Source organism: Polypterus senegalus, chromosome 1 (genome assembly GCF_016835505.1).
Source record: "Polypterus senegalus isolate Bchr_013 chromosome 1, ASM1683550v1, whole genome shotgun sequence".
In the NCBI taxonomy this organism is placed as follows: domain Eukaryota; kingdom Metazoa; phylum Chordata; class Cladistia; order Polypteriformes; family Polypteridae; genus Polypterus; species Polypterus senegalus.
Window position 1 is genome coordinate 279,470,618 of NC_053154.1, and position 143,686 is coordinate 279,614,303.

At 40.2% G+C, this 143,686-nt stretch overlaps 3 protein-coding genes across 5 annotated transcripts; 2 read left to right on the forward strand and 1 right to left on the reverse strand.

The window, feature by feature from the left end:
* The first annotated feature begins 9,560 nt into the window (after positions 1 to 9,560).
* Positions 9,561 to 31,258, forward strand: npm3 (nucleophosmin/nucleoplasmin, 3). The gene is made up of 6 exons (XM_039735817.1): positions 9,561 to 9,573; positions 12,215 to 12,309; positions 15,251 to 15,370; positions 22,651 to 22,744; positions 24,913 to 25,020; positions 30,832 to 31,258. Exons 1-6 carry the CDS (start codon positions 9,561 to 9,563, stop codon positions 30,840 to 30,842), a joined length of 441 nt encoding a protein of 146 aa, XP_039591751.1. The 3' UTR covers positions 30,843 to 31,258.
* A 1,088-nt stretch (positions 31,259 to 32,346) lies between these two features.
* sfxn2 (sideroflexin 2) lies at positions 32,347 to 90,767 on the reverse strand. 2 transcript variants are annotated; one of them, XM_039775282.1, is made up of 12 exons: positions 90,607 to 90,767; positions 71,251 to 71,433; positions 44,714 to 44,884; positions 44,498 to 44,596; positions 44,314 to 44,389; positions 44,013 to 44,098; positions 41,222 to 41,282; positions 39,566 to 39,632; positions 38,733 to 38,782; positions 36,365 to 36,414; positions 35,521 to 35,568; positions 32,347 to 32,649 (listed from the first exon to the last, which is right to left on the reverse strand). In XM_039775282.1, exons 2-12 carry the CDS (start codon positions 71,403 to 71,405, stop codon positions 32,550 to 32,552), a joined length of 963 nt encoding a protein of 320 aa, XP_039631216.1. In that variant the 5' UTR covers positions 71,406 to 71,433; positions 90,607 to 90,767; the 3' UTR covers positions 32,347 to 32,549. The 2 variants fall into 2 exon arrangements, with proteins under 2 accessions (XP_039631216.1, XP_039631208.1); XM_039775274.1 differs by lacking the exon at positions 90,607 to 90,767 and adding an exon at positions 89,206 to 89,286.
* A 7,569-nt stretch (positions 90,768 to 98,336) lies between these two features.
* arl3b (ADP ribosylation factor like GTPase 3b) lies at positions 98,337 to 121,391 on the forward strand. 2 transcript variants are annotated; one of them, XM_039775293.1, is made up of 6 exons: positions 98,337 to 98,523; positions 104,149 to 104,292; positions 106,582 to 106,698; positions 106,791 to 106,841; positions 111,010 to 111,195; positions 113,264 to 116,074. In XM_039775293.1, the coding sequence occupies exons 1-6, from the start codon at positions 98,521 to 98,523 to the stop codon at positions 113,309 to 113,311; spliced, it is 549 nt and encodes a 182-aa protein (XP_039631227.1). In that variant the 5' UTR covers positions 98,337 to 98,520; the 3' UTR covers positions 113,312 to 116,074. The 2 variants fall into 2 exon arrangements, with proteins under 2 accessions (XP_039631227.1, XP_039631236.1); XM_039775302.1 differs by lacking the exon at positions 113,264 to 116,074 and adding an exon at positions 120,835 to 121,391 and having other exon boundaries at positions 98,343 to 98,523.
* The last annotated feature ends 22,295 nt before the right edge of the window (positions 121,392 to 143,686 follow it).

Sequence of the window (143,686 nt, forward strand, 5' to 3'; positions counted from 1 at the left end):
ATTCACCTACAGTATATCTCCCGTCCCACTCTTAACTTTTTCCATTTAATCTGAGGAAACCCATCCAGTATTAAAATAGCGCCTGACGTAAGAGGTGTAATCCAGGTCTCTGCTGTACCCAAAATGTCTTGGTATCTAAACTCTCCGGGGCTCACTCTGACATTTAGCTGTTCAAACAATTTAGCATATACAGTACAGATTTGCAAATACGTTTAATATTTTTGTGTGCCCCTATATTGTGTGTTGAGGAGAGTGCATAAGTGAAATCCGTTAGTTATTGGTGTGCGAGCACTAGGCGCTCGTCTCATCACGACACGCTGGCCTAGCTGTTAAACTTGGTCCCGAGAATCACCACCAGCTAGTCCTGCATGCACTAGCTGGTCTTGATATGGTCCTAGTGCGGCACTGTTTCGTGTACGCAGCAACTGGAAAAAGTGTCTAAAATAATGGGGGTCCAGGCAGAGGCAAGAAACACCCCGTGAGAGAAATGCAGCCGACCGCATTAGAAACACTTTCCTCCCTTCTACGAGCACCCAGCCTCCATCAAATAGAAAAACGGATTTGACAACGACGAGCAGTCGTGATATGGGCGTTCCGTGCCTAAAGAGTCCAAATCAAAAAGATCAGTTTATGAAGCTACTTTTCGGGCCGACCGATAACGAGAGTATTACATACAGAGTTCCGCCTTACACCAATCTTTTTTGTGGACAATGACTGTTATGGAGTCGAGACAGTAAGCTGTTGATGTTCCCTTATTGTGACGACTTCCTTTACTCGCCTTGAAAACTTTGGGTTTATTTGTAATGTTTGTCACACATACCTTGGATCCGACGAGAGGAGGACCTCGAGATAGCATTCTTGAATTGCAATGGCTGGTTATTATTACCAACATGTTGGTGGGAAGAGCGACCGTACGCACGTGGAGAGATACTTTTTCAGTGAGTGTTTAACTGAGGGCAGGCTGGGCAGGCGTAAGGGCTGCGGCTCGTGTTTAAGAGACGGTGGTGGCGGCGCTTGGCGCTCATTTACTCGGAAGACCGAATGGCTTTTGATTCGTCGAAGGGTAGACTTGACTCTTAAGGTACAGAGGACGTTGAACGCTAATGGAATGCTTCTGCTATTAACAAATTTAGCAGAGTTTGATCATTTTTATGGAAGGCGTTTACTATGAAGACCAAAAAAAATATTTTTAAGGTAAAACAAGCTCCCGACTGACTTTGATAACCGTTGGTGCAATAACGGAGGTGGGGACCCTTCCATACAATAGAACCCACATTTAACGCTTTCTTGTTTAGCATTTTCAGAGTTTGCATTTTTTGAATGTTGTCGACATAGGCTACAAGAGCTCTTTTTGTCTGAAGCAGCGCGAGTCATTTAAGGCTACGTTCACGGGGTAGGTACAAACGACTCTATCGTGATTTTTGTCTCGTATCTGTATCTTTTTGGACCGCTCAGATACATTTTGCGACTTATTCAGGTGTGTCTATCCTGAATGTGCCGCACACGTATAAAATGAATAAAAGAGTGTTGTCAGGCGGATGCAAGCTAAAAGATGCTGGTTTCTACTCTTAACATAATTTTGGCGTAGGACGTCTGCGAATCGTAAAGTCGTGTTGGCAAGGAGGAGAATCAAGAAACGTAATATGTGCTGTTGGTCTGAGCGCATTTACATATGCAGGTGTTTCTGTATACGGAAAGAAGCCCAAAGGACGGGAGACGGGACTGGTGTGAGATGTGGACAAGTTGGACGCGAAACAGTCGTTGGAGCAATGTGAATACTGCACATTCAAAAAAGTTTTGACTGTATGACTTTTTTTGCTACTCATGCTTCTCTAAAAATCGGAACTTATTCATGTGAGTTAAAAATGGGAACTAAGGTGCGGTGTGAATGTCGTTTTCAAATAATCGAACGCGAGGTTTCGGTTTCTCTTGACAATACGGCGGCGTTCATAAAATGAATGACAATTGGAAGCAACAGATATATATATATATATATACTGTATATACTTTTTAAAAAACACGCTTATATTAAGTTAAAAAGTGTACTAAAAAGTAAAAAATAAGTCTCTCATACACCACTCGTAAAATAAAAGCGCGGTCGCTTTTCATCAGTCAACATTCAAAAAACACTTCTTAAAATCTTAGCAAAAGCGGCCACGCATTTATTTTACGAGTGATGTATGAGAGACATTTTTTACTTTTAGTACACTTTTTAACTTAATATAAGCGAGGCTTTTAAAACGCATTATATATATATATATATATATATATATATATATATATATATATATATATATATATATATAATTTTCTACTTTTTAGTCATGGGTTTTAATATAATGTAGTCAATATTGTAAAACTTCCTTTAATATTTCTATCCGTTACTAGCGCCATCTATTGGTGAAATCTTTATTTTTCATATGAAAATTTCATTTCTTAACATGGATTAATTGATCAATTAGTGAAACCCATTAGTGATTCATGTATTGTCATCGGAAGTGAGTAAGAGTGCAAAATTTCAAGTCATTTGGACAATAGGATGTGGGTTAAATATCGATTACAAGATTTGTACCAGATTACCAGTACCAGTTAATATAATAGTGGTAAAATAATAAAATAATAATAAAAAAATGGTTCCACAGATCGAATTGACCAAATCTGGACACTCCAGAATGGATGATCACTATTAATTAAAAAAAAAAATAGTGAAAATATATGCCAAAAATCTTCCAACACGGCGAACCCAGACCTGTAATAACCGAACCGTAAGAGGCCCCTGAAAATTTCCGTCGATTTCCGAGAAAAACGCTACATGGATATTCTGTCGGTTTTCAAACTCATTTGCTTCTCAACAACTATTTAAACAACTGCTTAGTCTAAATTGAGCTGGCAATTGTGAATTTCTCCTTGGGATTAATAAAGTATCTATCTATCTATCTATCTATCTATCTATCTATCTATCTATCTATCTATCTATCTATCTATCTATCTATCTATCTATCGATACCTGAGTCTGGGGCTGTCGATTGGTCAAGCATATCGTTATAAATAAGCTAGTGGTCGTCTGCAGTGGAAAAGGTGGACACCTAGGACAAGCTGAAGATGGCCTTTCTGTCATACTTTCCACTTCACCTGACGTGCCAGTTCCTTGTTCAAAATTGATACCTTTCCCGCATAGATGTAACATTTGATTGTTTGACAATAGCCTGTAATGCTAGTTGCGTGATTTGGGTAGGTCTTCGTTTTTTTCTTATCATGATGGCTGTCTTCTTTTTCCACTAGCTAACTTGCTCATATCTTCTCGCGTTCTCCAGACTGTTGCTTCTAACGTTAAGTGAGGCGACACCAGCTTTTCACTGTTTTCGTTTAGTCTAAACCCGCGAAAAATATATGTTTTTCTTTTTACAGAATAGTATTTTTTGTGTCTGACCTTGTGGAAGTCTGTCACAGGTGTTGTAATTTTGAATGGGTGTCCGGCTTCTCGGCAGTTAGAAAAATATTTGTGAAAACAAATTTATTTGGAAGATGAATGTTTTATTACCGTGAAATACTTATGGGATTTTCTTCAATAAGACCACTCCTCTCGCCAAATGGAAAAAGGCTGACAAAATATATCATAAGTAGTGAGGCAATTATGATTTTTGGGTGGCGGAGAGGTTAGCGCTGCAACTGCTGCATCACAGGCCCAGCGTCTTCGGTTCAATTGCCGTCCCGAGTCGATGTTTCACGGAGGTGCTTGCACGATGCCCCCATGAACGTGTGGTTTCAAGTCAAGCTCGTATTTGTTAAATAAAGTTGGGACTTTGAATTTGTCCTGAATGAGAGACCTCGGATGCGCCCAGTTCTGGGTAAATTCTTGCTTTGCGTTTTTAGAACGTATTTTATATGCTCGCACATTATTTTGAAGCCACATTGGCAGATAAGCGGTTTTTTTCGTACGTTTGGAGCAGTTATAAATGCAACATTGTCCACCTACAATTCGCTTTGCCATTTAAAGAATCACGTGTCCGTTCTCATTTTGACAGACAATAAAACGAGTCTGTGCTTCTCAGTAAGCATGTGATCGAATTTTGCCAGTCATTTTCTCGGATTTGTACAATTGGGAAGTTTCCATTACGCCTTGAAGTTAGAAGCTGCATAATGGACGCCACAAAGCATTACAGCATCAGTACATCATTCAGTTTAATATTAGTCCTATTTAATATGGTCAGAGGTTTATGTCTGCACTATGCACCCTCGTCTAGATTAGTGAAAGTGTTTACGTTTGTGGAACTGAATTTACATATAGCATGCAGTGTTGAGGATTGTAGTAGTCAGCGCTGCCGTTTTATGTGTTTGTAGCAAGCAACCACACAGTTTTAAGAGTTGTTAATTCACAGTCTGAGTCTCTTCCGGCTAATACCTACTTTCCATTCCTGTTTTTAATTGGATTGTGTTTGAAAAATACTACAATTGCTTTGTACCTTTATTGATTCAATTCAAAAATTATGAACAGGACCTTTCAATTTATATGAAGTGATTATGAAATTTGACTAACATTTTATGATTTTTGCTTGTAGATTTTTCACATTTTTTGTTTGCTCTTTAAAATCTGCATTTTGCTTATTGTCAGTTCACTATCACATCTTCTGCACAATCACCACCAGCTGTTTCAGCATAGTCTATTGATACATATTTAACCAACTTGCCATGTAACCGTTTAACATTTTTGGACGCATTTAACAAATTTGATGTGTAACCGATCAAGTTTTTGGTGTTAATTCGTTTGCATTCCTCGTTTCTCTGTGCTAGGTTTGCGCATGTACTCATGTTTTATGTTGATAACCCTTCGTGTTGAAATTCTTCAATAAGTTTTGGACGTAATACGTCTCCTTTAATTAGGAACTTAAAGTGAGGAAAATGTTAAAATGTATAAGAGCTGAGAGTGCAGGAAACGTGTCTGACAAAAGCATTCACACGAATGAGAGTTGAGAGGATCATTGTCTTGTTTGAAAATGTTTGAGAGGAGGGCATGACTTGAAAAAATCTGAAGGCAAAAGTCTCATCTCACGGGACTTCAAAAAAATCTCTGTTCCAAAATGTCTTGTCTCCAGAAAGTCCAGCTCCAACTCCAGTTGCTTTGAAGGATTTTTTTTACATAATAGACATATTTAAGTGTAAAAAACACTGAGAACTGAAATTTGGTGATGTTACAGAAGAGTATTGGCCAATATGTTTTTTGACAATATTAATATTTTTTGATTTGATATGCTTGGTTAATCCTCAAGGGAAAATTCTTTTCACATAACCTTTTGGAGTCAAAGTAGAGGGTCAGCAAATGTACAGCAGCCCTTGAGCAATTTTCAGGTTAAGGGCCTTGGTCAAGGGCCAGTAGTATTCCTTCTGGCTGTAAAGGGATTTGAACTGGCAACCTTCCTAATACCTATGCAGGTCCTTAATAATAATAATAATTCTTTGCATTTATATAGCGCTTTTCTCACTACTTATAGCGCTCAGCAATCCTTAGCTACATAGCTACCACTCCATACCCCATTATGTTAACTTGCATGCTTTTCAAAGAATGGAGAGTGTGCTTTATGCAAATGAGGGATGCACCAGAAATGACTGGATGGGATGGATGACTGCAGATGGGGTGGTGTCCTGGACAAGAAAAAAGAGTGATAACATTATGAATTGGAAAAAGAAAGTTTGTCAAAAGGAATATACAAAACTCAATGGTTAACAAGAGCTGTTTTTTTACTGTTGACGGCGGACACTCTTTAGTTGTATTCCAGCTCTCATCTTAGTTATCTGTTACACTCTGTTGAGCTCCAGCCCCAGCTTATGGCACTGAAAACTGTCCCCTCCCCCAGCCCTGCTCTTTTTGGTCACAGTGCTGCCAACTGTAAAAAAGAAATGTTGGTCTTAAATAGTGGTGCTAGAATTTCTAACAGTGTAACACATAGGGTCGCAGCACTTGTGTATATTCACTTCAGTTCTTTGCATATACATTCACATCTGCGGACTTTAAAGGGGGACTCCATACAACTGTTGAAAAACATGGCAAGAAATACATACTTGAGTAAATTACATAAACAAAAAAAATAGTAAACAAGTAGTAAAGGTAATATTTACTCAAATTACATATTCCTACTGACAAGTTTAAATTCAAAAGAATATGCTTTCCTGTAAAACTGTTCAGCTGTGACCATCAACAAAAAGTCACTAGGAGAAGCAGAAAAATGAAGACGTTGATCTAATGCAGGAGTGTTTTCCTCATGGACAGTTGTGTATAGCATGTTCAAGAGTAAGCTGCTCCAGTGACCTGTTAATCTTCTTCGAGGACGTCTCACGCCTGGACAAACTTGTTAAGAAGGCAGGCTCTATTGTAGGAGTAAAGTTGGACAGTTTAACATCTATAGCAGAGCGACGGGCATTAAGCAAACTCCTGTCAATCATGAAGAATCCACTGCATCCACTGAACAGTGTCATCTCCAGACAGAGGAGTAGCTTCAGTGACAGACTTTTGTCACTGTCTTGCTCCACTGACAGACTGAGGGGATCGTTCCTCCCCCACACTTTGCGACTCTTAAATTCCACCCGGGTGAGTAAGTGCTAACATTATTCAAAGTTATTGTCTGTTTTTACTTGCATTTTTATTACACTTTAATATTGTTTTTTGTATCAGTATGCTGCTGCTGGATTATGTGAATTTCCCCATGGGATTAATGAAGTATCTATCTATCTATCTATCTATCTATCTATCTATCTATCTATCTATCTATCTATCTATCTATCTATCTATCTATCTATCTATCTGTCATATCTTATATATCTTATTATTATTATTATTATTTAACTGATGTCTTTATCCAAGGCAACTTGCAACATTTAACATATGATCGGTTACATTTATTTTGTTATTCCAATTGGATTACAGACAGGTAAAGTGATTTTCTTTTGCTTACACGGTGTCAGTAGCATGATTTGAACCCACAACCGCAGTGTTTGAAGTCCAAAGCCTTAAACACTACACCACACTGCCTGCCAATAATATTAGCCTTTGATTTAAAAAACAGAAAAAGCTACCAAATATTATGTACAGAAAAATCCTTAATTAGCTATATAGAATTTCTGATACACCCGATTAACCAACAGCACTATAACTGACTCCCTTTGTCTTACAAAAACACAGCTGGTAGCTCCACAGATAGATCAGTTCAGTGGTGGGAATTGGCACCATTGAAAGGTCTTTTCTGCTTACAGCACTGTGTCAAAGTCACAAAACAATCACAAAAACTGAATGTTGAAAGGGCTGAACACAGCAGTCAGCCAAGGTGCTCTCCATGCCCTGGCTCTGGTAATCTTTAACCCTGCTCTGGTACCATGAAAAAACCATGGGGTCAGTTATGGTGAAAAACATGCAATATGACCAGAATAACACAACTTTATTACAATATTTTGTTTTCCTTGAAATAATAATGTGTTATAAAATCCAAATAATATTGCACAACGCTTCATGTGTGAGTTTCCGCTTATTTCACCCCGCTGTAGGCAAAAATGTTACTGTAGGCATTGGTTGCACAACCGTTTGGTATGCTCTTCGCACACAATCTTATTGCACTCACCTATTGCACTACAGACTAATTTGATTTTCTTGTCACTTGATCTGGGACAAATATAGCATCTCTTGCGTTGTCCTGGATGATGCTGTGTGGTGCTTGCGGCTGGTGTGGATGCCTCTGGTACAATGCAGCAACTGCGAATGACATCTTTCGGCATCTGCTGCACTTCCAATTGTTGACGTGCATGTGGAGTAATCAAAGCAAGGGCCAGTTCCTTCAAGAACTTTTGTCATTTGTCTTTCTTATGTTCTCCAATGTTGGGCACATTTTCAATAAAAATAACAACCATGTTCAAGGCAGCGCGCTGTCAACCATTCAATAAATGACCCTTATTGGCCAACAATTTGTTTTTCTTGCCGTGGTGTAAAAGCTGCACATTTGATCATGGCTGTCCACACCACCTTTTTCATGATTGTAAAACACGATTTATTTCTTCTATCCCAGTATCTGCATCAGTTTGTTTTTTGGGAATGCATAGTGGACAGAAATATAACCCTCTTGTTCTTCTTTGGAACAATGGGCAAGAGAGTGAAATTGTTTTCATAATCTAAGTTGTATTGAACTGTTCCTTCTGCTGCTTTCGCCAAGAAGATTGGTGGGATGCAGGATTTGTTCTTTTTCACCGTGCCAACCAAAGTGAGATTTCTGGATTTTAGCTCTGTGGCCAAAGAAATTAATGTTGTCAGTGGTAATGTTTGTTTGTTCCCGATTGTTGTGACCCAATCCAAAACAGCTTGGGTTGGGACTGGAAACCCAGGTGCATGAGTACCAGCTCCCATTTAAATTTTGGAAGAAACCAAGAACAACGTTTTGCTATCAGCCAATACATATATCTTGATGCCATATTTGCTTGGTTTATTTGGTATATATTGCTTGAAAGTACATCTTCCTCTGAATGCAAGGAGAGATTCATCCACACTGCACCCAGTTCCTGGAGTGTAGTTTGCTTCACAAGCTAACTGAATTTGCCGTATATGTTGCGAACAGGTGCCAACTTGTCATCGGCTCTTTGCTGGGCCCTCGTGGTTGAATCATCGAAACGTAGGCGATACACAAGAAACAAAAAACACTTCAGACTCGTCGCTCATATGCAAATTGGGTTGTTAGTGCCATCTTTAGCCCAAATACTTGCAGTACTCTCCTTGGATCTCTTTGTGGCACCCAAGAAGAGCAGGATGCCTATGAGTGCTCGAATTGTGCTTGTGTGACCGGTTTTTACATTTTCAATTTTTTGGTTGTTCCATGTCACAATCTCTGTTATCATGGCATCATCGAAAAATAAATCAAATGCTTTTTAGGGTGTGTCTGCTTGACACCCATTCCCTTTCGGCCCTGGTTTCTGTCTAACAATATTTCGCATCGGGGTTCTTCTGATAGTTTTTTCCTTCTGTGACCACACATACCCGTCTTTTCCAGGAATATCACGACTATCATCATCTTCCGATTCATGTTCCGACTGTGATTCATTTGCATTTACAGTACTTCACTGTTGATGTCTGACTCTTCATTATTGGGTGTGTGGTCACTTTCATCTCTGCTCAAGTCATCTTCAATTTTGTCCTCATTTTCACTGTTGACGTCACTTAGCTCACCTAAAGACTGCAGAACTTCTTTGCAAAAAAGTCCCCGTCGTGTCGCCATTGTATTATGCCATGCCTGTCACAGAACCTTTAAATAAGGAAAAAATACCTGTATCAAATTGAAAGTACTATGGGGTCAATTTGACCCCAAACAAAAATAAACCTAAGTAAAAAATAAGTGGAAAAAATTAGAAACTATCGAACATTTGTCACATACTTAGGAAGGCCTTACGAGAAAATACGTGGCAGGTGAGGTCACTAATCGTGATAGTTTCCAAAAAAACATGGTCCAAAGAGGGCTGGGGTCACATGGACCCCATGGTACCAGAGCAGTGTAGAAGTTTACAGGGTGGAAGGCTAAAGCCTTCAGACGTCAATGATTGGACCAGGTGAGCAGCTGTGGAGATCCAGCCTATATGTAGTCCAGTGGTTAAGTGGTCTCAATTGCCAGGCACTTTTTACTTTCTCCTATACAAAGTATAGGGAAATTAATGGAATCGTCCTAAAATTAAATCCAGTCCTTTAATGATCTCTTGGGCACAGCCATCAGCAGTGTTGTCTGTGGAGGGAGTGTCCACCTTGTCGAGAGGTTTACTTACCTTGAAAGTGACATTAATGTCTCTGGTGACTCTTCCTATAAATTCAGTAGATGGATTGGGAGAGCATGGGGCGTCATGAGGTCACTGGAAAGGGGTCTGTGGTTCTCCAGATATCTATGCAAAAGTCCTGGTGCTTCCTGTCTTGCTATATGGTTGCAAGACATGGACGCTATCCAGCGACCTGAGATGAAGACTGAACTCCTTTGGTACTGTGTCTCTTGGGAGAATCCTTGGGTACTCCTGGTTGATATTGAATATTGATGAATCGCAATGTTTTAGACCTCCGAGTCTGAAAATACCATTTTTGGAATTACGTCTGTGTGTTTGCCTCTGTGTGTGTGTGTGTGTTTGTATGTAAACACAATAACTTCAGTATACTTTAACTTAGGTCAACCAAATTTTGCATACAAGTATTAGGTACAAAATGTAGATTTCTATCAACTTTTGAGCTCTATCTGCTAACCAGAAGTGGTACTTTATCTGAAAAGCTTCCCCAAAAATATTTAAAAATGTGATAATCATATTATGTAAAGAACCACATTGTACGCTTTTTTTGTCCCTTTGTATTGTTTTGAAAAATGTTCAAATGGTAACGTTTTTTGCTTTACATAAGAGAAATTTTGTGTACAAGTATTACATTACATGCATTGCTAAAGTCTCTTGCAACTCTTCACCCACTGTACTGAAAGTGGTAATTTACCTGACATCCTTACATCCATCCATTATCCCACCCACTACATCCTAACTACAGGGTCACGGGGGTCTGCTGGAGCCAATCCCAGCCAACACAGGGTGCAAGGCAGGAAACAAACCCCGGGCAGGGCGCCAGCCCACCGCAGATTTACCTGAATTGTTTGCCAAAATAAAATTATCATGGTAAATTTTTTATTCATCCAGCTGCAGAGTGATTTATTCAACTTTACTTTTTTAATAATTGTTCAATTTATTGTTAATTAGATTTGATTTGTTGTTAATGGTTCTTTAATGTACATAATATAAAAATATAATCATTGTCTTGCGGTTTACTCCTGAAATATCCATCCCCGTATCTGAATATACGAGAATGTCTAGGGGAGACCACTATAATTTATATTTATTATTTATAACTAATAATATTGTTTTGGTACAAAAAAAAACTGGTGTTCAATTAACTAGGAATGTCTCCTCCTCCCAACACTATAGAGAATTTTTGGAGCAAGGACTTTATCAGTGTTTCTTCCGGCAGAGTCCAAACAATATTTTCTCAAAGTGTGCAAAGAAAAGCAAATGATGTAGCATATTAAATAATGCAAAAGTGGCAAATTAGAGCAAATACCAAGGCAGCCAACCGGTTAAGTGTGTGCACATCATAAAGTATCAGATTTATTTAAATATGAGGAATATGTAAAGGAGACTTAGGGGCTCTTGTTGTCACAAAAGTGACATGACGAACAGGAAAAAGCAGTTGTTCAATGCCATGTTCATATCCAAAACGGCAAAAGTTATCTTCATAATTAAAACCAATTTGAAATTATAACCCAAAGCCATTGCCAATGTCTTTAGCGCATTTCCTTTCACAACTTACAGTGGCTGCTTTAATGCACAGCAGCAGTATCTGGTTAAGTACCCAGATGTCTGTTTCTTTGCATAAAGAGCCTGTCTGGAGTAAGTAGTGTCCATGTTTATTACAAACTTTGTTTTAAGAGTTGATAAAAAGGGAATTGAAAAATTACCAGATGTTGTAAAAATTGGAAAAGTTAAGATAATTTGGCCAAGGGCAGGTGAATTCTGTGTAGCCTGGCATTCGGATTTACCATTTGCTATTGTATTTTGCAGTTCAATGGTTAATTTATTCATGGATTAGCCAAGCAGTATCACCAGGATAGATGTTTTATCCTTACACTGGTGCTGGTGCCCCCCAGCAAACCTAAATTGGATTAAGCAGGTCGAGAATATTATATTATTTAAGGAAATTGATAGTGTTTAGATTGTTGTTATTACATGTTTTTCCAATGTACTGTATATATTACATTTATGATTTTTGTATCTGGCACTTTGTTGCTTCTTATGATTTTCCTTAAATTGCTGTGTGACACAGTGATTAGCACTGCTTCTTCACAGCTTCAGAGAGTCCTGGGTTCACACCTTAGCTCCAGAACTGCCTGTGTGGGGTATGCATGTTCTTTCAGTGTCTACATGGCTTATCCACCAGGTTTTACTCTCACAACGCAAAAGATGTACCAACTCCATATTGGTCCAGTGTGAGTGGGAAGGCGTACACAAAATTCACATCCAGTATGACATCCTCTCCAGAGTTACTGTAACCTTCAACTGAATGTGTATATTTGCAAGTATATGTAGCAGTCTGGGCTTGCTAATGGAAGTGTGCTATATAAAAAGTGAATTTAATTAAACTTTTGACATCTCATTATATTTATTGTCAATTTAACAGCTTGTGAGCTGACGTCCAAGGTCCCATTCTACACTTTCCACCCAGAGGTGAATGAAAATGATGATTTTGAAGATCATATTCTGGAAGTTCGAATGGTTAGACTTTTTTTCTTTTTGCTTAATTATTTTATGAATATTTATTAAAAAGCAATTATTCTTTGTGTATTGTGTATAATTATATTTAACATAATGCACTTTAGGTAGAGGCTCTGAGGCTAGCGATCTGTGCTGGCAATCAGCAGGTTGCCGGTTTGAATCCTGTAAGTGCCAGAAATGATTCCACTCTGGTGGGCCCTTGAGCAAGTCCTTTAACCTACAATTGTTCTGTCCTGGGTATGACATTAATCTGTTGCAGGAGTAACTTGGAGGTTCATGGCACAATTTAAATGGTATCTGAAAAAAAATGTAATCTGGTGTTTTCATGCAAAATGGAGAGGAAAAGGTTTATGGTATAATAAAAGCTGTTTTGTTGTATAGGAGCCTATGATAATCTTATTTTCCCCTTTATGCTCTTTATTGTGTAGACCTCATACACTTTCAGCACTTCCTCCTTTTTACCTTCTTTATCTATAACTTGTGAAATATTAAATATAATATGCTGAAATTGTTAAACAAAATAAAATGTAACAAAAATACTATTACTGCCTAAGTAGCAGTGCATCTTGTGTCCAAAGGCGGCTCTCGGCTTATCTTCAGTCTATGCTTGGTCTTTGCTCCCACCATGGCATTTAAACATAGTATTAAAACAGGCCACATGCCTTTCTCAATATGGCTGCCATGTCAGAGTTGTCTTCTTCATGGAGAAACCACAAGAGAGAAAAATGGTCATCTCTTCGTGGCCAGATGGTGACAGTGAGATAGAGAGGAGAGACTGAGAAGGCAGGTGAGCCTTTTCTTATACTGGTCCAACATCTTTTGATATACGTCTAGACAAATGGGTGCCGGCAACTCCCTTGGTTTGTCCTGTCCTGTTTCAGCCACAATCAAATTCCAATGACCAATTGAATAAGCCTGCATATGCCTTCCTGGGCCATTCACCAATGAAAGCACTCAGGTACGACCACCCCCAGTTGTTTTGTTGAGCTGAAGCCTGTGCCTGCCAGCTAGCCAGTTTATGACCTTCCTGTGGGGTATGGCTTATAGAATGTCCTGCACAGAATCACCTTTGTCAGACCAGCTTGATTCATGCTCCCATCCCCTCGCCATAAATTTCACATCTTGAAACAGTACTTAATAATACCTCCTAAAGACTTGCAGGAGGTTGGTAAGGTAAACATCAAAAGCACTGTTCTCAAAACGCTGCTGTTACTGGTAAAGTCAAACATGCCTTTAGAAACACTACCTAATACTACATTTAGTTTGTCTGGCTTCTTCACAGTTAAACATTGCAAATAAAGACATACACAATATTTATGTACTAATATGCTAGATATTAGTCATTTTACACTCCACTACAGAAACCAATAGTGACCAGCACAATACAGTGGCAAATGATGTGGAAAATATCCATGGAAAATAGAAAAAAAAATCTTGTGCTACTTGTGTCTCATAATCTACATGTCAGTTATCCAGGTATTCGCACAAAATGTGCAAAACATGTGCTTTTTTGCTAAAATATTGTTAAATAGTTACTTATGGAATACTCAGAGCAAACTACAGCCTCATGGGAAGTCATCTTTGAATTAAAAACAGTATTATTTACCAACAAATAAGGGGGAGAGATGCAGGACTTCAATTCAAAAACTCATCTCCATGGCGTATAGTTTTCCTGTTTACAATGTGTGCAGAGTATTCCAGAGGTATTTACATATACTAATATTTAAAAAGAAGCACCTGTTTTGCGCGTATTGAGCATATGACTGGATAGCTGACATGGATTTTTTTGCTTTTTCCATGGACTTTTTCAAATCATTTTTGTACAGCGCTATTGGCTTCTATTATATCATAAACTTTTCTCTCCTTTTTGCATGAAAACATGAGGTTACATTTTTTTTTTGGCCATCACTACAAATTATATAGGTAACATAAAAAATGCATAATTTTTGGATGGAGTATTTCTTTGAGGAAAACGAGGAATGATGAAAATGTCCTGAGCCTGAATCTAAAATGGGGTAATTGTCCAATGCTGACTTTGAACTTGTATTTCCAAGTGGCCAAAGATGAGTTCAATACGTTTCTACAGTTTGTAAATTACATGGATGCTGAAAACTGGAAAATTAACTATCATGTTATCATTGGATTTTTAGTACTAGAAAACAGCATACAAGTACCATAATAAATTCGCCTCATATGCCATAGTCGAAATATCAGCTGCAGGGTGTGTCTGTTGATGGTAGAGCAGCTTTTGACATAAACAGCTGAAAAAGTGTTGCCACCGTGTCTCGAATTATAATTGAGAATCATTGTGTGATGGTGCAAAAGACACAGTAGATTTTAGTTAGGGGCCAACTGAGTCTGTTCTTCATGAACACTTAAACAGGATTTTGGGGCAGAGAATTTTGTTCTTAGGAAACTCTCGAATTAGTGAATTCTGACTGGCAGAAATCATTTAATAAAATAGTAAAGGACACATAATGATAAAGTAGAATCTTAAAAGATATTTTATTGATGTGATGTGGCAATCCGTGCTAACATGGACACTCCTAGTCAATCAGAATAATGCTTACTGAAGTGCCCTGCCCAGACTGTTGTTTTCACTGAGGTCAGTTTTACAATTGGCTGACAATGGAACGTGTATGTCTTTGGAATGGGTATGAAACCAGTCCTCAGGAGAAGACACAGATATATGGCGAGAACACATAATCACTATGGATACAGAGAAAAGTGTAGATAGCTACACTGTAGTTGTCTATGCCACAATACCTTTAATTTAGTTCTCTGTTGACCTTTGTGTTGAACATATCAGTAGTCCAGTTGTAGAAACATTAAATAATGTACACTGTATTTGTGACTTGTTGTATTGCTTTGTATAAAGTGTCATCTTGTTTAAAAAATAATACATGGGAATTTTAAATATTGTTTGTCTTTTCTTTAAAAGGTCTGCTTAGGCAGCACTGCTAAGAATGAAAACAACGTGGTGGAGCTGACTTCTCTCAACTATAAAGGCAAAAAGCAGTCGATACCAATCGTTAATCTGCATCCATCCTGCCTAAATATGGTAATGCACGTTACAACATTGAATCACACAGTGGTGAAGCTGTCTGTCGATTGCTTTACCAAACCTCCTTAATGTGCTGCTGAAAGTGACATCTTGCATCATAGTATAGTCTGGTTAAGGTTTAATTCTGGTATAGCCGAAGGAGAGAAGGCTGTTTTGTTTAAAACAATAAAACAGAATTTAATAAATGAAATTCCATTTTTTAGTGTAGTTTTTGTGAGCCTAGTGAATTGTTATTTTTAAGAGCTTTTTAAAACTTTAAGAATGTAACATGGATATGCTTATCATTTTCGTTTATGTGTGGTTATATTTGCTGTATCAGAATAACTAATGCCAATTAGTTGGTAATATTTTTTGTTAAAGCCTTGTGCTCCAGTCATCAAAAGATAATATATCAGAGATGCAGCCACCATAGCCTTGGAATATCCACAGCATCATGTTTTATGGAGTTTATTCAGGTGCATATTTAGATGGTTTATTGTAAACCAGGGGCCTCATGTATAAACAGTGCGTACGTACAGAAATATTGGTAAGAATGTTTCCATGTTCAAATCGCGATGTATAAAACCTAAACGTGGCCTTATAAATACACTGAAACTAACTGCATATTGTTTATTAGTGTAATGCATCTGATTGTAATTAACCTGTAACAATATACTCTCACTGCACCTTCTTTTTCTGCTTTCAGCTGCTCCCGTTAGGTGTTGCCACAGCAGATCATCTTTTTCCATATTACTCTCACTGCACCACTCGGAGTATTTATATCACTGTATCTGAGATGGGGAATCACATCAGCAGCATCGGAAAGAGAATTATCGGGATACAGCATCAGGCACACCCTCACCCACGGCAAAACGCTGCAGAGTCTTTCCTGTACGGACCTCGCGGTTCAGAAACAGTTTTCATCCCAAGAACTTTAAACAATCAATCAGTCCATCAAGTGCTCCTTGTAGAACTGTTTGTACTTATAAGTACAATCACCTCAGTGTAAACTTGCGATACAGTTATAATATTGCACAACCTGAGCCACTTTATAAAGCGTGTATTTACATATGATTTTTAACATGAAATGCAGCAAAATATGTTGATTATTTTATACAGATAAAACTAACTTCATTTAAATAATCTGTATTGTTAATAATTAAACATGTGAGGACACGGTGCTGCAGCGCTAGCTAGTTCACAGATTGATCCTGATTGATTGCTGTATGCTGGAAGGATAGATGGATAGAATTATTAAACACGTACTACGAAGATATTTTAATGTTCCTTAAAAGTTTTGAAGAATCGTCGTTATAAGCTTACAGATGACTTAATGTATATTACAGAGCTGATTGTGTGGCAATTGGGTATTTGGAGAAAGAAAAGTAAGGACAGGAATTGGGTGTTAGTACGTTTGAAAGAGACAGTACCGCCACCATGTTTAATAACATGCTTTCATTCCTATGAAAAAGATATCACTTATACATCTCAGTATTTTAATTATTCAGACAGCTGTAATATCGCAAATGTAATGGATTCTGTGTCCTGTCGGAGGAAGAGAAAGCCTGTTTAAAAACCACGTTGTGATTCACACACAGTGCACAAAAATCAAATACAAAACAAAGCATTTAACGTTTTACTTTAGTTACGACGGGATTTGAGAAACTAGTAAATTAATCGATTTTAAGATGATGTTTATGATGTTCTACTTTAATGACTAAAATAAACTACGTAATTAAAGTGGAAATTCCGAGATTAAAGTTGACATTTCCTGCTTTTTTCCCCACTGTGTGCCTATTTTATTTTCTCTGTACCCTAATAAGCTTTCATACAACACTCAGACGTTGGGCTATGACTCGCCTTTTCACGGCGACTTGGATATGCGACTTCTTTTTTTATTTCGTGCACTGTGCGACTTGGTGGACTTGAGCTTTTGAGTTTCTCCAACACTCTGTCACTCGATCAACTTCCTTTTGTTGATTATACCACTGTTCAATCCAAGAAATAGTAAGTTTTTCCTTGCCTCCACTTGGTATTCGCTGAAATTCTTATATTTTCCCCCGTGCTTTTCCTATTGTCTCACAAATTTCATAGAAGGCTGAGCTTAAGGGCTATTTATATTGATTTGCATATTCATAGAGGTGTAGGAGTTGGGGCGGGACAGAAGGCGTGTGCACGAGCGTTACTTTTCATGCTGACCGGGATTTATGTAACGGAAGAACGTGGAAGTTGGAGTACGCACAGATTCCTGCATCTAGATATTTCTGTGCGTAAGCACATTTCAGCCTCCAGGGGCCTCATGCATAACGGCGTGCGTAGAATTCGCACTATAACATGACGTAAGCACAAAAATCCTCCTAGAATTACTCCTCTTTGAATATGCAAATCAATATACTGTAAATAGCCCTTAAGCTCAGCATTCTGTGAAAAGACAATGGGAAAAGCATGGGGGAAAATATAAGAATTTCAGCAAATACCAAGTGGAGGCAAAGAAAAAACATATCATTTGTTGATTTAAACAGTGGTATAATCAACAAAAGGAAGTTGATCGAGTGACATAGTGTGTCGCACAGTGGCAAAATAAAAAAGAAGTCACATATTAAAGTCACTGTGAAAAGGCGAGTTGTAGCCCACCGTCTGAGCTTATTAGGGTACAGACAAAAAAAATGGCACATAGTGGGGAAAAAAGCACGAAATGTCAACTTTAATCTCGAAATTTCCACTTTAATCACGGAGTTTATTTTGTCATTAAAGTAGAAAATAATAAACTTCATTTTAAAATCATTTAATTTACTAGTTTCTCAAATCCCATCGTAACTAAAGTAGCATGTTAAATGCTTTGTTTTGTATTTGATCTTCAATGTGCTCTACAGTATGTGTGTGAATCACTAGGTGTTTCCGTTCTTTCTCTTTCTCTGACAGGACATAGAATCCATTACATTTGTGATATTGCAGCTCTCTGAATAATTAAAATACTGAGATGTATATGTGTTATCATTTTCATGATGATTGGAATAAAAGCATGTTATTAAACATGGGAACACAATGGTGCAGTGATTGTTCATGTCTCACACAAGATGCTGCGACCTTCGATGAAATAATTTATTGTAGCAGTACTGTCTCTTTCAAATGTACTAACCTCCAATTCCTGTCCTTACTTTTCTTTCACCAAATACCCAATTGCCACACAATCAGCTCTGTAATAGACGTTAAGCCATCTGCAATCGTTTTGCCGTGGCTGAGGCAGCGTGTGCTTGATGCTGTATACCGATAATTCTCTTTCCGATCAGCTGCTGCTGTGATTCCCCACTCAGATACAGTGATATAAATACTCTGAATGGTGCAGTGTGAGTAATATGGAAAAAGATGATCCACTGTGGCAACCCCTAACGGGAGCAGCTGAAAGAAGAAGAAGGTGCAGTGAGAATAACAACGCTAAAGCAGTTATGATATTTGGAATACTATGGATATTCCCTGGGCCATTATATTACTACAGGTTAATTACAATCAGATGCATTACACTAATAAACAATATGCGGTTAGTTTTAGTGTATTTATAAAGCCGTGTCAGGAATGTGGTTCTAAGAAATAAAGGGTAACCACACAGGAACAGTAGCACTGCTTTGACGCTGGGTGCCACCAGTCTGCAAAACCGAGCGGAGAACTTGTGTACGACAGGGTATGAGATACCGTGGAGAAGTGTGTGGCTTTATGCCAAGTGTAGGTTTTATAGATCGCGATTCGAACGTTGAAATGTTCTTACGCAACATTTCTGTGTGTACGCACCGTTTATACATTAGGCCCCTGGTGTTTTGTGCAGGGTTGTGGAGTCGGTAGATAAATTCTTCAACTCCAACTCCTTAGTTTCCAGTACTTCTGACTCCGACTCCTCTGGATTTAATATGCTAATGTATTTTCCATGTTGATTGAAGGAAGGCAACATACATGTCATTTAACCACAGAACTACTGGCTAGGAAGCTGATTCTCTATTGGCCAGTTAAAGAAAAGACAAAAAAATGAAAACAATAAGGTTTTATTTATTGTTTTTATCACATGGCTATAAAGTAGTAGCATGTATAAAAATCAGGAACAGGAACTTTATCAGTTTCTGATCAGTTTATCAGTAAATTATAAACCACATTCTTCGGTAGTTTTCAAACAAAAACAAAGATTAAAGTACATGAACAAAAAACAGTTTATATATTAAACCTTGAATAGTTGTAGAGTAGAATAGCTGTTAAAAAATGCAATCCAAAATTAACTCAATGCAGTTTTCTAAGAAACAGAATTGCTTCTGCCAGATCCTCTTTCATAAAAGCTCTTAAATCTGACTTGAGTATTATTAGTCTTTCAACACTGACTTGGGTGGGTGGCATTGCTATTACAGTTCTACCCACATCACTAATAATCTCTGGATCAACAGGGATGGCTGCTTCTACAGTTAGTTTCGATGAGTGATCATACTTTTCAGCGTCTTTTAACTCTTTAAAAACTTCCTGCTGGAATCTCTTTATTTGAATATTTACTGGTTGTTTATCTTTCACGCATAGGCAACGTCGCTTTGCTTTTGAAACTTCCATTTTGTTCAAGTAGGAATCAAAGTCTAATTCTTCACTTGAAGAGGATGATCCTGAGTTACCAATGCATATACAGTAGCTTCATCCAGTGGTGGCATTTCACGTAGTAGTAATCCCTTCATGTGAACTGCTACATCATAGTCTCTTTTTTCCATTAGCAATCTGGTCACTGCTCAACAAAATTTGGCTCATTGGATCAACATAAATAGCAGCTAACAAGATTTGATCCAGTAAGATCCAGTAAGGGACCCTCTTTTCTTCATTGAAGATACAATGCCATTAGCTATTAACCCTCCACTTTTGTTCAGGCAATATATCAAGCTCTTCCATTTCAAGAAAAAATTACCAGTTGTTAAATCTTCATATTGTAACCTCTTGGTGACAGTAAAAGGGTAAGAATGTAGACTTTGCAGTTTTTACTTGTGCCGACTGGCACAAGTTAATAAAACAATAGTTAATAAAACATTTTCATTGTCCAGTTCATCAAGAAAGTCTTTTAGTTCAAGCAAACGCTTTACCATCAAATAAGTGCTTCCCCAGCGTGTTGTCTGATACAAAATGTCTCCTTTTCCTGCACGTCGTTTCAAAATGGCATCTGTTTTAGAGGCCCTGGCTGCAACAGTTACTTGCCTCAATTTTCCCATTAGAGTAGCTGCATGATGATCTTTAAATCCATCTCTTATTGCAAGTTGCAGAGGATGAACAGCACAATGCACATATTGAATAGTAGTAAGCTTAGATGCTTCTTCAGCAAGGTTATCCAAAATTTCACTATTCTATTCGGTTTCACTTTCTCCAATACTTGCAGAACTGTCTTCCTCTAATATCTGTTTGTCACTTCCTTCATCTACTTTATTCTTTTTCTCAATTGTGCTTAACATATTAGAATTATGTGTCACAATACATAGAATCTGTTCCTTTTTAATTTCAAAATCTTCTAGAACAGGTGGTGTGCAAAGTTTTGCTAAAGTTCAGCCCTGGATGGGAGCAAATGTGGAGAATGCAGACAGAACCCCTGAACACACATCAGGCTATAGCACACACCTACACCAACATCAATACACTTGTTTACACTCAAATGAACTTGTTAAACACATTATATCTGAAATAAAATGAAAACACTTTTTGTAATGTACCATAATCCAGATTACAATATGTAAATGTCAGGTTGTATAATAGCTCAGCTGAACTTCACAGTAGTAGTAACACAACTGGGCTTTATACTTACATCAGAGAAGTACTTTACTATGACTATTGTTTGTGAAATAGGACGTTTGAAGATGCTATATTTTTTTTATTACAGTTGGCGTTGGTACATTTTTGCCGACTCCAGGTACCCAGAATTCTCTCTGACTCTACAGCCCTGGTTTTGTGTATCCCATTTTTATAGTACTTTTAGATTATGTAGGGATAAAAATAATCCAATTAAAATTGGATCTATTATTTTAAATGTTTATTTATAAAGTATTTCCATTAATAATGAAACAAAGTGCCAAAGAACTATACAGACGCATTATACAGTAGCACAGTTGTTAGCTCTGCTGTGTTCTTTAAGTTTTGCTCCTGCTACTCCTTCAATGTCCCAAAGATGTGCACCTTGAGGTCAGTAGGGATTGCTTTCTGCTGTGTTCAGCGTCAGTGTTGGGAGATGCATATATGGTAAATGATAGAGTAATAATTGAGCAGACAATGAGTGCAAAGTGCATATTGAAAGCTGAATTGGTTTATGCAGGCTTGAAAGCATTAAGTCTTGGTATTCTAACATCATCTTAATGATGGAGAGCAGTGGCCCCCATCTGAATTTATCCAGTTTAAATAACTCTTGAACAAACATTACATTGTTAGATTGCACATTTTCTTCAAAAAACAAAAAACCTTTTCACTGTTTTGCAAGCTTAATTAATAAACATCAGCTGTGGAATTATTATGATGAAGCTGTAACTGTTTAAGTGAAAAATGGCTACAACTTTGGTTTTTAAACTGTTGGTTGAAGAACAAAAGTAAAGAGGAAAGAAACCAATATGTTCTAAGAACTGGACTGGACACCCATTCAAGCGAGTGTCTCCACAGTTCTTTACACATCATGTCAAATCCTTTCTTCATCTTTAATATATTGTATCTAACAGTATTTATCCATCCATCTATCCATCCATCCATCCATCAATCATCCAACCAGCTATATCCTAACTACAGGGTCATGGGGGTCTGCTGGAGCCAATCCCAGCCAACACAGGGCGCAAGGCAGGAAACAAACCCTGGGCAGGGTGTCAGCCCACCGCAATATTTAACAGTATTCACTTGGGAATGAAATTGATCATTTTTAGGATGAATAATAAAATTAAATTACAAAACATTTTTTTGTGTAGAAGTTTGGCATTACCTGTGCCTAGTACCCTTAAAGTTAGAACACACTGATTACACTGGCCAAAACAGCCAAACACTGAACCGTCTAAACCACCTGGCATTAAATTTACCCCTTTCTTCCGTTTGTTTTTCCAATTGTATTTTTACAACAGACATTTTTATTCATACAAATGAACTCCTGTATGCCTTTTCTACTGGACTGCCCCCTGGAAAACTGTAGATTGTCTCCCTCCTCCTAGTTGTTGGTTTTATATTAGTCTCACAATTCAATAAAGAGAAGTGTATAGAGTGAATGCTGCACCTGCTGCTCTGGTCTTGGAAACAGTGCAAGTGTCACTTTTTATTTTGTATTTTAGGTCAGTTTGGGAGACTTTCATCTGAAGACCCCCGTCACCTTTCGACTAATATCTGGCTCCGGTCCAGTCAATATCAGTGGATTACATATATTAAGTAAGTTTGTACAGTAGCATCAGCATGAGTGCCATCTGATAATTACATGCATTTTTAACTGAATTTAACGTTTTAATATTGACTGTGCAGTGTGTGTAATAGGCAAATTAACTGGTTATAAAAAAGAGCATGTGTATTACTTTTAAAACTTATTCTTTAGCTAGAAATCTTGTGCATTTTCAGATACATCAAAATGTTTTGGATGACATTTTAAGATATCTAGAAATCTAATCAAGTACTCAAGATATCTAAAGTAAATTTTTAGGTATGTCAGATTCACCTATTGCTGCTGTAAAATGTCTTTGCCTAACTTCATACAACTTAAAATTTCAAAATATTTACAATTTCATTTCAGGACACCTCAGATACATTTCAAGATATATTAAAAAAAAAAGACATGAACTTATTTTGAGATAATCCAAATATAACTTTTGAGATATCTACAATACAATTCAAGCTATGTCAAATTCATTTCCAGATATAGCAAAATAACTGCAATATGTCCCAAAATACCCAAAATGCATTTCAAGATATCTTAAAGCATAAAGGAATACGTTTTTGAGATACCTTGAAGTGAACTGCATTGTGGGATATTTCTAAATGTTAATTCAGCTAGCTACTTGTATAATGATGAAACAAATCTTGTTATAAAAATGTCAATTGATCTAGTGATGTGATGTTTGGTTGCTCAACTACTGATGTGCAGGGACTGATCTGACAGGGTAACACAAGCACGAACTTCAAAGTGATCCGAGCGTGCACATGTCATTCCGATGTGTTCACCGTTTTCATTGTATAGCCAGACTTTAGTTTTGTTCTGTATTATCATACCATAAATTGCTCTTTGAAAGTTTTAGGCCAAATATGCAAAGAGAAGTTCAGAATGAAGCTAGTATTGTTCTAGCTCTCTGTATAAAGTTTGTCACATTTTGCATTTAAACAATTGCTTTGTTTGCAGTTGCACATGAATGTTGTGACTTGAATAGTTCGCTGGCCCATACACTGCATTTTATAACTTGGATGGTTTAGACTTCATGCGGTGTGAACTCAATGCGCATTGGGTTGTGGTGAGTTCGTTCTGAAACAGAATGGTTGCTTTTACATTGGAAAGTCTTGATGCCAACGTTTTTTATAATCTCTGGAAACAAAATTCATTCTACAATGTTGCCTTGCCAGGTTCTGAAGCGAGTGGTTCTGTACTTTTGATTTATTGCACTTATTCAGCCCGTTCTAATGTGATACATAATGCACAGTAATGGCCCTTCTAATACTTTCTAATAGTTTTAGGGTTGTTATCTTTGTTTTATTGACTGGGTCAGTTTAATTTGAATTTAAAGAATCAAGCTCTTTTTAGTTAACGTACTAATGTATATATATTCCACAACTTCCATAAAATTTCAAAACTGCTTTTGATATGGCACCTTCCTTCAGTTTCTCAGTACTTGCTGATTAATCAGATTGATATTGTAAGGAAGCCAAACAAACAGTCCCACACTGAGAAATTAAGTGTAAAAGACGACAGCAGTTTCCAGTGATCCATGTTTATTTAGGAAATTGTCCAGCGGTGTGTAAAACATAGTTGAAAATTGGGACTAAGATCACTGGAATGTGACCTACCTGTGAGTGTGTAGCAGTCTGAGTCCATCCCAGTGTATGAGCCTTTAAAGATCTATAAGGTCAAAGCAGGAACATTCTATGTGCATAAAAACTGGATGATGAAAAAATGTCAAACAAAGGAGAGAAGATATGCAGTAAAGTAGAGGAAGTCATTAATATTTCAATATATTGAGACTTGGGCCAATGATTCTGGGTGTTACATATATGTTTATACATGCTTGTTTTATATTTTATTATGATAATGACTATAGTGGTGGCCACAGCAAAAAAAAATCCTAGCGGTGCTCAGGCAACTTAATATAAGAGCCATTATAATCCTAAGCAGCTTCACCCTATAAAATGGAAGTGTCAGTACCGCCGCCTTGTTCTCAGTCTAGCAAGTCTTAAGATAGATGTGCTTCTTCTAGGACCATTGATGTATTCAGTCTTGCCGTGATTGATTGTATCAAATTTCCTGTATCCATAAGTTTTTTCAGTATCCTTTGGATCCCTTTCTTAGGTGGCAAGAGTTTTTTAATCTTTAAATTATGTAAATGTTTGTCTTTTTATAGTTATTAAAGAAGATGAGGAATACACCTTAGAGAAGAATGAAGGCAAGAAAGAACAAATTTTCCCTTTCAAGCCAGCAAAAAATAAAACAGGACAGAGTATCCCTAAAGGTAATTGTATAATATGTACTACTTTAGCAGCCAAAACAGTCACCAAGGCATCTCTGTCATTGTCGTGTATCTCAGGACAATATCCGTTGACTAGTTAATGTTTTCAACTTGTCGCCGTGTGATCCTTCCAAGAGTTTGTTAGATTCCACAGTGAAGATTCCTGATCCATACAGTGGATTTAAAAACTTTGTGTGTGTTATAGATTTAATGTTAAATTGAAAACATTTGCCATTTTTGCCCATCTGTCCACACTCAATAACCCATAATGACTAAGTGGAAACATATTTTAGGAGAGGCTTGCACATTTTTTAAAAAATCAAAAAGGGAAGTTTCTGTAAACTGTCATCTTCAGGTTTTTCTACAGATAATCTATGGGGTTCAAATCTGGGCTTTGGCTGGCCACTGAAGGACAGACAGACTGGTCCCAAATCTACTCCAGTGTTGTCTTGGCTGTATTCTTCTGGTCATTGTTTTTATCATTGTTTTTACTGAAAGATGAACCATTCACCTAGTTTGAGGTCACTTGCACACTGGAGAAGGTTTTCTTCATGGACCTCTCTGTATTTGGCTCATCGTTTTCCTCCGTTCTGACCAGTCACTAGAATGATGCTGCCATCACCACCATGCTTTATCATACTTGTGGTAAAAGGTAGGTGATTAGCAGTACCTGGTTGGAGTTTTATGCAGACAGCTCAACTTTAGTCTTACTGAATAAGATAATCCTTTTCCAAGTGGGTTGTCATATGCCTTTTACTCAAGAGTGGTTTCCATCTTCTGGGATGGGTATTATCTCATCAGTACTCCATGAATTAGGCATTTTATGCACTGTACACCAATCGACCAGCAGCCAGGGAGGTAGAGAGAAATACAGGAGGATTTGGATTCCTCATGCCCCAAGACAATAAGCTGTGACCACCAGTATTAGCGCAGCTCAGAGAGAGGGGATGGACACTATACACAGTGTCAGTCAACCCATTGGACAAGACAGATAGATCCTATGCATGCATGTAAAACCCACTCCCTTCGGTTTGTTATACCTTAAGGTCCTACTTCAAAGTTCTTGCACCCACAAAACATAACCAACATAACTCTCACATAACGTTCACATTATTTCTATTCAATAAGGCGCTGATTGTGATGTGAAAATTTCTCAATTGGTATTTTGCAGATAGTTTACATTAAATAATTAAACATAGATTTATATTTCATTGCTTTTTTACCAGTAATTCCATTCTCAAAACCACTAAATGAAAATCCTGGCCACCTGGCTTAAGGATGTGGGGGTGGAGGGGTTGATGCATTTCAATATGCCAGGTATGTTTTTAGCATAAAATGTAAGCATTTCAGATTTGGAATTTATTGAACGGATTGAGTTAAAGTAAACCACAACTTACTAAAACATATTGTCGGGCTTTATCTATGGCCCCCCCCAAAAAAGAAAAGAGAATAAGTAGCTCCAGTGAACAACAGTAAGAACATTAGGCATGGGTGAAAAATAAGCTGCCAATATTGTATAAATAATTTTGTATTAATTTAATTACGTATTACTGCACCTAATTATTCAAGAGCACAATGACTGAAGCCGATTATCTTAGGAAATTTTCTGGGCAAAGGTGGGTAACACAGCTAGTGCTTATGTAAATGGGAGATTTCTCTTTTTGATTTTTAGTAAATCTGGAAAAATATCTGATAATATTCTCACTTGATATGTGTTATTTGAGTCTAGATTGATGGGCAAAAATGTCAGATATATCCATTCAAAATGAAATCTACAACACAATAAAATGTGCAGAAAGTGAAGGCGCTTGAATACTTTTTGAATCCACTGTAGATGGAGATGAGGCCTCAAGACAACAGAGTGAAGTGAGCCCGTCTGAAAAGGCACACCACAAGACTGGAGAGTCACCAAATAGCTCAACTTATAGTTTTGTTTTGCCTTTTGATTGTGGAGATGGTGTGCCACTAGGGGGCAGTAAGCATCTGCGTAAAGTGTATTTGCCACTTCACAGCAGAGGTATTGGTGTGGGACCAGAAACGTGATGTCACATTTCCATGATAGGAGACCTAGTTGCGTAATTGCCAGGCAGGGTCATCATGTTGATTTCGGGACTGCCAAGAAGTACTGACTGCTGAAGGAGCCACTTTTACCTTTGTAGGTTTAGAATTTCTGGAGGACACAGAGTTCTTTTCATGCAACACTGATTTTTTACTTTAGTTTGTGTATCTGTCAAGGTCTTCATTAATCCATATTCCTTTTTATACCCCACTTTACCCTTCGAAAGCCAACAATACAGCAACACAGCCTCCTGTGGTGAATCCATATTTGGATCTCAATAAATGAACTAGAAATGTGGCCTTGAGTTGGTTTTAGTTGGTTTAGACATGTTTAATGTCATTTGCCACACTCAGTGCCACAAGCCAGTTTCAGCAGTTTTATCACATGGACTGTTTTCTTAATTTGATGAATGATAATTGAAACTAATGCAGAAATTTGTGAATTTAAAGAATTTAAATCCTAAATTTGCCACAGTGCTTTGTGGAAAATAGCCAGATCAAAACAATATTTAAGAACGGTCTGTATTTATCAAGCTTGTCAGATTAGGAAAATGGTCCTAGCTGGCTCAAAAATCTGAGTGATGCAAATGTGATCCTACTCTTAGTAGAAGGAGTGAAAATAGTGTTCTCAATTTAACTAATTTAGGAGAGAGCTGCTAACTTCACCAGTGTCTAGGAGAGCTCATGAGCTGTCCCGTTCAGGCCGAGATTGGAGCACACACATCTCAGGAAAGGCTGAATATAGTGCTGGACAACAAATTCATGAAATGAACAATTTGACAAATTTTGTACATTACATAATCGATCCAGCTACACTGAGAAGCCATGTGCTATCAATGGAAATAAAAGCAAGGGAAACATTATATGAAAATGCAGCTTCGAAGTATCAGTGATTTGTGCTTGACACTACCAACCATTTTTCAAATTTTTCCCCAAACTTTGAATGCCGTTACAACACATGAGGCAATACACAGATTAATACATTTCCCCACCACACTACATGATGCAATGTTAAAATAAGCTGCATTCATGCAGATTGTCATGCACATAATGATTACTGGCTCAAGGGTGGATAAGCACACATATGTGATATCACAGTTTCAACACAAGCTCATGGATGCAAACTAGCAGCCAGCATATTATCCTGAAGAGAAGTGGGCTGAACAGATGATGGGCAGTTAAATGTCACACAGGTATGCTGAGCTCTGCATACCATGAACCCCTGGAATATTTGCATTAGTGTACAGGCCTGAGATGGTTCAAGAAGCGAGAGTCACAGAGTACACAGGAAGAGTGGACACAACATACAACCATGGTCATTTACAGTGGAACTGTTACTTTACACGGTGCTTTTCATGGCCATAACAGTGGATAGCTAATTTTTCTGGAAGTGTGGCTGTGGATCATTCAGTGTTTGTGTGTGTCTCCGTCTTTCTGTCTTAGTGCCAAGTACAATATTTATGATGTTGCAAAGTAGCAACTAGTGCAAACTCCTACCTTATTTTTTTCCTTTTTCGTCCAGTATTATTATCTTTGTGGTGAACCCGTAGTGTTAGTATCAAAAAACTACAAAGCTTTATCAGGTTTTCCAAGGAAACTACAAAACGTCATGAGTACCACTTTGGGCAACTGCCGTAAAATTGTAACGTCAATCATTCTCAGGTGCAAACTGTGCTTGTACTGTAGTACAAGTTTGAGTGCAGCTCCTAAGAGTAATTCTGAGGTGCTTGATAAATACGGGCCCGGTTCACTTTTGGGCATAGATGCATAAAAAGGAGGCCCCTTAGATTTTCCCAGGGATGATTATGAACTTGAAGTTTTTCTTGTCAGTGAATGATGTCCTGTCTTGGTGAGTTTTTTGCAAAGTTTTTTTTTTCAGCTACTCTTAAGAACTGCATGACTTCATATCAAACAGCATATCGTTCCTAAAAGCATCCTACCTGTTTGTAGACTAAAGAACAAATTAACATCCCACCTGAATCAAACATAATGGAGAGGAATAATAATTTAGATTTTTAGCATGTAAAGAACAGTCTGTCAGACATTGTTACTGAAAGTTTTCAGCCAAAATGTGGGGCATTGGATTTCAAAAAACAAGGTTGTCCATTTGAGTCCTCTTTATGCGTGGCTCTTAAAGAAAGTCAGTTGACCCTCCTGTGTGCCAGCTGGTTGCACTGCCATTACTATTTGCCACATTGTTTCTGAAATGGATGTCCTTCCACTGCTGTAGTAGTAGCTGACAAAGATGCCAAACCGACCAAAAGCAGCCAGATGGACTAAATATTCTTATTTCATAAAATTTACTTTCATCCGCTCCTCAGTCTGGCTGGCCATCTTTATGGTAGTATTTTGTTTGTCTTGTTTTCTGCTTAGGAGATGCACTTTAGTTGTGATTCACTGAAGTTGTAAATTTTAACAGCTTGGGGTTACTAAAGTTAATTAAACTTTTTCTGCCCAATGCCTACAACGTATTGTGATAAAAGTAGGCAACGTGCCTGAATACAGGAAAAATGTTAGGAAAAGTGTAGGGAAGTGAGGGGTTGTCAATAGTTAAGAAATAAGATGACGGTGGGCTTAGTTGATAGGATTTTTGTCATACCCATATTCTGACTTGACAAAAATTGGGCTTGGTCCCAGTCTTCATAAATTGCTCTGTGTTTTATCAAACAGCATGTATTTCCTTCGACCCCAGGCCCCTACAGAACCCACCTAACCCACTCACCTTTCACCCAAGCCTATAAAGCCAAGTGCAGTAACAGTCGACAAATTTGATGATCTCTTAGAGGACTTAAGGGGCAGACTTAGAAGAGCAGCAAGCGTTGAGTGGCACTAAGACCAATGTCTTATGGGTGTGGGAGGCAGAAAATTAATCAGGTGTGTAGGTGTGAGGATGCTATTGAATTTGTTTCATTTTTTGGATAGAAAGTGTCCTTTTTTGGTAGAATAAAATCATTGTGCAGTCAAATAACTTTAGAACACGCACAAGTGTTCAAAGAGTCATATCCACAAGTAATTGAAGTGTTGAGGTCTTTAAAGTCCGACTTTTAAATAAATAAATAAACAAGCTTCTCTTCTAAGTATCTTCTCAACAGATCCCTGACTTGTACTGGAATTATTGTTCAGTGATAGGAAGGGGCCCTCAAAGCAACCCTCTGCACATAGAAAAATATCAATTAGAATATAAGAAGGTAAACATAGTGCTAGGGGTGAACAGGGGGAGTAACAAAGTACAAAATGAGCAAAAAGTAATAGACCCAATGGCCCCTGTGCGTCTAATTCACAGTTATTGCATGCACCCTGTCCGCTTGGCACAGTGGTTTACCCACCGGAGTACCACACAATAATACCCCTGTGAGAAAAAGGTTTAAGTCTGAAAACAACAAGATGGCATTGTGTACACACAGCTATCAGAGGTTCTTGTGCGTAATCCTGGTTTGTGCAGAAGTTAAAATCTAAAATCTGTAAAGCAACCAAGACACATAACGAATGTCATAACCTGGCAGGAAACTGGACCTAAATATATAAGGTCACTGGTTCAATCTCCTGCTCCACGTCATCGATTGCCAAGCTTGCCCGGGATTCTTGTGTAATGAAGTGTGACTTCTGGGTGTTGTCTGTCAAGGTTGTGCTTTACAAGTAGAAGAAAAATCAGTAGGCTGGACTCGGCTATCACTGTTAAAGCTTTAATGACCACTGCTCTGTGTTTTAGGGAGTTTGTTCAAATCTGACAAATAACTAATTTCTGTGTTTTTTCAGTTACACAATAGTAGAGTTCTGGAGATGTGTTCTGCAAGCCCGCTGAAAAAGAGAATTCATATCTGGTTTTTATCCGAGACGCAGTTTTCTACACTGGCCATCCCAGGACTGCAGGAGGCTCCACGTCGAGTCTCTGCATTTTGTGATTTTGTGTGGTTTTATCTTGAGATGCTGCTTGCTGGAAGGACACATTATAAAATGAAGATGAATATTTAATGAAATGGAAACATGCATCTTGGCCGTATATAATTCATCTCATTATAAATGTTATTATATATATGCATGGTAATTAATATGTTGAGCCTCTTTAACTGATTACTTTTTCCACTCACAGGGTGGCATACTTTTCTAGCCTAAAATCAATGCACTGTGCATCTCTAGATGGAATAGCTTTTCCTTCACAAGAATAAATCTAGTTGAAAAGTGACTGCTGTAAAAAATGTGCAAAATTATTGTATTTCTCAAGTATGTAGTTGTTATTATGGGATTTAGCCTCCTTTACCTGGCACATCTGCATAAATTCCATTAGTGTAATGTAGTGACTGAGATCTTGGACCTTTGCACTTTTCTGTTCATTTTTATGCTTGTGAAGAGATGATGAATAGCAGTGTCTCCACAGTGTTTACTGCTGTTGACTCATTGTTTCAGATTCATTTCCTTCACCCTGTTGCTCTTTGTGTGGTGCCTGCATGTTTTTCCAGTTATTGTTTTTTCTTGTCATATCTGAAAGTGTCCCAGTATGAGGGTGTATGGAGATTGCCCAGTGAAGAGAAGCTCCACAAAGAAAGGCTGCTTTCTGCCATATACCTCATGCTGCTGGAATAGGCACCAGCCTCAGTGACCCGTAAACTGAATTGAGTAGACTCAAATAATTGGCAGATACACTGGCACCAGATGCCTAAAATCAGCCAAATGGGCAACTCTTGAGCAGGAGGTTCAACAGGACTATCAACATCCATAGTATTGCAGTCACTGCATCAGTCCATTGGCAAAGTCGCAGTCATTCCATTTTTTGAAAGAAGTCTTTTTTATCTTATCACAATGTGATTTGTTCAGATTCATGCCAGGAATCACAGACAAATAAGGGAAAGAACCCAACCTGCAAATAGCAAAGATGGAACACAGTGGTCCCTAAAATGGACATTCTTCAAGCCTTGGCTGCACTTTGCTCTCTCTGGCCATGAAATTAAAAATAATAAAAGATAAGAATGGTGTCAAGCTTGTGGTTCTGTGTTACTCAAAACCTGCTTCAGGGCACAATTCTTGACGTTTAACAAAATGTGAAAATTAATCAGTGCCATTTTAAGATCCTGTTGTCCAACACATTCATAGATATGCTTTGTGTTTGGTGATTTTTAGAGAACCAAGAAGCACTGGCTATACTTATAGCAAAGAGCACAATTAATTATGCCAATTAGGCTGGAAAGATTTGCAAACCTGTAGATTGTGAAGATAGGAGCACTTAATGTGGTGAGGTACTGACACATTTATGGGCTTATTATATCAGGGAAAACATTTAATTTCAAGTGAAATTTATTCTTCAAAAATTGCCTGATTCAAGTATGTTATTACATTAACAGTATTTGCCAGGTAAAGACATACGACTCCATGAAGACAGCACACTTCGATAAAACCAACAATTTAAAAAGACCTAGTGTAACAGGTGAAGTGTCCATATCCACTGGCCAGTGCTGCTGACAGTTCTGAACTCGGTGCAGTTACAGTCCCTTGTTGAAGTAAACGTACTTCAGAGTATTCCCGTAGCGTTCCTGAATGGACTCCCTTAGATCTGGCTCCAGCTTGGACACAGCTATTGAACTTGAAGTAGGAAAAGGAAAGGAAATCATTAATGTGACCATCCACATAAGCCGGTAAGATGCCCTGATGCCTGAGAGAGAGCACGAGAGAGGTTAAGCAGCCATTACTGAATGCTGACTGACAGAAATTCCCTTTCCCTTTTACACCTGGCTACTAGACACACTGGAGACATTACATGCCTTTATTCATAAAGGTTAACCAGTTCAACTAGAAAGTTGTAAGGCAGCCATGTATCATTAATGCATGCAAAATAAAGGACATGTGTAAAAAAATAGTAGTAAAGAAATAATACACTTAAAGAGAATGTGTGTATACACTCACTGGCCACTTTATTAGGTACACCTGTCCAACTGCTGGTTAACGTAAATATCTAATCGGCCAATCACATGCCAGCAGCTCAATGCATTTGAGCATGTAGACATTGTCAAGATGACCTACTGTAGTTCAAACAGCATGAGAATGGGGAAGAAAGGCGATTTAAGCGGCTTTGAATGTGGCATGGTTGTTGATGCCAGACGAGATGGTCTGAGAATTTCAGAAACTACCGATCTACTGGGATTTTCGTGCACAACCATTTCTAGGGTTCACAGAGAATGGTCAGGAAAAACAAAGTATCCAGTGAGTGACAATTTTCTGGGCAAAAATGCCTTGTTGATGACGGGGGTCAGAGGAGAATGGCCATACTGGTTCCTCTCAAATTAATTACTTGTTAACAACCAAAGTATGCACAGCATCTCTGAACACACATGTCAAACCTTATAGTAGATGAGCTACAGCAGCAGAAGACCACACTGAGTGCCACTCCTGTAAGAACAGGCAACTGAGGCTACAATTCCCATTGTTTAACCAAAATTGGACAGCAGAAGATTGGAAAAGCATTGTCTGGTCTGATGAGTCTCAATTTCTGCTGAGACATTTGGATGATAGGGCAAGAATGTGGTATCAACAACATGAAAGCATGGATCCATCCTGCCTTGTATCAAAGGTCCAGGCTGGTGGTGGTGGTGGTTTAATGGTTTGGAGGATATTTTCTTGGTACGCTTTGAGCCCTTTAGCACCAATTGAGCTCTATTTAAATGCCACAGCCTACCTGAGTATTTTTGCTGACAATGTCCATCTCTTTATGACTACAGTGTACCCATCCTAAGGTGACTTCTTCCAGCAGGATAAAACGCCATGTCACAAAGCATAGATCATCTCAAACTCAGTTTATTGAACAAGACAAAGAGTTCACTGTACTCATGGTTTTCCAACATCACCAGATCTTAATCCAATAGAGCACCTTTGGGATGTGGTGGAATGGGAGATTGGCATCATGGATGTGCAGCCAAAAAATCTGCAGTAACTACACAATAGTATTGTATCAATGTGGATCAAAATGCCTGAGGAATCTTTCCAGCAGCTTATTGAATCTATGCCACGACAACAGAATTGTGGCAGTGCTGAAGGCAAAAGGGGTCCAACCCAGTACTGGCCAGTGTGTATGTGTATATGTTGGAAGGGGGCAGAGTGGAGATTTTCCTAAGGCCAGTGCTTCACATCTCCAGACCCCTGGATGGGAATTCTAGTCCATGCACTACTTTTCATGTTCTCACCGTGTATCCATATGGGTTTTCCTCCCACCTCCAAAAGATGCATATGTTAATATTACTGGCACCTCTGACCTGGCACCAGTGTGAAGGAGTGTGGGAGGGATTGCCAATGTGAAGAGAGAGCGAGAGACTGGCACAAGACCCCACAACAGGCAGATTTGGTAATGGACAGATGAATCATGTGAACTGGTGTTTCAGTAGAAAATTGTGAACAGCTGCACCAACAGAAGATTCCCAAACAGAATTTATTACTTTGTGAATAAAAGAATCTGACAATATCCATATGGTGTGGAGTAGCAACGGGCGATAAACCTGTCATACCAGATGAAATTCTTTTATCAGGATGGCTTTAAACATTTTTTTACCAGTATACTAAACATTTGTATAAATGTGTTGAAACTGCAAATCAGTGCATGCAAATAGAAACGGGAAATGTGGTTTTATGTTGAGGGATAAGAGTCTTAAAGGTAATGTCTTTGTGTAAGGACTTGTAGGTTAAGTCTGTGTTTGTGAAGTTCATCTAGCTAACAGTATTACCAGGTTGTTGTGTAGTTCAGCCTCATTGATAGGGTGATACAAACATAGCCAGGACAGGATAAAGCTATGTCCCAACATGAATAAGAAGTTGTACTTTTAAATAAAAGCCATTGAATCTCCTAGAGTAACATTCTGCAGAGTGTTACCAGAGCATTTAATAGAAAAAGTGGGACATTTGTGTGAATGGTTAACCGTCAATATGTTTGTTATTTGGTAAAAAAAAAAAAGTTTCAGTTTGAAAAGTGCACATGAATACATTATACTGGAACCTGCCAGAGCCTTCAGAATTTGTAATTACAGGTCAGCCTGCCATATCCGTGGGTTTATGGTTCCAGGATCCCCCCACTGATGTGCAAAAAAAAAAAGTTCAGAACTTTCATAAAGCTTAAAGACGATTGGGTGCATGAAGCGAACACACGTGCTGATACAGCAGGACTGAGGGTTGACTGGGCTTGGGTATGCCATGCCTAGCCACAGCAGCATTGGTGTGCACATCTTGTTTCTTGTGTGGATTTCGTGAGCAGTGTTGCATGCGGAAATGTGGAAGGTTCTTTTTTGAGAATATTTTATATATATTTTTAAATTCAAAATGCGGTGGATCAGAATTGTGGATGCCAAACACGTGGATCTGACTGTGTAACACGAAATGGATTTATAACCATACATGGTCTGCTGCAAGCCAGTGAAACACAAATTCAAAGGCTTTTTGTACTGATTAACTAATTAAATAAAGTGGTCTTACCATCTCTGAGGGAAAAGAGAGCAGGCGGCAGGCACCATGAAGATCAAGCTGCAAAAAAGAAAATAAAAACCAAAACCTTAAATTGAAAGAAGCGACTCCTAACCCTTAAAGAGTCGGAGGTAACTGAAAAGGCTGGGGTAGTGGAGCAGTAGTGCTGCAGGTACTGTATCTGACCTACACAACTTCTAAAATGATTAGCAGTACTGTGAAATTTCAAAGAGAATTTAATAATAAAAGTAACTATCGTATACAGTAATGCTATACTGTCTTGGGAATTGCTGAACTGAAGTGAACATTACTACCAGGCAACAAATTTACAGGCAATTTGTCTTGATGTCACAGCCATGGATGTAATGTTACAAAACAACTGAGAGAATAACTTACAGTATGACATCATTTAACAGTTTGACATTATTAGCAACAACAGGAAAAGAAAACACAGTGCACAAAAACAATAAATACACAACGCAATAAAACAATGCGTAGAATTGGTAGGTCAGGATAAGGCAAGTCTTCAAAAGTAAACCACATTTTAAGCTGGATGGTGTTTGGAGATGTGGGGATAGAGGAGTGAATTAAACGTTGTGAGTGACTGCAGTAGCAAATGAACTGATCACATGCTGAGTGGTTCTTGCTTTGAGTGACCAGGAAAGAGTGAAAGAGATGGTGACCGGAGTAAGTGTAGTGGAGTCTGCTTATACAGTACTGTTTGAGATGTTCACAGACCCTCAATAACGTCTGCTTTCAGGGGAACAGTCCTTTCTGCTGCTCAAACAGCACACTGCAGTTGGTTGATTGATTGATTTGAGCAATACATATACACCCAACAATAAAAAGTACTTACAAAACTCCCACCATCATCACTTGCATTGGTGCATGAAGAAACTTGATTCTCTATAAACGCACAGTAAAGAGACTTTGTTAGTGTTTTATACACTGTTAAATGCATTATGTTTCAACAAATTACCCCAAAACCTAAAGGTTCCCACTCTAAGTGGGTGTAGTAAAAGCCCCAAACCTGCTACACTGTAATAATTGTATAATCAGTTTGAAATGAGAATCCCCTAATGCTCTGTTTTAGGTGCTGTGGTGCTCTCATCTGATCACACACACAGACTGAGGTAATTCTGTGAACCTCTTAAACCATCTATATCCATAGCACAGCACTAACCGTATCCTGACTGATGAGCTCTACTAAAATAATCTCAGTATGGTATTTTTCTGCAGTTTTTCTTGTTTGTGTAGAATTGTACAAGAAGGCTTAAAGGAATACTTCACCCAAAAATTGTATTTTTTATATGTAATTTGCCCATGTAGTTTGTAGTTATGGCCAAGAAAAACATTTGATGTAATGTATTCATGCAACTGGAGATACGTTTCAAGTTTTTCATATGGAGATCAATGATGGCCAACAGCAAACAATCAAAAACATCCAAGAAAAAAAAAATTTACATTACATGAGTTACAAAATCCACTAGGGATGTCAAAAGTATCAAAATATCACCAAGTATGGATTGCAAATAGAAACAGGAAATGTGAACCCCATGGGCTGCCAATGGGCATGGCTCGAAATGCTGCCACGTTTCTTACAGTATCTATTTCTAAATTGCGTGTAGTGCTAGGGTGTTGTACCGTGTCAGGAGTTACGAATGTATTGAGAAGTCAAGCAAAACGAGGCAACTCAGGCCCCTGATTACATCTTGCGTGAAGAACGGGCCCGAGTTGCCTCGAAAGCTTGCATATCGTAATCTTTTTAGCTTTCTAAATTGCGGAATCCTTCATCATAGTTGCAAATCTGCAAACTTGAAGTAGGGGTGTGATGTTTGTTATTTTTCTACAGGTTAAAATGTGTTTTGTAAGGGGTTTGCAATTATTTTTACTTGTAGACCAGTTTTATTCTGCGCTATTCATTTGTTAGCAACACTGTTTAGCACTAGGACTCTGTCACACCCTCGATTTTTAGTCCCTCATCACAAAGTGTGCTGCCAAAGCACATTACTTTCCTTTGCTTTATTATGTGCAAATCTCAAATTATTGGTCATCACATACACTGCATACATCTTCAGTGCAGAATTGCCTAAATGGTGGCTGTACTCCTCCATGTGCTCATATACTTGGTGTACTACAGTAGAAATTGAATTGTGAAATAGAGATTACAGTGAAAGTTGATTGGATCTGGTTGACTGTGGCGGCCCCTTCATGGTTGGGGTCTGCATGAATACAGCGTGGTGCATTTTCCTTTGAGTTGTATCACGATAGCACTGCTCGGCATATCAGTGTTTGTGATTTGATGATTTCTATTTTATTCATTTTGATGACGGCCCTGTTTAGTTGCATTTTCCTCAGCCATATAAGATTATTAATGTGGCTAGATGGGAACTGTAGTTTTTGGGATGGGCCATAATGTGCATTAAGGTTAACACCAAGGCTACTGACTACTACTGTAGTGTAATCATTCCTATGCTTTAATGACTAAAATTATTTATTTTCATCAATGCATACAGAATTACAATTTATTTCATTATTGTTTAATTGAGTTACATTATATACTTAATGGTATCAATTTCAATATTTTTGTATTGTGTCAAAAGTTTGAAATTTTGATATTGTGACAACCCTATAATCTACACGTCAAGTCATCCTGTTATATGCTCACAATGGACAAAACTTGTGCATTTTTTTCTAAAATATTGTTAAATACTTCAGAGTAGTACACAGAGGAAATGTGTGGAACAAGCTCTTCCTCTCGTTCACTGGCCAGTTCAAAAGCTTGTCCCTGTGTGAATGCATTTCCTCTGCATTCACTGCACTGATTTTGCCATATGAATTATGCATGACGAGTAATGCGAGATCCGACGTTGGTCTCCATAGATTCCCATTCTATCTGAAGCTTTGTTATCTGTTTTCTGCATGAAAACATGACATTAAAAATACTTCTCTGCCACCCCTACAAACTACATGAGGTAAATGACATTTATATTTAAAAAAGTATTATTTTTGGGTGGAGTGTTTCTTTACCTAGAATGACGCCATAAAACATGAGACTCTGTTGTGTGTAAAACATGTAAACAAGTGAAGCAACTGACCAGATGCAAGGAGAAATTCAGAATAAAAACAAACACTGAAGAAGTAAACCCAATGTTGGCCTCACTGTAGAATGTGGTGTCGTGTGTTACAAAAGACGGACAAACCTGAAAAGTGCGTTTACTGACCTGCATGAAAGGATACTTCTCCAGCCTCTCCATTATAATTGGCAAAATAACTGGAAATCAGGAAGGAAAAAAAAACCCAAAAACATGTTAAGCTTACTAGAAAGGAACACCGCACAGTGAGTGACCTTAAAAGAGATTATTCAACAATAAACTGACGGCTTTCCTGCTGTACTTTAAAACAAAGCATTCATAGCATTTTGAAACTCGCCTGATTTAATTCAAGAGCACTACATCATCATTGATTCTATACCCTTCTTATTTGGTTTCTGTGAATTAATTATGTTGGTTTTAAATTATAAACACTATCTTTCCAGATATAACTTTGAAAATAACCCACTAAGTAAAAATAAATGCACAGTACTGGTGCATAACTCTGTTCCAAACTAGATCCTTGAGTATGTAATACTAAAATCCCAAGTCTCGTTCACTTTCTACTAAGCACAAAACTCCTAGATTCTAAACCACTGCATTTAAACTGTTCAGGTTTTGTCATATATGCCGCCATATCATTGGAGCGCTGACCCCTATGAACACTTTTCAAATCAATTTCCTTTGTTTCACCTCCTTAAAATGCACAGTGAGATGTCTTCACGGGACTCTTTCATGCCTCACTGTTTGAGTCAGGGCATGAAATGTACGCTGCTGGCAGAGAGGCAGCTGTATTCACGTCTCCAGGGAGTCAAGATCATGACTTGCATAAAACTTTGAAGATGTTAAAGTCTGACTTCTGCACTCCACATCTTATGTGTAAGCATAAATCAGAAGTGGCAATTTATTAAGCCCAAAAAAATCCCACTGATGCAGAAGGCCTGAGCATTCTTCTTAATACTTACTCATTCCTGGGGCTGCCATGGCAACTCTGGAAATGACCACCTGTGTAATCCCCTTCACGGCAGCTTTCTATAATAAAAAGAAATCTTATATAAGGCAGAAGTGTAACTGCATTTTCTAACACAATGACTGCCACTGTATTTGATTTTTCCAATGTACTGAGTGTTGTGACAGGAGGTGATAAATCAAACTGAATTTTTAGTGGGTAAATAATGCAGCACTACTGTTTCAATCAGTAGAATGTTATCCACGATTCAACTCCAAGATGGCACAATATATTATCTTTTAAAAGATGATACGCATATGCCTTATACATAAAGACACCATTAGCCTTGTATCAAATGAAGCAAATCATCTATTTCTCCTACCTGCCCACAAAAGATAACAGCAGCTATCCATGTCTGTTGAGGTCTCAACATGATTTATGTGTCACAGTTGCACACTTTACACGTACACCCTAATACTGCAAATCAAATTCAAGAGTGACACTGCAATGATCCAGTTATTCACAAAGGCAGGGTATTTTTACTTGGTTTTAATCAGAAATACTTCGATTGATGATGTCAGTTTATGTTCTGAATTCCCAACTCTTCGTTTTCTATTAGCTTTGCATGTCATTAAAGCAATACTTCAAATAAAAAAATACCTACTTATAGGTTGAGTATTCCTTTAATATCCATCACCGTATATTATTCACAATAAAACAAAGATTAATTTCAGCCTCCCAAACATGGGTAGCTTCTGTCCGTCTGCCTGCTTTGGCACCTTTATTCACACACTTCAGGCGTTTACTTTTTGCCGAGCCAAGCTTGTGCTTTTTTCTAATCTTTCCTTGTACATCTAGCAGATCCGCAACTCCCCATCCACAAAGGGTTTGCCAGTTTAATTTCAATTCATGCCTCTGCTTCCCCTTGATGATGCACAGTGTAACCACCGAGAGTTTAGTGAAGGTTACTGGTGCTTTTAATGTGTGCTATCACAGCAAAGGTTTAGGCCACCACTAGTGATGTATTCTTCATCACTGTCATTCTAAATCCAAGATATGGGGATGCAGAAAGAAATGCTTATAAAAGAGACCCTCCATCTTGATCTGTTTGTCTGGACTGCCCCTCACTTCACGTGTACTTCTGTAACTACTGCTGGCAAGCTTTCACATTTACAACATTCCTGTTACCCATCTGCCTTCCTCCTATTTACATTATCTTAACTTTTTGTTTAGGAAGTTTATCAAGAGAGATATTACATAAGTACATATTTTGGAAATTATTACCAACATGCTGGATTTGAATATGTAGGAGATCTAAGGATCTGGTTTCTGAAATGCACAATTCTTTACTCATCTACATATGTGCACACATAATAAGAATGACAATAACAGAAATATTAAAAACCAAAAATAGATTATGAGGAACAAGATTTAGAAAGTGAAGAATTCCTTAAAAGATAGTCTTCCAGGTAATGACCCTAAGTTAATCAAACTAAACAGCCCAATGATAAATTACTACAAAATGAATTTTAAATTTCAAAATACAATAAAATGATGTGACTGTTTCATATACTATAAAATCTGTTTTACTCTCTTCAAATGATTAAGGTGCATATTAAACTTGAAATACACACTGTAAAAACCAATTTTGCTATACAGAGATTATACCAACCCGTGAGCACCCTAATTTGTTGTCATTTTCATCCATTACTGTAATTCCGTTGAGTACTTCTCTGGAAGAAAGGGAAATGAGAAGAGACTGCATTAAAATCCAGACAACTCCCCCACCAGCTGTTAATTTCCTGAACAGTTTCTTCACTCCCCCTACAAACCAAAACGGCTGCATGGCTGAGGGACCACACTACTTTAACTTCCCTGAGTGCTGAAATTAGTCAGAAATCAAAACTAGCAGGCAGGGTGGCCAGGTTGGTACCTAACAGGTTGGATGATAAATCACACTTTTGCAGGTTAAAATACTTGTGCTGGCTCAGTGTGCAGCTCTAAGCTAAACAGAAAAGCCGCATGATTTGCAAGATAAGATCTAAATAAGATACCATATGAAAATAGATTCCTTACTGTGTTCTGCTCCTCACTACTTATAATAACAAGAGGAAAAAATAAAGAAACTGGACTAATACCTACCAGGGAATGACCACAAAATATTGGTTTTTGAATACGTTTGTCTTCAGCCATCTTTCAGACTTAAGCACATAACAGCAGTTAAGTCTAATGTCTTCAAACTCATCAATGAACTTGAGCCAATATTTATATTTCTGCTGTTTTTAAAATGCAACACGTATCACATGCCACAGCTACATAGCAATGTAAAAGAACCAGTTAAGTATTAGTACAAATCATTGAATTCCTCTTTCAGGATGATGTCATTGACATGAAAATTAAAAAGCCACGGTTGTTAATGAAAATGTCAAATCAGGTCAAATTACACTATATACCTCAGACTGGACATTTCCCTCTAATATAATTCTATACAGTTATCAATTCTTAGCCTAAACATGTTTGTCCTGTCCTGTAAATATCTGATTTATTATACTAATGTTGCCCTAGAAGGGTAAGTGACTAATGGAGAATCACACAGTAGGGGGTGAGAGAGAGAGAGGTTGGGAGCTTGCACCGATTACAGCACATTGCCACACCCACCATACGTCAAACCACCTGGATTGGGATCCGAGGGCTGGCGTGCAAAGTGTGACACCTCAGCACCACACTAAACAGTGTGAGGTTTTTACAGTGGCTGGAGTGCCAATCATGCCACCAAGTAGGGGGCAACTAAAACAGAACATGTTTGTGGCCCACTTTTATAACCAGTAGGTCATGCTGACAAATCATACTATGTACACTGATCACTGAATCGTTAGGGTTCCTAAATTTCTTTGGTTTTGTGCTGCTTAACCCTACTGTTGTGATGCAAGCAACTCCACAAACAGATATAAGGGGAATTTAAGAGACAGGGTGCATTAATATGAAATGAAGCTCACTTGTGAAGACAGCATAATAGATGAAAGTATCAATTTGACATCTTCAATTCCACCTACACTATATACTGGCAGCATCAGGTGCAAGTCAGGATCCAATCCTAGATGGGCCATACTCAGTCGCAGTGTTCCAGTTCTGAGTTACCAATCAATCAAAAATGCACATGTTTTGGATGAAGGAAAAAAAAATCCATGCAAACACTTGGATTGTGTGTCAACTCCAGGGAGACAGTGAACACTCTGGACCGCCACCATCAGTCAACCTACTTGCTTTGTTAAAATGTGATTTTTTTTTTTTAATTTATAAGGCAGAACACAATTTCATTCACATTCATTTTTTCTTTTCATGGACACAAGATGATCGTAGCAGGTGGTGGAGCCTCTACGTGCCGCCCAGCTTGCGGAAAAAGGAAAAAAGGAAGTTTTGGAAGAAAGACGGCTTTTTGATGAAGCAGCTGAATGAACTGTTTGCATCAATTTGTAAAAGCAAATCTGTTTTGGCTGTTTTTATGGACTTTTTTTATCAAAATTTGTGATACTTGTCTTTTTATAATAGGAAAGGACTGCAGTGCAGATATTCACAGGTATTGGAGGGTTTGGGTGGCATCCAAAAACAGACTTGCTGTAGGAGTTCAGGTGCCGTACAGTCGTGCAGTGAGAGTGGCTTGGTATCAGAAATGCTCAGAGGAGCCAAATATGTGGTGAAATGCACGTGGTTAAATGCTGACCCCAGGCCACAGACAGAGCTGCACATGAATAAGTCATGTGAGGAAGTATCTGTATGTCACTGTCTGTGCTGTAGCATCTCTCTACTCTTGGTCCTGTGGGACTATGAGTTGTAGACCTTGTGGTGTCTTCCTCCACCATGGCTACAGCTTCTTATCCATGTTGGACAATGTGCCTCAACTTTACTGTCTCTTTGAACAACAACAATTGCTCAGTGTCCTCCGGGAGCCAAGGCAAAGGCGGCAATCAGTACTCAGATACACACATTCAGAGACAGCAGTGGGATGAAGGCAGGTTATTGTGCAGTGACATAACTCCCTCAACTCCCCACAGCCTTATTCTTCTCCGGCATTTTAGTCAGTAGGCCAGACTCCCTAAAGTGCAGTGTAAAAGTAAACATGCAATACTGTTTCTAAATAAGGAACAATCCACATGGTACTAAGACCCTAATAGGAAGGGTATCCAAAGAGTAAATTTAATAACTGTACTGCAAACTCACTGTGAAACTTCCCACCGACGCTCACTATATTTTGTGATTTTTAATTCACAGCTTCCGTAAAGACAAAATTAAAAAAATACGTAGATCAAGTGGTTTGTTTTTTTAAGAAAGTCTAATGTTTAAATTAAAAAGTAAAAAACAAAACAAAACTGGCAAATTGGTCATGTTCCCACCTCCCAAACACCCCCCACCCCACACCACCCACCTAAACCTCGGAAAAAGCAGTGTCAATTCATGTTACTTACTGCTGTCTCATCATTGGGATGTTCACACAGTTGGCTGCAGCCACAGCAGCGAAAGGAACCCACCGAGCCACCAGTGGGGGAGCTTTCTGAAAGTAAGCAAGAAATCAACGCAGAAAATTCAGTGCATGGCAAGTGTTGATGCCGTTAGTCACTTAGAATGAAAAATAAAAAACAGAAGAAATGAGAGAAATGGCAAAGGCAGAAGAGCTTTGGAAAGTGCTGCTGTCTGTGGCTACAACAGGCACGTCTCTAGAAGGGTACAGTATATGGTATTGGTTAAGAAATATCTCAGTCTTAGTACCTTGGTGTAAAGGTTCAGCCCCACTGCTGTGGCCAGGGCGGTGCTAGTGGCTGTTAAATAAGCAATGCCAATCTGTCTGAAAAGCAAAATAACAATTACAAGGATTGTTAACAGGAGACGCAGCAGCTGCAGCACAACAGTGGCTCACGTCTTCTTGTGTAGATGTTAGGCCAAGATTACTTACGTTGGGGTGATAGGCGATGCTGCATTCCTGTTGGTGTAGTTTACTAAGGCGTTAAACGACTGGTTTACCCACTGCCAAAACACAACTGCTGGTACTGTTCTGAATGAAGAGGAAAACAAGGATTCAACAGATTTTGTCTTACATCTTTTATAGTTTTTTCAATCAAAATGGAATATATAACAGCATACACCAAACAATTTGTAAATTTTAGTTCACCTGTAGAACTGCAACATAAATCCAGTGATCGCCATACCGCCAGGGACCTGAAAGGACATCCGACCAATCAGATTCATGCGATCTCCTGTGTCTGGGTGAAAAGCGGAATCATATAACTTTTTGGCATAATGAAGCTGCTCTTCTGTGGTGCCAGGTGGTACAGTACCCGCCCTGTGAATTACAAAATAGGGGCACCAGTCAAACAGAATACAGTGACATCTAAAGATACTTATCACACGGTATTGCTCAGATTATCTGCGAATGATATGGTATCACTTGTACACCATTTCAAAGCCGTGGACATGTGAGTTAGACATCAGAGACACAAGGGAATGAAGTAGTTGGAATTAAACAAAATGGGGAAAGACTGACACAGGTGTAGAGAAAAATCTTACAAGTCACTGTACCATAAAACCAAAGACCTCCCAAACATGCAAAAAATCTTTATTTTACATAGTGCCTTTCAACATGACGAGTACTTCAAAGTGCCCTGCATAATAAAACATTATCAAGGACAGGCAATTAACCCTAACATTTCTCCTGAATTCTTACCTAACTGTTCAAGTCATGCCAGTGTCTGCCTACAATTTCTGTGCTTTTGCTTAAGCAACACCAGAGACTGGATGGATGGATGCTAATGGCCCATTACGGCTCCAGAGTCCTACTTACGACTCCAGAGATCTGAAAGTCATGAGCACATAAATTACTTGACTCCGGGGTCCTGCCCATGGATAGTGTACACCAGGGTTACCCAATTACAAATTCGGTTGGGCCAGATTTTCAAACCAAGAAGTTTTGCTGGGCCAGACATTTTTAGTAGCTGGTAAGCAGCAGATAATGACAAATTTTAAACCAACAAGAATTAATGTATTTAAAAACAAGTAATGTTTCATTAATTATTTCCCTTTTAATTTTGGTCACATCTGACACAGGTACATCAGAAAGTGCATAAAAACAACTTTAAAAAGCAGTAATTTAACAGAATCTGAGGTAGTAGCAACACTTTTTTCCACTCTGGAAATAAAAAAGCAAACAATTTGGTAATAACTGACCTAGGCACATCTCAAAGTGCATACAAACAAAATGGTGCACAGTATCAACAATAACATGTGCTTCTCTTAAGAAAGAAACATTTTGCTCACATCTGATCCAGGTGCATAAAATCAGAAAAAGTGCCCAATATTAGCAATAACATTCGTTTACCTTTGGAAAAAAAATATTTTAGTCATACATGACTAGGGCACATCATAAAGTGCATTTAACAGAATAAAAATTTACCATTAAAGCTATCGGTGCACAAACCCGTAACAAGTGATAACAGCAACTAACACACTTGAATCCAACGTCTCCTGCACACCGAGGGAACACTGGTTCATTTTAAATCAACACATGTGTGAATCACAGTGTCTTTTTTTTGTAAACAAAAGATGGCGATATGAAAACATTGCATTTGGATCAAATTCGAGGTACTGTGAAGGTATACAGAAGCTGAGAGTCCTAACGCTACATGTTTTTATTTAGTTGGTGAAGAAACATAGTGTTTAAGATTTGAAATTGACAAATCTTCAAGTATAATAATAATTCTTTAATAGTGCTGTACTCACTACTCAAAGTGCTTTGCAAACTTCACGTAGGGAGGACCCGGGACGCAAACCCATGATCTCTTTATTGCGTGCCATAACACCATGCATAATATTGTCATTGAAAATGTAAAATTACAAACACAGAATTTCTGAAATCAAATATTAACAGCAGGTAAATAACGTGCTCTACATTCTACACAAAAGTTATGTAATTTCGCAAAGCAATCACTGCTTACTTTGATAGAATTTTAAAGAAAAATTTAGTTTTTGCATATTTTCATTAAATGCAGTTTTCCAAATTCATTCTTTGCTTTGAGTGTCAATGGCTGATCTTCGTCCTTGTAACAGCCATGAATCCGAAGGATCGTTCTGTGTGAGTGGAGAGCCAACCAATCATATGAAGAAAAATGTGGAGACAGTGCCTGTCGGTAATGAGGCCCTCATTGGAATAACAATTAAGATTCATTTGTGAAAACTCATGTTAGCACTCGCTTGATGAAACTGGAATACAACTTAAGAATCCACACACAACTGATTACAGAATCACTTAATATGTAGTCAATGCCATGAGCAGCTTGTTGTGGCCAAAGAGCCACAGTGCGTACCATCACACAAAAAAAAAATCACTGTATCATAGACTACTACCACCACTTCTAGACACACAACAACACATTGCATTGTGGGTTGAATGTTGGTCAGCTATGAAGAGTGCTGCATTCATGGTCTGTACTATTGTAGGAATTTTTGAAGGCTCGCAAAATGTGTTTATCTCGGTTTTTCTCTGCGTTTCTGGCAGGACCATGGGCTGGGCCACTCGGAGGCTGTTTCTGGTCCGCATGTGGCCTGTGGGTCACTATTTGAATAGGCTGGGTGTACATAGGTTTAACCAACAGTACATGTGCTGTGAAGTGGGGAGATACTCACCGTTAGGCAATAAGTCCATCTCCGTTAGCTGCCTTATCAGTAGCTGGCTGAGTGGAGTTACTCTGTTTGGTGCTGCTAGCTAACAGTTTTGCTACTTTCAATGCCAGTAACCAATATTTACACTCTGTCCATGATAGCCCAGGGAGAATAGCCATGATGAGGAGGAGTGATACCCTGAGTGATTCCTCAGCAGAGACAAGGAGAAATTGGCAGTGGATGTCATTATATGTCATTACCCGTATAGTGACTATCTGTTACATTTTTATTCCTCTGCACCTAACTCTGAAACATCATCAAAATGTATGGCATACTACCTCAAATTCATGACTTAGAAAAGAAAATGAAAACATTAAACCAGCTATTAACTCCAGTGGCACGGGTCAGAATGTGTGGACGATGAAAGCAATTTACCCATCATAACAACATGACCAACTACACTGTGCTATTCCTTCAAAAGATTTTAATTCCAAATAAAGATAAAAGTTCTGTTTTTATCTTTTGTATCTTTCTAGCCGTGTTAAGCTACTGCAGTACTAAATTCTCACTAACTCACATGCTGGACTTTCTTCTGTAGAGCTTCTTAGAACAATGACTGCTGCCCATCATTTCTGAAGCCAAATAGTTGATATCTGCTGTCTCGTCACTCCAAAGCATCATTCCCATCATTCTTATCTAAGCAGCTAAAGACGACTACACAACAACTCAACTACAAGCCTGTCAAAATTTGTTGCGTTAATAAGAATTACTTATGAATGCTTTGAAATCACTTCAGTTTTTTGTCTGGGGCCTCCTAACTCACCAGTTTGAGAAAATCCCCACAAAAATTGTTCAACTTGTCTTGATGTCTAGTTATGTAAAACATCAAGATTTTTGAGGTTTCCTCTATTGATGTCTCCCTAGACCCAAAATTACACCCTTATTATAAAGAGAAAAGAAATAGCTGTTTCCAGCAAAAATTATCAGAAGGTCTTGAAGATGTGCATGTTACATCAATTGACCCCTGGGGTTAACCCCCTAATTGGATACAAGAGGCCAAAGTCACTCCTTTTCATAAAAGTTAAAAAAAAAAAAAAGGGGGGATTGATAATACACCGCCTTCCTGCCAGAGTGGCGCGCTGATTGACTACCCTCATCACAAAAGCTGTGTAGACGTAGTGCAAACGTGCGAGTACGAGCTGAGCGACATGTATTCCATTCCACAAAGAATCGCAATAGTGGAGGCGTACATTCTCACGGGTTCCATTAAGGAAACACGGGACATTTTTGCACACGTGTCACTGTCACGAATTCGGGAGACATTTACAGAAGACAGGATTGTCACCAAAGGATTGTGGCCGAGATCGCCGGACTTAAGCACTTGTGACTTTTATCTGTGGGGCAATTTGAAGGGAAAAGTGTACACTAATAACCCGAGAACTTTACACCAGTTGAAAGACAATATTCGTAATGCAATTCGGAGCATTGGCACCCCAGAGTTGCGTGGCGTATATGACAACATGTTAAGGCGCGCCCAAAAATGCATTGACGCACAAGGAGATCATTTTCAGCACTTTCTGTAAAGAGTGAGTAAAGATTTTTGCATTTCAAGTTCTTTCTTTCTTTGGGAAGGGCGCCTTTTTTCGCCAGGGAGGCAGGCTACTTTTTCGTGGGCCACCCTGCATAAGCACATGGAGAGTGATTTCATGCAATTTTGAGGTTGTTGATCACAAAAATTATATTATTCTTGATATCTGATTCTTTCCCTGGTGGGCCAGCTTTCTAAGAGACACTCCCAGAAGGTAAAAAAATGACAAATTTTAAACATAAGCATGTGGCATATCATGTTAGGTTATTTCAAGGTCAGTGATTACAAATAGGGTATTATTTTAGGTCAGTGATTATGAATTTGATGTCATTTTTGATCTTTTACTAGGGATGTAGCCCTAGCCCAGCCACAGGGGATGCACAAACCAGTGTGTTTCTTTGTGCTGGTCCCAAGCCTGGATAAATGGGGAGGGTTATGTCAGGAAGGGCATCCGGTGTATTTTGCCAAATCATATATGCAGACAGCAATACAAATTTCCATACCAGATCGGTCAAGCCCCGGGTTAACAACGACAGCCACCAGTACTGTTAGCCAACAGGGTGCTGGCAGAAATTGGGCAACTGTTAGCCGAAGGAGAAGAAGAGGGGGGAGACGTGTCCGGAGGCAGGAGGAGAGGAGGAGGGTAAAGAGAGTGGAACTGAGGGTAGGAACTTTGAATGTTGGCAGTATGACTGGTAAGGGGAGAGAGTTAGCAGATATGATGGACAGAAGGAAGGTTGATATATTGTGCGTGCAAGAGACTAAATGGAGGGGGAGTAAGGCTAGGTGGATCGGAGGTGGATTCAAATTGTTCTATCATGGTGTGGATAGGAGGAGAAATGGAGTAGGGGTTATTCTGAAGGAACAGTATGTCCAGAGTGTTTTGGAGATGAAAAGAGTGTCAGACAGAGTAATGATTATGAAGCTGGAAATTGGAGGTGTGATGATTAATGTTGTTAGTGCATAAGCCCCGCAAGTTGGGTGTGCAATGGATGAGAAAGAAGATTTTTGGAGTGAGTTGGATGAAGTGATGAACAGTGTACCCAAGGGAAAGAAAGTGGCGATTGGAGTGGATTTCAATTGACATGTTGGTGAAGGGAACAGTGGAGACGAGGAGGTGATGGGTAGGTATGGTGTCAAGGAAAGAAATGATCAGAGGTCAGAGGATAGTGGATTTTGCCAAAAGGATGGACATGGCTGTGATGAATACATATTTTAAGAAGAGGGAGAAACATAGGGTGACGTACAAGAGTGGAGGAAGATGCACACAGGTAGATTACATCCTATGCAGAAGAGTCAATCTGAAGGAGATTGAAGAATGCAAAGTGGTGGCTGGGGAAACTGTAGTTAAGCAGCATAGGATGGTGATCTGTAGGATGACATTGGAGATCAAGAAGAGGAAGAGAGTGAGGGCAGAGCCAAGGATCAAATGGTGGAATTTGAAAAAGGAAGACTGCAGGGTTGAGTTTAGAGAGGAGGTGAAACAGGCACTGGGTAGTAGTGAAGAGTTACCAGACAGTTGGGAAACTACAGCAGATGCAGTAAGGGTGACAGCAAGAAGGGTGCTTGGTGTGACATCTGGACAGAGGAAAAGGAAACCTGTTGGTTGAATGAGGAAGTACAGGAGAGTATACAGAGGAAGAGGATGGCAAAGAAGAAGTGGGATAGTCAGAGAGATGCAGAAAGTAGACAAGAGTACAAGGAGGTAAGGTGCAAGGTGAAGAGAGAGGTGGCGAAGGCTAAAGAAAAGATGTATGATGAGTTGTATGAGAGTTTGGACACTAAGGAGGGAGAAAAGGACCTGTACCGATTGGCTAGACAGAAGGACTGAGCTGGGAAATATGTGCAGCAGGTTAGGTTAATAAAGGATAAAGATGGAACCGTACTCACAAGCGAAGAGAGTGTGTTGAGCAGCTAGAAAGAGTACTTTGAGAGGCTTATGAATGAAGAGAAAGAGATGAGGTTGGATAATGTGAAGATAGCGAATCAGGATGTGCAACGGATTATCAAGGAGGAAGCTAGGACAACTATGAAGAGGATTAAGAATGGAAAAGCCGTTGGTCCAGATGACATACCTGTTGAAGCATGGAGGTGTTTAGGACAGATGGCAGTGGCGTTTTTAACCAGATTGTTTAATGGAATCTTGGAAAGTGAGAAGATGCCTGAGGAATGGAGAAGAAGTGTATAGCATGAAGTTCAGGGAAAGAGTAGTGGAAGCTAGGTTAAGAAGTGAGGTGATGATTAGTGAGCAGCAGTATGGTTTAATGCCAAGAAAGAGCACCACAGATGCAATGTTTGCTCTGAGGATGTTGATGGAGAAGTATAAAGAAGGCCAGAAGGAGTTGCATTGCGTCTTTGTGGACCTGGAGAAAGCATATGACAGGGTGCCTCGAGAGGAGCTGTGGTATTGTATGATGAAGTCAGGAGTGGCAGAGAAGTATGTAACAGTTGTACAAGATATGTACGAGGGAAGTGTGACAGTGGTGAGGTCTGCGGTAGGAGTGACGGATGCATTCAAGTTGGAGGTGGGATTACATCAGGGATCGGCTCTGAGCCCTTTCCTATTTGCAATGGTGTTAGACAGGTTGACAAGCAAGATTAGACAGGAGTCCCCGTGGACTATGATGTTTGCTGATGACATTGTGATCTGTAGTGATAGTAGGGAGCAGGTTGAGGAAACCCTGGAGAGGTAGAGATATGCTCTGGAGAGTAGAGAAATGAGGGTCAGTAGGAACAAGACAGAATACATGTGTGTAAATGAGAGGGAGGTCAGTGGAATGGTGAGGATGCAAGGAGTACAGTTGGTGAAGGTGGATGAGTTTAAATACTTGGGATCAACAGTACAGAGTAATGGGGATTGTGGAAGAGAAGTGAAAAGAGAGTGCAGGCAGGGTGGAATGGGTGGAGAAGAGTGTCAGGAGTGATTTGTGACAGACGGATCAGCAAGAGTGAAAGGGAAGGTCTACAGGTCGGTACTGAGACCAGCTATGTTATATGGGTTGGAGACGGTGGGACTGACCAGAAAGCAGGAGACAGAGCTGGAGGTAGCAGAGTTAAACATGCTAAGATTTGCACTGGGTGTGACAAGGATAGGATTAGAAATAAATACATTAGAGGGTCAACTCGTGTTGGATGGTTGGGAGGTAAAGTCAGAGAGGCGAGATTGCGTTGGTTTGGACATGTGCAGAGGAGAGATGCTGGGTATATTGGGAGAAGGATGCTAAGGATAGAGCTGCCAGGGAAGAGGAAAACAGGAAGGCCTAAGAGAAGGTTTATGGGTGTGGTGAGAGAGGACATGCAGATGATGGATGTAACAGAACAAGATGCAGAGGACAGAAAGTTATGGAAGAAGATGATCCACTGTGGCGACCCCTAACGGGAGCAGCCGAAAGAAGAAGATGAAGAAAGCTAGGGATGTAGCCCTCAACGGACCTGTTTCAGAGCGTGAAAAATTACAAACTTCTATTCCAATTGAGAATTTTTAGACTAAACATTTAAACTAAATCACACATTTTAATATTTCATATATTTGATACAAATCTTTTATTTGTTGTTTATTATGTACTTCTGCCTCCTGAATTAAATCATTACATTTTTTACAGAAATCCCAAATTAGGGTGGTTTATGCTAATTCAGACTTGTCTTCCTCACTCATATAGCTGCACACAAAATTACAGAGGTCTCCACTCATTCCAGGTGAATAACTAATGCTGTTGAATTCACAAGTGGAAGAGGAATCAAGGATGCTTTGATACAACACTGTGATTTGCTTTTCACATCATTACTCATACGTACAAATAATGGCCCTGTGACAATGAATGGTTTAGGTGCTTTATGAAATGGATACTCACAGACATAATAATGACTGTTCTCTATAGACTTCAGAAATTCTCCCAGATGAATTGATTATGTCTTTGTCTATACTGTGCCAAAAACACTAGCTAAAAATGAAACCATTAGATGCCATCTAAAAGAGACACGCAGACACCATGGAAATACACAGAAACCTTTTTAGCATACAAAATTTGAGAAATTCAAAGACAGCTAAAAAGCTGTGAAGTAGATTACTCATTTTCTAATTGATTTTCTGAAAAAGACAACAATAGACTGTACAAAATTACCAATGCTATTGTGCCAACAGTAAAATATTGTTCCAAACTCAGTTCTAAAAATGTTCTTTCCTATAAGTCAGTCATCAAAAGGTATGAGATGGTCTACCGGGGACAGTCTACATTCCTGCATGGCCCTGAATGTCTGTTTATTAACAGGAAAGCAAATAAAAATCTGACCTTTTCATACCTCGTGCCTGTCAGCTGGTATGTTCCCACACAGGCAAGATAGCCCCAGGCAACCTTGCCAATTCAGCACAAGTATGTGCAGGGCAAACAGCAGATAATAGTTCAGCCTTGCTATTATGTTTCTATGCAGCTCCCATGTGCACACACACACACACAATACAAAGGGGAAGAAGAAGAAAACAAGATCTGGTTACTCAAATCCAGGACCGCACTGTCATGTTTCCTTGTGTCCTGGGGGTCAGGCCCAAAAAATATCAATGTATGTACTGTATGTGTCTGCTTCAGAAACAGTATTCTCTCTAAATGACCAGGAATAGTTAATTAAACCTGCAAAAGGCAAGCTGCCTTCTGGGTGGCCCAGCAGCATAATGGTTACTGTTCCTGCCTTACAGATTGTGTGTCCTTGGCTCAAATTCCATACTCAGCTGTCGTCTCCATGGTGTATGCTCATTCCCCCCATGTCGGTGTGTGGTTTTCTCTGGTACTCTGGTTTTCCTTACATATCCACCAGAGACATGTGTTTGTTATGATTTGGTTTAGTTTTTTAATTTTTTTTTTGTTGGGCTCTCTTGTGGTACTTGGTGGGCCTTTTCAGATGTATTTTAGATTTTGGAGCTTGTAAATTACATTCTGATATTTTTTTCCTAATTGGAATTTAATTAATTTGAATTAATTGTTGTTTCTTTTTGCCACCATTTTTTTTGGAGTGGTTGCTGCATTATGACTCAGAGATGAGCGGCTGTGACATCAAGGGGTTGTGGTTATAAAGATCATGACAAACACTTCTATTTATCCAAGCTGACAGAGTGAAAAGTAAAACACGGGCACATTGTACTTTTGATTGTGTTTTTGGCCAATGAATTCTTGTAAATTAACTTGACTAGGAGTTAGAATTATGATTCATGGCATGATGACTGTTTTGGTGCTCCTGGTTATACATCTTTGCCTGTTTTTCTTTTCTGCTTCACTCTTTCTAACAGAACAGTATTAGGCGGATTGATGACTCCAAACTGGTGAATGTGTGCATGAGTGGATTCTGCAGTGGGTTCTGTCCAGTCTAGGGTGAGTGCCTAGCTTGTGCCGAATGCTCCTAGACTCAGCTTTGACAACTTTGTAACCCTGAATTTGCTTAAGTAGGCTAAAAAATGTTACGTTACCGCACATAGTCTAGCTACTTATATCTATAATTATTGACTGGCCAAGACAAAAAAATATCCTGGATGCAGGTTTAGCTGAGAGGCACATTCAAGGGAACATATAGCGTTCTTCACATATTCACTAATTTACTGGAATGGAACTTAACATGGCGACTGCACGTCTACTGGGCAAGGAAAGGAAATAAATAAATGAGGAATTGATTTGAAACATGGCCTGAAATAACAGCTGCTATCACCTGGCTACAGTCCACCACTGCTGAAAAGACATCTCTTAGGAATAATAAACCAAGAATTAGTCAAGAAAGAAATCCCCAGTTGCAGGTACATGGTTTAGATCTTTTGGAATAAAAACTGTACATAATGAAACATCTCATGAGACTGGAGTTTATCAAACTTGTTTGGTGTTTGAGGATCTCGGGGATACCAGGGTGGTCTGGTAAAGACAGTCAGTGAAGGCATCACATTGTCCTTGCAATTCTATATCATTTCCCAGTTTTATTCTGCTTGAGTATCTACAGAAATCCCACTTGAACTACAGTATTTAATAATTCTTTAACAGCAAGGATAGAGAGTGATGATTAAGAAAAAAGACAATTTGTCAAAGAGGACATAACTTTTAAGATATGGCATTTGTTTTTAAGTGAATGGGCATCTTTGGACCTATTTAAAACTGCAAACATATGCTCCAAAACTAATTTCTTCCTCATTTTTGGAAGCATGCATGGCCAGAGAAACTGGGGCAAAAAAGAATGGTATAACATGTCTAGCCATGAGGGCCAAGTTTCACACCACTAGGCATCTTTAAAGGTTTTGCCTGTCTGTTCATTTCTCACATGTTCCAACAAAACTGTTCCATTTGAAATTGCCAGTTTAAAAAAATAAAAATAAAAATAGTCATCATTCACACCTTTGTTACTCCTAACTATAAGATCATGTTGGTATTTTGCTTCCCATTGCTCCAATTAGAAGGTTTATTTCTCTGTTGAATAGTACAGATGGTTGGTTTGATTTTGCACATGCTTATCTGAAACTGCAATTTTTTAATTGCAGTTATTAGGTGATTATTTAGACAATGTGGCCAAAGCAGCTTAAAAAAATTATTACAGGCATAGAAAGACTGATTTCATATTTCTACCGCTAGTGTATGGGGTAATTAAGTGATTCATTCTGGGTCATAAAGTGAGTCACCAATGAAATGAACTGGCAGCTTTACTCCCCAATGCCCGAACCACTAGGCAGTGGGCCAAAGCAAAAAAATCTAATGGAGGAGAATTAAAAGTTAAAACCAAATGTGTAAAATTACAAAAAACTGAAACAGGAAATCGGTTTCAACATGAAAACAACTTTAGTGGAGGAAAGCATTGCAACAGTGTGATTGTGCATGTTCATGTCCATCTGGCTTTTGCATGTTCTGCAATGGCTAAAAAATGACTACAGTACCAATGAAGTCCTTCAGTAAACGGAATATTAAAACACAGTCAAATACTTCACACTACTCAGATTCTTAGAAAAACTAAAAAACAAACACATAATTGAAGTAAGCTAAATATTTCTAGTAAACATTTTATTTATAGATTTCAGCTGCATCTACTAACTGAGAAGGACAGAACTTCGAGTTAAGTCATAGCTTATTCCATGATTATAAACTCTTCTTGTGTATTGATAGCCAGCAATTAAGGCTTAAGTCATCTCTGTCATCCATAAAAACTATTAACTATTAACACGGGCGTGACTGATCGCCACTGCTCTCTGGTAACTTTTTTTTTTCTTTTTTTTAACTTTTTTATGAATAACTTACAATCTAATGGACCAAGCAGCTGTTTTCATTTTCATTTCGGGCAGATTTATTCATTGAGTCTTATTTTTAAATCATTTAAAGCTAGACTAACTTCTAGCTTGACTGCTGATTTGGCTGTGTATGGACTATTTTTCGGCCTATCCCTGCTTTGAGACTTAACCTGGCTTTGTTATCTGGACATCCGAGTTGTCTGTGTCTTTGCTTAACCTGTGGACTGGTGGGATATTTATTTTGTTCGTGTTTCTTTGGTCCCTCCTGTTGCTCGCTATCCAACCTGCAATGGGCCTGCTCCAGTACTCCACTGCTGAGCTACTCCGACTCCGCTTTCACCTGTCTGAGCTTCCGTTGACTGGCCTATATCTCCACCCAGACATCGTATTCCTCCCCCGTCGGAGATACATCCACCGTGGGTCCCACCGGAGTATCCAAGCTGACAATTCGAAAATAATAAACTGCATCTGGTCCAATCCTTGATGTAATTAAGGCAGAGTTGCTGACCACAGTGTGTTAGCCAGCCTAGCCCAGTCAGCTAACACCGTTGATAAATGCGATAACGCGGTTGTTAACTTCGGTCTGCTGAACATCTGCTCACTCACGAGCAAGGGGCCTCTCATCCATGATCTCCTCACTGATCGTAAGTTTGACTTTTTCTGTCTGAGACATGGCAACAACCCCATAACTTTTCCCAACTTAACGAATCCACTCCCCCAGGGTTTGTTTACATCTCTCAACCCCGTGGCTCTGGCCGTGGTGGAGGTCTCGCGTTAATGTATCGTGAGAAATGGAAAGTCTTGCTGTTGTCTGTTCCTACCTTCAGTTCTTTTGAATCTCTTGTATGTCACTTAAATGGACCTATTCCTACTATTATTGCTACTGTTTACCTGCCCCCTAAAACAAATAATGACTTTCTGAAAAACTTTGCCGTTTTCCTTACACACTTATCTACTGTTTCATCAAACATAATACTTCTGGGGGATTTCAATATACATATGGATAATATCAGTGTCCCTATTACTAGAGACTTTACATCCTGCCTTGAGAGCTTTGGATTCCAGCAGCATACTGATGTTCCCACTCATTCCAAAGGACATTTCTTGGACTTGATTTGCCGTTCTGGAGTTGCCCTGCTTGATTGTACTGCAGATGAACTCCCCATAACTGATCACTTTCTTATTTCATTTAATGTGTCAGGGATGCCAGGGGCAATGACCCGGCCGGGACGCCGTGAGGGACCGGATGTGGGTCTGCACCCACCCTGGATCACGTGGGGGCCGCCATCCTGGTTGCTTTGGGGGCCCGTGGTCACCGCCAGGAGGCGCCCCAATGCCTTGGGGACCTGTTACCTCAGCACTTCCGCCACACCAGGAAGTGCTGGGGGGAAGATTAAGGAGGACACCCGGTGAGCTGCCAGGAGAACAGCCGGCACTTCTGCCACGCTGGGGCGTGGCCAACGGGGGAGTGTCGGAAACCACCTGGAGCTCATCAAGGCTGGAGTCGGATGGAAGCAGGACGAGGCAGAAGAGAGTGTGGAGGCGGCCCGAAGAAAGGCATTTTGTGGCCATGACTGTGTGTGTTGGGGTTTGTGCACTATTTGGACTGTGTCTTAGTGACCTAATTATTGTAAATAATTGTAAATAAATACGTGTGGTGGTGATTTACAACATGTCTGCCTGTCTGTTTCCGGGTCGGCTCCACAAATATTAATCTTGCACTTTCCAACACTAAGCTTTCCCGTCTCATGTCTTCTCGTAATATTAAGAATATTAACTTAGACTCTCTTTCCTCTAGCATTGATTCCCTTATGGACATTGATAATTTATCCACTCCTGAAGAACTGGTCTCACACTATAACACTGAACTTAATCATATTCTTAACTCTGTCACTCCATTAAAAACTAGTTCTGTTTCTTTCTCCTTTTCTGCTCCCTGGTTCACGCCTGAACTTCGGCTTTTGAAAGCCAAAGGCCGGCAACTTGAATGGTTATATAAAAAAACTGGACTCTTTGTTCACAAAGAGATGTACAAAAACCATATACTTTATTACAAGGACTGTATTGCCCAAACTAAATCTAACTATTATACTCTCATTATTTCTTCCAATGAAGGAAACACCAAGTCATTGTTTTTTTACTACTTGACAATATCACACAACCCCCGGATTCTTTACCTTCTCACCTTTACTCAACTGAATTTTGCAATTCCCTTATGTCCTTTTTTAATGAAAAAATCCAGAAGATTCATCAGTCTCTCTGTACAGATTCCTCCAGTACTTCATTCGAATTTCACTCGCCAACTCACTTATTTTCCTCTTTTCAGCTTCCTACTTTCTCAGAAATCTCAGATCTTGTCTGTAAGTCTAAACCATCCACCTGTCAACTGGACCCCCTCCCTACAGTTCTAGTCAAAGCCTGCCTTCCCTCTCTGGTCCCCCTTATCTCTGCTATAATCCACTCTTCTCTCACTACTGGTACTGTTCCTTCATCTTTTAAAACTGCTGCAATAACCCCAATACTGAAAAAACCTGGTGCCAATCTGACTAATTTCAGTAATTTACGTCGTATTTCTAACCTACCCTTCATTTCCAAAATTCTTGAACTTCATTCTAATTTATCTCAAAATAATCTGTATGAACAGTTCCAGTCTGGTTTTCGTCCCCTCTACAGTACAGAAACAGCACTTATAAAAATGACTAATGACCTCCTAATGGCAGCTGATTCTTTTTTAATTACTATTCTCATCCTCCTGATCTGAGTGCTGCCTTTGACACTATTTGTCACACTACTCTTCTCAATAGATTATCTTTGATTGGCATTACCCACACTCCACTAGATTGGTTTAGATCGTACCTCTCAGGCCGCACTCAGTTTGTTCATCTTAAAACTTTCACATCCCAAACCCACCACTGTTACTTCAGGTGTGCCCCAGGGCTCTGTCCTGGGGCCCCTCCTTTTCATTATTTACCTCCTTCCCCTTGGTAATATCTTTCTTAAATATAACATTAGCTTCCACTGTTATGCTGATGACACCCAGCTCTATCTCACTAGCAAACCTACTGCTTCCTTTCCCCCTCCTCACTTACAGATTGCATAGCAGAAATCAAATCCTGGTTTTATTAAAATTTTCTTAAATTAAATAGTGACAAAACTGAGGTTCTTCTCATTGGTACAAAATCAACATTATCCAAAACTGATCATTTTTCATTTGTTATTGATAATTCCTCTGTCTCCCCTTCCCCACAGGTTTAGAGTCTGGGTGTCATCCTTGACAGTACTTTATCCTTTCAGTCCCACATCAATAACATCTCCCAGTCTGCATATTTTCACCTGCGTAACATTAATGGTATTCGCCCCTCCCTCACCCCCCACACCACTGCTATCCTTGTTCATAGTCTTGCCACTTCTTGTCTGGATTATTGCAACTTTTCTTTGGTCTTTCTCGCAAATCTATTTATAAGCTTCAACTAGTCCAGAATTCAGCTGCCCACATCATTACTAGAACCCCCACTATTCACCATATCCCTGCTGTTTTGCAGCAGCTTCATTGGCTTCCAGTTCAGTTCCGAATTCAATTCAAAATTCTCCTACTAACCTTTAAGGCTATCCACAACCTTGCCCCTCCATATCTGTCTGACCCTTAGATCCTCTTCCTCCATCCACTTGACTGAATGCTTTGCTCCCCAGCTTTGGAACTCACTACCACCTGAGCTTAGAAATATTGAATCATTTTCACTTTTCAAATCTAAACTTAAAACTCATTTGTTTAAGACTGCTTTTTCTCTTTAATTACAATTGCTCTGTCTGATTTTAACTTTTGGAATTTAATTTTGTTTATAATCTGTGTTTTGTCTATTGTTCGGTGTCCTTGAGTGTTTAGAAAGGTGCCTACAAATAAATAAAATGTATTATTATTATAAATATTATTAACTCTGTTCTCTCCACAGAACTGCTGTAGGAAGAGCTAAGTTTCAATTTCTTGAACATTTGTGTGTTCATCTGCAGCAGTGCTCCATAACCATCGTTACTATTCTTCTGGAGGCTGTCGACTGTTCCTTTAGACAGTAACCTAAAATGAGTCTTTAACAAAGAAAATACTATGTTCAATATATACAGGGTGAGTCAAAAGTCATTTGAATGGCGGAAACAATTTATTCAAAAAACACACTTCATATGTGCAAGATGATTTACAGGAATGCCTCAACCTGTTCGCCATCATGTTCAACACATGTACCATATGTGGCACATAAATTGTCCACAAAAATTGTATATAAGCATATACATAGCAGTACCATTAGTGTTAACAAAATTTTGACTCACCCTGTATTATATATAAATAAAATATATATTCATTTTATTATATATATTTATTTATACTGTAGATATATATAAGGAGAGAAAGAGAGAGAGAGAAAAGATTGCAGAAGATTGATATTTGCATAGCCTGTTACGTTAATTTGATAAAATCTCCAGAGCACGCATTCTTTTAAATGCTTGGTCAGCACTTTCTCCCTCAGAGCCTGCGTATGTTATTGTGTATGTTTGACGTCACATAGACTCCCTGCAAATGCTTCACGGCACTCCAGCCGCTGCAATTTATAACAGAAGGAGCTTCTGATCTCATTAGCTTGGTCCCATAACACACCTATATGATTACTTTCAGGCCAGCTCTGATCACTAGAAAGACTGTAGAACATGATGATATATTACCTGGAGATTATCCTAAGTATGAGGTTACACTCAGCCTCAGAATGATAAGTGCAAAGCAGTAAAGATACTTCAGTCTTTTGTCGTTTCCAGGAGATGAAAGTGGCGCTTTGGCCTTAAGTGTTCAGGTCAAAGAAAGACACAAATGAAAGGAGAGAGCATTTTATGCCCCCTAAGCCAAGTCTCATTCTGGGTGCATGTTTCTGTATATGTCCCTACTGTAGGACTTTGAGGTCTTGCATAAGTTGATGACCAGTTAACCTTTACTAAATCAAGACATATGGCATTGCTTTTACATACTGTATCCTCTAGCCTTTTGCATCTTTTTCCTCAAAAACACTAGACTCTATATGCAGCCCTTCCCTAAACTTGCTTACAGGCCATTTCCCACTTTTGATGTACCAGCAGTAAAATTCCTTATTGGAGAAGAGAGGTGCACCCTATGTTAAGGATCAGCTGTACTGCAGAGCCCAGACCCAAACCAAGCAGATGCAGAAAACCATAGAACTTGCACCATTACAAACAATCTGACATTTCTTATTGGTTTCCCTGTTGCACTTAAGATCAACTTTTTAGCTAATAATCGGTGGACTGATCTGTCCATCAAGACTTGCCAAGGTGAGGGTATAATCACTCTTCCTGCAAACTAGGCTAAAAACAGACCCCGACAGTCTGTAGGATACTAGGAAGATGTCACTCAGATCTTGATTAATATTTTCTTTGCACAAAGAGTGAGTAGCAAATGCATACCAAAATCCCATTCTCGTGCTTCCCCACATAGAAACTCATCTCTTTCTTAATGAAATATTTTAAAAATGCTATTCTTAACAGCCTTTCTGCAATGTGTATTTCTTTTGTAATGCTGTGAATGTCATCTTAACAGCACCATAATCATTTACTTACTGAAACCAGCATTTAACACCTTCAGAAAAAAAAAATATCAGAGTCTTTAGAAGTGTGAAGTTTACCAAAGATAACAAGGGAAGAATTATACACCTTCTGGCAAGTGATCACACTGAAGTGGCAACTAACATGCCAGTTTCAATAGCACTGACTGAGGTCGTTGATTATTTTAATAGACACACAAAGAAATATGTGTCAATTGATCCAATTACATTGCAACTGAGCTTTCAAAATACTGCAAAGCAAAAAAGGACTACCTCATGCTCTGCCAACTTTAAGAACAAACTAAATATTTAAACAGACATGCCTTATCATGGGTAACAGTAGTTAGCATTCCCACCTCACAGCTCTAAAACCCTGTGTCCCATTCCTGGTATCTGCAATGTTGGTGCAGTCTCCATGTTCTTCAGGATTCTTTCTGGATCTTTCTTTGGGCACCCCAACGTTCTTCTTACATCCCTAAGATGTGAGAGTTAGGTTAACTGATGACTAAAACTCGGTCCACTGTAAATGTGTGCATGTGTGCTCAACCAGGGTTGGTTTCTGGCTGACTGAACTGTATTAAGTATGAAAAAAAAAGAAAATTTAACTTTAAAAATTCACATCTTGCAGACACATTGGGAAAATGCAATCATCATCTTCTTATCAAATCCTAACTTTAGAGATTATCTGGAATAAAAACCTGCAACCATCAAACTGCCTTAAGAATGCCTGCAAATCCCCTAGGAGAGCTGGAATCTATTGGTGGGAAAAAGCAGCTTTTTGCCAGCACAAACTTCATACTGGCGAGTGATGTGCAAAATGAATGGATAATAAATTATTTGTACTTCAAGTGTATTTTTATTAAAAAAGTTAGTCTTCTAAATAATTATTTAAAGTGTTCAAATCAGTTTTCAAAGCTGTGACAAGCAGTTCATAATCCAGCAAGGCTCCATTATTATGCAATATATACACACATAATTGATATATATATATATATATATATATTTATAGATATATATATATAATTTTTAAAAACAGGGGCTAATAATTTTAGTTCACTGGAGCTCCTTACTCTTGAATATGCTGCATACAATTGGTCATGTTTAAAACATTCCTGCTGTTGTTCAATTCTTGGTTTTCCTAGTGACTGGCCTTTGCTTTTGTTGATGGTCACTGCAGAACACAATTTTAGAGAAAACTATTCTTTTGAATTGAAATCAGTAATCGCTAACAATAAAGGGAACTTTGGGAGTTTTTACTATTATGTTTACAATATTCATTTGTTTACATTATTCACTGAAGTATTAGTTTTAGCGATTGTCGTCAATTGTTTTTTCAAGCTTGTACTTCTGCTTTTTTTTCCTGCCCTGACTATAGCCAGACATTGAATTTGTAACACTTAAACATGTGGCACTTGTTACAAACAATAATGTCAATTGGAGGCTGCACATTTAGGCATTACAGTAAATTAAACATTTTATGTTTGCTGTTCATTTCTGTAGTGGTTGAAATGTAACAAAATAACAGCTGGTACTATGATGTGGAGGCTTCTTAAACAATTGGTAGAAGGTGTGTACTGGCCCACTTCAAGCACTGGCTTTCTTCCCCATAAATGTGTTGTAGTGATGCCTTTGTTGATAGAGAAGAGAAGACACGGTAGTCTGAAACGTAAATAATGAAGGAAAGAACTGTTGGTCGTGTGAGATGCATTACCAGAGCTGCTCCTGTATTTAAAATTACGTAGTTACTACCTGTTTGTTTTGGACATGAGGAAACCACTTCTCCTGTATTACACTCTTCCTGGCAAACTGACTCAAGCTTTTTGCCAGACACTTTTTGCCAAACACGTCTTACCTGTGCTACATCGAACCTTCTCCCTTCCAATTCACAGCTAACGTCACATATCAGCCAGTCCAGTGACTGAAGTGAAACCATACAGGAGGTACTCTGTGTTATCGAAGTCTTGCTCTCCCTCATGATGCATTTATACATTCTACATGACATTTTATTCAAGTGGTCTCTCTTGGATATCGGTGCGGTTATCTTAGTAAATGAGATTGAGTTGTGAGGGGTTGGTTTGGTCTGCATATAGGGGTGGCGTAAACCATTGGAGATCAGAATGTCTTTATATTAATATATGATATTGAGGAGGAAGGGGGTGTAAGATCATAGCATGTTGACAATAGCAAATAAAATTGAAAAATCCTTAAAGTCCTAATCCCTTCACTTTTTTCTTTATCTTCAACACTCCTTCCACCCTATTACCAATGCCAATGTTCTGCCTGTGGCCTTCATCTGAATAAACAGGAAGCCCCATAACTCTGTGCAATCACTCTTCAGCGCTGTGCGAAGAAAAAAAGATGTAGTGCATTAGAATAGCCCCCTCACTACAATATTATTATTGACAGATACTGACAAATAATAAAACACGTCAGCTAATTATCTTTTCTGTAAAACATCACCAAATTTCAATTAAATCTGTCAAGACATTTTTAGATTTATTTTTTCTGTTGTGGGGCTTTACTCCTAAATACTAATATCAAAATGTCCTATCTTAGCAGACACCTACTGACCTACAAATACCATCCTGCCAAGTTTCAGCATTTTAACAAAACAGGCAAAAGTGTTTTTGTTAATGAGTATATCAAACAACTTTGCATTATACACTATATAATGAACTTTAATGTGATGTTGTTAGATATTCCAGATTCTTATTCTGTTTTTAAATTATACACTAAAAAATATCAAGAAGTCATGTCCTGCAAGATGAGACTTAACCAAAAGTGCCAAGAGATTTAACCAAGTCCAGGGCCGGAAATAAAATACAAAGAGTAGGACAGCTGATGTACAGGCTCTTAAATGTTCGAAATGTCGCGTGAGATGCAGATTATGCGGCACAGCAGCAAAAGCAGCAGCATCAAGCAAGCAAGCAGCTGATTGAGCAAAGAGGAGGTAAAAAAAAACTATTTGTTTCACATTGTATCACCATTTAAGAGGGGGTTTCGGAGGGGCAACGGCATCTCCTTGGGTACGTTCAGACCCCCTCTTCACAATGTGAGCGGTAGACTGGCCGCAACTGGGGGTTGGGCTACAAATGCGCCAGGGGAGCTTGTCCCCGTAGTGTATATTATATATATATGTGTATATATATATATGTGTATATATATATATATATATATATATATATATATATATATATATATATATATATACTGTATATATATATATATATATACACACACACACACACACACATACACATATATATACATATGTATATGCCTGGAAGGACTGGGAGGTGGTCTTTATGCCCCCCGGGCCACGAGGGGGCAACCATGGGGAAGGAGCAAGGAGGCTGAAGCCCAATGGAGCCCGTGGCCTCCGCCAGGTGGCGCCCCGAGTGTCGTGGAGCTCGGGAGATCGACACTTCTGCCACACCTGGGAAGGTGGGAGAAGATCCTTCCAACGACACCCGGAGTGTTTCCGGGTGCAAGGGCGGCACTTCCGCCACACCAGGAAGTGAATTAAGAGGGTAAGTAGCAGTCAGGTGCCGCTACTCAAATGCACTTGATTAATTGATCATCTGCAAGTGTGACTGCCTCTATAAGCAGACGTTGTGGCAGCTTGCTGGTCTGGAGCATTCAGGTGTGTGTTAGCACAATGTAACGGAGTAAAGAGAAGCATTTGTTGCTGCCCATCAGTCTGGGAAGGGTTATAAGGCCATCTCCAAACTGTTTGAAGTCAATCATTCTACAGCAAGAAAGATTATTTACAAGTGGAAAACATTCAAGACAGTTGCCAATTTTTTGTGCAGTGCTCACAGAAATTGCAAAAAACTCAAGAGCTACAACTCAGCATGTTAAATATTAAAAGTTCACAGCAGTACAATAAGAAAAGACTGGACAAGTATGGCTGGTTTGAAAGGATTGCCAGAAGAAAACCTCTTCTCTCTAAAAAGAACATGGCAGCACAGCTTAGTTTGTAAAGGTGCATCCTAACTAACAACAAGACTTCTGGAATACTGTCCTTTGGACAGACAAGACCAAAGTGTTTGGCTATAAAGCACAGCACCACATTTGACAAAAACCAAACACAGCATATCAGCACAAACACCTCATACTAACTTTCAAACACTGTGGTGGAGGGGTGATAATTTGGGCTTGTTTTGCAGCCATAGGAACGGGGCACCTTGCATGCATTGAGTCAACCTTGAACTAATCTGTACACCACAGTATTCTAGAGTTAAATGTGAGGCCATCTGTTTGACATCTAAATCTTGGCTGAAACTAGGTCATGCAACAGGGCAATGATCCCAAGCACACTTACAACGGAGTGGCTGAAAAAGAAAAGCATCAAAGTGTTGCAATGGCAAGTCAAAGTCCAGACTACTACTGAAATGCCGTGGCAGGGCCTTAAGATAGCTGTGCATAAATGAATGCCCGCAAACCTCAATGAACTGGGGCAATGTTGTAAAGAAGATTGGGACAAAATTCTTCCCCAATGATGTGAGAGACTGATAAAGTTACACAAAAAATTATTACTTCAAGTTATTGCTGCCAAAGGTGATTATATAAGCTATTGAATCATGGGGTGTACTTCATTTTTCACACATTTTATCTTTTATCATTTATGGTGGAATCTGTTGTGTGGTGTTTTACACCTAAGGTTAAATCATTTTAGAGCCTGGTAATGAACAGATGTTTTTATATATACTATACACACACACTTTTCCACCACCATTTTTTCAGTTTTTATTAGAATGTAAACAGTCTAGGTTACTAAAAACAGAAAAATAACCTAATGTTCATAAATATACAAAAAGGTATTTTTCAGGGGGCAAGTAATGGGTTAACAGCGTACAGCTTTTCTGCAGCAATGGAAGTTAGTTAAGCCTTGAAGATTGATGGTAATAATTTCTAAAGGTACAAACCCTCTGAATGTATAAAAGTAGTGCTGGAACCTACTGTGTTGCTCCACCCTCTGAAGCATTATTTGGTCAATATTGCACTATGCTGTATATTGTAAATTGTTATCATAATGGAGACAAAAATGCAAGCTAGACAGAGCATTACAACTTTTAAAATTGTAGGTCTTTCCTTTACGATTGCAAAGCAAACCAAGTTGTCAATGAGTACGTTTTTTTTGGAACCATCAAAAGGAAGATGAAATCCAGAAGAAAGAGTGACAGAAACAGGTCTGGCAGACCAAAAGCCACCGCAGAATCAGAAGACTCAGAAGTTTCAACAGATTGCATGATAGGCGCACACAAAGTCCACACAGACTTAAGGCTAGTATGTACTACTAACTTGTACGGGATGAATATTTTGGTTCAGAGCATACACTGATACAGGTTATGAATTATTTTGTGTTTTATATTTATAATTAATTTAGAACACTTTTCAGAGATCTGTTTTTACATTTACATTATAGAATCTTTTTGTGTTTGGTTAATGCAAAAAACGTCCCAAATTAAATTCACTGTGAGTCAATATTGTGTAAAAATACAATATGAAAACTTCCATGGGGTGAATATTTCTTACAGGCACTGTATAGTATTAGTAACATTATTGGTTTGACTCGTACCATTTTGTTTAATACTGTTTCCATAGTAGTTGCTTTTATAACTTTTATAACGACTAGAGTCCAGGAAATCACGTTTTACTAAAATGGTTATCTGGTTTAAATTATTATTCATGACAGGTTGTTAATATTCATGTATGTATAAGTTACTCCCTCAAAGAACAAACACACATAATATAAGAAATGTAATACTATGCACTAAATAAATATTGATGTGCATATGTAATGCTCCTTTTTTCTAACTAGCTTGATTTAGGAATTATATTTCACATTGGCCAAATTAAAGTTTTCTTTTTTCTTCATCTATGCTGTCTTCCAGCTCTATTGTCTCCAGTTTGTAAAAGCAGTAAAACTTTACTTTTCATTTTTAATAATGATTCCTGTCTATAACTGCCTAATGCAGTATACAGACTCAGACAAGTGATTAATAACCCTTATCAAATATTGCTGAAAGTGCCTTAATTATACTCCCTGTTGTTATTTCAAGGATGACAAGTAAATTTGCCATGTCCCTGGAAACACAGGAGTATTAAATAGAAGTAATATAAAACCAAGAACAAGATGAAGCATCAGCCTTAAGTAGAACTTTATTTCCATAGCCGTTCAGCAACAACACTCTTCTTTAAGATTACTGACAGACAACTGAAGGTAAGCACGTGACAGATAACAACATTTATTTATATAGCACATTTTCATACAAATAAATGTAGCTCAAAGTGCTTTTACATAATGAAGAGAGAGAAAAAAGACAAAATAAATAAGAATTAAAATAAGGGAACACTAATTAACATAAAATAAAAGTAAGGTCCAATGGCCAGGGAGGACAGAAAAAAACAAAAAAAAATAATTCCAGCTGGCGATGTTTATGTGGTGAGGCACTTACTAGTAGCCTGTCATCATGCTGCTGTTAGGTTTGTGTAAATAGCAATGAAAAAATGCAAATATCCATCTAGATAATTTAAAAAAGAAACCCTTTCCTGGATTTTTTCAAGTAGATTTCATCAGTGACATAAGGAGATAAAGAAACTGCCATCTATCTGTATGAAGACATTTCAAGTGTAAATTATGTGGGACTTGTTGGTAAGATTTTCTTTAAGTGACCTGTTGTTGCAATTGACATTTCGTAGACTTCACAGTATTTGGACTGTTTGTGCTGTGCTGTTGGGCTGTGGCAGCAAGCTGCAGACATCAAATGGGCATCACACAAGCATTCTGTAAACCTCATTACTGACGATCAGATAGGGCACTGACATGTGCCAGAATGCCAGACAAGTTACATACTGTAATTCTCACTGAATAATAATAAAAATAAACTACAGCACAAGTGTTGCTTGCTGTTTGCTTGAAAAACGTATTCTAATGTACTTTTTCACAATTGTAAATGTTTTTCTTAGGATAGAGTCCATCCATCCATTTTCTAACCCGCTGAATCCGAATACAGGGTCACGGGGATCTGCTTAGGATAGAGTGTCTTATTTAATTTATTAAGCTGTATCTTTTGTTTCATTTTATTTTTTCCCCCATTTAGGCTTACATGCTTTCAACCTGCACACTGCAACTTCATGACAGACAGCATGGGTAAGGGCTACTTTCACATGCAAACATGTAATTTATTCTGATGTGATAAACTGACCTTTTTAGTGATGCTGTCATTATTTTTATACATGCAGTTGAGTCTTACCCACATTAGCCTTCAAAAATATCCATAATCAGCCACATTAATACAATAGCAATTACCCAAAAATCCACTAGTTATACCACTTTCAAACAAACATACAATGTATGTTCGTGGTCTGTTGCAGCTGATTTACCCCCCTCCTGCTTATATATAAATATATAGGAGAAACAATATTCAATATACAAAAATATTTAAGAAATATGAAAAGTGATCAGATATTGGTCTGATTTTAAATGATATGGATCACATTCAATATTTGCCCTGTCACTATATTACTCAGGGCGGCACAGTAGCGCCGCTGCCTTGCAGTACGGAGACCTGGGTTTGCTTCCCGGGTCCTCCCTGTGTGGAGTTTGCATGTTCTCCTGTGTCTGCATGGGTTTCCTCCGGGTGCTCCGGTTTCCTTCCACTGTCCAAAGACATGCAGATTAGGTGCATTGGCGATCCTAAATTGTTCCTAGTGTGTGCTTGGTGTGTGTGCCCTGCGGTGGGCTGGCACCCTGCCCTGGGTTTGTTCCTGCCTTGTGCCCTGTGTTGGCTGGGATTGGCTCCAGCAGACCCCCGTGACCCTGAGTTAGGATATAGCGGGCTGGACAAGGACTGACTGATTGACTATATTACTCTCCAAAAACTTTACAATGAGCCACCATAATAAACACAAACCAGTGAAAAATGGAATATAATGGGCCCTTTTATCCACCATCCAGAGCAACTGACCCAGAGCAATTGTTGTATGTCTTACACACTTAGCTCTTACCATACAAGGTAACTAAATGTTCACCTGTACGTGTGGTAAATTTATCATGGTCTGAAACAATGACTCACATCCTTGAATTGTCATCAGGTTAAAATTTCTTCTTTAGGGTTATTTTGAACTGCCTCTTTTAACCTAAGGCATACAAAGATATGCTTATGTAATTGTGTCTGCATTATATCTGCAGACTTAAGTTGTCAACAGCTACAAGATATTTTTTTCTGAGATATTAATAACATATCTCCACTGCTGAGCACCTGTGAGACAGTTTCTGAATGTAGACTGCTTGTGCTGCTTTATGTTCTGTATGAAGGTATAGAAAGACAGAAGTTGGGAGCATGCACTGATACAGCACATCGCTGCACCCACCACACCACCTCAGGATCCCAGATTAGGACCCAAACGCAGCCGTCCAATGGGTGACACCTCAGCACCACACTAGTTCAAATGCAGTGGAACAGTGGAAGGTGGCTGGAGTGCCAATCCTGCCACCAACCCCCAGGTTTTCCCTGCAATGTGGAAGATGCAGGTTAACATCAAATCCACTATAGTGATCAGAAAATGACACCACAAACATAGCTGATGAAAAATGCAAAAGCACTGCCTATATATATATATATATATAATATATATATAGTGTAATGTGCTGCATTTTCAAATAATCATGAATATTTGAATATGTATTAATTTTGCTTAACCTCACAACCTCTAAGTAGCAACTGTTTAGGAGTTATTGCAGTTTTAATTAAATACATGTATACCCCATTTAATTAACAAAAGTAATAAAGCATAGTGCTCCAGTAAAGGAATTTGCTTGCTTTAGTGAATACATTTGGTTGTTTCATTATATTTATTAATCTCTTCCAGTCCTTGGTTCATCCGTATTTGCAAAGATGTGCTTTGTTTTAAAATTACTTATTTTATAAGGATTTTCTGAAGAAGCATTTATAAATAGCAACCATGTAAATATATTCTAGACCAAATACACTGCATATTTTAGATGAGATAGTACAGTTCCTTTCTTATACCATATGTATAATATGGAGAAGGTGGAATACGTAGTTTGTAAAAGACTGGTAACAGTTTATGATAAAGCTAAAAACACTGCAGTAACTATAATAGGAATGAAGTAAGGAGAAAAATGTAATTTAAAACACTTAATTCAGTCTTTACTCTACCTACCTGTATGCCACTAATTTCAAGCAAGAAAGATGTTAAGTTAAAAAATGTAGGCCTCTAAAGAGGGGCAAAGTCTTTTCACACAGACCATTACTGGGGAAGCCTGACAAACTGACTTGTACAGTTCTGATGGAAAAAGATCCATGGAGCCAAACATACAGCAGCCTCTGACTATTTGCTTATCTATCTATTCTTGATGTGCTTCAAAGTTAAAATCCTTATCTGAATAAAAACACTTTGTTTAAAAGAAAATACATTTCAAATTAATATATTTATTAGCCTTCTTCAGCATACATAGAAGTGGAAAAAGCAGCCATTTACAATTTTTTTTTAATTTCATAAGGTCACAATACATACCATTGACAATTACTTGCTTTTTAAACATAGTGATAGTTCAGAAACCCTGTCGGAGCCCTTGTAATTGCTGCTGTACTCACCTGCATTTTTCTACAAGTGATTTGGCTTCATCTAGCCGAGCATTAGACAACAGCACAGTTCGAGGATCCGTGATATTAAAGAAGTGTTTAAGGCGTCCAATAAAGGTAGATTGGTCCCATCGAGGTGCATCAATGTTAAACTTATTCAAATCCATTTTGCTACAAGAGTATATACTAATTTCCCTTAAAGAAAAAGCAAACCAAAAAGTATTAGCTGAGGTTTATTACTTTTTTTAAACTAGTCCAACACTTTCTTCACATTCTTCTTTAAGACAGTTAATTCATAGCAACAACAGGAAAATATTAAGCAAAACTGCTCAATTTACAACTTAATAGCAAGACTAAAATAAATATACAACTGTTCCCCTAGAATTTATACAGGTCAAATTATGTTATAATGAATACCGAAGTAGAAACATTTTTGGAATAGCAAATACTTTTTGTTGGCCCGGACAAACATTCATACAACATCATGTTTAACAGATTTAGTTTTAATGAAATGTAAATTTCAGTATAACAAATGTTTCTTCAAGCAAAAATGGCCACCAAAGATAATAATGCAATGCATTTTTTTTTTGAGACTCATTACTGTTGCTGAGTCTCCAAAACCCTGCAACAGGCTGTCACTTTCTTGTTAGACCAAAAGAAAGTGACAATCTATTGAGACATTTCTGGTCTCAGGAAGGCTCGGTGAGAGTGCAGGCACGACATCATACAAGTATAGCCAAATTCAGAGTCAGTGCTCCACCGAGTGTCTGTGTGGGTAGTTGTATTGTGTGTGGATACTTGTACTGTGCGAGTTTCATAGTAATTCTCAAAGTTTTCTTTGCAATGGAAAAAAAAAGTGAGAAACGTGGTCAGTTTACACTGAACAAATGTACATCTAACATCTCATTTTTCATTCTGTTTTCAAACCTGTATTTCTTTAAAAAAAAAAAAAAAGTTACATCTGACGTTTCATTTTCAAATAAAATATATCCAGATACTGGCAGGCTTGGGTCAGAGTTGCACGAGAGACAGGAAGGTGAGTGCAGGTTTTCAAGGAAAATACCTGGGGCCTCATGTATAACGCCGTGCGTAGAACTCGCACTATAACATGGCGTAAGCACAAAAGCCGAAATGTGCTTACGCACAGAAAAATCCAGATGCAGGAATCTGTGCGTACTCCAACTTCCACGTTCTTCCGCTACATAAATCCCGATCAGCGTGAAAACTAGCGCTTCGTGCCGCATTATATAGCGCCCCAAATCCTCCCAGAATTACGCCTCTTTGAATATGCAAATCAATATAAATCGCCCTTAAGCGCAGCCTTCTGTGAAAAGACAATGGGAAAAGCACGGGAAAATATAAAATTTCAGCGAATACCAAGTGGAGGCAAAGGAAAAACATACTATTTGTTCAAATAAACCGTGGTATAATCAACAAAATGAAGTTGATCGAGTGACATAGCGTGTTGGAGAAACTTGAAAGCTCACATTCACAAAATCGCACAGTGCGGAAATAAAAAGAAGTCACATATCAAAGTTGCCGTGAAAGAAGAGTTGTAAGCCCACTGTCTGAGTGTCATATGAAAGCTTATTAGGGTACAGAGAAAAAAGGCACACGGTGGGGAAAAAGCACGAAATGTCAACTTTAATCTCGAATTTTCCACTTTAATCCCGTAGTTTATTTTGTCATTTAGTAGAACATTATAAACTTCATCTTAAAATCGTTTAATTAACCAGTTTCTCAAAATTACATCGTAATTAAAGTAGCACGTTAAATGCTTTGTTTTGTATTTGATCTTCTACTCGTATGTGATCTATGTGTGTGAATCACTACTTGCTTCTTAAACTGGCTCTCTTCCTCCAACTGGACACAGAGTCCATTACATTTGTGATATTACAGCTCTCTGAATAACTAAAATACTGAGATGTATCGTGATGTCATTTTCATGATGATAGGAGCTAAAGCACATTATTAAACATGTGTTTCATGAGCCTCGTGCTCATGACAAGCATTATCTTTTGTCGAAATTTGTCGCTGCGTTTTTAGCTGTGTTGTTATTTTCTCTTTCTGTTTTATATTCAATATATATTGGCGTGGCCGCCCCAAGAGTCCTTGCTTTTCTTTCCCCAAGTAACCGATCGCCACACAATCAGCTCTGTAATAGGCGTTAAGCCATCTGTAAGCTTAGCGCCGATTCTTCAAAGCGTTTAAAGAACATTGAAATATCTTAGTAGTACATGTTTAATTATTCTATCCTTCACGACACTCCCAGTGAAGAATATAGATTATTTAAATGAAGTTAAAGTTTTATGTGTATAATTTAACAAACATATTTTGCTGCATTTCACCTTAAAAATGATATCGTCATCATATGTAAATCGCGCTTTATAAAGTGGCCCAGGTTGTGAGATATTATAACTGTAGTGCAAGTTTACAGTGGGGTGATTGTACTTATAAGTACAAACCGTTCTACAAGGAGCAATTGATTGAGTGCATTTAAAGTTCTTGGGATTAAACTGTTTCTGAACCGCGAGGTCCGTACAGGAAAGGCTTTAAAACATTTTGCAGTGGCTGAGACAGCGTGTCCTTAAAGCTGTATACCGATAATTCTCTTTCCGATCAGCTGCTGCTGTGATTCACACTCAGATACAGTGATATAAATACTCCGAGTGTGCAGTGAGAGTAATATGGAAAAAGATGATCCGCTGTGGCAACTCCTAGCGGGAGGAGCTGAAAGAAGAAGAAGAAGAAGAAAAAGAAGTGAGAGTAACAACGCTAAAGCAGTTATGGTATTTGGAATACTATGGCTGTTCCCTGGACCATTATATTGTTACGAGTTAATTACAATCAGATGCATTACACTAATAAACAATATGCGGTTAGTTTCTGTGTATTTATAAAGCCGCGTCATGAAAATAATGAGTCATCACACAAGAACAGTAGCATTGCTTTGGCTGGGTGCGCCAGTTTGCAAAACCGAGCGGAGAACTTGCGTCGACAAGGCATGAGGTACCGTGGAAAAGTCGTGGCTTTCGCCAAGTGTAGGTTTTATACATGCGATTTGAACGTGGAAAAGTTCTTACGCAACATTTCTGTGCGTACGCACCGTTTATACATGAGGCCCCTGTACTTTATTACTGTGTAGAGAAGACAAGTACAGTCTCAAGACTTCATTCAAAACAGGAGCAGTTAATTCAGTACTCAAGCACATGAGATAGAAGCCATGGCACAGAGGTAATCGTCCTGCTTTAACTCCCATCTTCAGATAAGAAGAACACCAGTGGCTCGGAATCACTGCTGTGGCAGACCAGGGGCCTCATGTATAAACGGTGCGTACGCACAGAAATGTTGCGTAAGAACTTTTCCACGTTCAAATCGTGATGTATAAAACCTACACTTGGCGAAAGCCACGCACTTTTCCACGGTACCTCATGCCTTGTCGACGCAAGTTCTCCGCTCGGTTTTGCAAACTGGCGGCACCCAGCGTCAAAGCAATGGTACTGTTCTTGTGTGATTACTCATTATTTTCATGACGCGCTTAGAAACTAACCGCATATTGTTTATTGGTGTAACGCATCTGATTGTAATTAACTTGTAACAAAATAATGGTCCAGGGAACAGCCATAGTATTCCAAATACCATAACTGCTTTAGCGTTGTTACTCTCACTTCTTCTTCTTCTTCTTTCAGCTCCTCCCATTAGGAGTTGCCACAGCGGATCATCTTTTTCCATATTACTCTCACTGCACGACTCGGAGTATTTATATCACTGTATCTGAGTGTGAATCACAGCAGCAGCTGATCGGAAAGAGAATTATCGGTATACAGCTTTAAGGACACGCTGTCTCAGCCACTGCAAAATGTTTTAAAGCCTTTCCTGTACGGACCTCGCGGTTCAGAAACAGTTTAATCCCAAGAACTTTAAATGCACTCAATCAATTGCTCCTTGTAGAACGGTTTGTACTTATAAGTACAATCACCCCACTGTAAACTTGCACTACAGTTATAATATCTCACAACCTGGGCCACTTTATAAAGCGTATTTACATATGATGACGATATCATTTTTAAGGTGAAATGCAGCAAAATATGTTTGTTAAATTATACACATAAAACTTTAACTTCATTTAAATAATCTATATTCTTCACTGGGAGTGTCGTGAAGGATAGAATAATTAAACATGTACTACGTAAGATATTTCAATGTTCTTTAAACGCTTTGAAGAATCGGCGCTAAGCTTACAGATGGCTTAACGCCTATTACAGATGCTGATTGTTTTGCGATCGGTTACTTGGGGAAAGAAAAGCAAGGACTCTTGGGGCGTCCACGCCAATATATATTGAATATAAAACAGAAAGAGAAAATAACAACACAGCTAAAAACGCAGCGACAAATTTCACAAAAGATAATGCTTGTCATGAGCACGAGGCTCATGAAACACATGTTTAATAATGTGCTTTAGCTCCTATCATCATGAAAATGACATCACGTATACATCTCAGTATTTTAGTTATTCAGAGAGCTGTAATATCACAAATGTAATGGACTCTGTGTCCAGTTGGAGGAAGAGAGCCAGTTTAAGAAGCAAGTAGTGATTCACACACATAGATCACATACGAGTAGAAGATCAAATACAAAACAAAGCATTTAACGTGCTACTTTAATTACGATGTAATTTTGAGAAACTGGTTAATTAAACGATTTTAAGATGAAGTTTATAATGTTCTACTAAATGACAAAATAAACTACGTGATTAAAGTGGAAAATTCGAGATTAAAGTTGACATTTCGTGCTTTTCCCCCACTGTGTGCCTTTTTTCTCTGTACCCTAATAAGCTTTCATATGACACTCAGACAGTGGGCTTACAACTCTTTCCACGGCAACTTTGATATGTGACTTCTTTTTTCCGCCTGCACTGTGCGATTTTGTGAATGTGAGCTTTCAAGTTTCTCCAACACGCTATGTCACTCGATCAACTTCATTTTGTTGATTATACCACGGCTTATTTAAACAAATAGTATGTTTTTCCTTTGCCTCCACTTGGTATTCGCTGAAATTCTTATATTTTCCCCGTGCTTTTCCCATTGTCTTTTCACAGAAGGCTGCGCTTAAGGGCGATTTATATTGATTTACATATTCAAATAGGCGTAATTCTGGGAGGATTTGGGCGTTACATAATGCGAGTGCACGAGCGTTAGTTTTCACGCTGATCGGGATTTATGTAACGAAAGAACGTGGAAGTTGGAGTACGCACAGATTCCTGCATCTGGATTTTTCTGTGCGTAAGCACATTTCGGCTTTTGTGCTTACGCCATGTTATAGTGCGAGTTCTACGCACGGCGTTATACATGAGGCCCCAGGAGAGTGTGAGGAAGAGCAGGTCAAAGCCCAGTGTAAAATGTACTAAACATTGAACAACAAACAGTTACATGGTAAGACTGATTCTGTGGAGGACAGCCAGTTACATTGCCCTTGGCTTACTGTTTATCAGATGCAGCAGAGCAGCTACGGAACTGTTCTTGCACCGCCGCCTTTATAGATGGCAATTTGCCAGTAACCCTGGATACAATAGTATACGTTATTTTCCCCATATTCGTCATAATTAAGTTTCCACTATAACTAAATATTTTTAAGGTTCTATGAATTTTGTTACAATGGGATTCCACCTGTACATAGTCTAAATGAGATACAAAGTTAAGCACTATGTTTTTAATTCATTTGTATATGATGTGAGACTAGCTTAAAATACCCGGCACTGCCCTAGCTTCTTGTACATTCAATATCAGCATTTGTGGAAATTTGAAAATGAAACAACATATTCAAGTTATTCCAGTAATATTTAATTTACATATTCATATAGTGTATCATTTTGTTCTTTTATACTACATACATAATGGCTAATTGTTTAATCTAATGCTTTGCAATATCCAAGATTTTTGAGTTTCCTCTCTGGTGCAAAAACATATAAATGTGTTGGCTTGCCCACTCTGGAGCAAGCAACATATACTTGACCACTGGAAAAGCATGGACTTTTTACGTCAATGTCTGCTACCTTTAGTTACTCTTCTTGTGCCTCATTTGTAGTCATCGCAAATACAAGTCACACTGGATATTGCAGTTGCTTAAAATCAAAAGGTATGTCATGGAATAAATGCATCTTCTCCTTTAAAACTATGACTTCTAGCAAAGCATACATAATGACCCCCTACTATGGAAAACCTTTGGTCTGTCAAATTGAATCTGCCATCTTGAATTTTGAAATATCAATTTCAGATTTGTAATCTGCGATTCAAAAAACCCAGAGGTACCAATATTTGTCAAAAATTGGAAAATAAAGAAACACAACATGTGTGTTAAAATGATAAAACTGGGGGGATGGTGGGGGGCAAACTTTAGTCTAGAGCTGCAACAACTAATCAAGAAAAATCGACAAATTTGATTATTAAATTTATTTCGATTTCATTGTTGAATAATTGGATCAGTGAATGCGGCAGCAGTGCATTTCAAATGGCAATGTCAAAATTGCAACCTAGGAACACTTTTCTGTTATGGTCTTCCAAAATATTGTTGGTTTGTAAAATATGCAAAGCAAAACTGGCACAAGAGTAGGACTGTCATGCATTAGTACCTGAAGAGGAAACACATGGGAGCAAGTGAAGATGCGTCTTCAGCACAGTAAGATAAAATCCAACAGTTCAATATTAGAGTGTTTTCACATTTATCTTAGTGGACCAGAGAACACTCCTGAGTCTGTCCTCTGCTGCACCCCTGCTGCATTTGTTTACTTCCTGGCTTAAACGTATGTGATTCTGTCGTCGGGAGTGCACTCATCGTGTACAATTGTTATCAACAATGGAATAGAAATAATGGATCATTTGGAACAGTTTGTAACTTTTGTGCTACTGGCATTAACTTGGTTTTATTATTATACTTTGCAAATGTGAATGCGACCTTAAATATAAATTTAGGACTAATGTTAAATTGGTAGTTCTGCTGTAGGTATATTATTTGAAATTGGTCAATTTGAATACAGGCGGTCCCCAGGGTATGAGCGAGGTTAGTTTCTATCGTCAAGTCAGAACAGATACAAGGTTCTTATTCTGCGTCAGTCAAATGTTTTGTCGTAGTATATAAGATATATTTCACATTTTTATGCATACACACTCAACACAGTGTTGGCGACAACGTGATTTGGCTTAAAACGGCAAACTGCTGAAGCCGCGCAATGTTCTAATGCAAGGGTACGCTATAGTGCACATACTGAACAAAACTGTCAAATGATTTAGAAATTGACTAAGTAATTTTATAGCTGTCCTAAAGAAAGAGCTTAAGTGTTACATTTTAAAATTGCTAATGTTATATTATTTTAAAATATAAAGAAAAATGACAACACTTATCAACTGCATAGCTATTGGTAAAAATATTATATTTTGAAGACTTATACTGTATTCTAATTTCAGCAAAAAAACATGTCAGACCATGGTTTGAGGAAAAATGTCTCATGCACACCACAGCAAGCAGCTGCCCTGACTGACTGTGTCCTAAATATGCTGGTAACTGACATGAGGCCAGTCTCCATGGTGGAGTATGATGGATGTAAAGCAATGATTTGTATGCTTAATCCACATTTCACTCTGCCTTCAAGGACACATTTTAATAAACTGATGGAGAGGGTTACTGTATACTACTGTATATGATTAGTCAACTGGTTGGCCTGTAACTGCAACACTGTCTGACCCTACTGTCACACAGAGAGGCAAGTAGCACCTTGACTTAAAAGCTGAGTAATGGAGTCTGCTGAAGAGCTTTTTACTACTCTTAAACCTTTTGAATGTGTCACTGTGTTTCTAAGTGCAGAGAAATTCTCTACAATTTCTTCAATACCCTCACTTGTAAAAGGGCTCATGAAATACATAAGGGATGGTATGTTTGAGTCAAGTGCAGCGCAGGCTTTTCAAGTGACTTGCAGCGATGGAGGAAGGAGGACATATTTTTAGACTCTGCACCAAACACAATAGTCCTCGCTACTGCACTTGTCCCAAGATTTAGAAAACTGAAGAATATAACACCTGAGCAACTGTTCCATGTGCAAGATAAACTACAAACACAGGCACTTGAAGTGAAAAAGGAAATGGATCACCAACTGTGTCAGGAAGGCAAAATTTGTGCTGCCAGTACCTCAACCAGTAATACAGCTGCTGGACCTACAACTGCTGTCACTGTCACTTTACTTGACTCGCTCCTTAGCTCGGGAATCAGCGGTGAAGAAGATAACAGAGATGTGAAAGGTGAAGAAATCTATGAACAGGTTTTAAGGAATGAGAACCTCACATACTTGGGCGAGAAAAAAGCTTCCAATGAAGAAAATCCATTACATTGGTGGAAGACTAATGAGGCTAGATACCTCACTCAGGCCAGGCTTGTGAAGACGTATCCCTGCTACCTCAGCACCATCTGAGCATCTCTTTTCAGTTGCAGGCAAAGATGATTTCCAAAAAGAGACAGCCTTAGCCAAGAATATGTGGACATGCTTACATTTTTGCATTGCAACTCAAAACTCCTGTAGAACCATTTTACATCCCTGGTGACAATGATGAAGCAATTTCAGAGTTTGTTTTTAAAGCTCGCTGCTGATATAGCAGTTTCAGCTATAGGTTGTTATTTAACTGTTGTCTGTTAATTGTTGGAGCAATTTAAGTAACATAGCTAAGATGGATACGTTTTCTGCAAAGAAAAAAAGTTCATTGCACTTTAAAGTACAGTGGAACCTCGGTTCACGAGCGTCTTGGATCACGTACAAATCGGTTTACGACCAAAAAGTTTGCCAAACCTTTGCATCTGTTCACGACCACAGACTCTGTATACGAACAAGCCAGTTTCCCTTTTGGTTTGTGCGCGCAGATGATTTCTGCACGTGTTCAGTCTCTCCCTGTGCAGCGATCAAGAGATAGAGAGACGGAGAGACACACACACACGCAAGAGGGAGAGACACACACGGACGAGTGTGAAAGACATACACACACAGACTGGCACGCGAGCGAGAGACACACCCGAGCGAGAGACACACAAACATACACACTCTTGCACGCGTGTGTGTGTGTGTGTGTGTGGGAGGTGGTGAGAGAGAGAGAGAGAGAGAGAGAGACGGCTGGACACATAAGGCTTGTTTTTAAAGAGACAGATCCGAGCATTGTTTTAACCTCGTTGCATTTAATGAAGACTTTTTTCTATTGGATTTTAACCTCCACTTCACTTCTGTTTACAACGATCGGTTCGTAGCGTGCATTATTGCAATGTTACTTTTCTTGGTGGTTTATTAAATTACAGATTTTTGAAATGTTCATTTTTTTCCCTGTACTTAAAACTCATTAAAAAAAAGTGTTTTAGGCAAGGGGTTTGTAGTTTTCTCTGTTGTTCAATGTTTTCTCAGTGTTATTCAGTGTTTTTTACATTTAGTTTACTATTACACTGTGCATTCTATGGTATAATTAACTATATGTGTGCTTAAAAATCTTTAAAGAAATATATTTACATACAGTTCGTACGCTCTGGAACAGATTAATTGTATTTACATACAATTCTATGGGGGAAATTACTTCAGTTCACGACCAAATCGGTTTACGACCAGAGTTTTGGAACCGAGGTTCCACTGTATTTTATTACACTCTACATAGTTTTTACTCTTTTCTTATACCTTTTTGTTATTGTAGCTGGAAGAGTTATAATTAAATCTTGCTCATATTATGGGAGAAATGAGGAAAAAATAATTTCAATAAAGTTTTGGTGATAAAAGTATGTTTTTTAAAATTCCAACTAAGCGAAAAAATAATTGACAGATTAATCAATTATTAAAATAATCATTAGTTGCTGCCATGATTTGGTCCAGGTCAGTCAAAGGGTTTAGCAAGCACATACATTCTATTATACAGTGCATCCGGAAGGCTCTATTCAATAAGGGAGCGCACAAAAAGGCGAGCTTCAAAAGGGCGACCTCAATTGGGCGCAGCGAATAAAGGCGTTCGTAGATAATTTAGTTCAAATGGCTCTGGAATATGTGAAGAGCAACAAAGGTGCAGATCTGCTTGCTCGTAGTCGAAGGCTACACAGAGACACTTCGGAGCAAATTAAATCAGTAGTCCTTGATTATGCTAATAGACCGCATCTCGAATATCTACGTGGCATTGCACATAATCTGCAGCTTCAAGTGTAACACAACAATGAGTAAGAGCAGAAAACAATGAAATATAGAGGGCTTTAGAAATAGTTCATTAGAAGTTCATGCATTAATTGGATGTTTTAATATTCTTGCTTTCGCCTTTTTATACGTTCAATCATTGCCTTTATCTAATAAATTTTCTGTAATAATTTTGTTGCGTTTGCCTTTATTCACTGCGCCCAATTGAGGTCGCCCTTTTGAAGCTCGACTTTATTTACGCGCCCTTATTGAAGGATACCCATCCGGCTAGTATTCACAGCGCATTACTTTTTCCACATTTTGTTATGTTACAGCCTTATTCCAAAATGGATTAAATTCATTTTTTCCTCAGAATTCTACACACAACACCCCATAATGACAACGTGAAAAAAGTTTACTTGAGATTTTTGCAGATTTATTAAAAATAAAAAAATTGAGAAAGCACATGTACATAAGTATTCACAGCCCAAAATTTTGCTCAAGTGCATCCTGTTTCCCCTGATCATCCTTGAGATGTTTCTGCAGCTTAATTGGAGACCACCTGTGGTAAATTCAGTTGATTGCACATGATTTGGAAAGGCACACACCTGTCTATATAAGGTCCCACAGTTGACAGTTCATCTCAGAGAACAAACCAAGCATCAAGTCAAAGGAATTGTCTGTAGACCTCAGAGACAGGATTGTCTCGGGGCACAAATCTGGGGAAGGTTACAGAAAAAAGTCTGCTATTTTGAAGGTCTCAATGAGCACAGTGGCCTCCATCATCCATAAATGGAAGACGTTCGAAACCACCAGGACTCTTCCTAGAGCTGGCCGGCCATCTAAACTGAGTGATCGGGGGAGAAGGGCCTTAGTCAGGGAGGTGACCAAGAACCCGATGGTCACTCTGTCAGAGCTCCAGAGGTCCTCTGTGGAAAGAGGAGAACCTTCCAGAAGGACAACCATCTCTGCAGCAATCCACCAATCAGGCCTGAATGGTAGAGTGGCCAGACGGAAGCCACTCCTTAGTAAAAGGCACATGGCAGCCCGCCTGGAGTTTGCCAAAAGGCACCTGAAGGACTCTCTGCCCATGAGTAACAAAATTCTCTGGTCTGATGAGACAAAGATTGAACTCTTTGGTGTGAATGCCAGGCGTCACGTTTGGAGGAAACCAGGCACTGCTCATCACCAGGCCAATACCATCACTACAGTGAAGCATGGTGGTAGCAGCATCATGCTGTGGGGATGTTTTTCAGCGGCAGGAACTGGGAGACTAGTCAGGATAAAGGGAAAGATGACTGTAGCAATTTACAGAGACGTCCTGGATGAAAACCTGCTCCAGAGCGCTCTTGACTTCAGACTGGGGCGACGGTTAATCTTTCAGCAGGACAACGACCCTAAGCACACAGCCAAGATATCAAAGGAGTGGCTTCAGGACAACTCTGTGAATGTCCTTGAGTGGCCCAGCCAGAGCCCAGACTTGAATCCGATTGAACATCTCTGGAGAGATCTTAAAATGGCTGTGCACTGATGCTTCCCATCCAACCTGATGGAGCTTGAGAGGTGCTGCAAAGAGGAATGGGCGAAACTGGCCAAGGAGAGGTGTGCCAAGCTTGTGGCATCATATTTAAAAAGACTTGAGGCTGTAATTGTTGCCAATTGTTTTTTTTTATTTTTAATAAATTTGCAAAAACCTCAAGTACACTTTTTCACGTTGTCATTATGGGGTGTTGTGTGTAGAATTCTGAGGAAAAAAAAATTTTTAATCCATTTTGGAATAAGGCTGTAACATAACAAAATGTGGAAAAAGTGATGCGCTGTGAATACTTTCCGGATGTACTGTATATGTATATGTATATATATATATATATATATATATATATATATATATATATATATATATATATATATATATATATATAGTATATAGATTACTCTGTATATCAATGCTGTCAAAAAACTGTGCCTGCATTCATTCTTCAGAAAGCTAGCTGTCAAATGTGCCGCTGGACATCTAGAAGAGTTTAATATCCCAGCAGTTACCAGCTGAAATTTAACATTGATTTTTTTTAAGTGCTTTGTGACAGTATTCACTTTAAATCCTGTTTTTGTTTTATGTTTTAGTTTAGTTTTGCTGAAGGAAAGAGAACTATAATGACTATCAACAGGATTAAACAAATACAAAAAACTTAACAACAGAAGTTTTACTTGGACCGGACTAACTATGTTTCCATCACTTAATAAATTAAACAAATAATTTGATAATAGCACCCCTCCCAGCACAGACCATCATAAGGAGCCTTACAGTACAAGTAAAGTTACAATACCGTATAAAACTGAAAAATTCATGAGCACAAGAAAAAAGCACACAACAGTAGTACACGTAAGAACAATAACAAGTATTAAACAACTGTGGAAGGTCCTGAACAGAGCAATATCACACTGCGGAAACAAGAGACACAGAGTGAAACATAAACTATAAGACATTTAAGCAAAGCTGACTTAATTTTAGAAGATTTATGTTTTAGGAGTATTTCTAGAAGAGGTGAACCTTTATAAAAATAACTAACTGGAAGTTTTGGATGAGGAACAATAATTTGGCCAAGCATGGCTTGTCAATCTTTATTCACCTAATGTCTGCAAAATATCATCAAATTGAAATTTAAAGATTACCAATGTACAACTCTAATCTCTGCAAACTGGTTATTTTAATCCATACATCAATAATTCTCTGTGTTAAGAAAAACTTTCTAATATTTTTGTGACACTTACCCTTAACCAGCTTCCATCAACACTCCTGGGTTCTTGTTAAAGAGCTTATTTTAAAGCAACAGCTGACAACCAACTTACTGATTCCCTCCATATTTAAAAAAAAATAAAATGAAGTTATCTCTCAATTACCACTGAATAAAGAACTCTATCTATCCTTGTAAGTCATACCATGTACTCCTATAACATGTTTTTCTACTGCTGTAACACCCTCTTTAAATACAGAGAGTAAAGCTGCACCCACTATTCAAGATAAAGCATCATAAGTGCACAGTACAGCTTAAGAAAACCTTCCCTTCACGTATACCCCTACACAGACGCTATGTAACCCAAAACCATATTATTCTTCCTAATCACTGTTGTATACTGTCTGGTTGTGAACAGAGACCAGTCAACTACGAGTCCCAAGTCTTTGCCATAAGATTACTTTACGTTTTAGGCCTCAATGTTGTATAATTATGTCTGGGTTGTTGTTTAAGGCAGTTATTCACCTGAAAGTCATCTGCTTTAAACTTATCCTCTGACATTATAAGGCAGTGACTGCATAAATGGCACACAAAACACCAATCATATCAAAAGAAAATGTTCATCAAGCACTAAAATGTATGCAAAATTCTACAAGCATAGAGGGAGAACTGTAATCATTAAAATTCCTAAGGTAAGCATATTTTAAGCCATTATTAAATAATCTGAAATAGTGTGCCATTGTGCATTTAGGCCCTGCTTTATAAGGTCATCACTTAACTTAAAATTGATTAGTTGATTGTCAATAACTGAGTGTCTTGGAATAACAACTTGTTTCTAGGAATAAGAGCTCTGAATGAAAAGGAAGATTAGTGAATAAAAACATTAGGAAAATAGACTTTTTCAATAAAAAGAAAAAAACTGAAAGGACAAACTGAGAATGTATAGAAGATTGCAAGAAAAGTGTCTTTGGGGGATTCAGAGACCAGGCAGAGGGCATGGAATGACAAAGAAGATGGTGGAGTGGAGAGAAAAATCAATATATATAGGAAGTGGTGCACTGAAAAGAGCCATAAATGTACTTAGAATGATTAGGAAACTCTCAAAGCTTTTAAAAAATGGAGTCAAGTGTAGGGGTTATTTTTCTCTTGGTGTCTTTTCCATCCTTGGCTTGATGTGCTTGGAAGAATACAGTGCCTATAAAACTCCAAAGAAATGTTTCACATTGTATTATTAAAGAACATTGAATCACAGGGGATTTAATTTGGCCTTTTTGAGATGCATCAACAGAAAAAGACTTGATAATTTCAAAGTGAAAACAGATCTCTGAAAAGTGAACCAAATTAATTACAAATATACAACACAAAATAGCATAAGTATTTACCCCTTTCAATATAATACACCTAAATCATCACCTTGTAGGTAATTAGTTCAATTACCTTTCCATTATAAAGTGATTTCAATTCATTGTTTTATAAATGCACTTTATCTGGACGATCCAGCTTGTGGGGAGTCGGTATTGTGGCTTAATTTACATAATAAAGATTAAAAAAAAACACTCAACTCCAAGCGAATGCATAAAAAGGCGATTGAAAAAGCACACGTCAGCTGGAGACAAGAAATTACGTTAAGTCACTGAATATTCCTCTCCCATAAAGCTGCCACTGGTAAAGCACCTGGACCACATTGTTGTCTGCAGTCTCTCCAGTCTCAGCCACTGTAGCCTGTAACTCTTTCAGAGTTGTCACAGGTCTCTTGATGGCCTCCCTCACTGGGCGTCTTCTTGCACAAGTATTTGTGGCTGGCCAGATCCAGGCTTATTTACAGTTGTGCTGGACTCCAAGGAAAATTCAGTGACTTGGCTATTTTTGTCTCCATCCTGTGACTTCTCAATCACCCTTTCACTCAGTTGCTTTGAGGGTCCTTTTTGCCTTCATCATGTAGGTGAAGTTACTATACTGACTCACCACAAGTTCAACATTCTAGATAAGGTGCACACCAGTGATCTCCACTGAACTAATCATATTACTTCTAAACCCAATTGGCTGCACTAGTTATGATAGATTTGTGTGTGTCACGTTAAAGGGAGTGAACACTAACATGATCAACTACTTCATCTTCTGTATATGTAATTAATTTAAACCAATTGACAGAGGTAAGTTTTTACTTTGACATTAAAGTGTCTTTCTCTGTTGATCAATGCCAAGATGTCAAAATAAATTCACTGTGATTTAATGTTGTACAGCAATAAAAAGTGAAAACTTCCAAGGAGTGTATACTTTTTATGGGGGACTGCAAATGCTGTGCCTTCACAAAGTAATTTAATTTAATTTAAATGCCTCAAATTAATATTCTAGAGCAGTGCTAGAAAGTTCAGTATGGTAATTTTACAGAAAGACACAGAGTAAAATCATCAACTATACAAACAGCATTGGGAAAAAAGTTAACTATATATACTAATTTTTATCAAGGGTTTATAGTCTTTATAATGGAAAAATACTCAACATCTGGTATAATTCAAAGTAACAACAGGTAGCCATCTTCATACTGCATAGAGTACTCATTGTAAGCTCCTTAGATAGTCCATCCATTTGTTACTAGTAACAAACCTGTACAACTGTATGTACCTGTATAGAACAGGGAATATATAGTTGGAATAAATTGCATAGATTAAGCATTTAAGAAATTGAGCTTCTCAGTTCCTGCAGTAGATTTTTTCTCGGTTGACAGGATATTAGAAATGACCTGAGGTTCAGAGGACCAGTCTAACCAGATCTTCCTTTTCCATGCACTTAGACTAATAACACTGTGAATGGCGCAGGCCTTAGGCCCCCTTTTAGCTCACAAGCAGTATCGTCTCTGTTTTTCATCAAAAAGCACAGATAAATTATTACCTCAGTCTGCAGCATACATAGCTAGTGCACATTTAATTTTTTACCTGGTTAAACATTTACTGTATAAATAAAAGTCAAATAACTGTTTTAATATTCTACGGCAACAATACTAAATAAAGATTTTGGACTTGTTTGTGGAGCAATTCTTAGTTATCTTCTTTTATATAAAGCTCAGTGTGTGTGTGCTCTTTATACAATCCCACACTTTTGGTCCAATCTCAACATAATTTGGCGCCCATACCCAACTTTTTCAGGAATAGACACACTAGACTACTTTGGAAACCAAACGTTTACCCTGGGATTCCATTGGGGAGGTTTTAAGCGCAGTCCCACCTGGTGGCTCACCTGTGTCACAGACGTACAGAGCAAGTGAAACACTAGAACAGACTCATGCCAGGCTAGCCAACAAATGGACCGGACCTTAAAATTACTTTCTTGAGCAACACCGGGTCTTGCTGCTAGTTAATAACATTTTAAAGACATGGGATTCTCATACAATAACAACTTAAGGCTGACAATTTTCCTGAGGTTGCATAACAAATCAAATGTCAAACAAAGTTAAACAACTGTACAATTTGACAGTACAGGGCTCGATGTACCTTAACCCTAATTAAGTAAGTAGACTGCAGTGTGCCACCCTGAATACCAAAAATTCTCAGACACAATTTGGCAACTGGTGTATTAAATGAGAACAAAGACCACAAAACAACATTAAAATAACAAGAAACAATTAACACCATATGCCTGATTATCATCTAAATACTTACAGTACAAGTACAGTGACAGCTAATGAAAACAGTATGCCTTAAGAACAAATACATTGATAACTGAAAATTCACATTACTATCATCCGGCATGAAGAACCACATGCATGTAGTTGCTGAAAGGGCCAAAGCCAAAACTGCTGGGTGAGAACATAAACTTTGCACTTTGGGTGCACTTCATACATGACAGAACACAATCCTTGCTTTATTTTCTAGTGTTTATTACATGCCTAAACACAGCAAGCTGTACTAAATCGGGAACCATTGCTCAAATACAGTATATCAGTCAGTGTAGGCTAATTCTTAATGAATGGGATTGGAGTCTACCAAGTCAAAAATATTCATAAAATGAAGCAAATATTCCTGCAAGGGGAACTACATTGACTTGCCATGGCTTGAATTGTGAGTCATTAAACTGTTTGGAATCCTACAGTAAATTAAGATTGTGTATTTATTTAGACATATTTAGCAATGGCAACTTGCAAAATCGTAATGTGTACAGAATATACGTAAACGGCTGTAATGCATACTGTAACTAACTGGCTGGCACGTAATCTGTCACACAGTGAGTCAAACGTGGAGGCCGAGTCAACATCCAATGCTTTTAAATCCAATCCAGAAGCTAATAAATAAATATTAATGTAGTTGTTTTGTGCTCTTTCGGTCAATCCCTTGTATTGATCTATCCCACTAAAAGTACTGTAATAAAAAAACTTGTTTGAAATGTGAACATAGCGTTTGCAGAGATCTTCACCAATTGTTACACTATGGAAAATAATAATTGATTATTCTTGCAATCTTATTCTCGTTTGCCTCTCACATTTACATTAATTAATTGTCGCCTCCAAATTGGTTCGGCGTGACTTCAGCGCCCTGACTCTCCATGACTTTGTAATGCACTAGTCGGAATAAGAGAATTTACATATGTAGTCTTTTACCAGTAACTTGGCACCAACAGTCTGACTAGCCTATTAGATTGAACATAAGAAATTATCTTAAAAATGTTGACTGGTAAGTGGCAACAATTGATGACTTAACTTGTTTTGTTACCACTTGTTCAGTAAACAGATTTAAGATTTTTTGTAATCAAATCGATTTACATTAACATACTATATATAATGCAGCATGTGGTTCTTCCACTGAGCCATTGTACGAGAAGCAGCTTTACCCTACTCTGCACAATCCGTGTTTCCTTCCGACCAAGAACACTATATACATTTAACTATTCATTAAATACCAGATGAACAACAGACCTCTGCTGCAAAATGACACGTGTCAGAGAATTTATACCAACATTCTTATTTTACGACTCCCATCCGCCCATTTCACTCTTACCAAATAGACCTCCGTTTCTAAAGCTATGTATATATGTGAGCAAAGGACGATCGGATAAATACGGTACCTTGCGACTTCAATCTCTATTATATTCGATTCTTTTTTAGGGTGCTCATTCTTCCACAAACTCAATTTTGTGCCCACGTGTTTTCCCTCCACCAATACTAGGGAAGCGTGAGTTTCCACGTGACGCTTGCTATGTCCCGCCCCTTGTTCCACCTTACAGCCGGCAACTCGTCTTGTATCTCCGTTCTTACAGATTCACCTTACCTAGTAGTACAAAGTTTACTTTGAACATTTTTATATTTTAACTTTTTATTATTATAACAAACCCATCTAGTTATTTGTAACGCGACTATCCAGTTCAGGGTCGCAGGTAGGCAGGGTCTATGCAAGTCAGAAATGAGAATTGGTGCGGAACGCCACTCTAACTTATAGCGCTCAGAAACACTACATATTAAGGTTAAAATAGGATGCATAACATTGCAAAACTTGCATTATCGAATTATATTATCATGGAATATAAAGTTGCGTTTGCATTGTGGTGTCTTACCGGAGTATCGCCTCGTCCAGAGATAACAGCAAAATGGTATTAATTAACAAATACTCGTGCCTCTAAAGTGACATTAACATGTAAGAAGAACCGATGGATGAACAGGGGTCACGACAGGTAATGGCTGTTGTGAACTAACGAGTTTGTGCTGTTGCCGACATTCCGTGACTCAATAAAGGAATAAGCGGAAGCACACAACTGATGGATGCGATTGCATTTACTCGCTCTTTACTAATTCATTCTACAAAGCTATTCTAAGGAAGACAGTGACCGGCTTCAGCGATTACCGCTTATTAATCGTCATCATACGATCATCACCAGCCCCGCTGTCGATCAGACACAAAAGATATTTGAAACAGAAATATGAAAGGCTCTGTCCTGAGCATTTTCTATTGCTGTTATCACCTGGTTTGGTTTTGCCATAACGGCTTAAATGATAAATATTTTAATTTGTCCATGCTGGAGGAGAAATTGAGACCTAAATAGGACAGATTGAAATATGACATTCGCAAGTAGGTATTTGAGAAGCCGGTATAGTGTCTGCGTGGGTTTCCTCCCACAGTCCATAGACATGCAGGTTAGGTGGATTGGCGATTAAAAAATTGATCCCAGTGTGTGCTTGGGGTGTGGGTGTGTGTGTCCTGCGGTGGGTTGGCACAGGATTGGTTCCTGCCTTGTGGTAGTTTTTGCAAAAAGTCCCAAGTGTTCTCATTTCAAAACTGAGAGTCTATCTATCCATCCGCTGAACCAACATTTTTCATTATACGTTTGGTGTGTAACCAGCATCTATTGCGGCAGAATCTCCACAGTGATGTATCTTTATCACAATCCAAAACTTGTATCATGCAAACAGTACTCTGCTTGTGCGTGGTCGTTTCCCCGTTAACCTAGCGCCCCAGCACAGCGAGCACTTACCTAAAGAAGGCTGCTCCAGCGTTTTATCCTAAATTACACGTCATGTGTCCTAAGAAGGTAATGAAAACATATTCTGCTGGATACCCGAAACCACTTAAAGACGAATTATTATCGGCACGTGTCTTTTTGCCGGTGATTTACTTTCCCGCGTTAATGTGACAGAGCAATACATACGCCGCACAGCTGGCCAACAAATAAACTCCGAGGCAGATACTGGTTGACCGCTTCCACGTTCCTGTCGCAAACTCTGCAGTTAATGTTAGTTGTCCAACTAATAATCCTCCGTTGAATTGATCTTGAGCTATGTCGTTGTTATCATTTTAACAGTAACTTCAAACTGTGTCCACGTAAAAATCTGGGACAATCTGGCATTGTCGTATATTCTAAAATGTTCTGCTCTCCAAAAAACTATTTCAGAATAGTAAATCATTGTCATTTACATCTTATGGTAATATAATCACGATGTTTACGTTGTATATATATATATATATATATATATATATATATATATATATATATATATATATATATATATATATATATATATATATTTTATTCCTAAATATCCTAAATATTTGGAATGCAATATGCATGATTCTTTCTATCAGTTGTCGCAGTCGCTGGCGCAGCCGAGGCGTCAGGCTGGGACTGGCTATAGCTATCCGAAATCCAGCCACACTACACATTTGATTCTCGGCATATTCTGTGTTGCCAGTCATCCTAATATTGTGTGTTTCGATATGTGCTTGGAAACGCCGGTGTACATTTAATAAACAAAAAATATGGCACGCTCAGTAGATTTTTTTTTTCAATATAAAAACGTCGGTGACAACGTGTCAAAGAGTATAAAAAATGGGAATACAACAAGCAAAAAAACGGGACGTGATGGGGGTAAAATGTGCTCAGTGCCGGGCGATAAACTAGCAAGTCACTAAACAAGAACGGTACGACGGTTTAAACTAAGTATTCTAATGACAGCAAGTTAGGAAATAAAAAATATGAACATGAAGACCAGATTACTGCGCGACAATAATGGAGCCTAGCGCCTCGTCCGGGGCTGGCCGTGCTTAGTACGACAAGCCCCTTTGGCATTCATCACCTTCTGGATATAAAAGCCCTTTACCGATCACCGATTTGGATTTGAACACACAAGCTCAGGAGTTTTGGGTCCAAAGCCTTAAGCACTCTACGGCACTTTTTATGAGATTATCTAATTTGATTGTGTCATAGTATTGTTGAAGGTAAATTTTCATTCTGCTTTTGACTGTTTGGCATCCAAATCAAATACAATTTTGTCACATACAATTATACAAACATACAATATGTTGTGAAATGCTTAGCTGTTAAGCTGTGTTCTACGTTGTTTGGTATCCATCCATCCATTTTCTAACCCGCTGAATCCGAATACAGGGTCACGGGGGTCTGCTGGAGCCAATCCCAGCCAACACAGGGCACAAGGCAGGAACCAATCCTGGGCAGGGTGCCAACCCACCGCAGGACACACACAAACACACCCACACACCAAGCACACACTAGGGCCAATTTAGAATCGCCAATCCACTTAACCTGCATGTCTTTGGACCGTGGGAGGAAACCGGAGCGCCGGAGGAAACCCACGCAGACACGGGGAGAACATGCAAACTCCACACAGGTAGGACCCGGGAAGCGAACCCGGGTCTCCTAACTGCGAGGCAGCTACCACTGTGCCACCGTGCCGCCCGTCGTTTGGTATACTATTGTAAAAAATGTAAAGAAAAGAAATCAAAATTGTACTTGCCACCTTTTCTCTGACTAAAATCTCATTTAATTTTTAAAGGTTACTACTGTTATATATTTTCTTGGTTATTTACTGTATTATGTTGTCTAGTAGAAATTATTTACAGTACAGTAATACTCTGAGTGTGAGTAATGTGTGATGTCTATTTGGACACCTACAACCTGACAGTGCTAAGTGTATTGAATGTCATGGTTCCCAGTGGTTACAATGTGAAAAGCCCCATGTTATTCATCTCATAGTTTTTCCTAGATGTGGCCAATATGTACATTTTGAGTTGGGCCCAACTTCAGAAAGCCCAAAGTGAGCTTGTGTAAGTTTCTTTGTGGGCAGCCCTAGCCCACTGTGCTCACAGAAAGTCCAAATGGCACTTCTAAAAATACCAGTTCTTTAATAGCACTTTGCTGGGTTGTGTGCTTTCTCATGGACCCACCATCTGACAAAGAACCATTTAATTCTTTGAAGGGTTCTGTGAATATGGAATTGATTCTTTGGGCTTTGGCAAGGTTCCTAATGTGTTAACAAAAGAGAAGTCTTTAATGTACAGTAGGTTATCTAGCAGGATACTAATAGATTAAGAAAACCTGATGTTAGCCTGAGTTATTGTATGTAGTGAGATTCAGGGACCAATTGGGATTATGCACATCTATAATAATCTGGTAAATAATGGAAGCTGTAACAGATCTAAATAAATAAGGAATCTTACTGTTGTCATTTTAAAATCCTGAACCCGCAGGTCTTTCACAAATCTGTTATCATCTCTTTGTGGCTATTTATAGGGCATGTTATAGACCTGAATAAAAGAAAAGTTCTTTCTTGGAATCTTCATATGGATGACTCTTTTGACTCTCCCCTCTGCCACTCTGAAGAACCACCCTGTCACCTTTACTTTTAAGAGTGTGGGCAAACACACATTTCTTTGTGGGCAGCCTTAGCCCACTCGGCCCACAGAAGGCCCCAACTGAGCCCACAAGGGCATTTATGCTGGACTGTTTTGGGTTAAACACTTTCAGAGAATTTGTGACAATGAGGGTTTATGATTACTTTGATATGATCATTTTCAGTTTTCTTCATCTTTTTAGTATTTGTTCATCATTATAAAATGCAATATAGCATTTGACTCTATTTTAGAAATGTCAATTGTAGTTCTGCTAGGATTTGTTTTAGTACCTTGCTCATTAGTGACATTATAGCTCCTCGTTCCTAATTCATTGTTGATTTAAATAATTGTAATGGTTTGGTGAGTTTAATGTGTTTGCAAATCATGTGCAAGGAGAATGTGCACAACTTCACTGCACTGCCACATGGAAGGACCTTCCAGCGTCGCTACAATCTTCTATATAACGTACATTATACATTTACTGTATAAGACGGGGTATTATATTATTTACACACACATTGCCCTTTTCTCCTTTGTGCATTTGCCATATCTGTTTAGCTTCATAAAGGGTCACAGAACACCAAAGCCTGTTTTAGCTGTATCCAGCATAATGAAGGAAGCACCCTCTTTAGGGTCTAAAATTCATCAGCGGGTACACACATGGCACACATTCAAGCTCACTTTCTCTCTTAATTGGCCAATTTAAAGTCACATATAACCTGACTTGTATGCATCTTGTAGAAAACCAGAACGTTAAACAAAAAAGAAAGAAAACAGACACGGGGGGAATATACAAAATGACTGGACCGGAATCAAACCATCACACCATTGTGGCATCCATATACATGATTTATTCTCAGTTACATTATTTTAACTGGAATGTCATTTTACAACTTTAAATACATAATCTCATTTTACATAGCAATCCACATCTTCCACCTTTTATCATACAACATTGTAAGTCTCATTTAAGTATTCACGTTTATTTGCTATTGATATTAACTATACTATTAAATCTAGTGCTTCATTTTTAACTAAAAAACTTATTTCCTTAATTATTTCTTAGTGAAGCACAGCAGCCAGTTGACATCTTGGAGTACAATAGGATTCCTCCATGCCCAGAGATACAAGTAATCAGGAAGTTGGTTAACATCTCCTGGCACACACTCTTGGCTCTATTCTTAAAAAACATAAAATTGCTTTCCATTGTTATGCAGACGATACTCAGGTTTATGTACCCCTCAAACGCAAGGATGCTTACTCCACACAAACTTTGGTTATGTGCCTAGAAGAGGTAAAAGCTTGGATGGCAGTGAACTTTTTACATTTTAATGACAATAAGACAGAGGTTATAGTTTTTGGTCCTGGGGGCACCAGTGGGTCTATTTCTGCTTCTGCTCCTGTGGATTGGGGTCCCCTTGCACAATATGGTATGCCTGTTATTACAAATTTGGGTTTTAGGATAGATGAGAATTTTAGACTGGACGGTCAGATCAGTGCGGTGGTGAAATCTTTTTTTTTTCAGCTAAGACGTTTGGCGAAGATAAAAAACATTCTTTCCAAAGATCAATTTACAACAGTAATCCACGCCTTCATTACAACCTGCTTGGACTATTGTAATTCGTTGTATGGTGGTGTTAGCCAGTCCACCCTGTCTCGGCTGCAGTTAATGCAAAATGCTGCTGCACGCCTTTTAACTGGCACGTGAAAGAATGAGCACATCACACCTGTATTATCCTCACTGCACTGGCTGCCTGTTCAGTTTAGAGTTCATTTTAAGATTCTTTTATTTGTTTTTAAGTCCTTAAATGGCCGTGCTCCGCCCTACCTCGCTGAGCTGCTGCATATGCTCACTCAGATCAGCTGGTCAGCTGCTTCTGGATGTGCCTAGGACTCAGCGAAAGCTCAGGGGGGATAGGGCTTTTTCCGTTGTGGCTCCACGGCTTTGGAATTCACTGCCGATCCACATTAGACAGGCCTCCTCACTGCCCATTTTTAAGTCTGCTCTTAAGACTTACCTTTTTGGTTTGGCATTTGATCCTGTGTGAGCAGTTGATTTTACTCTGTGTAAACTCTGTTTAGTTGTTTTTACTATGTTTTAATTTGTTTTATTTATTGTATTTTATCTACTTATTTATTATTTTGTCTTTGTTTCAAATTTATTTTAGTCTGTGTTCAGCACTTTGGTCAGCGGCTGTTGTAGGTAAAGTGCTTTATAAATAAAGTTGACTTGACTTGACTTGACACGATCTTTGTACCCACCTTTACTTGACAGGTGTAGAGTCGCATAACATGCACGACAGGATCCTCTTCTGCAAATCACAAGCAACTGATCACGTCCAGTATTTGTACATATTGTGTCCGTATGATGTACAAGTCAAATTATTATATGTACCGTTAGCCATTTAACATGTTCTAAGACATTTCTGAGACCTTTTGTGTAAAACCTCATGTGATGTGCTCTAGGAACACGACTGCTGATCCAATCAATTCTGTCTGTATTTTTCCCTATTGATATCATTGCTGTGGTCGGTCTAACTAAGATTTATTTCACTTGCAAAGACGTAACAATGCTTGAAGTGTTTTTTTTTTTTTTTATTGCAATCATTCCATACAAATAGATCCATTTTTACAAAAAGTAGGATTGAACATGAATTGAACCCCTGAAAAAAAGAGCATGGCCAACGGAGTCAAACTTAAAGCTTGTAAGCATACCTATATTGATGAATTTATAGGGCAATACAAAAGAATGGAGAAGATGAAGTAGTTTAATGTGTGTGATAAAACCAATGCTCCATTTATATGATTGCAAATGTCCCATTATATAGTTTAGTGAGCAGTTAAATACACTGTAGGTTGCAGAATATGTTAAAATGACTTTTACTTTTCAAGCTTCTTGAACTTTGAAATCTTTGGGATGTGTCAGAAATAAACATGCTGTATCCGTTAATGCATTATGATCAATTTAAATTTATTAGACACTTAACCGGGACAGGGTGGTGATGCAGCGGTTAGTGTTTTTGCTTCACAGCCTTAGGTGACTGGGTTCAAATGGCAGCATGGTCACCATGAAGCTGGTCTGTTGTCCCTGCATCTCCATGGATTTTGCTCTGAGTACTTCAGTTTTCTTTCCAAACCCTAAATGTGTGTGTGTGTGTGTTGAGCTAATTAGCTTGTTGTTTTTCCATGGGCAACTGTGCACTGAGACAGACTGGCTCTTTCCAGGGTTGATTCCCCTCGTGTGCCAAATGCTGCAAGCTGCTGAATTGGAATAGATAGTATAAAAAGTGGATGGACAAATAGTGTCATTTTTTTTATTTATTGTGCATAGTGAATAATAAAACACTGTGAGCAATTATTGTCTACTTTCACATAAATATAGGGACTTCAAGTTTGAATGATTAAGTGAAAATCATTTTGGATGCTATTAGGTTTTATTAGAGTAATTAAAATTATGTGGGTTTTTAAAATCATGTGCTGTGATAACATTAAATAAACATAAATGTTACTGGAGTAGGCTACCACTGGCGTCCAGTCATTCTACAAATGAAAATGTGGTATGGATTATGGATAGATGGATGAAGCATTGATTGATATATACATATCAAATTAAGACCAGTCAGAAAACAGCACTGAATATGTGTTCAATAATTGTATCAGGATTGTGAAGAGTGATTTAACAATTCAACTTGAATTGAATTTTAATTGAATGTTATTGGCAAGGTGGGTGGCACAGTGATGCAGTGTTAGTGCTGCTGCCTCACAGTAAGGAGTCCTGGGTTCGCACCCCAGGTCCCCCATGCATGGTGTTTCCATGTTGTCTGCGTGAGTTTCCTCCCACCATGCAAATACTGTACATGTGGGTTATGTGTGTGTGTGTGTGTGTGTGTGTGTGTGTTCACACTGTGATGGACTGGCTCCCTTTGCAGGGATTGCTCCCACCTTGAACCCTGTGCCTATTGGGATATGCCCTAATTCCCCCACAAACCTGCTGAGGATTAAGTGGGCTTAGAAAATGGTATGGTGTTATTGGGAAGACATTTGTCTTAGTGTAATATAGTGTATATATATATATATATATATTTATATATATATATATATATATATATATATATATATATATATATATATATATAACAGTGGCAAAATACAATTGGCAGTACAATATGTAATACAGTATACTGTACTTCATAATCACAACATTATAAGGGCAGTAAATAAAACTATTGTACACAAAAACTTATCAAAGACGTCTAACAATATACAGAATTGCTCTTTAGCTGTGTACTATACAGGTCTTTAAAAGTGCCAGTAAATTAGGCTGGACAGAGGGACTCGGATTCCTTGAGATACTGGGGTTAATCAAGAGCAGTGATTTATCTACCACTAAAATCGCGTGTTTGCTTTAACAACCATGGCAAGGACCTGTCCAGCGGTGATAAATAGCTCAAATTTATTGAGGCTGCTTTCGCACTCCACGAGACTGAGAAGAAGAAATTGAGTTGATAAAATATACATTTCATATTTGGTGTAAACGCACACTTTACCGCACATTAAATTATAGTTTTAGGTAGCAAAATTGGACAAGTGCACAATTGTATGTTTATTTTCAGTGTCCATCACATGGTTTGTACTATATGTTGAGCACGCCTCTGTGTTTCTGACTTGCAGGATGAATAATGTCCGAAATGCTTTTCTTATTAAATGCTCAAACCTTTTTTTGCGTATGTCAACATTACTATTACTACCCTGCCTGCTGAGGTATAATAATCACAATTTGTAATTATAACGGAATATGCAACTTTACTAACGCCCTTGTATAAATTGACTAACCCAGGGTGGTTAACCAGTCATCACAGACATGACACAAAGGTGAATCGGATAATGAAGACAGTTCTGACGCACTATTATGGAATTCGGGGAAATACCCAAATCCCTAACGCTGACTCGTTGCCACCCGCGGAGGTGTGTATGTAATACATGACTTTACCTTTGTTTGTTTTTCTTGTAATTTTTGCATTCACTGAGTCGTTTGTCTGATAACCTTCTTTACTCTTGTCTTGCTCGAAGGAAATCCATTTTAATCTCAACTTCCTAGCATACTTGCCTTATAAGAGCGCAGGCACAGAAGCACGAGGGCTTGGGCGCTCTTGTGGTGGACACGCCCTCATACCTTGTACGTCACTGATACGCACCAACCCCCAACCCTCCGTCCTGCGGCGAAGCAGCAGCATCACTGGGGCAGACAGAAGGCGAGAGCATGGTGAGTCGTTCTCGTGTCATTAATTATAAATTCGTTTAAAGCTCCACACAGTCGACAGCAAATCTCATGGGGATGTGCAGTTTGGTATGCGCAGACGTAGAAGAAGTGGGAAGTAGCGTGTAGCATTCGAAATAGCGAATGGAGAGTGATTTGATTTGTCTGGGGGAGCCATGATAAGCTTTATCATAGAGCAGAGAGTTGTCTCTCGAGGCGCATCCTTTTGCACCGTGTAAGGCGACTGAAAGACAAGTCGCAGGGCCTTTTTCCCTAAAAAACACCAGTGTGTGTTTTTAGACAGTTTGTGCAAATTACCAGTCACCCACATAGGCATTGTGGAGTAACATAAATTGAGAATTAACCCATCCATCCCGCTATATCCTAACTACAGGGTCACTGGGGCTGCTGGAGCCAATCCCAGCCAACACAGGGTGCAAGGCAGGAAACAAACCCCAGACAGGGTGCCAGCCCAACACAGGGCACACACAAATACCAAGCACACACTAGGGACATTTTAGAATCGCCAATGCACCTAACCTGCATATCTTTGGACTTTGGGAGGAAACTGGAGTACCCAGAGGAAGCCCACACAGACACGGGGAGAACATGCAAACTCCACGCAGGGAGGAACCGGGAAGCGAATCCGGGTCTCCTAACTGCAAGGCAGCAGCGCTACCCACTGCGCCACTGTGCTACCCTTAAGAATTAACCTTTAAAGTTAATTGGCTAAGGTTACTTGTAAACGTTAGAGGCATTCTTTAGTGTCAAATCTGTTGCTGATATTTTATATATTACATTATATTACAGTATATTATATTTATTTGCCCACTATGGCTAACATTGCAAATTGGTGTTAGAGATGGATGGCACAATGATTTGGTTTGCTGCCTCATTTACTCTGGTGTGCCTTATCTCTAGAGTTTGCTTGTTCACCTCGATTTTGAAGTTGACTCCACTTGAACGTTTTGTTAATTATAGATAAAAATGGGTCAATATTTGTGTGCGTGCACCTTGTGGTGGACTGACATATTAGAAAAGTTGTGAGCGAACAGGCCATTAAGCCCAACAAGCTCATCCATCCTGTTCACCTTCCTAGATTATCCCAAACAAAATCAATTTCCGATTTGAAGGTCCTTAAAGTCCAACTCTCCATCACACTACTTAGTGATTTATTCCATGTCTCTATGGTTCTTTGCATGAAGAAAAACTTTCTAATATTAGTGAGAAATCTGCCCTTAACAAGTTCCCTTCCATGTCCAACCGTTCTTGTTGCAGAATTTATTGTAAAGTAACAAGCAGGATCTACTGTACTAATTCCTTTTATAATTTTAAACACTTCAGTCATATCCCCTCTTAATCTCTATTTGCTTAAACTGTAAAGGCGGAACTCCTTCTCTTGAATTCCCACTTATTTTAGTCATTGCTTGCAGCGTAACCCCAAAGGAGGAAAAATGAGGATCAGATAAGTGGATGGGTAACAAAGTAAGTGTGCATGTCAGCCAAAATATGAATGATACAAAGGAAGAAAATTTAAGTTTCTACAACTTTGGCATTATCATGGCTGATAAAATGTGGATGTGATGGGGAGTAGAAGGTTGAGGTTTTGAATTTTGCATAGTTAAACCTATCAAGATATTGATCATGCTGAAGTATCATTAATGGCATTTGAAACATGTCAGTCTGTAAGTTGACCTGGATAAGAGCTTCTGCTAAAACGTCAAGGTCCATTTAGAATGACTGGAGATATTTTTAACTGGCCAGTCACATTTATTTGTTTTTAGATTTTTTTCTCTGATTGTTGATAGTTTTTTTATTTTACTTAGTACAAAACACAGTTTTTGAGTGATGGAAAGAGAAAGCAATATTTTTAATTGTCTTAATTGATCAAAGCACCTAGTCTGAAATGAGAAGCTGCTTAAATGTTTAAGAACAGCTAATTGTGAAGTTCAAATTAATAAAAACATTTATTTACAGCAGGGGTCCCCAACTTCAGTCCTGGAGGGCCGCAGTGGCTGCAAGTTTTCATTCTAACCCTTTTCTTAATTAATGACCTGTTTTTGCGGCTAATTAACATCTTTTGAATTAATTTTAATTGACTTGTTTTTTTTAAGATTTGTTCCCCTGAATTTCTTCATTTCTTTCCTTAAATGGCATCCAAATGTGAAGTAACAGAAGACCAACTAAGGGTCACAAACTCCAACCAGTTGCTTAATCAGGCACCGATTCCTGTTGTTAATTAAACTCGTTCTTTAATTCCATGGCTTGTCGCTGCTCTCATTGTGCATTAGCTCACAAATTGCTGATTTTCTTTTTTGTTTTCTTCTGTTTTGTGGACCTGAGCAGATCAACATTCTTGAGACCTTCAATCCATCCAACCCGCTGAATCCAAACACAGGGTCACGGGGCTCTGCTGGAGCCAATCCCAGGGCACAAGGCAGGAACCAGTCCTGGGCAGGGTGCCAACCCACCACAGGACACACACACAAACACACTAGGGCCAATTTAGAATCGCCAATCCACCTAACCGGCATGTCTTTGGACTGTGGGAGTACCTGGAGGAAACCCACGCAGACACGGGGAGAACATGCAAACTCCACGCAGGGAGGACCTGGGACTCCTAACTGCGAGGCAGCGGCACTACCACTGAACCACCGTGCCGCCCTCTTGAGACCTTCACCTTTCTTTATTCTCAAATACTGTGTGATGGAGACAGTTTGTTGGTCATGTTTTGGTTCATTTTTTATCTCATTGTTTGGCTGCTAATTAAGGAAAAAGAAACAATTAAGGGGTCTGAGTCTTTAAGAGCAAGTCAAATAAAATGAAATCAAAATAAATTAATTAGCAGCATAAACAGGTCCCTGATTAAGAAAAGGGTTAGAATGAAAACCTGCAGCAATTGCGCCCCACCAGGAGTTGGGGACCCCGATTTACAGTATGTGTAACGCACTGCAGTAACAATTAGTTTCTGTTTTATGTTAAATATAGGGAACTTTCTCAATAAGCAGTGTGACGGCTGTTCAAAAGCCACTGCTAGGGTTAGGGTTAGGGTTAGGCTTGGCTGTCATTTTTATATTATTTCATCTAAGAGCTCACAAGACAGTTTAAAATCACACCATACTATTCATTAGGGTTAGTCTATTAATACATTGTCTAGCTACTCCTACTTAAAAGACAGTAGAGTTTCCATTTCAGAACCATGACTAAGTAAATGTATAGTTTATGTCTTTATCTGTTTCCATCATGTTACACAGTCGGCTACCTGTTTAAGACAACATTATGCTGCAGTTCTTCATGCACATTCTTTTGCGGCGTCTGTGTTTCTACTCCATAAAGAAATCAAGAGCTCTTCAGGACTTACATATGTGTTAAAATTACCTTTATGGTGTAGTTTTTAAACATATAAGTTTTACTCTTTTAATGCAATGGGAAACAATGACTTCAAAATACAGTGCCTGCCACACTCTTACAAAAGGTGCCAGAGTGGTTCTTCAGAGCAATGCCAAAGAGGAACCATCCACATGAAGGTTCCAGAAAGCACATTTATTTATTTGGATTCATAACTGTTTTTCAAATAACCATGAACAGATGATTTCTAAAATAACAACACAGGTTCCTGATTTTAAAAGGTATTGTGCTTCATACAATAAAAGAGGTTAAGTTCAAGTTTACCTGTCCTGTTGGTATCCTGCTAGATAACCTACAGTACATGAAACATTTCTGTCTTCTCCACACAATAACTGTATATACACAGAACCTTTCAAAGAAGAAAATGGGTCTACAAGAAACCACACAACCCAGTAAAGTGCCATTGTAGAAGCAGTACTGTATTTTTAAGAGAGCAGTGGTCTAATATTCTAGAGGATACAGAGAGTAAAATGGTTGATATACTGTAACACTGTGCATTTGTGTGACGTTCGTGTCTCTGAACTGTGATATGAGCGAGCCCTGCACTCCTGCTAAACATCTATCACTGCACAACTTGCTGTACTGCAGTTACTCAATACATCACATTTTGGTTTGGCAACAAATCAATTTGTAATCACAGGACTAGTCGCACTTTGTACCACAATCCCACTGGAGCAGACCTCTTATCTATAATGGATCCTAATATCAGACGTTACCAGGATTATGAAGGAATGGAGTGGAATGAATGAAACTGAAATTATTTCATATTAATGTCCTCAGGGAAGGACTTGATTTAAACTAAGGTTTACAATTGTAATATTTTATATTTTTGTTTGTTTAACTTGGGCGCTTGCTTTATTGTTTTCTGTCTTTGTGATGTCCCACTTGTAATTCTAATTTTTTGTTTACCTGGCTCCTTACTTAAGTGTTTTCTGTCTTTAAGTCGTCTCACTGCTCATTGTGTGTAGTTAAGCAAATGCCGTCGTGGATATTGATAATGTCAGTGTTTTCTTTTTATAAGTGCATCTGTAAGTGAGGACGCCAGTGCATTTGTGCTTTATTGCATTGCACATTCATATACTGTAAGTTGCAGTAAATGCACATTATATCAGAAAGACCATTCTGCTGGTCGTCATTTTAATTGGTTCAAATGTGTTTTTTTAGTAAAATTAGAGTCTCTGCAATAGTCTGTATGATGCTGGAATGCAGATTCTTTGTGGTTAACTTTAATTTGCTTGTATGCAGATTGCTGGGTGGTGTGCTGGTTTGTAATTCCTTGCTGTAAAAACCTAACTTTCTTAAATTTAACACTTATATGTATCTTTCACGGAGAGCATGGCCCAAATGGTACTCCATAAACATCATCCTCAGCTCCTTTCATGCCTTTAAACGGACCGGGATCTGCTTAATGCAGAGACCTCTGCCAGCAAATTTGTGGTTTCCAGGCCTCACTCCTTGCCAAAATAATGGGAAAAGCACTTTAAAAGGCTTTTAGACTATAAAACAACAAATCTGTATTATTTTAAATTCTTCATGGTGTTCCATCTAACCATTTACTGTAGCCACGTTGTCCACTTCAAGGCTGTGGAGCCTAGTCTAGCAGCTTCAGGGCCAGACAGAACGAAACCCAGGACAGGACACCAGTCCACTGCACAACACTCACTGTGGGACAATTTAGTGTTGAGCTTTACATTTCTTTTGTATGTGGAAGGAAAATACAGTTTTTGTTGTTAACGCGAAGCCTAAGGTAGATAAATTGGACTAATGAACTTTGAGTAAGATAAATTATTATGATGGCTTGCATTAGATCCATTAGTCCCAGCAGCAGGATTTAACTGCAGTTTCCTAATATGAGACAAAATCCTTCATTTGCGTGAGCACCTTGTTCAATTATGGAAGAGTTCTTAGCAGATCATGTAGACAGAAAGCATTTCAAGCAGCTAAAATTCTGAAATTCAGTTTTCGTAATGCACATTTCATAACTAAAAATAAAAACTAAAGTAATTTTACATTTTTATAGGTAATTCAAAAATGGGACAGGCAGCAATGTGAATAGGCGGTGAGTTCAGTAAAGAAATTTTATTTGAATAATAACATCAACTGCATTGACTGCAAGCCCCATTGCTCACCATCCTTATATCAGTCCGTTCATCGCATTTCCTTTGTGCTTTTTGCGTATTAAAAAATCTCATGTGTCAAAACAATTTTATTCTGCGATTGCAGGGTTTGTTGTCTATATTACGTAAATTGAAGAACGCTCCAGATCAGGAAGTAAGAATTCTTCTCCTGGGGTTGGACAATGCTGGGAAGACTACTCTTCTAAAACAGCTGGCTTCAGAGGACATCAATCACATCACTCCAACGCAGGTAATCAGAGTTATTTATTGGACGAAAACAGTACTCGGCCCAGCTAGACAGATATTTCTTCTGCTTTGAGTGAAGCCATTTCTTCTTTAATGGAATACCTTTCAATTGCAAGGTACTGTTGCTTATGATATATATATATATAGTGGCGAGTGGCTAGGGGTGGTACCCAGCCAGGACGCCCGGGAGGATCGGAGCAGGGCTTGCATCTCCTCCAGACCACGAGGGGGCGACTGCCCTGGTTGCTTTGGGGACCACGGGTAGAGAGCATTGAAGCACAGCCCTGTAGGGGCCCGTGGTCACCGCCAGGGGGCGCCCCACTGCCTTTGGATCTTCCCCTGGGGGGAAGAGGACCGGGGACACCCAGAGTGCTTCCAGGTGCGCAGCCGGCACTTCCGCCACACAGGGGAGTGCCGGCGGAAGAGTGTCGGGAAGCACCTGGAGCACATCCAGGCATGGATATAAGGGGCTGCCTCCTTCCATTCAATGGCTGGAGTCGGGTGGAAGTGGAAAGAGTCTTGGAGGAGAGGAGGTGGATCTGGAAAAGAAAGGCATTGTTGAGGGCCTGGACTGAGGGTGATTGGTGCTGCGGCACTGGGGTGTGTGTGTTCAACATTGTATATATAGTGCAAATAAACGTGGTGTGGTGCAATCAAAGATGTCTACCTCTCTGTGTCCGGGTTGTTCCCCACAATATATATATATATATATATATATATAATGAAAGTTGCTATATAGGTGCCCAACCTGGCACAGAGAGACAGGGAGGAATGTGTAAAAATAAAACAAATATTTATTTTTCTTCAGCTGGGGGCCCCTTAGCCACAGCACAATCCTCAACAAAAGCTCAACAAAAACACAAAAGCCAACAAAAAGCACACTGGTCTTCACCACCACCACCAGCACCACTCCTCCTGGCAAGCGTTATCCTCCTCCTCCTCTCGACTCTGGCTCTCGGAGTGGTGGCTGCTGGCTCTTTTTATAGCCCACCTGGAAGTGCTGCAGGTGCGGGTGTGGCTGCATTGCCGCCCAGGCGGGCTCAGGAAGCCATGCAGCTCCCCCTGGCGGTGGCCACGGAGCCCAACAAGCCTGGACGCCGAAGTCCCATGCCTGTGGCCCTGATGCAACCCAGCGGGGCTGCCACCAAGTGTTCTGGGGGAAGTAGTGTGTAGCCCATGGCTGTTACCCCAGACCAAGTGTCGAAGGGGCGTCCCGACCAGGCGTGGGCCCCGGCCACCCGCCACAATATTTATGTTATGTGTATATCCTTCTCAAATGTGTAATGTGGCATTTTCATTTATTCAATATAATATTGGAGAATTTCTTATGTATTCACTCCAAGTGCTGACTGTGGTGGCCAAGTTCTCCTTCATCTTGATTTACACATTTTATCTACAGTATATGGTCACTTTACAAGTGAATTTGGATATTAAAACATATGTTAATCTTTAAGATGTACCTGTTTTCATTAAGATTTCCTTCCTCTTCTCAGACTAAAGTAAAACCATACATTTTTCATTCATATATTTTTTTTTGTTATTCACCTAATGATTTTATATTTGTGGGAGGTTCTTCCAATTAAAATGAACACAAAGCAGTAACAGCAGAACAGAAGAGAGTGGCAGCCTAATATAGGCCATAGATGCTCAAACATTAAGGTTGAAGCAGCTGCACTTTCTAATTCAGTTCAATTTAAAAGTGCATTTGTTCAAATTTTGATTTGTAGGAGGACAGTATTTGAAATCAGGATAGGTGCTTCATCTGTAGAAAGCAAGCCTGCGCTTTGTCGTCTAATCGCTCTTGGAGGTTATCAATGTGAAAAATTCAGTTGTATAATTCCATCCTGACTCTGATATCCATGGCTTAACTGCAGTACTAACTTATTTGTTATGGAAACCATTCTGAGGTTCTTTATCCAGCATTTTCAGCCTTTGTGTAATCATTGGTTTCAGTTTATTCAAGTTAATTTCAGTTTGTTTAGGTTAATTACATCCCTGTGATTATAAGCCTTTGCACACTCCAACTCAAGATACTAGTGTGTGTAGTTCATTGTTGTAGGCTGCACAGTGTTTGATAAAATGAGTGTTGCAAACATTAAACTGTCATTTTTGTTCAAACTAGAGTTACCTATGGCACACTAAAGCTAAATGTGCTTAAGTGCTAAAAGAAAAAAAAAAGGCCAATCCAGATATGCCACAAAATACTTTTAAATTTTGTCACAGATTTTTCTTGATTTTAGAAAATATCTTTTTTTTAATTAGTTTTACTATGTATATTTTTATTTTGCTTTAGGGATTTAACATTAAGAGTGTCCAGTCACAGGGTTTCAAATTAAATCTCTGGGACATTGGGGGCCAGAGAAAGATCCGGCCTTACTGGAGAAATTACTTTGAAAACACAGATGTACTTGTGAGTAAAAGCTGAAATGAATTATCAAACTGTATTTATAAGCTTATAGATTATATGTCTCGCTCGGTCACTTATTCTGATTGCTTTTTCAGATTTACGTAATTGACAGTGCAGACAGGAAGAGGTTTGAAGAAACGGGGCAGGTGAGACTGCTTTTATGTCTTTATGTACAGTAAGTGCTTGCATGCTTATCCTGCCATTGCAAAGTGGAAATATCTTTTTATTTTGTATTTTAAGTAGAGAAAAACAAGGCAAGAATTTTTATTTCCCTCTTTTATAATAAAAAAAATCTTTGGATGAGATGTGACTTTTTGAGAGACTTTTTGAAATGACCATTAGATTCTTTCAATTCACTCCCTACAAACAAGACCACGGTTATCTAACCTCTCAGTCGTGTGAATGCTTTTGGCAGACACACTTCCTGCACTCTCAGATCTTATAAATTTTATCAGAACAATACTTTTATACGCTGTAGACACGTCAACGACTAAGCAAAGAAGAAAGAACATGGACAAACATTCAAAAAAGTCAGGTAATTTATTAGAGATAAAGAAACTAAATTCACTCACGGGCAGTTATACATTGCGTTGTCACGATGTAAGTCCAAACGCGGAATCAAAATTCAATGCGATCTTGAGAAAAAGTTAATCCCAAATATTGTTTTCACTAAAGTTTTAAAGTAAAAGTGAAAACAATGCATATGTAACAATTCCCATGAAAATAACAATCTCTTTAAATTGTATAGCCGGTTAACCAAACCCAGGGGGGTTTGGGGGGGCGAGCGAAGCTAGCAGGGGGCGGAGCCCCCTAGTGAATTATAAAATCGAAAACAGTACAATTTAAGATTTGTTCCTTAAATTCAATTCAAATAGTACATTGTACTTTGAAAGAGAATTAAGAAACAAAATTTTAATATTGAAATTCATGAATTCAGAATTCTTCATACAGTTCATATTTCCCAGTATGACGATGAATCATTTCTTCATGTATTTCCTCGATGTGGTGAATAATGTGATAATAATATATTTTACCATGTCAAATTTTCTATTTAATTGCCCTTAAGCCGATGTCACATCACACAACTTCTAGTCTGAGGGCATGTCAACGTTGTCATGTCGTCACTGGAGCATGTCAATTTACACAGCTAGTATTCACTGGGTTTGTCAAATTACGTGACTATGTGTCATGTTTTCGACACAGTCATGCACTTCAAAAAAGTCATGAGTTATAAAAATAATAAGTTAGAAAAGGATGCAGGGACACTAGAAACAAACTTAACAACAAAAACAAAATATCAAAGCTTAAAGCCTCTCTGGGTCTAGCGATGTGCTTGCCCCTTTGTCTGACAGCCAATAGCATACTGCAAGATGATGGTGTTGGTGCTTCATGAAAGATTTACAGTTATGGCCTGTTCGGCCACAATCTCTGCACCTTTTTTTTCCCATTCTGTCATTACATGATGATCAATACTGATGCTCTGTGTAAGAAAGGACAAAGCCAACAACAACAACAACGTTTATTTATATAGCACATTTTCATACAAAAAAATGTAGCTCAAAGTGCTTACAAAGCCGACTATACCTCCTTAGAAGGTTAGTGCCCTTCAACATCTGCAGATGTTCTACCAGACGTTTGTGGCGAGTGCCCTCTTCTACGCGGTGGTGTGCTGGAGAGGCAGCATAAAGAAGAGGGACGCCTCACTGCCTTGTAGGCATGGAGCTGGACAGTTTGACATCTGTAGCAGAGCAATGGGCGCTGAGCAGGCTCCTGTCAATCATGGAGAATCCACTGCGTCCACTGAACAGGATCATCTCCAGACAGAGGAGCAGCTTCAGCGACAGACTGCTGTCACTGTCCTGCTCCACTGACAGACTGAGGAGATCGGTCCTCCCCCACACTATGTGACCATTAAACGTTAAGTTATTGTGTGTCTGTTATGCCTTCATTGTTATCACTCTTTAATTTAATATTGTTCTTTATCAGTATACTGCTGCTGGAGTATGTGAATTTCCCTTTGGGATTAATAAAGTATCTATCTATCTATCTATCTATCTATCTATCTATCTATCTATCTATCTATCTATCTATCTATCTATCTATCTATCTATCTATCTATCTATCTATCTATCTATCTATCTATCTATCTATCTATCTATCTATCTATCTATCTATCTATCTATCTATCTAAGACACCAGACAGACACGTCTTGCTTCTGGTTTGCGAGGTCCAAAACACTCACACTCCTTATTCTTCATAGATGTATTATATGCATTGTACTTCCAGGTGGGCACCTGCTGATTGCCAGCTCTTGAGCCTGCCCCTATGACTTAAGACAACATCAGCCCTGTTTGATGTCAGGACAAGCCCCAGACTGGTTGGATTGAGTTGCTGAGTACTACATGGCTGACAGTGCGCCATGGCTCCCTCTGACGTCCTCAGATTATATAAAGTCTATGGCTGAAAGTTGCTGGAAAAGTCGTGTAATGTGACGAGGCCTTCAGTTAGTTTCTTGCAAATAATTTTGATGTACCGCCGCCATAAAGAAACTCACACTGTTTCACTCCATCTGAACTAGTGTGGTGCTGAGGTGTCACCCACTGCATGGCTGCACTCGGGTCCTAATCTGGATCCTGAGTTGGTCTGTCGCGTGGTGGGGCGGCAATGCGCCGTATCAGCGCGTACTCCTAACCTCTCCTCCTCTCCTGAAGGCACTGTTGGATATGCAGTAGTATTCAACTTGTCTGAAAATACTGTGGGCGGCACGGTGGCGCAGTGATAGCGCTGCTGCCTTGCAGTTAGGAGGCCCGGGTTCGCTTCCCGGGTCCTCCCTGCGTGGAGTTTGCATGTTCTCCCCGTGTCTGCGTGGGTTTCCTCCCACAGTCTAAACACATGCAGGTTAGGTGGATTGGTGATTCTAAATTGGCCCTAGTGTGTGCTGGGTGTGTTTGTGTGTGTCCTGTGGTAGGTTGGCACCCTGTCCGGGATTGGTTCCTGCCTTGTTGGCTGGGATAGATAGATAGATAGATAGATAGATAGATAGATAGATAGATAGATAGATAGATAGATACTTTATTAATCCCAAGGGAAATTCACATAATCCAGCAGCAGTATACTGATACAAAGAAACAATATTAAATTAAATAGTAATAAAAATGAAAAGAATTAAAATAAAATTAATGTTCGCATTTACTCCCGGGTGGAATTGAAGAGTCGCATAGTGTGGGGGAGGAACGATCTCCTCAGTCTGTCAGTGGAGCAGGACAGTGACAAAAGTCTGTCACTGAAGCTACTCCTCTGCCTGGAGATGACACTGTTAAGTGGATGCAGTGGATTATTCATGATTGACAGGGGTTTACTTAATGCCCGTCGCTCTGCCACAGATGTTAAACTGTCCAACTTTAATCCTACAATAGAGCCTGCCTTCTTAACAAGTTTGTCCAGGTGTGAGGCGTCTTTCATCTTTATGCTGCCACCCCAGCACACCACCGCGTAGAAGAGGGCACTCGCCACAACCTTCTGGTAGAACATCTGCAGCATCTTACTGCAGATGTTGAAGGATGCCAACCTTCTCAGAAAGTATAGTCTGCTCTGACCTTTCTTACATAGAGCATCAGTATTGGCAGTCCAGTCCAATTTGTCATCCAGCTGCACTCCCAGATATTTAAAGGTCTGCACTCTCTGCACACAGTCACCTCTGATGATCACAGGGTCCATGAGGGGCCTGGGCCTCCTAAAATCCACCACCAGCTCCTTGGTCTTTCTGGTGTTTAGGTGTAAGTGGTTTGAGTCGCACCATTTAACAAAGTCCTTGATTAGTTTCCTGTACTCCTCCTCCTGCCCACACCTGATGCAGCCCACAATAGCAGTGTCATCAACGAACTTTTGCACGTGGCAGGACTCCAAGTCATATTGGAAGTCTGATGTATATAGATTGAACAGGACCGGAGAAAGTACAGTCCCCTGCGGCGCCCCTGTATTGCTGAACACAATGTCAGACCTGCAGTTCCCAAGACGCACATATTGAGGTCTGTCTGTAAGATAGTCCACAATCCATGCCACCAGGTGTGAGTCTACTCCAATCTCAGTCAGCTTATCCCTAAGGAGCAGAGGTTGGATGGTGTTGAAGGTGCTAGAGAAGTCCAAAAACATAATTCTTACAGCACCACTGCCTCCGTGACCCTGTGTTTGGATTCAGCGGGTTGGAAAATGGATGGATGGATGAAAATGCTGTCATATTAAATTGAAGTGAATTGCACACTAAAATACAGTATGGTATACTTACAGCATGATAACATTGTTATTCCTAACAGGAATTAGCTGAATTGCTAGATGAGGAAAAGCTCAGTGGTGTTCCAGTCCTCATTTTTGCTAACAAGCAAGACCTACTAACAGCTGCTCCGGCCACTGAAATCGCAGAGGGGCTGAACTTGCACACTATTCGGGACCGCGTGTGGCAGATTCAGTCTTGTTCTGCTCTCAGTGGGGAAGGTGTCCAGGTAAGTGGTGCCAGTTGCATGCTAAATTATGTCACTCTTCATTCACTCACAAAAATTCAAAGACATTAAACCGATTCTTCCAGTTGTTTGTAATGCTCCACAAGTGCAGAGCGACTGATGTGTCTTTCAGTCGTGTTTTTTTTTAGATGGCCACCTTTCACAGCCTGTTTGACTTTCCACTGTTTTGTGTCTCTGACTTTGTTTCTTCACCCTTCTCTCTCTCTTCCACCTTTAATCTCATACTGGCTTTATACCACTGAGTGCACATCAATGTTCACCTGATAAGCGTTTAGGAGTCAAAAGGTTGTATTGTCCAGTGTGTTTTGTCCTGAAATGTATTTATTTTTCTTTACTACAACACATTTTTCTTTCCCAATTTTATCTTTTATGTAGACTTACCTTTTTATCAATTTTTTTTATTGAATATTACGTTTTTATGTATCATAATAGCACCCTGTATCCCTGCATTAAAGTAAACAGATTTTGAAAATATATGAATGAACATACTTGAAGTATATTGTGTTTATCGAACCTCCTTGTTAACTACAAATTGCTTAACGATTGCTACTACAAAGTCTGGGACTATCCTATGATTTACAAAAATAATAAATTAGAAAAGGGTGGCACGGTGGCGCAGTGGTAGCGCTGATGCCTCGCAGTTAGGAGACCCGGGTTCATTTCCCGGGTCCTCCCTGCGTGGAGTTTGCATGTTCTCCCCGTGTCTGCGTGGGTTTCCTCCCACAGTCCAAAGACATGCCAGTTAGGTGGATTGGCGATTCTGAATTGGCCCTAGTGTGTGCTTGGTGTGTGGGTGTGTTTGTGTGTGTCCTGCGGTGGGTTGGCACCCTGCCCAGGATTGGTTCCTGCCTTGTGCCCTGTGTTGGCTGGGATTGGCTCCAGCAGACCCCCGTGACCCTGTATTCGGATTCAGCGGGTTAGAAAATGGATGGATAAATTAGAAAAGGATGCAGGGACACTAGAAACAAACTTAACAACAAAAGCAAAAAATCAAAGTTTAAAGCCTCTCTTGGTATAAATATACAGCAGTTACCTTGTCTCCCTGATGGAGTGGCTGGTCTGCTTTCCTGCTTTGTTTCTCCTCCTTAAATCTTCTTTCTTTCTTCTGGCCTCTCTCTCTACCATCAGATTATCCTACGATGATCTTCCAAGCTCGCCTGGCTTGTCATTGGAAGGGGCTTTCAAGTCCCAGCCAGGAATGACTTCTGGTGAAGGCCCAGGAAACCACTGCTGGTGCCAGGAGTGTGTCAGGGGACTTTTGGGATGATCCTATTAGAACTTCAGCAAGTGGGCCCAAGTCTGCCTGCCAACTCTTCTCCCTTATTCCCTGTTAGAGGGCCAAGCCAACCGTTGGTCGCTACTTCACCACATAAAGAAGCAGGAGGCCGTGTATTTGCCGCCTGTCAACGTGGGGTACTCTTAGCATTCCCCCCACCCCAATGGAGTTGGGCCCAACTAATAATCACCTGCTGGACCCTTAGCATTAAACTGGGGTGTTGCACCTTTGTTGGCGCAGACCTCCGCCAACAGACAGAGGTCTCGTGTCCCTGGTAATGTTATCTTTGCTGATGCAGTTACTGCCCAGGCTTCTTATGGCCCAACCTATGATTTGGAATGGCTCAGTCTTCCAGTTCCAGTGTCTGCTGTGACCTTGCTTACAGTATACATAAACGCTAACAAATACAGTAGCTGCTGACTTATCAAAGAAAAAATTGAATTTAAACAACAAAAATAAAATGTGCAGTTTCCTTTTCTATATAATAATCTGTTCCCTTCCCCTAATATATGGGATAGTGCCAAGAAAAATGCCACCCAGTCACTTGCATAAAGTGGACTTGAAGTAATGTGCATTGCAAAAGCTGGTGTAACTGACCTCACGGGCCAGCAAGATACTTCAATAAAGACTTAACTTAGTCGTGAGTAGTCATTGAAGGCAACTGAAAAACAGTTTCGCCTTGGATGATGGTACATATATGTCTGATAAATATTTATGTCTTTCGACAAGCATAGCTCATTTTTAACGCAAATCTTTGTTTGGTTTTTATGACAGGATGGAATGAACTGGGTGTGCAAAAATATGAATGCAAAAGAGAAATAAGTTTTTACACAACCAAAACTTCTTTGGATACAAGCTATTGAAGAACAAATACACATGTGACATATGGACCAAAGGAAGCAGTACCTTTGCTTGTGTGAATCTTTTCAATGTGTTAACTACACAGCTAAAGTACCTAAAATAGAATTCTTTCAGAGGTATCAGGATCAGAAATCTATTAAATCTACTCTGATGGATTTGTAGAAAAAAAAATTCAATTATACTTAACCTCAAAAATGGATCTCGGCCATCTGCAATACTTCAGTGCGTCTTAGGTCTTTAAAGAGCCTCCCTGGTGACCACTGGAGTCTTAAGATTTGGAAGAGGGTCCTCTTCTTTATATTGGTAGTTAGGACAGACTCAGTGTCGCTTATTGTTTATTACTTTTGGTCAGCCTTGATGTTGTTTTTAAAGCGCTTTATAAATAAATAAATAAATAAATAATAATAATTACACACCGCACACACAATGTTGAGATGTGACGGAGTGGATGATTTTTTGCATCACACGCTGGGGTCCCTGGCATACCCCCCGAGTTTGCACATTCACGCCTTGTTTATGTGGGTTTCCACTTTGGGTTCACATGTTAGATGTCACAGTCTGTGCTGGACAAATGTTCTTATGTTAAATGCTGGCTAAGTTGGGGACAAAACACTAAAACCATAGAGCATTTGAGTCCTCTGATTGCTTCGTTCTGCACTCGCATTTCTCAGTATATCTAATGACGACATTTCCCATGATGCCGTGGTCTTCACAAGAAGAGCCCGATTAAAAACGGCAACAGTAATATTCAAGTTCACCTTAGTAAAGATACTGTAGTGTTGCTAAAAAAAATTACAATGAAAATGTTCTTTTAGCATTTGGGATATTCTGGTCACATATTATTTTCAGATGACTTTATTCATAAGTCTTATACATTTTAAAGATCAAATTATGTGCTTCCTTGAATTTTTTTGGAAACTTCTTTCAATAAATTTGGCCTGAAAACTCAATGGAAATACTAAAAAGACCCAATCCTCGAAACTTTGCAAAATGCTGTAAATGTTGTGCTTCATCTTGAAAACTGCAGCGGAAATGAAAATTGTCCACGCAAAACTATGGCATCTGGCGTCTTGCTTTTCTTTTTTTTAGCAACAGTTCAAAGACGTACAATTCCGTTGAATTACGACCCCGAATTGGCCGAGTTCAGACTGGGTGAGGGTGGCTTGGGGTGGTGGTGTGCCTACGACAAAGTGCTCTTCAGGGTTGGTTCCAGCTTTGTACCCATTGCTGTCGGTCTGGATGCCTCAAAGCCCTTGTGCTGATGGAATGGATTCCTAGTCCGTGTTCATGACTAAGTGTTAGGTGTTTTTTACCTCTTTTTTTGAGATGTATTCTATTCAACAGATAACGGTAAGTATGCGGTATTTGAAACTCTGCTTTGCAGTAGTTGGACAGCTACTTTGAAAAGTAAATTATGTCCAGGGTGGCATGGGGACACAGAGACTGGCACTACTGTCTCACGGCTCTAGTAAATCCTGCGTTGAACTCTCGCACCCGGTCGTTGTCTGAATTAGTCTTTGTTCGGGTACGCCATTGATTGTCCCCGGGTGAGTGTGTTAGTGGGTCTGGTGCCATGTAAAGCACCAACTCTCTCCTCGTGCTCCATACTGCCAGATTAAAGTCTGGCACCTCAAGAACCTGAGGAGAATACAGTGAATTTGATAATTGATAATCTCATGTTAATTATGTACAGTAAGAGTGTAAATTCGTCTTAATTTAAAATCTGGTGCGGTAACGTTTTCAGTTTGAGTGGGACGTGGAAGTAAACAAATACAGTAGATGGTCTATTCATGCACTAGCAGTCAGTAGCAATGAAATCAGGCGCAGAGTATTTACTTTTCTCAGTCAAGCAGCACAGACACATGGCTTTAAATCAGCTAAAAACTCTGTATTGTATACTTTCATAGTATTCACAATCTGTGTTTCATGAATGTATATCTACTTCAACTTCTCTCGGCTGCTCCTGTTAGGTGTTGCCCACAGCGGGTCATCTTCTTCCATATCGTCCTGTCTTCTGCCAATTTCTGCCAGCACCCTGTTGGCTAACTGTACTGGTGGCGGCCGTCGTTAATCTGGGCCTCGACCGATCCAGTTTGGAAATTTGTATCGTTGTCTGCTCTGTATTTTATACACATGTCGTACTGCATATGGCATCAGAAAGAACAGCCAGTCGTGGGAATCTTCCGTTCTTGCCATCATCAACCAACGCACGAGGAAGACTGTTTTTAGAGGGGACGTGAGTGCCGCTCCTCTGTTACCTGCGAATGGACAAACGTACGTCTGTCAAGACAGCTCAGTCAAGCAATGGTGGATTTTATCACAGGACATTTTTCAAGAGGTACTGTACCAACTGGTGACTCGTTGTTTTGTTCACACAAGTGTGTGGTTTGCGTTTCGTTACGTTTATTATGTCGGGATTCATTTTACAAAACCTCCATCTGACAAAAGCGAGTCACTTGTGCACTGCAAGACTGTTAACCTCTCTGTTCATATGAATTCGTGTGTAGGAAGTAAAACACAAGCACACCTTAGATGTATTTCAGTTTCGATTTTATTAGCTTATTCCAACGGTAAGTCACTGTACTATTATGTAAATACTAATTTCACCATTTGATATGGAATAAAGCTTCCCAATGTAAGGCTTTGTGATATTAGTCAGTGTTGATTGCCTTTAAGCCTGATCTTTTCAAATATATTCAAATGTACTCATTCACCATTTCCTTTTTTTCTTAGTCAGTGTCGGTTCTTCACCTTACTGGACTCTTTATTCAAACAAATGTTTTATTGCTGCTGTCTGTTTACATTTTGTGCTTTAACGTCTTTTAAATGCAGGCATTTGTTTGATACTGTGTTTCCTTTGCTTTATGTTTCCAAGGAGGTTCACTTGCATTTTAAGGTTTTGCACTTGAATCGTTTCTATATACCGGTAGCTTTTAAGTGGGCGGCACGGTGGCGCAGTGGGTAGCGCCGCTGCCTTTCTGTTGGGTTCGCTTCCCGGGTCCTCCCTGCGTGGAGTCTGCATGTTCTCCTCGTGTCTGCGTGGGTTTCCTCCCACAGTCCAAAGACGTGCAGGTTAGGTGCATTGGCGATCCTAAATTGTACCAAGTGTGTGTGTGCCCTGCAGTGGACTGGCACCCTGCCCGGGGTTTGTTTCCTGCCTTGTGTTGGCTGGGATTGGCTCCAGCAGACCCCCGTGACCCTGTAATTAGGATATAGCAGGATGGATGGGTAGCTTTTAAGTTGAGAATGCAATGAGATTTTGAAATAGAAATCATTTTTATTATCATGAGCGTCTTTCTACAACTGATTATTTGAAAGTTTTGGTTTATTTTTTTTTTTGGCTACACTGAACTATTTCGACTATTGTGACTACCTGTTGCTTTTTATTTTCACTTTTTTCCCATCCGCTGTCTGACCTTTTTAGCCATTTTAGGGGTATAGGAAGTTGACCCCCAGACTAAGGACCGCTGATCTAAAGCTTTATCCATGGCCATGACTACATGCAGGACTGTGGTAACTTCACCAATCTGGTCTCAAAAGTCAGAATCGCCTGCTAAACTTACAACTCCTCCACCGACCACAGTTACCAAGTGCAGGCCACTTTCTTGGGACCATCGGTTTGATGGTGCGATTCTCCCCAGCTTCTTCGTACTTGGCTAGTGTGAAGTAGCTGCCAGGCTGTTCCTCTGTCCATGGAAAAGTCATCTCGGCTACTGGGAGCATTGGAATCATCACATGGGAAGGTCCTCTCATCAGATTAGGCAGCCCAGCACAGACTCCTCTATAGAAGGTCCAGGAGGGGGTGGGCGGCCAGGTGGCCGAGGCTTTCTGGACTCCACAGGGACTGTGACTGGGTCTGAGTTTCTCTCTGATTTTCACCCTTCTAATTGATTGTGGACCCCCAGAGATATACTTTTGCCAGGGATGTTGCTGACTGGAGTTTTTGTAAAATGTATTTTAAATACACAATATGGCCAAACGTTTGTGGACACCTGACCACCACACCTACTCTATATGTGCTTTGTCGTTGAACTTTGGCCATTTGACAGTGGAGGAGAGGAAAACAAAAACGCCAGTCAGCAACACAGCGAAAGTAAACCTCTGGGGGGCTCCACAGTAACTGTGATCGTGTCTAACCTTGTCTTGGATTGCCATTCTTACAATTGACCGTGGACCCCCAGAGGTTTACTCTTATCAGGGATGTTGCTCACTGGAGTTTTTGTTTTCCTCTCCTCCATTGTTAGCTTGTCATAGTTTAACAATGAATTATGGGATAGTTCTTATTTGTTCCTGTTGACGTTAATCCGTTTCTACTTAGTTGTCTGTGTCTTCTAACAAAGGAGTGTCTTTATGTGTATTTAGTAATCTGTAAGTTTGTATTTGTGTCTCTCTGTGCCTGCGCTCAGTGAGGAATGTTATAGAAAAATAAACTGAATGGTGGATGTGCATTTGAGAAAAATCACAACATACAGTTTCAAATATCTTGAGATACTTGGATTTTCTTAAACTCATGTAGAGATATTTGATAATATGCCTGTTTTAAGATACGGTATCTTAAATGCATGTCAAGAACCCCTCCCTGGTCACTTCTGAGGTGCAATTTCAAATATTTCAAATGCTGTTTGAGATATCTGGATTGTCTGAGATTGTTTGAGATACCTTGTGATGAATTCCTGTGTATTGTTGTTTCTAAAGAACTCTTTAAGACATTTCTTCAAATGAGATCCCTGAGAGGAACCTCAAAGAACCTCAGAATGGCTTCCTGTACAGTTTTTAGATTTTCAGCAGCATTTCTTCTCATTTTTAAGACATTGCATTTCGGGTACAGTACTTGAAAATGGTTTGGATGTAATTTCAAGTCAGCTGGCTGGAAATGTAATCAGGATGTCTAAAAATGAATTTTAAATACACCATACGGCCAAAAGTGTTCGGACACCTGATCATCACATCCATGTGAGCTTGTTGGACTTTTCTATTCCACAAGCATTGCCATTAATATGGAAAATACACATGAAGATGTCTATAAAATGACAGGGTTTTATGTGCCTGGCATCACGTGGGCTGCCCTCAGGTTTGAGTCCCACCTCCTGGGCAGATCGTACCATGTGACCTGGTAAGGAGAGATGTTAAGGGTGCACCAGGCAAGCATGGGGGGTGTCTTAAGGATCGGTGCTGGTCCTGCTGCTCTCCTCTCCTTACACTTCCTCACTAGGCCTTATCGTCCTGTTCCCTCCAGAGGACCTTGCGGTATCCACTGCTGATACTGGAACGTTGATGAAGAAGCGCCATCTCCAGCTCAGTCTGACAAAGACAGACCTTCATCTTGTCATCTTGTCCCAGCGTCAGGACCCTATCTCTGTTCAGCTTGGCTCTTTACTGTTACATCTTGCCTGAAGAAGGGGCCCGAGTTGCCTCGAAAGCTTGCATATTGTAATCTTTTTAGTTAGCCAGTAAAAGGTGTCATTTTGCTTGGCTTTTCTCTACATCCATAATGGCTAACACGGTACAACACCCCAGGCATACTGGTAACACCACTCAAGTCTGTATGCACAACCTTGGGGTGGTGATCGATGACCGGCTGTCCTTCAAGGAGCACATTGCTATGGTCTCTTGTTGTTTTGCAGTTTCAATTTATACAACATCCACAAGATCAGACCACATTTCTAACAGAGTACACAGGCGCCGGTCCTGTCACATCTGGACAACTGCAACTCTCTGCTGGCAGGCGTACCGGCAGGTGTCACCAGGCCTCTGCAGATGAGTCAAAGTAGAGCATCATGCCTGGTGTTCAACATGGCACTCCTCTTTTCAGATCACATTACTTTGGCTTCCTGTAGAAATGTGTATTAAGTACAAATCCTTAATACTTGCTTAAAGGACAGTCAACAGGTCCACCTCAATATATACGAGGACACTTCTGAGGTCCTGTCATCCTTCTGGACCACTCGGTCTGCTGTTGAACAGTTTCTGGTGATAACAAACCTGTGGTATCACATTTAACTTCAGACTCTTTTCATGCGTAGCTCCTGGCTGGAGGAATGAGTTGCCCACCTCCCTTCATACTTCTGAGCCCCTCAATGTGTTTAAGAAGTGTTTTGAAGACTCTCCTGTTTGATGACATTATCTGCTCGATTTTGTAATGTAGGAATTGTATCTACACTAGCTTGTGTTTTGTTTCATGCTCTTCACTTGCGTTGACCAATTCTGTACCCTTGTCCTTCCCAAGCAGTCCCCCAAAACCGCTAACCTCTGCTAAGCAAATACAGGTAAATGTAAATGAATATGACGGCAGCAGCATTGCCAACTCCATCTCTCCAAACTGGACGCTTGGAGCGTCCACTGTGCCTTCACACCCTGAATATGCCAACTGCCCTTCTTCAAATCATAAACTCCCTTTAAACAGACTCCGTGTGCCAGCAGGCATGCCAGCACAAATCTAGATGAGCAAATGCTGGATCTGAAAGGCACTCAGCAGTGGTCCGTGGATGCCATATTAGTGACGCGCCTCCTCCAAGATACCCAGGTAATGGTGGTGGTGGCAGTCAGTGCCAGTGCTCGGTAATTTTGAACCCTAGGCCAAGGTTATTAGAGCACCAACCGACTGTTTGGTAGCGAACCAGTGTCGCTGGGTTTTTACACCCCTTATCTTACGCACCCTACTTGAACGCCTAATTCACCTTAATGGTGGTGGTCAGGTAGCTCATATAGTCTGAAGAAGATGCATGGAGTTGCACTGTGAAGTGTGCAGGACAGGTGTGTGGCACAGATCGGGGTCTCCAGGTAGCACAATGCTTTACAGTTTTGAAGAATGCCTGAGAAGGGCGTAGCTGGCCAGTCTCCCTCGGCCTGCCACAACTTGATGGTGGGCGCCGCAGAGGATTTCTTATTCAAGGCATGTTGTCATCTGGAGTTTGTGTTTCCGGCTGGCCTGATAGGTTCTTCAGTGTCACGTGGACAGAGTGCAGTCATGGACAGTCCAGTAAGATGACTGTCATCTCTGGAATCCAGCTTGTCAAGTACAGAGTGCTGTCCTGGCAGGGATGAGCGTAGAAGCCAGCTCTGGTTTATTATAATTATATTGTCGTTTGTAAATATGCAGCTCCACGTATGATTATTAAATGGCACTAATAACTGATTGACAGGTCATCTGAAGGACAGGCCGTGCTGCGTTTTCCTGTAAATAAATCTGTGCAAGTCGCTATAAACACCTCACCTCCACACTAGAAGGATTCCTGGAGCTCTGGCTGTGTGGTTCTTCACTGCGCACCACCGAAGGACGGCTGTGACATTGGTGTCGCCAAGCTCACGCCATGGCAGGAGTCTGCCCTCCACGTCAGCCCTGGCCCCGCGGCTCTCCCAAACTCTCTTGAGCTGGCGCCCAGCCACGTGTGAGATCGGAGGGCACGTTTAGTGAGGTCCCCCAAACCATAAACAGACTCGCGACTCTTGTCCCCCGTGACTTCTTTTTTTTTTTTTTTTGGCAGACATCAGATAGAATTTGCCCAGGAGGGAGCTGAAGAAATCGGGGCAGACCTCAGCTGCTGGGGCCTTAAAGGAAGAAAGGGGACAACGAGATGGCGAGTTTGTCTGCACGAGCAACGACAAGAAGGATTACGGCTGATGGCTGCGTATCCTTAGGGGGAGTCCGAGGAAAGCCTGCATCAGTCCTCTGCTCTGCAGTGCTTAGCAGAAAAGGAAAGGGACAAATGGAAAACTACAAGCCCCCCAAGAAGAACGGCAGGAGAGAGGGTTTGGGTATAAAGTGCCTTACATAAAACATTAAACAGTATATAATTAGTGCCACGCTTCACACAGGTCATGACACAGAGAAAGCACATATTGAGGGTGTATAGTGCCTTACGTAGGTCAGCTCAGACAACAGGCCCACCATAGGATGTATAGCGCCTTTGTTTAACACGTTAGCAGTGTGTGTGTATAGCACCTTCACATTATATCGTGCCATTCTATTAAATTAACAAATCACAGTATTTGCGGGTGGCACGGTGGCGCAGTGGTAACGCTGCTGCCTCACAGTAAGAAGACCCGGGTACGCTTCCCTATATGGAGTTTGCATGTTCTCTGCGTGGGTTTCCTCCCAAAGACATGCAAATTAGGTGCATTGGCGATCCCTAGTGTGGGTGGGTGTGCCCTGCGGTGGGTTGGCGCCCTGCCCGGGGTTTCTTCCTGCCTTGCGCCCTGCGATTGGCTAAAGGTGACAATGTATTAGGATATAGCGGGTTGGATAATGGCGGACAGTATTTGTATTGCCGCTTTTACAAATTATAGTGAAATTCTTCATTTTAATTAGCAGAAAGCTTAAACATTAAATGCTCGATATTATATTAAATAAGAGTGTAGAGCACCTTGAATGGAGCATTACATCAAACAGGCACACCAGCGGGTGTATAGTGCCTTATAATTAACTGGCGTAGCAGCTTACACAGGACATTATATAGATGGTGTATAGTGCCTTTCCCAGAAGATTCTGTTTGATATCAAAGTAGCCCTTAATTTGTGTGTACAGCACCTTACATTACTTTAAAGAAGCACTCTATAGTGTGTATAGTGCCTCACATATGGCATTCTCTCACATCAACAGGGAGCTGTGGTAATGCTGACATTTTACTTGCATATCTTTATTTGAATTAGTAGAATGCACAAATCAGGTTATTACATAGCAAATTAAATTCAATGTCCTGTATTAAATGATATTAATAAGTGTATAGCACCTTACATAGAACACTGCATCAAGTAAGCAAGCCATAGGATGCACAGCGCCTTCTAATGAACAGGCCTCCACAGGGCGTCACATCACTTAAGCAGACAGCATGGTGGACAGGATATTAAATAAGAGGAGCTCAGGCTGTCAAGCGCCTTGCATGGCTCTTATTGTTTAATACGGAAACTCTAAAGAGCCTTGGCACGTAGCAGAGCTTACGTTTGTGATGACACTCTCCAGATGGTAGACACTTTGTTCACCGTATACCATGTCGTTTGTAATATGCTGGCGTAACGCGCCTTACATGTGATTAGGAGTCCCCGATTGTAGTGCCAGTCACATTGGACACGTGAGGTCTTTCATAGCACAAGCCAACTAATAGGAGGAGACATTACATTAATATAGCGCTTTACATACAGAGTGGGGAACTTCAGCCACCACCAGTATGCGGCATCTACCTGGGTGATGCGATGGCAGCCGTTTTCATGCCAGTACACTCACCACATATTAGGTGGTGAAGGGGTGAGAGGGATAGCCAACTGGAGACAGGGGGTGATTAGGGCAACAGAATGACCAGGCCCTGGAGGGCAATCGGGATACACCCTACTCTTTACAAAGGATGTCCAGGAATCCTTAATGACCACAGAGAGTCGACCCCTGAAGATCTGAAGGACGGCGCCATTTTCACAGCCACACACAGATCACAGGGTAAGCGGCCCCTGCTGGCATCGCCAACACCTCTTCCAGTGATAACCCAAGCTTGGCCGGGCTGATCATGTTTAGTTTCAGGTGGAGTGGCTGCTGGCAACAGTAATTGATTCTGAGGGTCGTAATCCGTTTATATAGCGCCTTACATGTCGCATGCCTTTTGAAATGACAACAAGCAGGCTTTGCGGTGCCAGTAACTGTAGCGTTTCCTCTGTGGCTGACTGTTAGACTTGTCAACATGCGTTAAGACCGAGTCTGTGCTGTGAGCACCTATTACACGTTCTGTTTAATCAGCTCAATACACAGCACATGCCGTCCAGGAAGATGGAGAGTGGCATCTGTGAAGTGGAGGAGCAGGGCTTCAAGCAGTTTATTATAATGCAGGTCTTAAGAAGCCCAGCAGAGAGACCCCCGGCTACACTTGTGACCATGTCAGTAGGACTGGGGGTGTTATCCCCTTCAAGTGGTGTGTTTAACCGGCCTGACAAGTGCCAACTCGGTCTGCTATGGATGGCTCCTTGCTACTCACTGGAGTGGGCAGCTGGCCTGGGTGAGACCTTACTGACCTTAAGCAGGTCAGCAGGACACTGCAGCCATTAGAGGACACGCTAGAGGCAACACCTCAGGGGATTCAGACCCCTGGTCCTGACCCTCCTAAGCTATGTCTAGAATGTACTGTGCCTGGATATAGACACTAGCCAGGGCTAAAACTCTCAGTATCCGGGGAATGAAAGGCAGGAGGAGGTCAGGCCAGATAAAGAAAAGGAGCGTGAAGAGTTGACCATTGAGTGGCCAAGTGGGCCAGCAAACCCACCTGAGAGACCAGGAGCAGTGCCTGTGTCTATCAAGTCTGTCAGAATGAAACCTAGGGATTGCACTGCAAGTCCAGCTAAGAGAAGAATTTGTGCTACCTCAGAGGAGGACATGAGAAATATTTATGGAGCGTCCTGCACCCACTGGCAGCCAGGAGTAGAAGATCATGTTTGACAACGAATGAGCTCACGGTTTTGTGGTACTTGTGAAGGTGTGTTGTGATTCCATGTAAATCATGATGATGTTTCCTAGTTTTATGATGCTAACGCGGAGGCTTTATCACAATAATAATAATAAAAAAGGAGAGGAAAGGGGAAAACATAATAAGGTAGGGTAAGCGGCACGTAACTGTTGCCACTTTGCAACAACAGAGACGCGCGCACACACACTGAATACTAACAATGAAGGCTCCACAGCCTTACTTTCAGAAGAATCCCTTTCCCCCTGTTACAGCCATTGGAAACACTTCGTAAAGTAACGGATAAACTGAGTCTGGCCACGACTCTCCTTGCGCTGTTTCCGATCTCGATCTCTCGATTGCCTTGCAGAGATGTACGCTGTGCCCCTCTTCGTGATCCAACCCCCCGTTATCTTTTGCGAGACTCTGTTTATCCAGTACCCCTGGAGTGTCCGACTATCTTCTTGAACCTTCTCGGGCTTGTAAAATAACACGAATCTTCCAGGGGTTCATGGAGTGCTGCTCTCAGGGCAATCGCCTATCTAGCTCCGCTTACCTTCTTGATAACACGCTGGCTCCTCCAGGACACTGCGCATCAGTGCGCACATGCGTATTGACAATGTGATACCGCTTGTGATTGACGTGTTGCTCCCCAATCATCTTTACGTGCGGCCCGATTTGCATGAATGCCGCGGGCGTTAACATTACGTCACGTGAAGAGGCGGGGATATCAATAATGTGCGTGTTGCCACCCAGTCGTAAGGGCGTTCAAAGTTTGGGGCCAAATACGAAAAATACTTGCTTGTGACATACCGGAGTCATCGCGATTGCAAAAGCTGGATTTTACATGTAACGTTACCAACACTTTCATTTTGGCTGACATCGCATGGCCTCTCCGAGTCGATGGACTGATCATAAACTGTAATTTAGATTTATTCTGAATGTCATTCCATCTCTGTCCAATGCTATCTTTTTATGAGTTCCTTTCCGTGCCGATTTGGCTCTGAATGCCATCTTCTGGCAGCTCCTTGCGAGTTAGCACAGCTCACGGTATTTTTCTGGCGGAATGAGTCATTTCTTGAATTAGGAAATTTGCTAAAACTACTCCTAAGAGCAGAGTCACATCTGCGCCAAACTCTGAGATTTTTGGGGCAGTTTTTCTACTCTGAGACATTTGATAAATACGGGCACAGAACTGTAGGGGCAGCACTGGCACAAAGTGGCTGTACATTGGTGGGCTTTCCCTTTGTATTTTATTTCTCTTTCCTTTCCTCCAACACGGTGAAGCCTTCTACTATTATTCCTTTGTAACACATTGGCTTTCATTGCATTTATTTGGATTATAGGCCAGTTCAACAGCATTTCTGAATTATTACGCCTACTTCTTTTGAAAGTCTTAAATAAACACTTCATGTTGTACGGTGGCTCGCACCTCCACTATGTAATCCACAGACACCACTTTACGATTTGATCAACAATTCTTTATAGTGCCTATAGTGGGCAGCACGCTGCTGCCTCGCAGTTAGGAGACCCTGGATCTTTCTCATGTTGGTCTTGGTGGTCCTCCACATCTCTGCTCTGACTTGACGTATCTCAATGGAGCTGCTGATGTCTTTGGCGCTCCAGATGATTCTGAGCTGGATGCCTTTTTGACCTCAGCTTTGATGCTCATATCTACTACACCTTGCTTGCCCCCCACACTGCCCAGGTACGTGTAGGCTCCTGTCTCCTCCAGGGGCTCTCCCTCCACTCTGATTGGCTCTTCTTGGTCTGTGGTCACCTTCAGAACCTTCACCCTTCCATTGTGGATGCTAAGTAGGCTGGCCGACGTCTCTTGCATCTCTTGGTGACCATGAGACGGGAGCTCCAGTTATCGAGTTGGGGCCACAGTGCCCACTGGATCTCATCTTACTTGCCTTTGATTGCTGTCCTCATGGTCCCGCCGATGCCTTTCATTTGCGGTGACTTCAAAACGTTTTCACATGTAGCCAGGTTCCCAGAGAGGAGTGCCCAAAGGGAGAATGCCCATCAAACTCCAGACTAGCTCTAATGCCATACACCACTGGGACTCTGCCAATGTGGCATCAAATGGCCAGCAGGGCCGAGCTGCACATCTGTAAGGCCTGAGGAGGTTAGCTGTGTCTGGTCAAGGGCCAGAGTGTCTGAGACGCCATTCTACTGCGGGCTGTAGGGGCAAAGACTCGCTACCCACAGCGGAAACTTGATTCCAACTTAGAGTGTACGTTGGCACACAGTAATTTAATCTTCAAGCGCCCACTCAGCCAAGCAGCTGAAACGTCTCAGCCTGGAAAAGTGGTGGTCCCCTCACGGGTGGCTTCCTCGGGGAGTACAGGGTTACAGCTGGCAGGCTGGCAGACAAATGGACGGATGGGGCAGAGAGGGGAGGGTCCCTGCAGCAGGCGTTTTACAGCTGGATTTTACGGGCATCTGTCGGACAGCTGTTTCGCAGCTGTTACTCGCATTCCTTGCACTGCAGATCCTCCTCCGTGTCGGCAGGCTTTAGTGGTAGGAAGCACTTGCTTAAATGGGGGCCTGCTGGCCGGGGTCCACCCAAGTGAGCCAACCCGTGGGAATACGTGGCCAGCTTTCTCATTTTGGTTTCGAGTTTAAAGCCAGTGCCCCAGGTGGAGCCTGCAGCTGCCTCTGACAGTTGGCGTGTTAAAGCGGAGGAACAGATGGGAGTTGGAGGGGGGGCATCATCAGAAGGGAGTGAGCAGTCTGGCCATGTTCGGACCCCACCGTTGGCATCTCCTGTTACCTGAGTCATTGAGACAGACCCTGTCCTCCTCCATGCCAGCTTCATGGTGCTTCACACTCTGAGAAACTGTTGAGGACCTGACGTGGGGCTGATACCATAGAGGGCACAGGTGGGCCAAGTGGGTCCATATTTGTTCTTTCTGAATGAATGACACCAATTAAAATGCCTCATGGGCCTTGTTGTTTATAATTAAGGTTGGCGTGGCTTGAAACTTACTCTGTGGCTTTGACAAATGCCCTGGTTTTTGGGGTGACAATGATGGTGACAACTTATGGGGTCTCTAAGATGACGTTAATCGTCATCAGTTAAGAGCAAGTTTGGTCAAGAGGTCAAACATGTGGGCTATGATATCCATGTTTGAGCTTAAGGTACTATGACTAAATAAGTGAGGACGACAAACCAGCTCTGATTGTGAGCGGGCACGTTAATGAAGTGTGAGGATTTGGTACAGGAGAGGACACGTGAAGGAAACTGGGAAAAGCATCGGGCCGTGTATACAGTCATGCCCATCCACCATGCCTTGTGTGTCGCTCCGCATCAGGGGCATCTCAGATCACAGACAGCCACAATAGCTGAAAAACTCGGCCTGGTGATTTCCATATTTAGAGGGTCTGGCAGTGTGCGCCATCTTCTTCCAGGGCTCATGTTAGTCATATTAAATGATATTTCATCATAGAGCTCCGTATCTTAAGCGGCTCACGTAGTCATAAATGGCGGAGCATTCAGCGAGAGCCGCGGCCACAATGGCATTTGCACCTTGCATCACAATGACCCACCGCTAACTGCACTCCAACAGTCAGAAACTGCTGGGAATTATCAAGGTTAAACCCAGCAAGGCCATCAAGAATGAGGACAGAAGGACAAATGTTACCTTGTAAGCCATCCTTATACTGCCAGTGACAATCATCAGACAAAAATGGAGGAATTCATTCAAGAGCCACCCTGAGTTACCAACAGACTGGAAATCGCTGGAACTAAACGGACAAATCCTTCTTCTGTAAGGTCCAAGATAACATCGGAAACCTGAGACGCTTGTCTGTCACCGCGTTCATATACAACACGTGCTGCACTTGTTGACCAGAGTCTCAGGAAAGGCACAGGAATGACGAGGCAGGAGGATAAATGCATTAAAATTGTATACAGTGCCTTTAATATTTAGCACATGTAGGATGACACGCAGCATCTATCTATCTATCTATCTATCTATCTATCTTATAGTGACTCTATCTATCTATCTATCTATCTATTATATAGTGTTCTTCATATCTATCTATCTATCTATCTATCTATTATATAGTGCCTCTATCTATCTATCTATCTATCTATTATATAGTGCCTCTATCTATCTATCTATCTATTTATCTATCTATCTATCTATCTATCTATCTATCTATCTATCCATAGTGCCTTTATCTATCTATTATATAGAGTCTTCCAAGTCAAGTCAAGTAGAGCTTTATTGTCATCCTAACAGTATACTTACAGTACACAGTAGGACGAAATATCGTCCTCCAGAGTCAAAAGGTGCAATACACAAGAGATATATATATATGATAAAAAGAATATACAGTGTTATGTAGTGTTATGTAATCCAGAGAGTGTATGGAGTAAAAAGTCCAGTGTGGAGGAGGGCAGCATGGTGTTCAGGAGCCGGACTGCTTGAGGAAAGAAACTATTGCACAATCTCGCAGACCTGCTCCTGATGCTGCAGAGTCGTCTTCCAGATGGAATAGGAGTAAACAGTTGGTGGGAGGGGTGGTGGGGATCAGCCATGATGCTAGAGGCTTTATGAAGGCAGCGTGAGGTGTAGATCTCCTGCAGACTGGGTAGTGAACTGCCAATAATGCGCGCAGCGGTCCGCACAATCCTCTGAAGGGCTTTGCGGTCGGAGGCATGGCAGTTTCCATACCAGACTGTGATGCAGCTGGTCAGGACGCTCTCTATGGTGCCTCTATAGAAGGTGGTAAGTATGGGTTTGGGGAGGTGCTCCTTCTTCAGTCGTCGCTGCTGGGCTCTTTTTGTAAGATAGGTGGTGTTCTTGGTCCAGGACAGGTCCTTTGTGATGTGAACACCGAGGAACTTGGTGCTCTTTACTCTCTCTACTGTGACGCCATCAATGCTGAGTGGGAGATGGGCAGCCTTGGTCTTCCTGAAGTCAACGATCAACTCTTTTAGTCTTTTCAACACTAAGAGACAGATTATTGTCTTTGCACCAAAGTGCCAACCGTTCCACCTCTTCTCTGTACGCCGCATCATCGTCGTTCTCGATGAGTCCCAGTACTTTAGTATCATTGGCGAACTTGATAATGTGGTTTGTGTCAGAGTTGGAAGTGCAATCATGGGTCAGCAGCGTGAAGAGTAGCGGGCTCAGCACACAAACCTGGGGGGCACCTGTGCTCAGTTTTATGGTGTTAGATTTGATATTCCCAATCTGTACTGTTTCCTATCTATCTATCTATCATATAGTGCCTTTATTCATCTATCTTTCTACAGTGTCTATTATATAGTGCCTTTCTATCTGTCTATCTATCTATCATTAGACCCACAGATCTGTTCATATTTACCACAGACAGTTTCGAGAATGCTCCTCATCTTAGACTCTGCTGAATTTCACCGGGGACAGCCATGCCAGTTTAAGTCGTATCAGAGGAAGCCAACAGAGTCTACCTGCCTAGGCGCCTCACAGGCCACCACTGGAATTTGCCCATTTTTTGCCCCTGAGAGACGGTCATGGGAATTTGTCAGCGCTCCACAATCACAGTCAGAGGAATCTCCCCCACTGAGCTCCATCAGATTGTCAGAGAAGCTAACGTTGGAAGGAGCGCGGCACATCATCGGCTTGTCACAGATGCACTCGCACGTCTGCCTAAGCTTGTCAGTGACAGCCGCAGGAATCTGCTTCTCTGAGTTTGTCACAAACGGCTGCAGGAATCTGTCTGTCTGTCTGTCTCTCTGGCCTGCCCAATGAAGCTTCTCAGTGACAACCACAGAGAACCCGAGGGTCTGTGCTCAGCAGAGTCCTTCAGCACAATCTGCCATCCAGGGGTGCAGGGGCACACGCGCCCATGTAAGATCATCAGGGACTCATGCGAATCTCAGACAGGACCGCAGGAGTCTCATCATCAGAATGTCTGCCTAACTCGCCAGTCTGGCCGCTGACGTCCATCGGACACGGGCGTGGGATCAACTCGGTTAGGAAACTCTGCCCATCTGAGTGGCTCTGAAGTTGTCGTTTCTTTTCTGTCTGTTTTGTTGTTTTCTTTGATCTCTTTTCTGTTTTCTAATTGTACGTGTTGGACTTTTTTTTCTTTTTCTTCCATTTGGGGTTTTAAATGTGGCTGAAATTAATTTCATGAGTCAAGGTTACTTTAGACTTGCATTTTGAGTGGTTGAATTTTTTTGGGCAGCACAAGGGTAGCAATAGGCAGACTGGGCTTTATGCCCCGGGTGCTCCCTGTGCGGAGTCTGCATGTCCTCTCCATGGCAGCTCCTGGTATGTCTGACTGTCCAGAGACGTGCAGATTAGGTGGATCGGTGCTGCTAAGATTGGCCACGGATGTATGTGTGTTCACCCTGCGAGGGGCTGCGCCTTGCCCCCAATGCTTGCTGGGACAGGCTCCATGCTTTTCGTGTGTGACGTCACTACCACAACGGCACTTCCCAGTCATCTGATTTGTGCGAATGTGCTGAATAATCTGCTGTAGTCGGCTCTCCTCTTTAGTGGTCTTTGTTTCTGACCATTGCATTAAATGAAATTTTGAATACAAATCAGCTTAGTGTTTTGGCTAAGACAACTTCTAGCTTTGATATTCTGGTAGCCAACTTATTTTGACTTCATCACGTTTCTGTTTTCTTGCTTTTTGTGCTGTACTGTACTTTATCTAGTCTATTTCTGTGTATCCATTTTGTTTTTTCTTCATATGTTCATGCTGTTCTTTATATATTGAGCCAAAGGGGGTAGGGCCCCTAATACTGCAGCTGTGACTCCCCTTGGCTTATATACAGCCGTGGACAGATGTGTTGGCTCACTGAAGAAGTGCCGTATGCCAAGCAGTTGTAGTTGTAGTTGTTCCATGTAGTCATGCATGCCTGTGACATGTCATTGAGTAAAGCAAAGCCAAGTGTTAAAGGAGATCAAGTGTTGCTTATTCTACAAAGATATTCTAAAATGACCTGCAGACATTTGTTGGTATCCTTAGAAAAGATCATAAATAACTGGAGTGGAGTGATTGTTCAAACTAGTTGTTTTCTTACATTAGTATCACACACGTCCCCAATCGTGTAATTGTCACTCAGCCTTTTTAAATGGAGACACTCTGCTGTGTGCCCCACGGAACAAGGAGCAGAGAAAGCTAAGGAGAGACTTGACTGAGGAGATTAGAAAGAAAATTATAGACAAGCATGTTAAAGGCAAAGGCTAGAAGACCACCTTCTAGCAGCTTGATGGTCCTGTGACAACACTTGCAAATATTATTAAGAAGTTTAGGGTCCAAGGGACTGTAGCCAGCCTTCCTGGACGCAGCCGCTAGGGGAAAATCAACCCCAGAATGAGCAGAGGGATTGTGAGAGTGGAAGACAGAAAGCAAAGGACAACGTCCAAAGAGATAGCAGCTGAACTCCAAGGTCAAAGTCCATCAGTGTCTGATCACACCATCTGTTTTGAGTGACAGTGGGCTCAATGGAAGAAGACCCACAAGGACTCCACTGTTGGATGAAAAACAGTAACATCCCGGACTGTAATTTGCTAAAATGCACATTGACAAGCCACAATGTTTCTGGGAGGATGTCCTTTGTACAGATGAGACAAACCTGGAGCTTTTTTGGGCAAATCCCATCAGCTCTATGTTCACAGATGAAAAAATGAAGGAGGCTTCGTTAGGTTTTGGGGCTGCTTTTCTGCCTCTGGTAGCTGGTGCCTTGAGTCTGTGTAGGGAACAATGAAATCTCAAGACGATATATCAAGACATTCTGGAACGAAACATACAGTCCAGGGCCAGAAAGCTGTCTCTGTCACAGGATAATGAGCCAAAACACACAGCGATAAACACCCAAGAATGGCTAAGAACAAAATATCAGAACTGAAACAGTCTGGAGAAGACCCCTTCAAACCTGACACAGCTTAGAGCAGTTTGACATGAAGAGTGGGCCAAACTACCAGTTGACAGGTGCAGAAGTCGCTGGTTTGCAGTTATGACCTCTATAAAGTATCTATCTATCTAAAGGTTGTGCGACAAAATATTTGGTTAAGGGTCTCATCATTTGTGTCCGTGCTGTTTTCATTTGTTATTATATGAAATATTCTGTGAAATAAACAGTGATGAGTGCTGATGAGTGCCATGTACTCCTGTCAGTTTCACGTTATGTCAGAGACAGTTGTGTGTTCTCCTCCTCGCTTTTCGTGGAGGGGACCAACAGATTTGTCTGCGTCTGTAAAGCCTGGGAGTCCTCAGTCTTGTGCTGAGACTTTGGCTCCTGCTTGTGTTCTGTGGCTCCCACTATTTTAGGGTTCTTTCGTTTTTTTTGGGATTCTTTTACTATTCTTGTAACTAACAAGGAGTTCCTCTCCTGGCTAATATTTAAAGTGCTTCTTTCTATCTTCTTTGTTCTTTCTTCCATTATCATTCATCATTTTCCATTGTCTGTGGTGGGCTGGCGCCCTGCCCGGGGTTTGTTTCCTGCCTTGTGCCCTGTATTGGCTGGGGTTGGCTCCAGCAGACCCCCGTGACCCTGTAGTTAGGATATAGTGGGTTGGATAATGGATGGATGGATGGATTTTCCATTGTTTTTTTAGAATATTATTCTGTTCATTTATTATTTGTTTCATGAAGTGCTGTTATTTTTGTTGAGCTGTTTAATTTCTATGCGTGTTATTCTGTTCTCTGATGTTCCTTGAATTTTGTGGGTGAATCCCAAGAGGTGGGACCACCCATCCATCATTGCTAAGGGACCACCCTCAAACCTACAAAGGCTGCTGGGAATTGAAATCCTGTGCAATTAGTTTTGAATGTACTCTGGTGGATGCTGGTGGTCCTCTTGAATACTTTTGATTTTCTTTGATTTTTGCTCTGGTTCTCCACATTTTTGTGCTGTACTGTATCTTAGATTCTTCTTGAGTATTTCAGTTTGGATCTTGTCTGCCATGATTGCTTTTATTATTCAAGTTATTTTTGTGTTCCTTTGTTCTTTTTGCTGTACATTCCTATTTCTCTGTTTTTGTAAAGATTTTGTGGTTTTACTCTTCACTTTTGAGAAGCTGGTGAATGAAGACAACGAGAGGGAGAAGAGGTTTTGATGATGTGGGGATAGTGAATCAGAAAGTGCAACGGATTAGCAAGGAGGAAGTAAGGACAGCTATGAAGAGGATGAAAAATGGAAAAGCTGTTGGTCCAGATGACATACCTATGGAAGCATAGAGGTGTTTAGGAGAGACGGCAGTGGAGTTTTTAATCAGATCGTTTAATGGAATCTTGGAAAGTGAGAGGATACTTGAGGAGTGGAGAAGAAGTGTACTGGTGCCGATAGTTAAGAATAAGGGGGATGTGCAGGACTGCAGTAACTACAGGGGAATAAAATTGATGAGCCACAGCATGAAGTTCTGGGAAAGAGTAGTGGAAGCTAGGTTAAGAAATGAGGTGATGATTAGTGAGCAGCAGTATGGTTTCATGCCAAGAAAGAGCAACACAGATGCAATGTTTACCATGAGGATGTTGATGGAGAAGTTTAGAGAAGATCAGAAGGAGTTGCATTGCATCTTTGTGGACCTGGAGAAAGCATATGACAGGGTGGTATTGTATGAGGAAGTTGGGAGTGGCAGAGAAGTACGTAAGAGTTGTATAGGATATGTATGAGGGAAGTGTGACAATGGTGAGGTCTGCAGTAGGAGTGACAGATGCATTCAAGGTGGAGGTGGGATTACATCAGGGATCGGCTCTGAGCCCTTTCTTTTTGCAATGGTGATGAACAGGTTGACAGACGAGATTAGACAGGAGTCCCCGTGGACTATGATGTTTGCTGATGACACTGTGATCTGTAGCAATAGTAGGGAGCAGGTTGAGGAGACCCTGGAGAGGTGGAGATATGCTCTAGAGAGGAGAGGAATGAAGATCAGTAGGAACAAGACAGAATACATGTGTGTAAATGAGAGGGAGGTCAGTGGAATGGTGAGGATGCAAGGAGTACAGTTGGTGAAGGTGGATGAGTTTAAATACTTGGGATCAACAGTACAGAGTAATGGGGATTGTGGAAGAGAGGTGAAAAAGAGAGTGCAGGCAGGGTGGAATGGGTGGAGAAGAGTGTCAGGAGTAATTTGTGACAGACGGTTATCAGCAAGAGTGAAAGGGAAGATCTACAGGACGGCAGTGAGACCAGCTATGTTATATGGGTTGGAGACCAGAAAGCAGGAGACAGAGCTGGAGGTAGCAGAGTTAAAGATGCTAAGATTTGCATTGGGTGTGACAAGGATGGACAGGATTAGAAATAAGTACATTAGAGGTCAGCTCAAGTTGGGCGTTGGGAGACAAAGTCAGAGAGGTGAGATTGCTTGGTTTGGACATGTGCAGAGGAGAGATGCTGGGTATATTGGGAGAAGGATGCTAAGGATAGAGCTGCCAGGGAAGATGAAAAGAGGAAGGCCTAAGAGAAGGTTTATGGATGTGGTGAGAGAGGACATGCAGGTGATGGGTGTAACAGAACAAGATGCAGAGGACAGGAAGATATGGAAGAAGATCATCCGATGTGACAACCCCTAATGGGAGCAGCCGAAAGAAGAAGACAGAAAGACTTTAGACAGGCCAGGGGTCCCTGCAGAGTGTTTTTGGACTTTACAGAATGTATATTTGAACTTTGACAGTGAAGTGAATTTTGCTGAAATGTAGGGCAAAGCCAGCCAATCAAGTGGAAGCAAGGCTGACTATTGTGGGCAGGCTTCTTGGATTCAGGCCTGCTTCCTTGGGTGTTTATGAAGGCCTCACTCTGCATTAGCAATGTGTGAGATTAAATCATAACAGCTACACTCTCAGTTTATGATTTCTGTCTGTTGAATTGGATCATCTAGTATATGCTGTTTGTTTGGCTCCATAATGTTGTATCTTGCAGTCCTTTGACCATTTCTGATATCACTTCTTGCTTTTTTTAACACCTGAATGCACTTTTCTAAATTATTTTAAAAAACTTTTATTCTTTGGGCCTGGGGTTTTACAATTCCCTACTCCCCTTTTGGAATTAATAGGCTTAGCCAGATCTTCTTTGTGTTTGTGGCCTGTTTTTGTTTCACGGACTTGGACATCATAACAAGGAGTGGTCAGATGGCATTTCTGTGTTCCCCATAATCTAATTAGGAAAAAAGAAAAATACTAGTAGGTGATTCACGGTTAGCGGTCAGATGACCGAGTTTAAATCCGGGCCTGGTCAATACCACATACCAAAAATCTGTGTGACTATTGTGGGTCAATGTGCCCTGCTGGCTGGGGTCTACTCCAGAGCTGCTTTTCACCCGACATCCAGAGATTATCACTAAAATCCCTCAAGGCTCCTTTTCTCTCATGTCCTTATATGGAGATGACCATTGTGACGTTTTGGAGCTTGTATGGATTTGGAAACGTAGCGAGGCGCACCACACGTGAGCCTCCGACAGTGGCAGGTGGCACTGCTGTTCTCCGATTCAGAGGCTCGGGTTTGAACCCAGGCAGGCGCTCCATGTCACATATCACATAAAAGATGGATGCGGTTTCTCAGCGGGGTACACACTAGCTTGCTACATCTTTGGGGAGTCTGAATGGGTGTCAAGGAGAGATGGTCTCCAAATGGATGACCTTTTATAGTAGGATGATGATAATAATAACAACATATTTTAGATATACAGTGCAATGGCAAGCATGAGATCTTCTTGGCCAACCACTGGCTTGTATTCTATCATAAACTTTTTTTTAATATTTGTTCGCCATGAAAACATGAGATTAAACATTTATCTCAGTGATCACTACAAGACATAAAAAGGTTTAAATGAAAATCCCTTTAAGGCTCTAACGTGTCTGGAGAGGTTAAGAAATGCCAGTCTAGATCATTTTTACAGTCTGAGTCAGTCGTCTCCCCAGCAATGGAGGCCCTGACATTAAAGAAGCCCATCATAACCGGAAAACAGCTTGAAGAGCGTGGGGGCAGCCAAGCCTGCTTCTTCTTGTCTCGTATGTGGAAAAAAACAGAAAGAATGAATGAAACACCCAAGTGGGAGGATCAAAGGGAAAACAGGAAGCCATTGGGAGTGTCTGTCAACAGGCAGGGAGTGGAGGGAGATGGCAGAGGCACGAGGCGCCGTTAGTGGTCGAACTGGGGGGCTGAGGGTCCCGAAAGGATACGAGGAGATGGCCCACTCGAGGAGGGGGCGCCTGGGACATGACAAGTGGGCACACTTGAAAGGGATGTTTTTGTGAGTACAGCAGAATAAAAATAGAAAGAAATACAAGATGCGGGAGATTGTTGACTTATTCCAATTTTTGTTCCTCCTTTTCCTTGAGGAGCAGTTACACGTCTTGCTGCAGCAAAAGGAACTTACGGAAAGGCGGCAGACATTCTTAAAGCTGCCGCTGCCTTCCAGAAGGTGCCAAGCAAAGCCGCTGTGCAGACAGCAGTGGAGCTCCATGAATATTCAATGCGTCGCTGCGGCCTGCGTATTCAAGAAGCTCAGCATTTTTTTTTTCCAAACTTGCTAACGCAATGTAGTTGTTTCTTCTACAGTATTGTATTTCTATTTATTACCAAGGTTATTATTGTTACCCTGTTTAGTTCTCCTTTTCACAATTTTATATTTTTGCTTTTTGGTTGAATTATTATGCTGTATCAGTGTGTGAGAAAGTATTTTTGAGCTCTGCCAGGGGAAAGACTGAGAAGGTTCTTTGTCTGCATGGGGGCGGGGGGCACTACATGACGCGACGCGAGCCCCTGAGACTTAATTAAACATTTCATTAGCTATCATGTATAGCAGCACATGTTAGAGTCTCGAGCGGAGGTGCACAGCTCAGATACCTGGCCAAAAAACGCTGGGGTCCCATTTGAACACAACCAAAGGATGTCAACTAAAAGGGAGTGAGGCTCCCAGTTAAGACGCTTAAAGTTACAAAACATAGCCTGGCCACCCATGCCCACCCTGCAACGTTTGAATTTCAGCCCTCCATGACCTTCCACCTTCCAGACGTCTACATGGCATTGGAGTCCTGGTTACGACCCACCACGGGTCCAAAATCAAACCAGCTATCCACAAAACTCTTGGTCACCTCTGCGATGGCCGGTCTGTCAGGGTGTCACCCATTCTCTATATTCAGAACAAGATGGCGGACTCATCCCCTAATCAAGCTCTTGGTTTCTGGCTTCTATCTCACTTTTACTCTTTGTGCCGTTTCTGCTGCCTACGTGTAGTGCCCTGCGTTGACTCAATTTGCTTTTGTTATCATTTACCTATGAATACTGTTAAAAAATGCTGTTTACCACCAAGGCTACCCTGCATTCATTTTGCGAGCAGGAAGGTGGATCCTACCCTGGCAGCATCATACTCGAGGCAGGAAGAAGAGTGGCAGTCCATCAGAGAACACGCTTAACCACTCCAGCCGTCAGATGAGGTCAGGGTGCATGAACTGGTACAGCAACACACGACAAAACGGCTCGGGATCCTAGTTGGCAACTCCCCAGGCAGACATGCGTCCAGCCCATCCGCCGTAAATGACCATCTGTCTGCCACAGCCAGGTGTTACGTGGGCATCTCCTTGGGCTGGTCCAGGCACTCAGGTCCTCAACAATGAGGATGTGGTGAGCTGGATCGCCGATGGGGAATAGCGTCACACGGCCGTAGTGGCGTAGCTGACGTTCCCTCACAATGCTGGTAAGGTGCCTCATTCGGGACTCCATGAGCAACCACTCTTGGACACAAAGTCAAAGCAGGACTGTCCGAAAAGACACAGTACCAAAAGAGTCAAGTCTTCATCTCAGGTCGCTGGATAGCGTCCATGTCTCTCCAACCATACAGCTAAACAGGACTCTAAAGACCTTTGTCCTTTAACTAAACTCTCCCTATCTGTCTACTGACTTCATAAGAAGAGTCACCAGAGACATGGAAGTCACTGCCAAGGTATGTAAACCTCTCGATAAGATCGACACTCTCTCCACAAACAGACACACTTGCTGACAGTTGTGCCCAAGAGGTCATTAAAGGCCTGGATCTTGGTTTTTATCAGGACACTCGCAAGCCCAGACACTCAGACTCCTCGCTCAGTGCCTCCATGAAGATCACAGCATCGTCATCAAAGTCCAGATCCGTGAATCTTTCTTCACCATCAGATAACCCCCAGTTGCTGGACCCCATGACCCTCGACACCACAGAGTAGGAACAAACACACACCCTAGACCTCCACCTTGATTTTTAGGATTACCCTAAGAACAGGCTGAGCAAATGTGTGATGTCACCCAGTTCAGGAATCATTCATTACGTCACCAGGCCTCCAACTTCAACAACAACATAAGGTCACCATTTTAGGAGGGCTCTCTAGGGCTGCTGCCTCATGGATTTGGGGTCCTGTCTTTAAATTCCATCCCCAGGCTGTGTGTCCCTATAGATGTGCAGGTCAAGCTCACTGGCGACTCCAAAATGGCGTCTGGGTTGCCTTTTCCATTATTGTTTCCTGTGGCCGCCTGTGATGTGGACACTCCCAATCTTCTAGGGACAAAGCATCACACCAGTAATGAACTACTTCACCACATTTATGTCGACAGGCTGCCCACTCTTTTCGCATTGGAAGATTCACAGATTTATTTTGTCCAGCATCCTGCCAGCCGGGATTTTTATTTTTCTGTCCTCCCTGTCCATCCTACCATAGCAGCAGACTTGTCGTTATAATATTTAAAGACACTGCCATTTATATTACTTGTTTAGCTGCATTACGTAAGTTTTCATTCTTTTTTTTGTTTTTTTTTTTTAATTACACAGACAGGATGGTGTCTGTCAAACTCTGAGCTTGTGGGTTCAAATCCTGCTACTGACACTGTGGGACCCTGATCAAGTCGCTTCAACTGCCTGGAAAAGTAAAAGAGTAAAAAAGTAAAATGGAACCCTTAGGACATGTAAGTCACTTTGAAAACAGGCAAATATTACTGTTATATTTTATTGACTTATTAATCTTTCGTAAAGCACGTTGAGCTATGTATTTTATATATAAATGCGCTATAGAAATAAATGCTGTGTCTGTGCCGTGTGGAGAAACTCCAGCATGTAGTGTGCCTTAAATTGGATTAAGTTCTTGTCAGAATGTTCTGGATGCATGTCCACTCCCAGACTGTGCAGTGCATGCTGGGTACAATGGCTGGAACACTTTGCACGTGGCACTCATCTGACATGAGGTGTAATTCAGGGAAATGGGCGAATTTCCTTGATGCGGTGGTGCCGATGCCTTATCGTGGTGACTTATCAGGGTGACTTGCAGCTCTGTGTGGCACGCTGTCAGAGCCCTGAGCCCAGCTCTCCGCTCCTGTCCTGTCCTGTTAATCCCCTCAAGTGCCGTTGCTCAGCAGCACAGCCTTATTGCCCTAAAGATCGAGCTGCTCGCGTTTTATCGATGAACACGCAGAGATCGTGGCAGGCCGAGTGATCCTGGTGTGCTCAAATGTTTGACGTCGCCTGCAATGTTATTTCCCAAGGCTCCAACAGCAACAGGACAAGTAATTTAGCTTATCCTGGAAACAAATGGATGCTAGAAACAAATACTGGACATTTTTACTTCATTTTTTAAGAATAAGTCCTTGGAGGCATTTTCATCAATTGCAAGTGAACGCCAAAACACAGAGACTCTGCCAAAATCCGGTGAACCTTCTGCAGTGTCAGCAGAAGTCTATGGAGGGAGTACAAGAAAAAGCAACCGCGGGGGGTGTGGGGGTGTTGGACAACACTACATTATGGGAGGCGAGTCCCCGAGACTTAATAAAACATTTCATTATCTAGCATGTATTACAGCACATTCTAGAATCTCTAGCTGAGGTGCACAGCCCACTCACCCGTCCGAAAATTGGTAGGATCACCTTCAATGAAACTGCCTGGGAATAACAAATCTCCTTTGTGCCAAAAATCCTGCGCTCACCTACAGTACATGCAGCTAACGTAACGCAGGAGCATGGTTTGTAAATCGTGATGTGATGTAACAGTGGATTTCTTGCAACTTGTTAATAAATAAAACATTTATTAAATGGCTGTATCATCTTCTGTGAGGTAAATATGAAGGTAGCAAAAGAGTACTATGGCAGAATGGAAACCTGTGCTGTGGCCCAATTGTAAGCGATACCACCATAGAAACACCCAGGGGGCTCATGGGTGCAAACCGTATTGTAGTTGGCAGCAGATTAGCTTGAGGATAGGCTGGACCGGGTGGTTGACTTCAAACAAAATGTCACACAAGTACTTCAGGGAACTGCATTTGTTGAACCCCAGGAGCGTTCGGGTTACATTTTACAACCCTGGAAAGGTTCAAGAATGAAAGTGGAGAGTCATAAGGTAGGAACTGGAAACACTTCAGAAAACAAAGAGAGAGAGAGAGAGAGAAGATTCACAAAAGGCGAAAGGGGAAAGCGCAGTGGAGAGACACTGGAAGAGTGAACGTGGCTTCAGAAACAACACGGCCAGAAACGGTTACTTGACGAGGCGTTTCCTTTGGTCCTAACAGCGGGAAGGGGCTTCGTCTCAAAGTACACCTGAAAATATCCATGTCCTAAATCTGCTCGATCCTGGAGTCTACCACAGCAAGCACAGGCTGCTAGGGCAGGATCAATCCCTGTTAAATATGGCCGTTTTCAGGCTTTACTCTCGATCTGCATGGGCATCTCCATCTTTCACTCTCACCTCATTACAAGATTGTGGCAAAGTAGCAACAATTATGTTACGTGCAGTGTGACACAATAACCTGCCTTACTATGTCGTCATCCTTCTCCTACTTTGAATATTATTGATAACAGTAATCCTAACCTCGGTTGTACAGCCTTAGCGTTGGTATCAGAAAACAACAAATCATCACCCAGAGTCCCAAGTCATACCTTAGGGGGTTGTGAACTCGCGCTGCTAGCTGGCAGCAGGTGTAAGACGCTTGATAAAAACTTCCTTTTCTTATCCTCGTGTTACTTTATCACACGTCTAGGAATTGCACTTAAATACCGGCCCTGTTCTAGGATTGGCACAGGTACAGTGATGGCCACAAGACCTCCCACCCGCTGCTCCTGTCACAATACCTGTGCTCCAGTTATGCCCTTTAAACTACACATTGAACTCATTTTTCACAAAAGCCAAGTAAAAATATGATACATGTTTATTTTCAAAATTCTCAGATACTGCCATTGATTAAAAAGGGGTTCAAAGAAAAGATAATTCAGCATTTCTAACATCACAAAATGAAGCCTTTGTTTTCCAGGGGAAGGAACACGGAAATCTGGTGTAGGAAACCAACCTTGAAGGGCAAATGGCAGCTCAAGGGTGGGAGGGGGCTGGAGGACTAGGATCATTTATAGAAGAATTATACAAAAAAAAATCATGAATCCATTACGCTGTGAAGCCATTCCTGTCAGCCAACTGTGCCTAAAGCGAAGAACACATTAACATAACACAAAGCTCAACCTGACCTAAATTATGACCTTGACCCCCCAGAAGCCCCTGCAGCTTTAACACCAGCACGCCAACTGCAAGCTTAATGTACTTACAGCCATTTCTGCCACACGCTCAGCCGCTCCCCACCAAAACAGCGCTGGGCTACCGGCACGCACACCAAAGGACTCTTCAGACAGGCCTGTTTGAGAGACATAGCTAGGGATCGAGCTGTCCCCCCACGAAGGGTTCAATTACAACAGCAGGATAAAAATGAAAATTAATTCAGTATCGCCACTAAATTCATAAATGCTGTTCATGTAGAAAAATGTTTTAAGCAGGCCAGCCAGTGTTGTGCCCGCAAACACCCACCATGTGAGCACTAGGACCCTGCATGCTGAACCTAAGGAGATTTCCAAATATCCTCCATGGCTTTAAGGATTGCAGTCATTAAAGTGCTGAAGCAGGCACAGCTATGGTGTCTTGCCAATAGATTACTTCACATGTAAAGCTGCAGCTGGCCTTTTCTATTGAGGTGCTGCCCCCATAAAGTAAAACCCAAAACACTCACTCGAGCTGCCTTCACTGAAGGGGCGTAAACGGTCCATTTCTTCAGCACGAGAGGCACTAGCATTTAAACTGGAGTTGGGGGCCAGCATTTTCTCCATTCCCAGCAGCTTTTGTTCATTTGTGCATGCTAGCTTTGAGACTAGCCAAGGCTGTAACATAATAATAAAAAAATAATAAAAACCTTGGGATAGTATTCAAAAAACACAAGGCAATTATATTTTACAGCTTCTGTTTATATTTCTGTTACGTGTTCACTGCACGTCTGGGCAGCAGGAGGAGATGGTTATCAGCCACCACCTAATTCCATGGGCTCCACTGAGATCCGCTCTCCCTGCCGCCTCCATCAAGGAGGGACGGCTTTGTTCCTGGAGAGCTCAATTTAAACTTTTTTACCGAATGGTCCATTACGCTTAAATCCTCACATCACACTGATGTGTAGCTTTAAAGATGAAGGGTGAAACATGTACACCCTGTTCCCTCAAAAAAAGGCAGATTAATACAATAAAGCGAAAACTGAGCTCATTGCTGTCAAATAAATGAGGAGGAAACAGTACTAAAACATAACAAACATATGCACAAGTTGAAAAGAATGCTATCTATACAGTACTATACATTAAAACACAGAGGCAGACCGATTAGCACTGCTCCTTACCCACGCCTGGCCTTGGTCTTGTGCAAATGTTTTCCCCCACAATTCCCAAAGGCACGTGTGCCAATAGCCCTAAACAGGCCTCCGCGTGCCTGGCAGAGAGTCTCGTCTATCTAGTATGTGGGCCCTGTGGTGTACTGGCACCCCGTCCAGGGAGGTAGATGCTCTGTGCAGCTAGGACAGGCTCCATGCCTCTGTGATGCTAAGCTGAATTAGGCGAGGCTGAAAATTAAAGGACGTAACTTGAGCTCTGTACAATATACTCCATTTCAGGGCGACAGGGAGCAAACTGGTCAATCCAGCAGATGCATGCTCAGCAAGCCATTCTACTAAACCTACACTTCTTACAGTACAGAAGGGGTAAAATGAAAACAAAAATCTAACTCGTCAATTTAAGCAGAATATAAAGCCACCCAACTCTTCTTTGTTTTGAAGCGCATGATGAATTTTTGCAGTGAATACTAAAAGCAGCAAGGTGTAGCATTGAGGACTTGAACAAGCTCTACATTTTTCAAACTACTCTCCAAAAATGAACGTGGACTCAAGTTTTAGGCATGCCAGGGGTATTTTCCTTTTGAAGGCTCTGCGTATTACTGGGTATAATGTGAACATATATACAGACTTCAAAATACAGGAAAACTTAACATACTATTCAGAAAGTGACTTAATCCAATTCAGGGTTCTGGTAACCATGAACAGGGTTGCCAGTCCACTTTAATGCTTTATATTCATGCACACACTCAAACTTTGTCCAGTGTGAAATTGATCATTAAACTAAACAGCATGTCATTGTGTGTGGAAAATGAACAATGTCTGGGGGTGTGACGCCAACAAATTAGGCATTAGCATCTATCAGTGAACTATCATGGCGCCCTCTTCAAAATACAAGCTGTAGGTGCTGGATGGGAAGACAATACAATATAGAACTGATGAGTCACCTACAGTCCATTACAAAAAGGCTTCAGCAAACTAAAGAACTGAATTAGCCGATTTGGGTAGCATGAAGAAAATGGGATTGGTAACTAGTGGGCGATTCACTGGACTGCAGTCTATAAAGGAGCTGGTTAAATCTCATCAATGAAAACACAAATGTCCTTTGGATTTGTAGGCTGCGATGAAAGCCTCACCTAAAGCTCAATAAACAAATGAAGCAAAACATCGCATTATGAAAAGTACTGATATTGCAAGTATGTATCAAGATTTGAACATCGCTAAATGACGACATTAAAATTAAACCTATGAAAAATTTAAAAACACGAGACCAGGAAATGTAGTAATTAAGACAAAGGCCACACTCGCACTTGAAGGTTAGCCCCTT

Bases quoted from the DNA above. Each gene is read 5' to 3' on its own strand.
- sfxn2 (XM_039775282.1), bottom strand. From the start codon at position 71,405: ATGGATTTGAATAAGTTTAACATTGATGCACCTCGATGGGACCAATCT. The intron at 44,390-44,497 runs GTAAGTAATCTT...TTTGCTTTTCAG, and splicing joins GCATCGCCTATCACCCCAAC to ACAGATTGGCATTGCTTATT. The intron at 44,099-44,313 runs GTACTAAGACTG...GCTTACTTTCAG, and splicing joins GGCTGAACCTTTACACCAAG to AAAGCTCCCCCACTGGTGGC.
- arl3b (XM_039775293.1), top strand. The intron at 106,699-106,790 runs GTGAGTAAAAGC...TTGCTTTTTCAG, and splicing joins TTGAAAACACAGATGTACTT to ATTTACGTAATTGACAGTGC. The intron at 111,196-113,263 runs GTAAGTGGTGCC...TTTTTATGACAG, and splicing joins TCAGTGGGGAAGGTGTCCAG to GATGGAATGAACTGGGTGTG.
- npm3 (XM_039735817.1), top strand. The intron at 12,310-15,250 runs GTTAGACTTTTT...TTTCTTTAAAAG, and splicing joins ATATTCTGGAAGTTCGAATG to GTCTGCTTAGGCAGCACTGC. The intron at 15,371-22,650 runs GTAATGCACGTT...TTTGTATTTTAG, and splicing joins ATCCATCCTGCCTAAATATG to GTCAGTTTGGGAGACTTTCA.